This window comes from Ochotona curzoniae, unplaced genomic scaffold (assembly GCF_017591425.1).
Source record: "Ochotona curzoniae isolate NIBS_2020 unplaced genomic scaffold, NIBS_Ocur_1.0 scaffold_1852, whole genome shotgun sequence".
NCBI classification, from domain to species: Eukaryota; Metazoa; Chordata; class Mammalia; order Lagomorpha; family Ochotonidae; genus Ochotona; species Ochotona curzoniae.
The window spans coordinates 22,056,330-22,182,730 of NW_024467087.1; the positions used below are offsets into that span (position 1 = coordinate 22,056,330).

The following is a 126,401-nucleotide window of genomic DNA, read 5'->3' on the forward strand; positions in this document are numbered from 1 at the left end:
TCCTGGATCCTGGCTTCGGATCGGCACAGTTCCTGCCATTGCGGCCACTTGGGGAGTGAATCATTGGACGGAAGATCTTCCTCTCTGTCTCTCCTCTCTGTATATCCACCTTTCCAATAAAAAAATAATAAAAATAAATCTTTCAAAAAAAAGAATATTGTTTTTAAAAATGACTGATTTATTTGAAGGCAGTGAGAGGTCTTCCATCCATAGACTGGTTCTCTTCCCGAATGGCGTCAACAGCCAGAGAACTGGATTGGTCCAAAGCCAAAAGCCAAGAATTTCTTCCAGGTATGTTAAATGAGTGCAGGGGCCCCAGGACTTGGGCCATCCTCTGCTATTTTCCCAGGCACATTATCAAGGAGCTGGATCCTTGGCAGAGCAACCAGGATGTGAGCAGCCAGGTGCTCACACAGGATGCTGGTGCAGCAGGCAGAGGCTTGGTGTGCTATACCATGCCACCAGCCTCGCAAAATATTCATTTGAAAGCTCAGCTTAAGTTCAAGTTTTCCTAGTTTCCAATTTGGCTTCACAAAAGTGCAGCTCTGATAGACAGAACTCTCTTTAGGAAACAAAGAAAGCAGAAGATATGAAAAGACAGTGTTTTCTAGCGTGGAAGAAGTTAGGCAGCATGCAATTTTATCACATCTTAAATCTTCACATGTAGATTCAAAGTTAATAAAGCAGTTTCTTCGTATACACATTTAAAGAACTACAGTATCAGGGTTGGCATTGTGGTGCCACTGCTTACAACACTGGCATCCCATATTGGTGTGACAGTGCAGACTACTCTACTTCCAATCCAGCTCCTTGCTAATGAGCCTGGTCAAGAAGCAGATGGTCCAAGCACTTGGACCAATGCCCACCATCCCTTGCCTCTTCTCTCACCTTGAAAGGTGCTGCTCTGCAGCCACCGCTACTGTGAAGATCCGATACTCTTTCTTTCTTAAAGTGCAAGCAAAAACCTCTGGACAAGGAGACTTTTAAAAACACTATTTTATTTAAAAGTCAAAGTTACAAAAAGAGGGCAAAGAGATTTATTGCCCTATAATTCACTACCCAGATGCCTGCAACAGCTGGAGCTGAGCTGATTTGAAAGCCAGAAGCTTCTTCCAGGTCTCCCACATGAGCGCAGGGGCCCAAACACTTGACCCATCTCCGGCTGCTTTTTGCAGGCCATAGCAAGGAGCTGTACTGGAAGTGGAAGTGGAGCAGTCATCAATGCAGGCCCCAATGAGAAGGATTTTGATCCTTTATTTTTTTAGCCCTTTCCCTGAAATAGGGCAAGAAAAACTCTGAGGGCAGACTCTTCCAGTTATACTTTCATGCTCTTTCCCAGCCTCTGACAGAATGTATCATTGGTATTCATTCTAGAGTATCAGCCCATATTCTCTGACATGGTTTAAATGCATACCCTAAAAGTTCATGTGCTGGAATCTTTGAGAACAAGGAGTTCCTAAAAAGCCTGCAAAAACATTCAAGAAAAAGACCTACAAAGACTTCTCTGAGATGTGGTTCAGACTACATCAATCAGATCAATTTGACTTGAATGATATACATGTAGGATCTGTTTGTCTTAGCTGTCTGAAGGAACCTTGAGCAATCCTTTCTTCTTTATATTTCTTAAAGGCAGAGAGAGACACACACATACACACACACAGAGAATCTCCCATCTGCTGGTTCACTCCACAAACATCTAGGCCAAAGCCAGATTGCAAGAACCTTATCTTCCCAAATGGCCTCAACAGCCAGAGAACTGGGTTGGTCCAAAGCCAAAAGCCAAGAACTTCTTCCAGGTGTGTTAAATGAGTGCAGGGGTCCCAGGACTTGGACCATCCTCTTCTCTTTTCCCAGGCACATTATCAAGGAGCTGGATCCTTGGCAGAGCCCAAGCACTTGGACCATCATCTGTTGCATTAACAGTTGCATCAGCAGGGAGCCAGATCAGAAGCAGAGCAGCCACAACTTAAACTGCGACTCCAATAGGGATGCCGCGCCACAAGTGATAGCTTAACTCTGTGTGCCACATCACAGTCCCCAATCCTTTGTTCTTTACATATTCCTTATCTATTCTCAGATATCTTGTTACTGAAAATCAACTAGTAGTCTTCTCCCCAATAGCCTCTTTTCAGAGACCATACTCCCCACTCTCCAACCCTGGCCTGTGCTGAAGGTGTTTACAGCTAATTATACTACAATTAAAGTTATCTCTGATTAGTAAGAAATACACCCCCTACTTACCTAAATCCCTCTTTTTCAGACTAAGTCAATATATGCTCACTGTATAACACATAAATTCACGCTGGAATTTGATTACTTTGGGACACTTCTCAAACTCATTGAATGTCACTGTCTCCCAGGTCTGGGTCACTCATGTCCCTCCCTTAATAAGCCTTATATTAACCTATTCGCAATTCTATTTATTTTCATCAATACTTAAATCCCCAACTCGGCAATTAGGAGGTGACACCTAAATGGAGGGCTTAGGTCATGAGGACTCTGGCCCCACAAGTGGATTAAGTCTGTTTTCCCAGAAACTACTTTGTTACAAAAGTAAGCTCCGGGGCTGGCACCATGGTATAAAAGCCTAAGCCTTCACTTGTAGCACCAGCATCCCAAATGGGCACTGGTTCAAACCCCAACTGCTTCACTTCTGATCCAGCTGCCTGCTAACAACCTGGGAAAGAAGCAAAGGATGGTCCTAGTTCTTAGGGCCAAGTACCCACACGAGGGACCATGAAGAAACTCCTGGCTTCAGAATGACCCAGCTCCGGCCATTGTGGCCATTTGGGGAGTGAAACAGTAGTTGGAAGATCTCTGTCTCTGCTTTTTCCTCTGTTGTAACTCTGCCTTTCAAATAGAAATAAATAAATCTTTAAAAAAGACTTTAATTGTAACAGCTTAATGTAATTATCAATATGGAAATTTCACTGCGCTTTCCTTTTTTTTTTTAAAGATTTATTTATTTTTATTACAAAGTCAGATATACAGAGAGGAGGAGAGACAGAGAAGAAGATCTTCTATCCGATGATTCACTCCCCAAGTGAGCGCAATGGCAGGAACTGTGCCGATCCAAAGCCGGAAACCAGGAGCCTCTTCCGGATCTCCCACAAGGGTACAGGGTCCCAAGGCTTTGGGCTATCCTCGACTGCTTTCCCAGGCCACAAGCAGGGAGCTGGATGGAAAGTGGAGCTGCCAGGATTAGAACCGGTGACCATATGGGATCCTGGTGCATTCAAGGAGAGGACTTTAGCTGCTAGGCCACGCCGCCAGGCCCCTTTCCTTTCTTTTCATTACTTGCAAATAATAATAATAATTTGTTATACCTTTTCCTATAGCTAAGGAACAATATTTTTGAAATGTCAAAACAATTTCCATACCCCCTTTATCCTTCTCTTTGTCTCCTATTTCTAAGGCAATATTTATTTGGAGGAAAAGTCAGTCACATTCATGTTAATCCAATCCTATTAAAAACAATGGTTATGATATTTTGCCAAAAAGTTTTTGAAGTCAGTCTGTTGATCTACTGAATGTTTTATCTGATTGTTATGTAATCTTTCACATAAATCTAGTCAACTGGGTAAACATTATAGAAATCACCATATTTCTACTAACAGATGTTTTTATTCCAATACCCTTTAAAACTTTTCTGACAAAACAGACTCTCCAGTTCCTGAGTGATCTCCACTGTCAGATAAACAAAAATATTTGAATTATGAATATCTTGAAACACACACAAAATTATAGAGACTAGAGCAATGAAGTTCCGGGCAACCATAACTCCTATGCCATTATATTCTGCCAGTCCTAATTATCACACTTTAATTTAGTTTCATCATTGAGAGAAAATTTGGGGCATTAGGCTCTAAGTAATAATACAACCAAATTTACAGTCCCACTTGAAATAAAGCTGTTACTCAGGTAGCACCTCTGTTTTCAGATTTCCCACCTCTAACTAACCTGCCCTCCAGCCCCTGTCCTTGGAAGCCCTGAGCTGTTACCATTTGTCCCACATAACTAACCTAATCACCTCGACCACGTAAACGTTGGCCAACAGGACTTTTAGATTTAGTATTGCTGATATTGCTGAAAAATCCAAATTATCATGTTAGCAATGGTTAGCCTAGCAGTTAAGATTCCCACATTGAGATTGCCTGGATTCAGTACCTACCTCCTGCTCCTGACTCGTTTCCTGAAATACAGACCCTGGGAAGCAGTTGATTATGGCTCTCAAGTAGTTAGATTCTTAACAGCCATGCGGGGGACCTTCACTGAAAATGGATTTTAGGCGGAGAATGCAAGAAAAAGCAAGGATCAGAGGGAATAAAACGAAGGATGATGGAGCTATGTATTGCAGGCAGAAGCCAAGTGTTCTGAGAACTCTGCTAGGGCATTCTGCTTTCAGGGCAGTAGTTAGCGAAAAGCTGAAGCTCTGAGGTGTTGTTCTTCAGATATATCAGAGGTCATTAGTGAAAGTCAGCAGCGGCCAGAGAAGGACTGACACAGACCTAAGAATGGAAGCTAGGAGACAGTGATACTTCGTCAACAGGATGTGCAGTGGACAAGGCCAGAGCTCTATGCACCACACGTTCCTAAGGTACTTTGGCCACGTGTTCTGCTCTCATTTCTTTGGGCATACAAGGATCCACCTGAGGACCGCCCAGCTGGCAGTAAACAAAACCTCGCAGAAGAATTCAGTTGATATGAAATAGCGTTCCCCAAATGAATAAAAGCTGCCGAGGCAGGCACTGGGTTGATTCACTCTGGCCTGTTCCCTTTCAAAACTTCTATCTCTTCTTTTCTCATTATGCTTCACCCCCATTCAAACTCTGGTTCATGCTGTGCTAGCCACAGCTCATAGATAATGGGAAGGAATGCAATCGTTCTAAGCTCTAAGCTCCCTTTGCAAGACTCATAGCCTTTTATCTTCCTAACAGCCTCATGGAAAACACAATTTCCATTTGATACACTAAGAAACTCAAAACTCAGAAGTCCTGTGGCTCAAGACACCTATCTCATAATAGTTGAGGGACAGAATTGACTCCCACCTGCCTGACCCCTACATAGGAGATCCATGTCAGGAGCACTAGGCATTAGCACAGGAGATTGATGGGAGTCCCAAGGATAATCCCTTTTGAGGCATAAGCCTGCAAATGAATGGCACTTTGTAATGCGATTCTCTTTCTCACCAGATGGCCTCCTAAATTAGTTGAAGCTTTAGAGCCTTAAATACAAAATAGGCAGATATCTTTTGATTATAATACAGCAGTTTGGATTTAGTTGCCAGTGTTATAACGAACATTTCAGAATGGGATTGACTTACAGTATTTCTGTAAGTTCTTTGTGCTTGGTCAGCCCAGCCCTAAGTGCCTGGCTGTTTTTTTTATGTTATTATTTATTTATTATTTGAAAGGCAGAGTTACAGAGGGAGAAGGAAAAACAGGGAAAGGTTTTCCATCCACTGATTCACTCCTGAAATGGCCACAATGGCCAGAGCTGGGCAATTCCAAACACAGGAGCCAGGAGCTTCCTCTGGGTCTGCCACGTGGGAGCAGGGGCCCAAGGACTTGGGATCCTCCTCTGCTGCTTCCCAGGACATTAGCATAATGGTGGATCAGAAGTAGAGTCACCAGAACTTGAACAGGTGCCCATACAGGATACTGGCGCCACAGGTGACAGCTTAGCCCGATGCACCACAGCACTGCCACCTAGGCTGCCTTTTATTACTATGATCCTCATTTTCCAGATTGGTAGGTATAGGGCTTCCTCCATTTCTCTCCCTTTCCCCCTCCTTCTTCTCCCCTCCCCATTGTCACTTGCATCATAATATATCCTTCAGGGCCCAGTGTGCTAGCCTAGCGGCTAAAGTCCTCACCTTGCTTGTGTGGGGATCCCCTATGGGTGTCTGTTCGTGTCCCAGAGACCCCACTTCCCATTCAGCTCCCTACTTGTGGCCTGGAAAAATAGTATAGGGCAGCCCAAAGCCTTGGGACCCTGCCCCTGCATGGGAGACCTGCAAAAAGCTCCTGGCTCCTGGCTTCAGATAAGCACAGTTCCAGGTATTGTGGCCACTTGGGGAGTGAACTCCAATACTTAAAAAAAAAAAAAAAAACACTATTTTTAAAAGTCATTTGAAAGGCAGAGCAACAAAGAGAAAAAAATAGGAGAGGGAGAACAAATCAGTTTTGCACACATTAGTCTGCCAAGGCTAGCGCAGGCTGAAGCCAAAATGCAAGAACTCTATCTGGATGGCATCAGTGTGTTTCTGGTTTTGGGTGAGGGTCTCTTACAGCATGGCACATGGCATCACGTTATAAGGTACAGTAAGTGTGCCTGCCTGATTCATTCTTCTTGTAAAGCCACTTCATCACCTGATCTGATTCTAATTCTTTCCAAAAGACCCCCATTCTCTGCAATAACCAACAGGGTCGCTCCAGAACCACCCCCCCCAAACGCACACACACACACACACACACACACACAAATTGGAATAGATAAGCAGAGAACAACAAGATTGGTCAGCACGGACTCACACATACCCTACTAGGTAGAACACAAAGAACAAGTACTCTTCACCAAGGTATGAAAGATTTCTCTGCATACCCCCCTAAAACTGTTTTGCACCTCAATTGTTAACAACATCCTGCGACTATTTCAATGACATTTTAAGAATTTACATGTAGGGCCCGGCGCGGTGGCGCAAGTGGTTAAAGGTCCTCGCCTTGCACGCCCGGGATCCCATATGGCCGCCGGTTCTAATCCCGGCAGCCCCGCTTCCCTTCCAGCTCCCTGCCTGTGGCCTGGGAAAGCAGTCGAGGACGGCCCAAAGCTTTGGGAACCTGCACCCGCGTGGGAGACCCGGAAGAGGCTCCTGGCTTCGGATCGGCATAGTATCGGCCCGTTGCGCTCACTTGGGGAGTGAATCATCGGACGGAAGATCTTCCTCTCTGTCTCTCCTCTCTGTATATCCGCCTTTCCAATGAAAAAATAATAAAAATAAATCTTTAAAAAAAAAAAAAAAGAATTTACATGTAATTTTAACATATTGTTTACTCAACACTATGTCAATTAATTCCATAACAATATATATTGTTGCTGCTGGGGCTTTTAATTGATCGGGATTTTACTCTTTTGGCCCTACCTTCAGACCAGAGAAGGTCTCCCCAAGAAACCGTTGAACTTATCTGGACAATAAGATGCTGGACTCTATGCTTGGTATATGCTTTCAATGAAGGAGTCTCAACTGAACTTGAACTGTGGTTACACAACAAAGTGGAGGAGTCCACCATGGGGGGAAGGTTGGGGGAGGAGTGGGGGGAATCCCAATACCTATAGAACTATGTCTTATAATACAAAGTAATCAATTTTAAAAAAAGATTAAACATTAAAAAAAATGCAGGAGGACACTGGGTGATTGGTGTGGCGATTAAGACTCCACTTGCAAGTGCATGGGTTCCACTCCAGCTCTACTCGATTCCAGTGTGCATCCTGAAAGGCAGCAATCGTCTCAAGCAGTTGGGTCCCCGTCACCCAAGTGTCAGGCCTGGATTGGCTCCCTAGCTCGAGACTTCAGTTTGATCTAATTCACACTCTTTTGTACATGCAGCAGACATAGCAGTGGATGGAGGTTTGAGTTCCAGCTACTTCACTTCTGCTGCCTGTTTGTGACCTGGGGAAGCAAAGCCTTGGGACCCTGCACCCACCTGGGAGACCTGAAAGAAGCTCCTGGCTCTGGATCAGCTCAGCTCCAGTCCTTGCCGCCATTCAGGAAGTGAAATAGAAAGATGCAATCTGCTCCATTTTGGTCGGTCATCCTTCCCTCTCTGTAAACCTGCCTTTCTAATAAAAATGAAATATATCTTTAAAGGGGGAAGTTTGTTTACTGAAGACAAGCAGTTGAGAAGTTGTGTGCAGAAGAGTCCTATATCTTACACATGCATTATGTAGAGACAGAAGACTTTTTAAACTATCCATGTAGATGTCATGCAGAAAACAGTCTACTTTTTTTTCAATACTTATTATTCCAGTTAACATCTGTGGAAAGCTGTGTTAATTTCCCAAAGGCCTTTGGAAAGATTTGGGTGTGTACATGCAACTAAATCACCAATTACTAGAAATTAATAACCTCTTGTGCTGAATAATGCATACACTTGGCACAAGTGCCCTTCAGTGCTGCCAGGGTTTTTGTTTTAAGATTTATTTATTTTTATTGCAAAGTCAGATTGACAGAGAGGAGGAGAGAGACAAAGATCTTTCATCTTCTGCTTCACTCCTCAAGTGGTCACAACAGCTAGAGCTAAGCCGGTCTGAAGCCAGGAGCCAGGAGCTTCTTCTAGGTCTCCCATGTGGGTGCAGGATCCCAAGGCTTTGGGCCATCTTCTATTGCTTTCCCAGGCCACAAGCAGGGAGTTGGATGGGAAGTGGGGCTGCCAGGATTAGAACTGGTATCCGTATGGGATCCTAGTGCATGTAAGAAGAGGATGTTAGCCATTATGCTACTGTGCCGGGCTCAACCAGGATTTTTAAAAATTATTATTTATTTGAAAGGCAGAGTTAGAGAGGACAGAGACAGAGATCTCCCACCTGCTGGTTCATTCCCGAAATGATCACAAAGTCCAGACAGGATGGGACAGTCTGAAGCCAGGAGCCTCCTCCAGGTCTCCCATGCAGTTGTATGGGCCCAAGCACTTTGTTGTTCTCTGCTGCCCTCTCAGCAGATGAGAGGGAGCCAGATTGGAAGTAAAGTAGCAAAGACTCCAATCAGTGTTCACATGGGATGCCAGTGCTGCAGGTGGAGGCTTAGTCCACTATACCATGGCATGAGCCCCCTATAACTGCCCTTTTAGATTATTTACTTCAAAGACACAAAGAGAGGCAGAGATCTTGCATTAGTTTGCCTCTCAAAGGCCTGTATCAGCTGGGCCTGGGGCAGCCCAAAGCTAGAAGCTGGGAATTCAGTCTAGGTCTCACATGTATTTGGCAGGTATCCAAGTACTTGAATCATCACCCACTGTGATGAGAAGTGGAGGCAGGGCAGGGATGGTCCCAAGGAGCATCTTAACCACTATACTAAATGCCCACCCCAATTACTCATTTTTTAAAGACTTATTTATTCTTATTGGAAAGGCATATATACAGAGAGGTTGAGAGACAGAAAGATCTTCCGTCTGCTGATTTACTCCCAAAGTGAGTGCAACGGCTGGAGCTGCACCGATCCAGAGCCAGGAGCCTGGAGCCTCTTTCAGGTCTCCCATGTGGGTGCAGGGTCCCAAGGCTTTGGGCCATTCTTACTGCTTTCCCAGGCCACAAGCAGGGAGCTGGATGGGAGGTGGGGCTGCCAGAACTCGAAGCAGCACCCATATGGGATCCCAGCACTTGCAAGGTGAGGACTTAAGCTGCTAGGCCACCATGCCAGGCCCACAACGAACTTCTTACATGGTCTCTTGTTCACTGTCTCTAAATTCTGAGCACCATTTTTATCTCTTTCCTTGGTTCTTTTTTAAAAGAAGAGACTGGTTATCTTCATTCTATAAATGCATTTTATTTGCCTTTTCACCTTTTTGTTCCTCTAATAATAAAGACCCTTTAACTGGCTCTTCTTCCAAATCAAAAATAATAAATGCTTATTGTAACCTGTGAGACAATGCAATAAAAGGCTGTATTATGGGCCCAGCGTAATATTGTAGTGGTTAAAGTCTTCACCTTGCACGTGCCAGGATCCCATATGGGTGCTGGTTCTAATCCCAGTGGCCCTGCTTCCCATCCAGCTCCCTGCTTGTGGCTTAAGAAAGCAGTCAAGGATGGCTCAAAGCCTTGGGACCCTGCACCCACGTGGGAGACCTGGAAGAAGCTCCTGGCTCCTGGCTTCGGATTAGCTCAGGTCCAGCCTTGTGGCCACTTGGGGAGTGAATCAACATGCAGAAGATCTTCCTCTCTGCCTCTCCTCCTCTCTGTAAATCTGAGTTTCCAATAAAAATAAATAAATCTTTTTTTAAAAAAGCATTTGTTTTCACTAAAACTTACTCATGTGTATTATTTTGTAATTTGTTTCACTTATATATGTACATGTATTCATATAGACAATAAACAGTATTTAGTAAATACTGACCATTGTAGTGTGGCCCATTACACCATCACTTTGCAATGTCAACATTCATATCAACATGCATCACAGAGTGCTGGTTCCAGTGAATCCCATCAACTCCACTGTCTATCCAGCTCCCTGTTCATGCGCCTGGGAAAGCAGCAGAAGTTGCCCAAATGCTCGGGCCTCTGACCCCCTGTGGGAGTCCTGCATGCAGTTCTAGGCTCTGAGCCTTTACTGGCCAACCCTGCACATTGTGGCCCCTTGGAGAGTGAATCAGAGGACAGAATGTCTCTGTCTGTCTCTTTTTCTCTCCTCTCCGCACCTCTGTCATTCTGGTTTTCAAACAACTAAATCTTCATAGAAAAATAAAAGCATAATAGACACATTCTGTAGTTTTACATTTCTGTCCACTTTAGGGACACATTCTAACTGGGGATCCCTATTGAGGACCCATCACCATTACAATGATTTGTAATGAATTGTTTCATGTCTTCCTCCTGTTCCAGTCTGAAAGCAGCAGGGATCCAGGAGACTTCCGTTCTTCATAGTTATGCCCCTAGAATGTGGAGTAGTGTTTGTAGGATAGCAACTGCCTAAAATCTGTTTCTTCAGGGCTCACAGAAACTTTTTGTCCTCTTAAACTGCAAGTCACTGCCAATTCTGAAAAATCAGTCTTCAGGCTTATAAGTGACCACTAAATGTTATTTTAATGGGATCTAATGATGGTACCTAGTAAAGAGTTTTTAAAAAGTTGTGTTAGCAAAAATTCAAACTGCCACAAAAACAAAATTTACAACATCATATATTTAGTGGAAAAAGACCTCTGCAGTCATGATCAGGAGACCTGGACTCTAAACCTACCTCCGCTTTTAACTTATTGTGTGGTTTTTCAAAGTTTCATTATCTTATTTCGGCTTGGTTTCACATGTGTGGCTCTAACATTAGTTTAATTAATACTGACTGTCTATGGTGAGCTGCTCCTACGTTAAAAGCCAGATAGAAAGGTGAATAGTAACAGCCAAGATCTAATAAGCGCTCATTCTGTGCTTGACATTTCTCTGTGAGGGAGGTACGTGGACGATCTGAATCGCCTAAATGACAGACACTATACCTTCCAAAGCAAAGAACTGAGGCATGCAAAGGTGAAGTAACTTTCCCGGGATTGGAAAACGAGCGGTGGGAGTTTACTAGATCCCATCCCAGTAACCTCAGAATATCCGTCCCCACATAATTCAAAGATTCTTTCAGTGGCTTCGACCCAGCAACACCGCTCGTCCCTAGGTGCACGCCAAGACGCACAGGCAAACCAGAACTCTGGCATAAGCAACACAGAGAGCGAAAATCCTTGCTCTGAAGTCTCCCCACTAGCAAGCTAGAGAGGTGGGAGGTGTCAGCGAGACATAGGCACGCCTACCTCTTTGTGCGTCCCAGCCGCGGCAGGCCAGCGTGCCGGTCACGCCAGCCCGTCGCGTTCCTCTGAACTCACGAGGGGCGGAGCTAAAAGCGCGCTGCGTGCGCGCGGGCGCGCGGGCCGTCGTGACGTCAACGCGACCAACGGACTGACGCCCGACGACGGTTCCCCCACCCCCCAAACCCCGCCCTCGCAACGCCCCCTTTTCGGCGTCGGCCTCCTGGCCCTCCCCCAGCTTGAGCGAGACCAACGAGAGGACACCACCTGCATCTAGAATAGCTCGACAAGGAACGTAACCGAGTGGCGAGCAAACGTGGAAGGAAAGCCGTCTGCGGCTGCACCTTCGTGCTGTCGAACCATTCTAGATGCGGGTGAGTGCTGGGCCTTAGCCGCCCGCCCCAAGCGCACCCCGAGCGGTCCAACTTGTCTTCTCCGGGTGAGAAAGTTGGGCCCTAGCCCAGTTCCGACATGCTCCACTCTGAATGTCCGGGCAGGTGCAGGGGGAGGATTAGTGACCCGGGAGGCGCTCCCTAGGGCTTCTCAATGAGGTACTGAGGCGATTCTCCATCTCACCTGTCTTCTCCATTTGCTCCTCCTTTTTGCATACTTCACCCCAACCACCTTAACCTTCTAGAAACGTTTAATGTCAACAAACATTTGAGTAGTTTCGTTTCTGTGCCCCTGTACATTTTTCCCTTCCGTGTCCAGTTTTGTTTCTCCTCTCCTCTGCACAAAATATGTATATCCCGGATGGGGGGGTAAATATCTCCTTGGGATAATTTTATAAACTGAGTTCCAGTCAGTTTTTCTCAGACAGCAGCAGTATTGCCATCAGGAGAAATTCTCCATGTACATATCTTGTAATCAGGTGGAAAGACCTGTGACTTACATATCGGCCAGAGATAATCATTGTAATATAAAATGTCAAAATGCCTATACAAATGCATTTTACAGTGTAATATTAAATTGTTTCTTGTCACTGCTCTCTTTCTTCTTGGGGCTGTATTTATAGAGTTCTGTGAATGACACTGGAAAAATATCATGCCTCTTTCTCCACCGCCCCCCGCTTCAGGAATTATATTTGCCAATTGATTCCACTCCTTATTATTCTGGTAGAAGTCTATATCCATTTTCTCTTGGACAAAAGGAAGATGTTGGGTATAAAATGTCAATTTCAGCCAACATATCCTACGTTTTTTGTTTGTTTTTTGGTTTGTAGGAAGCCAGGGTTATTCGATAAACACATTTATTAACTCTCAAAAAGTATAATATGGTAGAGGTACCATGGAGGGTACTGTTCAGTCATGGAAAAAGCATTCCACTTGCTGTCGAGAGATCTGGTCTCTGGTTCACTTCCACATCTCACTAATTCCTTTTCCTGATTTGTAAAATGAGAGAATTTACAATGGTGAGATTTGAAAGCCGCTTTCACCGTTAAAGAGACAGGAAACCTGGACGGCGTGGTAGACATTTGTGTGTATCGGAGAGTGTGGCAATGTCCGCCTTTCCCAGTGTAAGTGGGTAGCATACAGTTTTTTCAACGGTTGAATTTAACATTGGCTTTTCTTTTAGCTTATCATTAAAATAAAAAGTGTTTACTTTTACCTTTGCGCTTCCCCCCACCCCAAAAGTACATTTGGAGGAATATATTCATTAGTATTCCCAGGTATGCCTTCATCAACTCACTTTCCATTCAAATAATTACTTTCATTTGGACTTTTATTATGTCAAAACTTGGGATACTATATCCTAAACAATTTAGGAGCAAATCATAATCATGAATAGAGTATCAATCAAAACGGTGAATACAAACATGATATTAATCTCAAACTTTGTTCAGATATACCTCAAATACCCAGGGCAGCAGCTGTCAACATAGATGCCCTTGGTGATTTGCCAGTTTTAGAATATTGTTTATTAAACATATGTATATATTTTTAAAGATTTATTTGTTTATTGGAAAGTCAGAGATACAGAGAGGAGGAAAGTCAGAGAAGAAGATCTTCCATCTGATGATTCACTCCCTAAGTGAGCGCAACGGCCGATGCTATGCTGATCCAAAGCCAGGATCCAGGAACTTCTTCCAGGTCTCCCACGTGGGTGCAGGGTCCTCGGCTGCTTTCCCAGGCCACAAGCAGGGAGCTGGATGGGAAGTGGAGCTGCCAGGATTAGAACCAGCAACCATATGGGATCCCGGGCTGTTCAAGGCGAGGACTTTAGCCGCTAGGCCACGCCTCCAGGCCCTAAACATATATTTTTAAGATTTACTTTATTTTTGTTGGAAAGTCAGATATACAGAGAGGAGGAGAGACAGAGAGGAAGCTCTTCCATCTGATGATTCACTCCCCAAGTGAACACAACGGCTGATGCTCAGCCAGTAAGGAGCCAGGAGCTTCTTCCAGGTCTCCCACATGAGTGCAGGGACCCAAGGCCTGGGGCCGTGCTCAGTTGCTTTCTCAGGCCTCAAGCAGGGAGCTAGATGCGAAGCGGGGCTGCAAGGACACAAACCACTGCCCATATAGGATTCTGGTGCGTGCAAGGCAAGGATTCTAGCTGCTAGGCTACCGCGCCGGGCCCATATATTAAAATTCTTGAGTAAGAACTAGGGATGAGGGCCCACCACGATGGCTTGACTGGCTAATATTGCCCTTGCAAGTGCCAGGATCCAATATGAACAAGGGTTTATGTCCTGGCTGTTCCACTTACCATGCAGAGTCCTGCTTATGGCTTGGGAAAGCAGCAGAGGATGGCTGAAGTCCTTGGGAGCCTATGCACACATGGAAGATTCAGAAGAAGCTCCTGAAGTTTGGATCAGCCCAACTCTGACCATTGCAGCCATTTGGGGAAAGAACCAGCGGATGGGAGATCTCTGCTCTCCCCTGTAAATCTACCTTTCCAATAAAAATAATTTTTTTAAAAAATAGAATTCAATATAAACAGTCTATAGAACATTGGTTTCTAGAATTAATGTGTTTCTTTAGTACTTCGTTGCTTAAATCCTCATAAATGAAATGGTTTCAGTTTATACTGAACATATGCCATTGGAAGTAAAGAACCTTAGAGTCTCTCAAACTATGTGCAACAAACCTGACTTCATGCTCAGGAACTTTTTTTTAAAAAAAGATTTATTTTTACTGCAAAGTCAGATGTGCAGAGAGGAAGATCTGTCTGTTGAATCACTCCCCAAGTGGCTACAAGGCTGGAATTGAGCCAGTCCGAAGCCAGGAGCTCTTCCCGGTCGCTCACGCGGGTGCAGACTTTGGGCCATCATCAACTGCTTTCCCAGGCTACAAGCAGGGAGCTGGATGGGAAGTGAGGCTGCTGGGATTAGAACCGGCATCTATATTGGATCCTGCCACATGCAAGGCAAAGACTTTAGCTGCTAGGCAATGGCGCCAGGCCCTTGGGAACTCTTTTGTAATATTAATAAGACATATAAGGAATACCAAATCAAAATCTAATCTTTTCCTATTATTTATATTAAGATTCTTTTTCTTCTTTTTAGGAAAAAATGCTTTCTGAAAGCAGCTCATTTTTGAAGGGCGTGATGCTCGGAAGCATCTTCTGTGTTTTTACCACTATGCTGGGACACGTTGGAATTGGCCTTGGAAACAGAATGCACCACCATGAGCATCATCATCTCCAACCTCCTAACAAAGAAGATATCTTGAAAATTTCAGAGAATGAACGCATGGAACTCAGTAAAAACTTTCGGGTATACTGTATCATCCTTGTAAAACCCAAAGATGTTAGTCTTTGGGCTGCAGTGAAAGAGACTTGGACCAAACATTGTGACAAAGCAGAGTTCTTTAGTTCTGAAAACGTTAAAGTATTTGAATCAATTAATGTGGAAACAGATGACTTGTGGTTAATGATGAGAAGAGCTTATAAATATGCCTTTGATAAATACAGCAACCAATACAACTGGTTTTTCCTTGCACGCCCCACTACATTTGCTATTATTGAAAACCTTAAATATTTTTTGTTAAAAAAGGATCCATCACAGCCTTTTTATCTAGGCCATGCTATTAAATCTGGGGACTTTGAATATGTCAGTGTGGAAGGAGGAATTGTCTTGAGTATAGAATCAATGAAAAGACTTAACAGCCTTCTAGAAATTCCTGATAAGTGTCCTGAACAGGGTGGGATGATTTGGAAGATATCGGAAGACAGGCAGTTAGCAATGTGCCTGAACAATGCTGGAGTGGTTGCAGAAAATGCAGAAGATGCTGGTGGAAAAGATGTATTTAATACCAAGTCTGTTGGCCTTTTTATTAAAGAGGCAATGAATAATCATCCTAACCAAGTAGTAGAAGGATGTTGTTCAGATACAGCTGTTACTTTTAATGGACTGACACCCAATCAAATGCATGTGATGATGTATGGTGTATACCGTCTTAGGGCATTTGGGCATATTTTCAATGACGCCTTGGTTTTCTTACCTCCAAATGGTTCTGACAATGACTGAGAAATGAACATGTGTATGATCATTGCATAGGATATGTATCAATGCTATTTGTGGTAATGACTGCATATCCAATACAGCAGTGTGTTCCTCCTTCAATTTGGTGTCTCTGGTTTAATATTGCATTAAATAGTTCATTTTGAAGTAAGTGGTATTTGTTTTTCTTGAAACATGTATATAAATGATTTGCGAGGCCCAGCTTTCCACTAATGCACCTGCACGTGATGGCTAAAGAATTTGGGTCCCTGCCACCCATATGGCAGTTCCAGACTTCCTGGCTTCCTGGCTTCAGTCAGGCCCAGCCCTGGCTGCTGTGGGCATCTGGGTGGTGAACCTGCAAGTGGATGGTCTCCCACTCCATTGTCCATGTGTGTCATTTTGATTTTCAAATTTGTTTTTTAAAAATTAGAAATGAGACTAACGTCAAGATGCCGCCTGCAATGCCAACATTCCACATGAGCACTGAGTTTGAGTCCTGGCTTCCCCACTTCTACTCCAGCTCCCTGATAAATGACATTGGAAAGGAGCAGAATATGGCCAGGGTGTATGGGTCCTGCCACGTAGATGGGAGACCTGGACAAAGCTCTTGGGTCCTGGCTTACACCTGGCCCAGCACTCATAATTACGGCCATTTAGGGAATGAACTAGTGAGTGGGAGATTTTTGTATTTCTCCTCTCTCTCTCTGATCCACTGGCTCACCCCATAAATGGCCACAATGGCCACAGCCAAGAGTCTTTGAAGCCAGGAGCCAGGAGCTTCTTCTGTGTCTCCCACATGAGTGCAGAGTCACAAAGGATGACTTAGGCCATCCTTTACTGCTTTCCCAGGCTATAACCAGGAATCTGTATGGGAAGTGGTGCAGCCGGGATACAAACCGGTACTTATATAAGATGCCAGTGCTTACAGATTGAGGATTAACCTGATGAGCCACTGCACAAATCCCAAAGCTGACTTGCATGCATGCATGCCTGGGTAGATAAGTGACTAGCATATTTCTAAAAGTTAACTTTCTTTTGGCATATAAGTATATTCAAAAATATTTTGCAGCTTACCCTGAATATTCAAAATTAACTTTGAAATAACCATACTCAATAATTCCAATATCATCAAATATCTTTTTCAAGTATTTAAAGTAAATTGGAAAGATACCTTGTGTGCAAAGTATGAAATTATGTGTCTCTGGGATTTCTACCTTAACAATAAAAACATCGCTTTACACTTGATCTTGGCCAAAAGGCTGAGAAGAGATAAAAAAACACTTTTATTCATGTGGAGTTTTATAATTCTTCTTGTATCTAGTATCTATCAACTAAACACTAGACTTAGTGCTTTTTGTAAAGCATAAGGAGCCCAAACTCATGATTTATTACAGGAGTCAAATAATCATTTCATGAAAGCTTTACATCAGCAATAAGACAAACCATACTTTATTAGTAGTCCATTTGTGTTTTTTTAAAGATTTATTTTATTTATTTATTTAAGTATTTATGTATTTTATTGGAACGGCGGATATACAGAGAGGAGAGACAGAGAGGAAGATCTTCCATCCGATGATTCACTCCCCAAGTGAGCTCAACGGCCGATGCTATGCCGATCCGAAGCCAGGAGCCTCTTCCAGGTCTCCCACGCGGGTGCAGAGTCCCAAAGCTTTGGGCCATCCTCGACTGCTTTCCCGGGCCACAGGCAGGGAGCTGGATGGGAAGCGGGGCTGCCGGGATTACAACTGGCGCCCATATGGGATCCTGGGCGTGCAAGGCGAGGACCTTAACCACTTGCGCCACCATGCCAGGCCCTAGTATCCATTTGTGTTTTTGGTTTTTTTTAAGATTTATTTATTTATTGGAAAGTCAGATATACAGAGAGGAGGAGAGACAGAGGAAGATCTTCTGTCCAAGTGAGCGCAACAGCCGATGCTATGCCGATCCGAAGCCAGGAGCCAGGAACTTCTTCCAGGTCTCCCACACGGGTGCAGGGTCCCAAGGCCTTGGGCCGTCCTCTGCTGCTTTCCCAGGCCACAAGCAGGGAGCTAGATGGGAAGTGGAGCTGCCGGGGTTAGAACTGGCACCCATGTGGGATCCCGGGGCGTTCAAGGCGAGGACTTAATCAGCTAGGCCACGCGGGGCCCCATAACGCTTTTTGAAAACTACTTAGGCAATACTAATTTTACTGCTTCAATAGCTACTATTCCCCCTAAATGAAGCAGTATCTTCTCTGTATTCAAACACATTTCAAGTTGAGATTTCTGAAACGTAATGGTTACACAAACTTTAGAAACAGTTCAGTTCAAACCATACTTTTTCTAAACCTGGATAAGCCAGCTCTCCCAGAAACGCTCCAGAGCCTAGAAGACAAAAAATGCCACCCAACCTTCTTATACTGATTAATGGAGTCCAGAGGCCCAAGGGAAGACTGAGTTTTTATTTCAAAATCCATCTTTAAATACAATACTATCAAAACTACTGCAAACAGTTATCTAGACTAAGCAGCGCATTAAAAAACTTCCAGCTTGTGAGAAACTAAAAATGAGTTACAACAGAAAGACATTTCATTCACTACTGTTACGCAAGTAAAAGTAGAAGTATACTGGGCCAGGCGCGATGGCGCGGTGGTTAAGGTCCTTGCCTTGCACGCGCTGGGATCCCATGTGGGTGCTGGTTCTAATCCTGGCGGCCCCACTTCCCATCCAGCTCCCTGCTTGTAGCCTGGGAGGGCAGTTGAGGATGGCCCAAGCCCTTGGGACCCTGCACCTGCATGGGAAACCCAGAGGAGCTCGTGGCTCCTGGCTTCGGATTGGCTCAGCTCCAGCCATTGCGGTCACTTGGGGAGTGAACCATCCAATGGAAGACCTTCCTCTCTGTCTCTCCTCCTCTCTGTATATCCACATTTCCAATAAGAGTAACTAAATATTTTTTTTAAAAAAAAGGATTGGGCCCAGCGTGGTGGTGCAGTGGTTAAGGTCCTCGCCTTGCACGCCCCAGGATCCCATATGGGCGCCAGTTGTAATCCCGGCAGCCCCGCTTCCCTTCCAGCTCCCTGCCTGTGGCCTGGGAAAGCAGTCGAGGACGGCCCAAAGCTTTGGGACCCTGCACCCACGTGGGAGACCTGGAAGAGGCTCCTGGCTTCGGATCGGCATAGTATCGACCGTTGCGCTCACTTGGGGAGTGAATCATCGGACGGAAGACCTTCCTCTCTCTCCTCTCTGTATATCTGACTTTGTAATTAATAAATAAATATATTTTTTAAAAGAAATATACACTACTTTTAAAAGTTGTCTTAAGGGCCCGGCGCGGTGGCGCAAGTGGTTAAAGGTCCTCGCCTCGCACGCCCGGGATCCCATATGGGCGCCGGTTCTAATCCCGGCAGCCCCGCTTCCCTTCCAGCTCCCTGCCTGTGGCCTGGGAAAGCAGTCGGGGACGGCCCAAAGCTTTGGGAACCTGCGCCCGCGCGGGAGACCCGGAAGAGGCTCCTGGCTTCGGATCGGCATAGTATCGGCCGTTGCGCTCACTTGGGGAGTGAATCATCGGACGGAAGATCTTCCTCTCTGTCTCTCCTCTCTGTATATCCGCCTTTCCAATGAAAAAATAATAAAAAATAAATCTTAAAAGTTGTCTTAAATTTGGGGCCAGCTAGATGACATATCAAGCTAAACTTCAGCCTATGAAGCTGGTTTATGTCGAAGCAGCACTGCTTCTGCTCCAGCTCCACTCTAATTGCCGGGGCAGTGGGGGTGGGGAAAGCAAGAGGATGGCCTAAGACCTTGGGCACCTGCATCCACACAGGACACCCAGAAGCTCCTGGCTCCCGGCTTTGGACCAACCCAGTTCTGCCTATTGCAGCCATATGGGAAATGAACCAGCATGGAAGAAGAGTCTCCATCTGCCTCTCCTTCAGTCTGTTACTCTTACAAGTTAAACAGTCTTTTAGAAATGTTGGGCCCGGCAGCTGAAGTCCTCGCCTTGAACACACCAGAATCCCATATGGGCACCAGTTCTAATCCTTGCAGCACCACTTCCCGTCCTGTTCCCTCCCTGTGGCCTGGGAAAGCAGATGAGGATGGCCCAAGGCCTTGGAACCCTGCACCCACGTGGGAGACCCAGAAGAGCTCCTGGCTCCTGGCTTCAGATCAGCGCAGCTCCGGCCATTGCAGTCACTTGGGTAGTGAATCAATGGACAGAGGGTCTTCCTCTCTACCTCTCCTCCTCTCTATATATATTTGACTTTGCAATAGAAATAACAAATCTTTTTTTTTTTTTAAAAAAAAAAAGTTCTCCAATTTGAGGTCACCTGAGACTATTAATAGTGCCAAACTATTTTCTGGTTTGTAAATTTACAAGCCTGAGGGCTTCATCATGCTTCACCACAGGACAAGCCCAGACTTTGGGGACAAAGACAGAAAACACTCTTTCAAAACAGAAGCTGAGAGTAAAAATAGATTGTCAGTTCTCAGAAGATTCCTCATCCTTGGATCAGCGAGATTGACAGCATTTCAGAACAATTTAAACTACTGCAGCAAAACCCTCAGGACATATCCACATCAAAGACCCTGGGCTAATATCTGGTGGCCTTTCCCCATCTCTCTCCGTCCCTGCATACTGGGGCAGCTGAGGCTGGGTGTGGCTCTTCCCTTCTTTCCCCCCTCCACTTACCATAAATACCAGAAGAAAAAGAAAATTTGAAAACTTTCTCATCCACTTTCCCCCAGCCCTCTCAATCCTTTCCACCCTGATCATATGTAAATATCATCAAAAATAAAAAAGAAACTATGCTTTTTGTTATTGTTAAAATGAGACTTAAAATCTTGGAGTGGTTTGATAAATTTAAAATAATTTTTGCCTAAAAGACAAACCAATTTGGCATATGTTGATATTAAAGTTATGCTCTATTTTGAACATCGTAGCCTATTGAACTAAGTCTTCCACACAAGAATGATGCCTTAGCTCAATTTTTGGTTAACTACTTTGGAAAATTACCCATCTTTTCCTTCCTTCCCTAAGTATGTTTCCTTATTTGAAACATTGGTTTCCCATTATTGTGAATGCTACATTTCATAAACACTGATTTCCAAAATACTCCATTTAATGAGAATTGTACATTAATATTGAGGTGTGTCATTCTCTGTTACAACCAAGATTTTAAGTAGAGAATATTTCACTAACTCATCTTTTATTTCTTTCAAAGTCTTTAAGGACAAAATTTGGAGTTCTTTCATCTTCACTCTAAAGGGTAAATATTAGCTTTCTAATGAATTTTGAATTTTTTTCCTCTTCATGACCTATTCTTAACAATGTTTTAATAATGTATTATGGGAAAGCCCAGTGAATTGTCTCCCACATTTGTTCCGATGCATACATTTTATCATCTAAAAAGCTGGCCTCTTAAAAAAACACTTGCCTAATAACCACAGTATTCATTTCAGTTTTGTTGATTGCCCGGCGCGGTGGCGCAAGTGGTTAAAGTTTTGTTGATTGATTCCTGATCTGATGGAACTACAGTTCCTTACTAGTACTTACTTGGTTTTAACACAATATTAGGGCCCGGCGGCTTGGCCTAGAGGCTGAAGTCCTCACCTTGAACGCCCCGGTGATCCCATATGGACGCTGGTTCTAATCCCGGCAGCTCCACTTCCCATCCAGCTCCCTGCTTATGGCCTGGGAAAGCAGTCCAGGACGGCCCAGAGCATTGGGACCCTGCACCACTGTGGGACACCCGGAAGGGAGTTCCTGGCTCCTGGCTTCGGATTGGCACAGCACCTGCCATTGTGGCTGCTTGGGGAGTACATCATCAGAAGGAAGATTGTCCTGTCTCTCCTCCTCTCTGTACATCTGCCTTTCCAATAAAAATAATCTTTATAAAAAACACAATATTAAACAAATCAATATCATTGGCTGATAATATCTACTTAACTTTTTCTTGCCCGTCTTCAAAAGTATATAAAATATAGGAACTGATATCTCGGGCAAAACCATCACCTACAGTGCTGGTGTCCCATGTGGGAGCAGGTTCAAGTCCTGGCTGCTCCACTGCTCATTCTAGCTCCCTGCTAACGTGCCTGGGAAAGCAGAAGATGGCCTACGTTTGGGGCCCTCCACCTACATAGGAGACCCAGAAGAAGTTCCAGACTCCCAGCTTTAGCCTGGTCCAGCCCTAGCCATTGCAGCCAACTGGGGAGTAAACCATCAGATGGAAGATCTCTCTTTGCCTCTAACAGTATTTCAAACAAATAAATGAATCTTTTTTTAAAGTTTACAAGATAGAAAAATGCAAAGTATTTTTAAAAGTTTAACATTCACATGCACCACTCTACACGTTGACAAATGTCATTTCTTTAGGAACTACTGTTGAAAAGACTATGATATGAAGAATAAATTTACATTTTATCTAATTTTTTACTGCTTCAATGTGATTAATAACATATTAAATGTGAGTCTTCTATAGGGATTTCAATGGCCTAATTGTTACAGATTACAGAGTAATGAGTAAGTTTCCGATTGCTCGAGATCTCAGAGGTAAAGGTCACACTGACACAGGGAGTATGTATTTTGTACTGTTTCCCTTCCATTATAAATCAGTTTTAGTGGATACTTCTTTAGTTTCTTGAAAAATATTCTCAAAATTAAGGAACCCAGATAAACAAAGTAAAACTATTATGTTTGGGCATACATTCATATTTCCATTAATAACAAAAAGTGAAATGTCTATAATGAAATTCTGCCACAAATTTAGTGAATTGCCATTCTTACATCTTCTTGTAAAGTACTAAGAAATACTGTATCCTCAGTTGCTGATTTGTATGCCGGGAGAACTTGACTGGATATGATTATTATTTGACAAATGACCTTCTGTTTGGCAAATACCAAATCTCTCAATTGGAAATGCTTATGACTACCTTTGGGATAAATCTAGCTGATTTTGTTTTGGGTCCGCAATATGAGATTGTGACATAGAGACAGTTGAAAGAGATAATCAAAGCTAGCAACGAACACCACCAAACCATTCAAACAGTTCACTGCACAGGGCTGATCAGTCTTTCATGGCACTGGCCTATGGGACAACCATCCGAGTTGGAACACCGAGTCACTTCAATTCCGTGGTATTTGGTTTTTCTTAAACCTGATATTAGATACAATCCAAAGAACTTTATATTTGGTTCAGGTGTAATTTGTAGATCTTGATGATTTAAATCAGAGAAATATTACTAAAACCCTACTGAATTTAAATTGGCATTGGGCTGTTACCATGACCCAGATTTTTTAAAATCTATAATGAATAAATTTATTGTCTTACAAAAATCATTGTCTAGAAATATGGGAATACAATAAAAGATGTTTGCAGTCAGCTGTCTGGTGGTCAACAGCCAGGACAGTTCATAAAGGGGAAACAAGATTCCAAACTCACACGACGAGTTCTGCCTAACAGATGTTAAAGCTTTTAACCCAAAAGGTTTGTCTTCAAGCACATTGCAGAGGGTCAAGGATCTCTCATTAACACTGATTCATTGTCACTGAATGTTTATAATACCACTTTGACTAGAAAGGTACATGATATGAAGCACAGTCAAACCTTAATACATGAACTCGTTAGAGGCAAATAATACATTTAACATTGTCTTAGTACTGTAGTGTCTAAGGCACTTTCTGTAATGTCAGCTTGCTCAGCGATCAACCAGAAACAATGCTATGTGGTCACTGGAACGCTGTCCCAAGGGAGGGGAAAAGGACTCCCCCACAGCATGTCAACATTCAGGCGGTGGCCTCTGGACCTCCCTGACACACCCAGATAGGCCTTGGACACAAAACCAAGATTCCCGTTTTGGGCTCAAAGCACTGGCTGTACGTACAGGGTCAGCGGGAGGGCCTGGCTGGCGACGGGAGTGAGGCGGGGGTCTCCCAGCTCTTGCTGGGGCCCCGGGCCCCACTCTGGCCCAGATTTTTTCAACGTACTTTACTTATTAGACTAGAAAATCCGTTAGGACAAGTACCATTTGTATATTATTTATCCTTGTGTCACATTATCTAGAACCTAGTAGACATTTAATAAATACCTACTGAGCTGTATTGACCCTGGCTGAGTAAATGACTCAAGTATATTGAAATGGGGCCCGGCGCGGTGGTGCAGTGGTTAAGGTCCTCACCTTGCACGCCCAGGATCCCATATGGGCGCCGGTTCTATCCCCAGGAGCCCCACTTCCATTCCAGCTCCCTGCCTGTGGCTCGGGAAAGCAGTCGAGGACGGCCCAAAGCTTTGGGACCCTGCACCTGCGTGGGAGACCTGGAAGAGGCTCCTGGCTTCGGATAGGCATAGTATCGGCCGTTGTGCTCACATGGGGAGTGAATCATTGGACGGAAGATCTTCCTCTCTGTCTCTCCTCTCTGTATATCTGCCTTTCCAATAAAAAAAATAAAATAAATCTTTAAAAAAAAAGTATATTGGAATGACTAGATTGTAAGTTGGTTTAAAACCAAGTTAATGTGGAATTAAAAATGAACTACATCTTGAGAGAAAATAGGTCCTCCAAGTACTACTACTTTTAAGAATATGGGTTAACAAAAAATTTCTTCCAATCGTATAGAGGCTGATATATATGTTGCTAAATCTCTTTGAACTGACTGCCATGCCATCTATGATCTAATGTCTAGAAACTCACAGAGCCCACACACGCAGAGGGACACTACTGATCCACACCAGCAAAGCCCCAGATCCAAGGAAAGTGGGGCAACACACATATTTAGCTTACATCACTAAGGCAACAGTCAGTACACCTTAGGGTGGTAGAAAAACAAGCACAGATGTTGATACTGAATATTTGAAAAGTGTTCCCAATAGCCACCGTATCACTGACCACAGACAAGGCCAAACTATTTCAGAAGTTAGGTAACAAAATGCTTAACTTTTCTAATGTGTGTTTCTGTGCTTTCTCATTACTCCATAGACAATCTTCGCCAATTAACATTAACACCAAAAATAAAGGTTCCAAGTTTGGTTTGACATCAACGGCACATATATTCACTTACATATGAATTTGAGGCCAGTTAACATAAAATGAGACTGCTGAAAAATCCTCAGAGATGATTTGTAAATGCACTGCTGATAAGACTATTTGTACTTCCATCTACCTGCTTTTTGAAGTAATATTACAACAATGTGATAAGTTGTAGAATATAACCATCACAACAAAAGGATAATTTTCTGTGAGGAACTGGAAAAAAAGATAAATTAGGTAAAATATCAGGGAACCTACATAGGCTGGAAAAGACTGGCAGAAAATAAACATCCTAGTTAATAATGAGGCAGCAAAGAAATCACCAAGCTTTATTCTAGCGAGGATAAAGTATTATTCCAACATTCCCAACCTTGCCAACTTTCCCTCTTATCCATGTTTATCAAGAAACTTCCTGCTTACTTATCACTATGCATTCTATCAGGAAACGTTAAAGTTTTTCAACTTTCAACAGCGGGCAACAGTTTCTCAAGCTGAGAGTCAGACCTTATATCTATGTCTACCCATGGAGGTAGAGCTGGAATAGCCAGCCAAACGATCTCTCTTAATCATACACCTTCACCTTTCTCACTAACTCCTAACTGTAACACAAGTTATCATAAACCCGTAAATGTCTGTATCCATCTGAAAGAGAAAGTCACATGTAATATATAGATAAACAACCAAATGAAGGTAGCGGAGACAAAAATAATTGCAAAGCTCATAGGCAGGATGGCTTCCATTACTAGATGAATTAATAAATACTCTTTAAACTACAAAAATAGATTAGTGCTCTTAGTAAAGCAGACTCAAAGTCCCTTGAATGCCCCGGGATCCCATATGGGCGCCGGTTCTAATCCCGGCAGCTCCACTTCCCATCCAGCTCCCTGCTTGTGGCCTGGGAAAGCAGCAGAGGACGGTCCAAAGGCCTTGGGACGCTGCACTCAGGTCTCCCGACCTGGAGGAGGTTCCTGGCTCCTGGCTTCGGAACGGCATAGCACCGGCCGTTGCGCTGACATGGGGAGTGAATCATCGGACAGAGGACCTTCCTTTCTATCTCTCCTCTTCTCGGTATATCTGACTTTGTAATAAAAATTTAAAAAATAAAGTATAATAAATCTTTAAAAAAAAAAAGAGGGCATTAAAACCATCAAATCTGAATCTGATCAACCCCACCTGTTTACAGGATTGGCAACGAGCATGAGTCAAAAGGCTTCACAGTGGGCCTGGCGTGATAGCATAGTGGTTAAAGTCCTCGCCTTGCACGCCAGGGATCCCATATGGTCACCGGTTCTAATCCTGACGGCTCCACTTCCCATTCAGCTCCCTGACTTTCCAATAAGTAAATAAACCTTAAAAAAAAAAAAAAAAGGCTTCACAGTGATACAATCAAAAAACTACAATACAACTAGATTTCTTAAAAAGTAAACAAAGGGAAAAGGGAGGACATCCATAAATTTAAAAATGTAAATACATAACAGCCAAATAAAATATACATATCTTATCTAAGCTTAAAAAATCTTAAAAGAGACTATCAAGGAAATTGGAATAGAGCTGATCATATTAACAGTCAAATTTTGTAGGTATGACACTGGTATTATGCTTTGTTACAAAGAACACTTAACTTTTTTTTTTAAGATTTATTTATTTATTTTATTGGAAAGGCGGATATACAGAGAGGAGGAGAGACAGAGAGGAAGATCTTCCATCTGATGATTCACTCCCCAAGTGACAGCAAAAGCTGAACGAAGCCAGGAGCCAGGAACTTTCTCCAAGTCTCCACACGGGTGCAGGTTCCCAAGGCTTTGGGCTGTCCTCAACTGCCTTCCCATGCCACAAGCAGGGATCTGGTTGGGAAGTGGGGCTGCCAGGATTAGAACCAGTGCCCATATGGGATCCTGGTACACGCAAGGTGAGGACTTCAGCTGCTAGGTACTGTGCCGGGCCCACAAAGACCACTTAACTTTTAAAGATACATACCAAAGTAATTATGTATAAAATGATAAGCTATCTGGGATTTGCTTCAAATAACTGGATACTTCAAAATAATATGCGAGGGCCCGGCGCAATGGCATAGTAGTTAAAGTCCTTGCCTTGACCGCCCGGGATCCCATATGGGCGCCGATTCTAATCCCGGCAGCCCCACTTCCATTCCAGCTCCCTGCCTGTGGCCCAGGAAAGCAGTCGAGGATGGCCCAAAGCCTTGGGACTCTGGACCTGCGTGGGAGGCCCGTAAGAAGCTCCTGGCTTCGGACTGGCACAGCTCCAGCCGTTGCGGCCGTTGCGCTCACTTGGGGAGTGAATCATCGGATGGAAGATCTTCCTCTCTGTCTCTCCTCTCTGTATATCTGCCTTTCCAATAAAAATAAAATACATATTAAAAAAAAAAGATTAAACAGTTACAGTAGCATCTCCATAGCTTTCTACATTTAAAAATAATAATAATAATATGAGAAATACAGATAAAATAAGTTTGACTGAAGCTGGGTAAAGAAAGAAAGGTCTATTTTATTATTCCCTATACTTTTTAATATATTCAGATTTTTCCATAATGAAAAGTTAAACATATACACACACCCACACAGACATACAAGAGAATAGGCACTACTGGTTGACCTGGGGAAATAGAATACAATTTCCAGTCTAGCTTTCAGCACCATTAACTAGACAGATTTTTCTAGGGGGTCCACCGTAAAACTGACAAGTCCACGTCTCAAGACCTACCCTTCATCTGATACCATTAGCCTAAGAAAAGACTAGTTATCTGGTTAGTTACTTACCAGAAGCTTTTTCATGTCCAAATTTGCTACCCAATTTTACTTTGCATTTAAGAAAAATTAGGACAACTTTGTGAAGCTAACAAAATGTAAGCATCTGGAGAATTTATTCAGCATAGCCACAGAGACATTGTCTTCATGCTGTCACACACACATACAAGCAAAGATACAGCACAGTAGCCATACTGAGCACAACTGCATTCCTTCTGAGGCTTATTTATATGTCTTCATATGCCATAGTCCATCATTTAAATAATGGATATTTTCGATGCCAATTCCTTTGTTGACTTTCTCACTGCAGAAAGGAAGAAAACATTTGATTCATTTCTACGGGTTCATTCATGGTAAACATAATCCAAAGTGCACTGCTAATTTTTTATAACTATAGAGTCACATTAGGAAATTTATTGTTATTACACTTATATCAAACCACACCACTGGTATGATTTAAAGTTATTTTAGCAACTTAGGGCCAAGGAGCAGGCATTTGGCATAACAGTTAAAATGCTGATTGAGATGCCCACATGCCAAACTGGAGTCTGCGGGTTTTAACGCTGGCTCCCGATTCCAGGGTGCTGCTAATGCAGATCCTGGAGCTTTGCAGCTGATGGCTCAAAGAGCTGAGTCCCTGCCCACCCATGTGGCAGGCCTGGATTAAGTGTCTCTCTCTCTGGTTTTGATTTGGCTCAGTCCTGGCCATTGTGGGAATTTGGGAAGTGAATTAGAAGATGGGAGCATTTCTCTGCATTTTAAATAAATAAAATAAATTAAAATTTAATGAAATGTTGGATCCATAGAAGTAATATCATCAGTACACTAGGGAAATAGTAAAGTATAACATTAACCCTAAAATAAAATACAACTAATTATCAAATGCATTCCAAAGTTTTTAACACTACCTCACTTTTGATATTGTCAATGGTTCACTGATGTTTTACATTTGCTACAGCACAAGATCAGAAAATTATGTGGTGTTGAACGTCTGGGGATAAAAATTTAGCAATGGGGCCGGTACTGTGGCATGGCAAGTAAAACAAGATCTACAGAGCCAACATCCCATACAAGCATTGATTCAAGCCCTAGCTGCTCTTTCAATGCAGCTCTACTAAAGCAGGAAAGAAATGAGCCAGGTGGGAGACCTGGGAGAACCTCCTGGCTCCTGACTTCAGACTAGCCCAGCTCTGGCCATTGAGATCATTTGGGAGTGAACCAGCATGTTCAACATTTCTGTCTAACTCTGCCATTCAAATAAATAAATAAATTTTTTAAAGTACAAGGCATCTTACCCCCTCCAAACTTAAAAACATATTAAAAAAAATCCTAAATTATCACCTACTTATAAACAAAGGTATGCTGGCACATGGGTTTTTTTTCGGGGGGAGGGGCAGGCAGTTCTTTTCAGATAATTTATGAAAGAATTCAATTCTGAAGACAAACTAGATTTCCAACAGTTTCCTATTTGCTAGGAAAAATATAAAATGAGGGTTCTGTGCTTAGAAATGTTTAAGTTGTGGTATGGATGAGAGCAAATTTCATCCGTAATTGTGATCCTTGTTCAGTTGACTAGCAATATCTTAAGAGGTAAGGGGACCTGAAAGCAGACTTACATGTCTTCTGCGGACATCTTCATGACTCCAACACACAGAGCATGCTGCTTTCCTTCAGCCATAATTGCCTGTAAACACACAGCTAAGAAAACTATTTACCAAAATGCCTTGTAAGGGAGGGAAGGGTGTCAGTGATCCCTTTGCATCCATCTATATCCTCTCCTAGACCACTCACATTTTTTATTTAAAGATTTATTTATTTATTGGAAAGGCAGATATACATAGAGAGACAGATTAGAAGATCTTCCGTCTGATGATTCACTCCCCAAGTGAGCGCAACGGCCGATGCTATGCCGATCCGAAGCCAGGAGCCAGGAGTTTCTTCTAGGTCTCCCATGCGGGTGCAGGGTCCCAAGGCCTTGGGCCGTCCTCTGCTGCTTTCCCAGGCCACAAGCAGGGAGCTGGATGGCAAGCAGGGCTGCCAGGATTAGAACCGGTGCCCATATGGGATCCTGGGGCATTCAAGGCGAGGACTTTAGCTGCTAGGCCACCATGCCGGGCCCGACCACTCACATTTTAAAAGCAAGGACGCAGCACTCTCTTGGTTGCATTGTACTCAATAAATGCTAAATCCATGCTTCTAATAATTTTGTTTTCGTTCAAATGTCAATAATATAGCACTGGGTCCAGTGTGATAGCCTAGTAGCTAAAGTCCTCACCTTGAATGCGCAGAGATCCCAGTCCCGGTGGCCCTGCTTCCCATCTAGTTCCCTGCTTGTGGCCTGAGAGTACACTTGAGGATAGCCCAAAGCCTTTGGACTCTGCACCTGTGTGGGACTCACAACAAGCTCCTGGCTCCTGGTTTCGGATCACCTGAGCTCCGACCATTGCAGCTGCTTGGGAGGTGAATCAGCAAACGGAGGATCTTCCTCTCTGTCTCTCCTCCCCTCTGTATGTCTGACATTCCAATAAAAAATAAATAAATAAATCATAAAAAAATACATAGCACCAAACAAAACCAGAATCATACAAAAAAGGAGAAAATGTTTCTTGTAGATAAATGCTAAAAACTATGAAATACAGTATTACACTTGATCTTAGCCAACATGTGATGTGAAACACATCTTTAAAAACAAATTGTTAAAGAAAAAACGACAACAACAAAGGAATTGTTAGGCCCGGTGCAGTAGCCTAGTGGCCTTGCATGTACTTTGAATTCCATATAGGTGCCGGTTCTAATCCCTGCCTGTGGCCTGGGAAAGCAGTCGAGGATGGCCCAAACCCTTGAGACCCTGCACCTGTGTGGGAGACCCAGAAGAAGCTCTGAGCTCCAAGCTTAAGATCAGTACAGCTCTGGCCATTGAGGTTGCTTAGGGAGTGAATCAACAGACAGAAGATCTTCTTCTCTGTCTCTCCTCCTCTCTGTATCTGACTTTCCAATAAAAATAAATCTTTTAAAAAATGAACTTTTTGGGGGTGGTGGTGGTAGGAAATCCCAGTCTATATGAAATTGTACCACATAACTCAAAATAAATAAATAAAAATATATATATAAAATGAGTTTCTCTACTCTTGACCATTCAGTGCTAACTTTACATAAAAGGCTCATTAAAATGATTATAGCAGCCAGCTTGGCAAAGTGCAGCCTAGGCCTTCAGCACTGATGCTGGCTGGCATCCATATGGGCACTGTTTCCAATTCTGGTTGCCTGCTTATGGCATGGAAAAGCAGGAGAGGACAGATCAAGCCCTTGAGTCCTTGCCTTCACGTGAAGACCCTGAAGAAACGATTGGCCTGGCCTGGCTCAGCCCAGCTCCAGCTGTTGCAGCCATTTGGGGAGTGAGCCAGCAGGTGAAAGATCTCTGTCTTTCCTTCTCTCTGTGAAATCTGTCTTTCAAGTCAAAATAAATAAATCTTTCAAAAGATGATTGCATTCCCATTTTATCTATAAGAACCAATTTCATGTTTTCCACTCCTCTAGAATAATCAGAATGGTCTTGGTTATCACCTGAAGTTTCTGGAATGTTACATAATAGAGTATATATTTTTAAAAGAAATGCTTGGAGGCCCGGCAGCATGGCCTAGCTGATTAAGTCCTCGCCTTGAATGCCCCAGGATCCCATATGGGCGCTGGTTCTAATCCCAGTGGCCCCACTTCCCATCCAGCTCCCTGCTTGTGGCATGGGAAGGCAGTTGAGGATGGCCCAAAGCCTTGGGACCCTGCACTCATGTGGATACCTGGAAGAAACTCCTGGCTCCTGGCTTCGGCTCGGCATAGCACTGGCCGTTGCGCTCACTTGGGGAGTGAATCATCGGACGGAAGATCTTCCTCTCTGTCTCTCTTCCTCTATGTATATCTGACTTTCCAATAAATAAATAAATCTTTAAAAAAAAAAAAAAGAAAGAAAGAAAGAAATGCTTGGGACTGGTATGATACACTCGGTGAAGGCAGTCTGTGGGGCCGGCATCCTAACGGGCACTGGTTTGATTCTGGCTATTACACTTCTGATTTAGCTCCCTGCTAATGTGCCCGGGAAACCAGTAGAAAATGGCTCAAGACTTGGGCCCCTGCCCTCCATGTGGGAACCTGGAAAAAGCTTCTGGATTGAGCTCCAGCTTGGGAAGTGAACCAGTGGATAGAAGCTCTTTCTCTCTTTCACATAAATATTTAAAAAAAAAAATGAAGGGTACAGAGAGCCTTTCTGTACTATATTTCACAATTTTCTATAAATCTATAATGATTTGAAAATAAAATTATTAGAAGAAAAAGCAAAGACTTGGTACTAGGATAAGTCTTTCCATTTCAGAGAAAGACTAGAACTATGAACTTACTAACACTTAAAGAAATCATGAGCATAAAAATACAACCTGCTGGGCCCAGCATGATGGCTTTCCTCCGTCTCAATTGGCCCATCCTCCTCTTACAAGTGCCAGGATCCTATCTGGGTGCCGGTTCACGTCCCATATGCTCCACTTCCCATCCAGCTCCCTGCTTGTGGTCTGGGAAAGCAGTCGAGGACGGCCCAAGGCCTTGGGACCCTGCATCCGCATGGGAGACCCCAAAGAAGCTCCTGGCTCCTGGCTTCAGATCAGCTCAGCTTCAGCCATTGTGGTACTTGGGGAGCGAACCAAGGGATGGAAGATCTTTCTGTCTCTGCTTCACTCTATACATCTGCCTCTCTAAGAGAAAGAAATAAATCTTTCTTAAAAACCCACTGATTTAAGAATATAACTGAAACAGCTACTTATGAATGGAAATCTTGCATAATTACTCAGCAATACCACAGCTGGAACAGACACTTAAGGACTGCCTGGGACTTCACAGTTCCCTTTGGACAAAAAAAAATTCACAACTCCCCTCTCCACACGCAAAATCTATTTTGAAAAAAAAGAAGTCAGAGCTTTCCAACATCTTCTACCTTATCTACTTCATCTTCTTGGTTTCCAAAATCTCCCATTCGACCCATTTCATTTTCTTTATCTCAAAGGCAAATTTATAGAGGGAAGAGAGAGAAAGAAAGATATCTTCTATCCTCTGGTTCACTCCCCACATGACTCATTTCTACCGCAAAATTTGGGAAAAAATGTCATAATCAGAAAAAAAAAATCATACCCAGTACCTGAATTCTTTTTCTTTTTGCATGCACTTACTGCAGTACACCTGGAAAAGCGAAGCTAAAGACTGAAGTGATATCCCCAAAGCTGATCCACAGCACATCATCTCCATCGTTTCCACTAGTAACTAAATCCATTGTACTGTCTTTAGTCTGATAAAAGTAGTCCTCGGGCCAGCATTTTAGCACAGGGAATTAAGCCACACTTGTTACACTGGTATCCCACAGAACTGCTAATTTGACGGGCCAGACATGATGGCTCAATTGCTAGCCCTCTTCCTGCAGACACCAGGATCCCATACCGGTGCCAGTTTGTGTACAAGCTACTCCATTTCCCATCCAGTTTGCCATCTATCAAAAAAAAAAAAGAAAAGAAAAAGAAAAAGAAAAAAAAATAGTTCAAGTCCTAGTTGCTCCACTTTTTTTTTCTTAAGATTTATTTTAGTTTTATTGGAAAGTCACATATACAAAGAGAGACAAAGAGAATTCCCGTCCGATGATTCATTCCCCACTAGGCCGCAACAGCCAGAGCTGTGCCAATCTGAAGCCAGGAGCCTCCTCTGTGTCTCCCACATGGGTATAGGGTGCCAAGGCTTTGGGCCATCCTCAACTGCTTTCCCAGGCAGGGAACTGGATGGGAAGAAGGGCTGCCAGGATTAGAACCTGCACCCACACTGGGATCCCAGAGCATGCAAGGCGAGGACTTTAGCTATGAGGTTACCACACTGGGCCCGTTGCTCCATTTTCAATCCACCCTTCAATGTACCTAGGAAAGCAGCAGAAGGTGGTCTAATTGCTTGGGCCCCTGCCATGCATGTGGGAGACCCAGAGGAAGCACCTGTCTCCTGGCTCTGTCCTGGACCAGCCCCAATCACTGTAACCATGTGGGGAGTGAACCAGCAAGGGGTGTGTGGCTCTGTGTGTGTGTATGTATGTGTTTCCGTGTCCCTCTCTCTGTATAAGTCTGCCTTTCAAAGAAATAATCCTTAAAAATATATAAACAATAGGTTCTAAATGGGTTGAAATGCAGCTGGACCTCTTTTACAATGTCTTCCCATTTAAAATCAAAGAAAATCCCCAAAATAGGACAGGACACAATTTAGTACAAAGAAACAAAAAAGCTGATCCCCAATACTTCAGCTGGCATGAGAAGGGCCTGAGAGAACCTTCAAAAGGGACTATGTGAAAACAAGAACACAATGAATGCCTTTGTCAGCAGTCCGCCTGGGAAGGATACAACAATGGTATCTACCGCTGCAGAGTAAAGCTTGGCTCCTGGAGAAGTTAAGCCTGGACACATGATATTTGCTCCACTGAGTACAAATTTGATGGCGCCTTTATCAACCTGCTGGTGTGGCAGGATAAAAGGATCTGGAGGAAAAAAATATATTACACACATTAAAAGTGATAACTGAAAAAAAGGGAAAGGACATAAACAAATATTTTCCAAAATGCCAATACACTGAGAAAAAATAAAACTAAAACACCAATTTTTAACTTAATCATATGATAAATATTTTTATGAAAAGTAACTATCAGTGCTAGCAAGAATGTGGGAACGCTGGCATTCCCACACACTGCTAAGAGGCTTCTAAATGGGTATAACTACTTTGACAACATGTATCAATAGCCTTGGAATGATTCAAACTCTTAAATTCAATAATTCTAGAATTTTCTCCTAAGGGAAGATAACAAAAGTAAAATTTATTTTAAGTAGAAAGACAGTAACACAACTGAAATAAACTGAAGTGAATTTAAATATCCAAAAACTTAATGGTTAAATAAGATATGCCTCCAGTCTTGAGTAACAAAATTAATACTCTCAGTAATACTCATGATATAACGTCAAATGGAAGAAAGCATCAGAAAGATCAGGTTACTTAGGGGCTCAGAGGGAAGGAGGAGGGGGGGGAGGTATAGCTGGGGTACAAGGAATGTGAGGGAAGGGAAGTAAAACCACCATAACCGTGGGCACTTGACATTGTCGTCTACAGAACTATACAAGAGTGAAGCCTAAGGGAAACTATGCACTTTGATTAATAATGATGTCAGTGTGAGTCCATCAGCTGCAACACGTATATGACACCAATGCCAGGTATCACCAACGGGGGGACCACAGCAGCGGGCTCCACAGCAGGAAATCCAGACTATCACACAGAAAACTGGATGGAAGCACAACACATGAATAGTTAACTCAAGCTCAGGGAACCGTTACTTACATGTTGTCGAACCCTGCAAATTTTATAACTTTTTAATATGCGTGTTTCTTCAGTTTCTTTAAATAAAGTATTAATAAATTAAATATCAAAGTATGTCTACTAATAATTCATAACCTAACCCTGGGATCACTGAAAGTCTTCAAATAATGACTGGAGGGAAACATTTTAAACCTCTTGGAGTTCTCAAGGAATAATAACGACAATGGGTAAAATGTATTCATTTTATGCCTTACTCTAGGCCTGACCAAAGCACCAGACTAATGAAAACATGTTAAATTTCCTTACTATTAAAAAAGAAAATTTAATGAATGTAATTACTATCACAAGCCATAATTTCCTAACTCTCCACCCTCATTAATATCTCTCCCTTAATAATGATAATTACTACTAATGATCACTCACTGAACAATTATTACATTTGTAACAGCGATCATATACTGAGGATTTAGTGTATTTCAGGTAGTTAAGACTACTAGATGCACTATTTCATTTAATCCTCACAATTCTTAGAGATATAGTAAATTATTATGTCCGCCTTAAAGACATGAAGAAAACAAAGCTTAAATAAGTTTAGTGATTTTGCAAAAGCGACATATAGTGTGATTTGAACCCAGCTCTTCCTAATTTCAAAATGAAGTTTTGCTTTTTATTTATTTTTATTGGAAAGTCAGATATACAGAGGTGGAGAGACAGAGAAAATCTTCTGTCCGATGATTCACTCCCCAAATGACCGCAATGGTCAGGGCTGCACTGATCTGAAGCCAGGAGCCAGGAACTTATTTCCAGGTCTCCCACACGGGTGCAGGGGCCCAAGTCTTTGGGCCGTCCTCGACTGCTGTCCCAGGCCACAAGCAGGGAGCTGGAATGAAAGTGGGGTTGCCAGGATTAGAACCAGGGCCCACATGGGATCCCGGTGTGCGCTCAAGATGAGGACTTTAGCAACTAGGCTATTGTGCTGGGCCCCAAATTCAAGGTTTAAACCACCGTATTATCCTGATTCTTGCACAGAATAACTTTCAGATTTTCTAAAAGGTTGCTATCAAGAAAAATTTAAGGCACAGCTTTTACCCCATTTATTATGTAAACATTCAACAAATTAAAAACTAGATTAAGTAAATATATGGACACAAAATACAATTAGATTCAGTAACTATTTATTAATCTTTTGCCACATTCTATTTATGTCTGACTTTAAAATAATCTTTTTTTTTTTAAGAAAAATAAAGTTCTAGGCCCGCTGTGGTGGTCTAACAGCTAACATCCTCGCCTTGCACGCGCCAGGATCTCATATGGGTGCCGGTTCTAATCCCAGTAGCTCCACTTCCCATCCAGCTCCCTACTTGTGGCCTGGGAAAGCAGCCAAGGACGGCCCAAAGACTTGGGACCCTGCACCGCATGGGAGACCTGGAGGAAGCGCCTGGCTCCTGGCTTCAGATCAGCGCAGCACCAGCTGTTGCGCTCACTTGGGGAGTGAATCATCAGACGGGAGATCTTCCTCTCTGTATATCTGCCTTTGCAAACAAATAAATAAATCTTTAAAAAACAAAAAAGAAAAAGAAAAAGGAAAATAAAGTCCTTGGGCCCAACACAGTTATCTTCATGGCTAAATCGTCACCTTGCACGTGCTGGGATCACATATGGGTGCCAGTTCATGTCCCGGCTGTTTCAGTTCCCTTCCAGCTCCCTGCTGTAGCCTGTGAAAGAAATGGAGGATGTCCCAAAGCTTTGGGATCCAGCACACACATAGATCTGGAGGAAGCTCCTGGCCCTGGATTCACATCATGTCAGCTCCATTCACTGCAGCCATTTGGGGAGTGAAACAGTGGATAAAAGATCTTTCTATTTCTCCTTCTCTATAATTCTGCCTTTCCAATAAAATCTTTAAACAAACATAAACTCTTAGGCCCAGCACAGTAGCCTAGCAGCTAAAATCCTCACCTTGCATGCTCCAGGATGCCATGTGGGCACCGGTTCTAATCCTGGCAGCCCCGCTTCCCATCCAGCTCCCTGCTGTGGCCTGGGAAAGCAACTGAGGACAGCCCAAAGCCTGAGGACCCTACAGCCATGTGGGAGAACAGGAAGGAAATTCCTGGCTTCGGATTGGCTCAGCTCCAGCCGTTGCAGTTGCTTGGGGAGTGAATCAGCGGACAGAAGATCTGCCTCTCTATCTCTCCTCCTCTCTAACTTCCCAATAAAAATAAATAAACCTTTTTTAAAAAATGAAGTCCTTAAAATCCTTTGCTATGGGAAAAGTTAAATTGCAATTAACATCAAAATGCCTCAATTTTACCAAAATAATTTCATTTAAAAATGCTCCCAATGTGGACCAAAACAATAGGCTCAACTGGCTAATCCTCCAAATGTATGCACCACCATCCCATATGGGCGCTGCTTCATGTCCTGGGTGCCCCACTTCCCACCCAGCTCCCTGCTTGTGGCCTGGAAAAGCAGTGGTGGATGGCTCAAAGCCTTGGGCCCCTGCACCCGCATGGGAGACCTAGAAGAGGTTCCTGGCTTCAGATCAGCTCAGAACTGGCCGTTTCAGCCATTGGGGAAGTGAATCAGCAGATAGATCTTTCCATCTCTCTTTCTCTGTAAAACTGCCTTTCCAATAAAAATAAGTAAACATTTAAAAAAATTTTCCCAATGGATCAATTCAATTTTTCATTAGTTTTTTCAAAAGATTTATTTAGTTAGTTAGTTAGTTGATTGGAAACTCAGATATACAGAGAGGAGGAGAAACCGAGAGAAAGATCTTCCATCTGATGATTCACTCCCCAAGTGAGCACAATGGCTGGAGCTGAGCCAATCTAACCTTAAGCCAGGAGCCAGGAGCCTGTTGTGGGTCTCCCACACAGGCGCAGGGTCCCAAAGCTTTGGGCCATCCTCGACTGCCTTCCCAGGCCACAGAGAGCCAAATGGGAAGTGGAGCTGCTAGGATTAGAACCGGTCCACATATGGGATTCTGGAGCGTGCAAGGCAAGGATGTTAGCCACTAGGCTACTGCGCCGGGCCCTTCTACCAGTTTAATGAAATGAACTTACTTATTCTCTTATAAATATTCTAACCCTCTTAAGATTTGACTAATAGGTTTACTATTCGTGACCTCCACAGAGCAGATAACTGAAAATTGATCTCTTACCTAAAAGCCAAGCTAAAAATCATCAGCAGTAACACAACCCTGCCACTCTCTCTTGTGTCTTTTGGCTAAAATTCCAGACTGAAAAGCAATTTTACTTGCTATTGGAAATCTTACATACTAGATTATATCTTTTCTTTGTATATTCTTTTGTAACAAAAGAATTTAACAAGATGCAAGATCTGGCATTGTGGGGTAACAGGTTAAGCCACCAGCTGGGACAACCAATGCGAGTGTCACACACTGGTCTTCTCCAGTTCCATGTTACCGTGCCTGGAGAGGCAATGCAAGGCAGCCCCGGTGTCTTGGCCCCTGCCACTCGCGTGGAAACCTGCGTGAAGCTGCAGGCTCCTGGCTTTGACCTGAGCCAAGCCGAGCCATTGTGGCCATGCGTGGAGTAGGCCAGCAGGTGGGAAATCTCTGCCTCGCCTTCAGTCTCTGTAACTCTGCCTTGCAAATAAACAAGATACATCTTTAAAGTTAAAAAAACAAAAAGGCAAGTCTGAGTATGAAATATGATTCCACAATCTCTACCATGGTCTCAAGAAGCAGTAACTGAGAGCCCCACATTTATCCAGGGCTATTACAACCATGCAGCCAACGTTTAAAATCATTTATCACAAGGTGTACCAGAGTTGATGAATACATACTTGTGCAACTACCTAATTTCTGTTTTCCCAGCTAAACTTCTAAATTCAAAGGAACAAGAATTATCTGTCTTCGCTTCTCATTGTCATCTAAATACCCAGCCCAGTGCCCTGTTCAATAAGTTCAATAAACACTTGAATGACTAAATGAATGCAATTCTTGGGCTTTCTGGAATATAGTGAGAAACTTCTTATTTTTCAGATTTATCACAAGATGGGCATTCATTTCAAATTTTTAAAGATGTATTCATTTGAGAGAGAGCCGCACAGAGAAAGAAAGAGGAACAGAGGCATCTTCCATCCACTGGTTCACTCCCCAAAAGGCAGCAATGGTCAGAACTAGGTCTATACAAAACCAGGCATAAAAACTTACTTCTGGGTCTCCAACATGGGTGCAGGAACCCAACGAGTTAGATCATCTTAAGCTCAAGGTACATCAGCAGGGAGCAGGATTAGAAGTCGAGTAGCCACGACTCAAATGGGTACCCATATGGGATGCTGGCACTATAGGCAGCACCAGCCCCTCATTTTAATTTTATATTCCTTAAAAAAAATTTTTCTTTAATTGGAAAGTCAGATATACAGAGAAAAGGAGAGGCAGAGGAAGAACTTCTATCTACTGGTTCATTCCCCAAATGGCCACAACAGCGGAGCTAAGCTGATCCAAAGCTAGGAGTCTAGTCTCTTCCAGGTCTCCCACATGGGTGCAGGGTCCCAAGGCTTTGGGCCATCCTCGACTGCTTTCCCAGGCCACAAGCAGGGAGCTAGATGGGAAGTTGCTGGGGTCCGTGTGATGGGAGTGAAAGACAGGAAGGTGTGAAGACTATGGTTCTATTGCAGGCAAGGCCACAAGGAACTTCCCGCTGTGTGGCAAGGCCCGGTGGATGTCTCTACAACACCTGAATGCAGCTTTGCCTCCCTCTGCATGGACACCGGACAACCCCGCTGAGTATTCTGTAATCTATGTAGGCATTGCCTGCCTCTGCGGAGTTACTGTTAAATATCAATAGGAACTTAGAAGCTAATGTTGCTGGTGCCATTTTTAGCCAAAGAGCTATTATCGCTGTTAGGGCTGCGTCCTGTGGCAATATGTTAATCAAGAGTGTTAACTCCCCCTTTTGATCCTATGCTAATCAAGGGTGTTCTGTCTTCAGGTGTAGTGGGAATCTATTCTTTCCCTCTTTCTTTGATCTTTTAGGCTCCTTCCTTCCTTGACTGTCTCAAGACCTAGCTGTAAAGTAATTGTGGTAGGAATGTGCTACTGACTGATATGCATCATCTATTGAGAACCTTTTCCTAGCCAGGCGCCAGGTGCCAGGCACCAGGTGGTTAACATCCTAGCCTTAGGTGAAACAAATGGCAGAGTTATCTTGACCATGACGTAAAAAGTCTGAGCCAGAGTTTGACTGATTTTGTATAAATAAAGCGGACAGCTTTTGTGCGTAGTCCATTATGATGATGAAGAGTTACTAGTGGTCCGTCTCTTTCTCTTTCTTTGCGCCTCATCCACGCACCCTTTGCGAGTTCCGAACTCAGCTGGAGCTGGACTCCGGCAGGAAGTGGAGTGGCTGGGATTAGAACCGGCGCTCATATGGGATCCCAGTGCATGCCAGGCAAGGGCCTTAGCCACCAGACTATTATGCTGGGCCTTAATTTTATATTCTTTATTACGTAGTACTCACTGAGTTTACTGGAAGCTGGCATTGAGGCACTGCAAGTTAAGCCACCACCGACTGCTATGACTGGAGCGCATGTCCCCTTCCCACTGTTGTACTTTTGATCCAGCTCATTGTTAATGTGTCTGAGAAAGCAGTGGATAATGTCCCAAGTACCTGGGCCTGGCACGCACATGGAGGAAAAGGATGGAACTGCAGGCTCCTGGCCTTAGCCGGGTCCAGCCATTGCTGCGTAGCCATTTGGGGAGTGAAGCAGCCGACTGGTGGTATCAATCACTCCCTTTCCGCTGCTCTGTTTTAACTACATAAGTAACTCCTTAAAATTAATATGAAATACCTATCAAAAGTTATTTGCAACTCCTTTTGTGGTTATCAATATTTCAAAATGCATATTTCTAACAAGACTTACATTTGTGAAGTAACCTTAGCGTTGGATAAAAAGGTCCTTCTCTTTGTCTAAAAAAGAGTAATTCTCCATTTACTGTAAGGATTTCTATATGTTCATGGCTGTAAGGCAAGTGTGGCAAAGTATCAAGTTAGATAATTTAGGAATATGTCAAATATCCTTTAAAACAGACATGAGACATACATGTACACAGATACAGTGAACTTAACAATTTTCACAGTCACGATTCCTGCCAAAAGAGCTCACTTACACTGTCCTTCCTATGGCCACCAGAGGGAAAAAAGGATAATGTAAACTGCTATAACCAGCTTTATTTCCTATTTTATTACTTTAATTCCATGCTATGTGATTCAATACGCTCAAAGGAATCAAACACAACTCTGAAAACATGTGGCTCTTCAACAAGCAATTCCAAGTCGCATTTCTCATGGACATAAACATTCGCTGAGAATCTAAAGATGGGTGATTTTTAGTTATTCTGCATCTCTCCATGTACATCATCAGCCATCAACACTAATGCAAAAATAATTCCATTTAATACAAGTGGAACCGGATCATTAACTATCCAACTACTGGCAGCATTACACAGAGGGAAAAAAAAAAACCGACTTACCACCGCACAATTTTGACAGGATCTTTCTTAGGCATGATCTGATTAAGCCATGGTTCGATACCTGGAAACTGCTCCAGCAATTGGTTCTTAATCCCCTTAATAACTGAGGTTTTCAGCTGGATGCAGTTGGACACATTTTCTTTTTCATCAAATCTGACAAACGATTTTTTTGCAAGAAAAAAAAAAGGCATTTCTAAGGAGCAGAATATGTTAAGGTATTGTTTTTTTTTACTAGTTCTCTATTGCCAAACAAGTATTCAGGGCTTAAGATAATTAGAAATACACTTTCATTCTTTCCAGCACAAACTCACAACTTAATACAGTATTACAACAAACTCACGCACACAGCAATTAGCTGACAAATCTGGGGCAGGGATGAGGCCGACTTTGCAGTATAATAGGCAATATCCAATAATCTGTAATATGATACAAGTGATTTTCCAGAAAAATCTTAGTCAGTGCTACCCAAGAAGAAACAGTAACCTACCAATAATGAAACTTGTGCTTTAAAAAAGAAAAAAAACTTGAAGCAATGAGGGAAAAAAAATATCAATTATAAATACGGTACATCAATGCAATCACAACACAGAAAACAGCCGCTGAGATTTGACCCAAAAAAAGTGAGAATGATGATTTCCAAGATCCCTATTTATTTTGGCATCAAATCTCATGCACAAAACCCACCTTCCTTTGCCTACGTTCCCCTTTGTTTCTCGCCTTTACCAAATCAGTGGGGCAAGGAATTTTTGTCTTCCTTGCACAGCCTATGAAGCAAGCACGTTATTTTCAACACAGGGTTAAGCTGGCAGCTAAGCAACGAGCACGCCATGCCTCCTGTTTCCTGTCACCCAGACTGCCCTATTCCCAGGACCCAGGAAGTCGAGCCTTCCCTTATCCAGTTCACAACTAATAAGCATGTGGCTGCGGGTGGAAGGTCTCCCTCTCGGCTCAGGAGGACAGGCCGCCTAAACCACAGTGCCACGACGGGACTGGCAGAACCCCATGAGTGGAAACACAACTCGGCAAAGAGAAAAGGAGAAACAAAACGGAGGGGAGGAAACGAAAGCCAGTTTAAGAACTAGGGAAAAGAAGGCTTAAAGAAGTGGTACAAGCTGCGAGCGAGAGCTTAGGGGGTCAGCACGGCAGGGGCGGGGGAGACGCGAAGGGAGCTCCTCGCCCTCAGCCCTCTCCGCCCCCACCGCCTCTGTGAGCCCCCACGGAGGTCACAGCCCGTCCTTACTTCTTAAACATGATCCCAGGCGGACGGTACGACGACAGGGAAGGGCCTGGAATGCGAAAGAAATGAAATTAGCAAGGGTCCGGCCGATTCCCGCACACGAGGAACGCCGGTACTGGTACTCGGCGCGCTCGGCGTTACCCGGAAGGCCGGAAAGCCAGGCGCGCTTTACGGCACCCGACACCTGACCACTTCCGCTTCTCGGAGTTCCACGTCGGCCCTGCGGCCGGCTCCTTAAGGGCGTCCGGTTCCTCGCTACCATGAATAGCTGCAAGGGCGGAACTGGAGATGGGAGAGGCGCTTAAAGCCACTCCCCCTCCTTGCGGAAAGAGAATGCAGGAGGCGGGAACGCGATCAAAGCAGCGTTTATGGCGGTTGCCCCGGTTACGGGTTCCTCAGTCAGTCAAGATTGTTCAATGCTTCGTTCTGACCGCTGTTAACGGAAACAATTTTTTTTGACATTGAGAACAGTTTTTGTTCCCTAAGATAATTAGATAGATTGGTACCTATCGACCAGTATAAATTTATGGCGTCATTATATTATACTTATAGGGTTGCCAAGTTTAGCAAATAAAAGCTCAAGATAGCTAAATTTAAATTTCAGATAAAAAATGAAACTTTTAAAAAAGATGTATTTATTTTTATTGGAAAGTCAAATATACAGAGAGAAGGAGAGACAGACAAGTTCCTCCGTCGGATGATTCATTCCCCAAGGGGCCACAGTGGCCAGAGCTGCGCTGATCCGAAACCAGGAGCCAGGAGCTCTTCCAGGTCTCCCACACGGGTGCAGGGTCCCAAGGCTTTGGACTGTCCTCGACTGCTTTCCCAGGCCACAAGCAGGGATCTTGATAGGAAGTGGAGCGGCCAGGATTAGAACCAGCGCCCATATGGAATTCCGGAGCCTTCAAAGCGAGGACTTTAGCTGCTAGGCTATCGTGCCGGGCCCCAAAATGAAACTTTTTAAACACAGGGACTTTTCCTCCTATTTTATTTTAAACACAGAGAAAGCAGAGATTTCCCATTCTCTGATTTAAGTCCCCAAAGCTGAAGCCAGGTGTCAGGATCTCAATCCAGATCTCCCACATGGGTGGCAGAGACCCAAGTACCTGAGTCACTATCTATTACTTTCCCCATGGAGTGCATTAGCATGAAGTTAAATCAAAAACTGAGTAGATAGGACTTGAAACAGGCACTCTAACATGGACTGAGGGCTCCACAAGCCACAAACTGCTGTTCCACCTGCCCACTGCCATGAATGCCATTTTAAATATATCGCATGAGTATTTTGAACATACACTAACAATATATAACCCTTCTATATTAATTTAGTGTCCTGATTTTTAATCCTATGCACTCATGAGAGTACCACCATAGAATAAAATAAAACTTATTAGATTGTAGTGTTTCACCTCATCCCTATAACTGCAAATTGGCCTGTAAAGAGATAATGTCCTTGAAGGATAAAATAGCCTCCAAGTGAACAATATTAATAAAAATTGAAAAGAGAACCACTAAAGAACATATTTTGCTTAAGTATTTTTTTAAAAGATAACTAGAAGAAAAAAATTATACTTATCAAGGGCTTTGATTAGCAAAGGAAGCATAGAAAAAAATTTAAGATTTATTTATTCAAAAGAGGAATAAAGAGGGAGAGAGGTCTTCTATTTACTCATTCACTCCTCTGATGGCTGCAGTGCTCAGCGCGGAGTCAGACTGAAGCCAGAGCTTCCTCTGGAACTCCAATGTGAGTGGCCATCTTCTGTTGTTTTACCAGGCTGTTAGCAACAAGCTGGATGGGCAGTAGAGCAGCCAGGACACACACCAGTCAACACATGGTATCTCAGAATCTCGACTTTACAAATAATGACATCCTAGAAAAAAGTCCTTTAAAATTGAACAGGAATGGCCCACCACGGTGGCCTAGAGGCTAAATCCTTGCCTTGAATGCACCTGGATCCCATATGGGTGCTGATTCTATTCCCAGCTGCTCCACTTCCCATCCAGCTCCCTGCTTGTGGCCTGGGAAAGCAGTCGAGGACGGCCCAAAGCCTCGGGGCCCTGCACCCATGTGGGAGACCTGGAAGAGGTTCCTGGCTCGTGGCTTTGGATTGGCGCAGCACTAGCCGTTGCACTCACTTGGGGAGTGAATCATCGGATAGAAGATCTTCCTCTCTGTCTCTCCTTTCTGTATATCTGACTTTCCAATAAAAATAAATAAATCTTTTTTTTTTTAAGTGAACAGAAACTACTGCAGGAGGTGGGATATGTGTACACTCAGAGTAAAACAAATACTCTTTAGTCCGCATTGGGGAGTTAGACCAATAGCATTGTCATAATAGCTGGTATTATACATTTGAATTGTCACACAAACAGCTTGTCTTCATTCTGTGTCACCAGTAAGTAGTGACAATTTGGTTTCCAATGGGTATCTGTGCATAGAAAAATAATTTGCTATTTTGAGTCAAATCTATGTGAAGAATTATGCTTAATTTGTAAAATTAATAATTTAACATTTTTGATTATACATTAGCCTCTTGTAAATGTCTTTAGTGGGAGTTCACATAGCCAGTTTCAATCAACTCCGTTGAGTGGAAAATAGTGAGTTTACGAATATGCAAAACTGAAGATCAGACCGCAAACTATTGTTAGGACTACAATCAGGCTTCGTGCCAAGCATCCTTCTCCTGGCAACTTTCTCTTTTCTCTTCTTTTCTCTTCCCCTCTCCTCTCCCCTCCCCTCCCCTCCCCTCTTCCTTTCCCTTTCTTTCTTTCTTTCTTTCTCTTTCTTTCTTTTTCTTTCTTTCTTTTTTTTTTTAAAGATTTATTTTTATTATTTTTTCATTGGAAAGGCGGATATACAGAGAGGAGAGACAGAGAGGAAGGTCTTCCGTCCGATGATTCACTCCCCAAGTGAGCGCAATGGGCCGATACTATGCCGATCCAAAGCCAGGAGCCTCTTCCGGGTCTCCCACGCGGGTGCAGGTTCCCAAAGCTTTGGGCTGTCCTCGACTGCTTTCCCAGGCCACAGGCAGGGAGCTGGAAGGGAAGCGGGGCTGCCGGGATTAGAACCGGCGCCCATATGGGATCCCGGGCGTGCAAGGCGAGGACCTTTAACCACTTGCGCCACCGCGCCGGGGCCCTCTTTTTCTTTCTTTCTTTCTCTCTTTCTTTCTTTTCTACAGATTTATTTATGTTTATTGAAAAGACAGATATACAGAGAGAAAAACACACAGAGAGAAAATTCTTCCATCAGCTGCTTCACTCCCCAAATGGCTGACCTGACCCAATCCAAAGCCAGAAGCCAGGAACTTTTTCTGGGTCTCCCACATGAGTGCAGTGTCCCAAGGTTTTGGGCTGTCCTCCACTGCTTTTTCAGGCCATAAGCAAGGAGCTGATATGGAAGTGGAGCAGACGGGTCATGAACCAATGCCTATATGGGATGCCAGTGCTTGGAGGTTGAGGATTAGCCAGTTGAGCCATTGTGCAGACCCCATCCTAGTAACTTTCACATCATCCTGTGGGACTTCCATTTAACAACAGCTAATTGTAAACATGAATTAACAGCTATTGTTAAGCTTTTTAAATTAGTAAAAATACATCATTTCTACTATATCTTGTACAGATTCTCCTTTTAACATGGTTTGGATTCCTCATGAATCCAATGCAAGAAACTCTTACAAATCAAAAATACATTCAGGGTACCTCCACTTACTGGACATCATAACTTAGCAGCAAAGGATACTATAAAATATCAATTATGTACTCTAACCCTGTGGCTGACTGGAAGCTGTTGCTGCTCAGCATCTAGACAGCATTGCCCCACATATCACCAGCCCAGGAAAGGCTCCAAATCCAAAGATTAGTTTCTTATGGACATGTATCACTTTCACACCATTGTGAATATTAGACTGTTTATGTGTGATAATATCATATATAATATAAATATATAATAAATAAATTTATTTATATAATATCATATATAATAAATATATTTTCCACTAGCAATAAACATTGACTTAGAGGAACTAAACAAAATTTCTTTTCAGATTTACTTTATTTTTATTGCAAAGTCAGATATACAGAGAGGAGGAGAGACAGAAAGATCTTCTGTCTGATGATTCACTCCCCAAGTGACTACAGTGGAGCTGAGCTGATGCGAAGCCAGGATCCAGGAACTTCTTCCAGGTCTCCCACGTGGGTGCAGGGTCCCAAGGCTTTGGGCCGTCCTCTACTGAGCAGTGGATGGCCCAGGTCTTTGGGTCCCAGCACCCATGTGTGAGACCGGAAAGAAGCTATTGGCTCCTGGCTTTGGATCCACTCAGCTAGGCCTTTGCAGCCATTTGGGAAGTCAATCTCTGGATGGAAAAATCTGTTTCTTCTTATCTCTATGATTCTGTGCTTCAAACAAAAATAAATCTTAAAAGAAAAAATTGCAGTGGGCAAGGTACAATGTCTCAGCGGCTAAATTCTCACCTTGCATGTGCCAGGATCCAATATGAACACTCATTCACGTCCCAGGTGATCTTTCTCTCCGTGTGCCCTTCTCTCCGAAAGTGTCTTTTCCAATGAAAGGAAATAAATCTTTTAAAATATTCTGTCTTGGGCCTAGCGCAATAGCCTAGTGGCTAGAGTCTTCGCCTTGCATGTGTCGCCCGGGAGCCCATTTGGGTGCGTGTTCGTATCCTAGCTGCTTCATTTCTCTTGCACCTTCCCTGTTTGAGGCCTAGAAAGCAGGAGAGCACAGCCCAAAGCCTTGGGACCCTGCACCCACATGGGAGACCTGGAGGAAGCTCCTGGCTCCTGGCTACAGATTGACTCATCCTGGCTATTGCAAACGCTTGGGGAGAGAACCAGTGAACGGAAAATCTTTCTCTCTCTCCTTCTCTCTGTATGTCTGGCTTTCCAATAAAAACAAATGAATCTTAAAAACAAAGTATTTTGTAGTGTTATAAGAATAATTTAAAAAAATTAATCATAAAAATTAATCATTCCAGGGCCCAGCACCGTGGCCTAGCGGTTAAATTCCTCACCTTGAATGCGCCGGGATCCCATATGGGCACTGGTTCTAATCCTGACCACTCCACTTCCCATCCAGATCCTTGCCTGTGGCCTGGGAAAGCAGTTGAGGATGGCCCAAAGCCTTGGGACCCTGCACCCATGTGGGAGAACCAGAAGAGGCTCCAGGCTCCTGGTTTCAGATAGGCACAGCTCCAGCCATTGCATCTGCTTGGGGAGTGAATCAACAGACAAAAGATCATCCTCTCTGTCTTTCCTCCTCTCTGTGTATCTGACTTTGCAATAAACATAAATAAATCTTTTTAAAATTTTTAAGTTTTCTTTAAAAAAAAAAAATACTCATAGCAAAAAAAAAAAAAAAATCCCTAGCCTAACTACAAGATCCATTTATATGGAAATATATGTGTAATGAAGCATATATATTTTTTAATCTACTTTCATACACTCTGATAATCATACAAGCTGAATCTGGATTGTGATAACTGCCAAGTTACATAATTTATTCTTAATAAACTTGTTCAGACTTCCATTATGCCTAAGTACCTTCATTCAAAACCTACCTAACTGCATACATGCCCACCTACCTACATAACCTGCCTACCTATACAAGCACAGGAAGACGAGCTCATTTTCACTGCAAGGAAACTCTACATTTTGCGCAGTTGACATTCTCACCACAAGGTAGATTCTTTTTTCAATGTTATCATTGGGAGTTTGCTCTGTGTCCTGTAATTTGTGCATGCATTTTGTGCTCAATTTATTTTACAAGAATACTCAATGTGACTGTGGCCCAGGAAACAGAAAATCCAAGTCTTTTATACATTTTTACTAAGAGAAGCAATTTAATTAGAATAAGCATTAAATGGTTCATAATAGCGTTTGCCTGCCAGGAATTTTGAAAAGATTTTTAAAGGGTCATCTTGACACAAGACTCTTAAAATGTTCTCCAAGGAAGTTTGCAGGTAGGCATTTTCTTTTGCATAAACATTGTCAAACATTAAAACATGGCACCCAAGCCCTTCAGAGTATTTAGGAAAGAAAGGTTTCTTCCAGAGTTAGGCCACTGTTTTGAACACTAGAAGATTTGTCATAATGGCAAAAAAAGACTGGAGCCACTGCCAGACCCCTGCTGGACTATGTATATTTCAGAATCTACAGCTTATAAAGTTTTCCACACATTTCCCACATATCGCTTCTCAGCCTTCACACTCCAGAGGCAGTTGTATCCTGGCTTTATATCTCCCACTACGACAAAATCCACCTGAGAATCACACCATTGCCCCACCTCTGCCAGCACCAATCAGAATATAGCCCAGAAAATCCATTGGTCCATTCATTGTCTGGATCCTTCTATAATGAGCAGTTTAAGGAATACCTTCAAAACAGCAGGTGTCTTAACATATTTGTTACTCAACACCATGTCAATTAATTCCATAATGTTGTAAATTGTTGTTGATGTTATGTTGGGGCTTCTAATTGATCGGGATGATATTCTGCCAGCTCTGCCTTCAGACCAGAGATGGTCTCCCCAAGAAGCCATTGAATTTATCCGGACAATAAGATGCTGGACTCTATGCTTCCAATGAAACAATCTTGACTAAATTTGAACTGTAATACTGCAACAAGCTGGAGGAATCCACCATGGGGGGAGGGCACGGGGAGGACATGGGGGAATCCCAGAGCCTAAGAAACTGTGTCACATAATGCAATGTAATCAATTAAAAAAATGAAAAATAAATTAAAAAAAAAAACAAACAGGTGTCACCTGTAGTTCCAAATACATACAACTAAATTGAGGGATCTGAAACAACCCTATGTATCACAAGACTATCAAAATTAACCATCTAGCCAAATCTATAATGAGCCAAACGCACCTTGCCAGTCCCACACCCCGAATTTTTCTGTCATAAGTAGAAATATCAGCCACTTCAACACATTTGTTTTGAGATCTTGTTAAATTCCATGCTTGTGCTCTCCTCTATAAGATGAAAGTTGTACTTCACGAGGTTGCTACAAGGATTAAATATGATAATCCACATGGTTCTTTTAAATTATTATTGTGATCATTACGTTCTGCTATTAATTATTATTATTGCTTCTTTCCTCTAATTGCCCAGTGCTTTTTCTCCCTGGACTGGTCTTCCAACTTCTTTTTTTTTTTTTAAAGAGTTATTTATTTTTATTACAAAGTTAGATATACAGAGAGGAGGAGAGACAGAGAGGAAGATCTTCTATCCGATGATTCACTTCCCAAGTGAGCACAACGGCCAGTGCTGCACTGAGCCGAAGCCAGGAGCCAGGAACCTCCTCCAGGTCTCCCACATGGGTGCAGGGTCCCCAAGCTTTGGGCCATCCTCGACTGCTTTCCCAGGCCACAAGCAGGGAGCTGGATGGGAAGTGGAGCTGCCGGGGTTAGAACTAGCTCCCATGTGGGATCCCGGCACGTTCAAGGCGAGGACTTTAGTTGCTAGGCCACGGCACCGGGCCCCGGACTTCCAACTTCCACCTTCACTTCCAGGTGCTTCTGCAATGCCTCCTGGAGTACCATTCCATGGATAATAGACTGTTCTACCATCTTCAAACTCAGTCATGAAAACTCACTGACATTCTGGCTTTCCAGGACAGAGCTAGGATAGGGCTTTCTTTACAACCATTTACAATGCAAAGGATTTATACCAAAGCACTGCTTGTACAGCAGAGTCAGTAGGTGAGGTTGGCACCCTGTTGCAGCCACATTGCAACTTCAAGATCATTTCTCATCCACCCTCACACTAAATAATCCTTTGAGCCTTCTTCCTCTAAGGTTCGGGTATACCTTGACTCCACATTTTTACTGTGTCTTACTAATTCACTGAAGATTCTGGAATCCTTCCTCCCTTCCCTTCCATCCCCCTAGAATTAAGCATTGCAAGAGGAGAATCACACAGCTAGCTAGACTGGGATCACTCTGAATTTGTTCGCTGACATTACGTGCGTTTCAGTAGTTCTAGGGATTCCTGCCTTGCTTTCAGCTCACTCTCATTCTCCCCATTGATATTTCTCAAACTTTTTCTCCTCAAAACTCCAACCCCTCAAGAGCCTCAAATAACTCATTTTCTAAAAGATGATGTAGAAGTCTGCAGATGGGAAGACAAGCAAGATAGAAATAGCCCTTTTTTCCTACTCTTAAAAGACATCCTTTGTCCAAGCAAGGTCTAATTCTTCCATTTGCATACCAGATCCCTGTCATGTTCCTTAGTTTAGTGCCACCTCTTTCCTACATTTCAGCCAGTCTCTCTCTAATGGATACTTGCCAGCTTTTTTGAAGGAAATCCGTAATTATTCCCAAATTATATACATTTCAAAAATCACAGAAGTAAAATGGCAATAGTAACTAGCATTTATTTAGTATTTGCACCATGGTAAAACACTGTTAAACTCTTTCCATGTATTGACTCATTAATTCTCGGATTGATTCGTTGTTATTTTTAAATTTTATTTTTGATGATGTTTACATAAGTTGATCAAGGTAGGAAGGGTTGTGGATCAGAGGATAGTGAGTGAGACCATTGTTCACACATGTTCTTTTTTTTTTTTCTTCCTGTTTATGAGGGAGAGGGAGATAGAAAAGGAGAAACCATGCCCAGCTTCTCAATCGCCCCATTGCCCAGGGGATGTCATCCCAGGGGCCCCACTGTGGAGCATGCTCTGAGGGTTCTGTTCATGTGGTTTTGATCGTTCTGAGATGCTGCTGATAATACTGCTCCAAGGATGAGGAAATCCTTGCAAGGTTGATTGGCTGTCATAGTCTCAGATTGATTTTTTCAACTATACTATTAGCATTTCCATGTATGAATGAAGAAACTGAGGAAAACATTTCTGCAACAAGATTATTCAGCCATAAAATACTGGATCTGAATTTAGAGACAAGTACTTCACAAGTCGTACTTTCGAAGTTACAACACTGTGAGCAATCCTGCCCTGCCTTATCCCACCCAGCCTAGCCCTCCCTCTCTTTCTCAGGTCTTCCACAAAGAACTGGAGGTGGTTTTGTGTGAAACCTTCCATTTTCAGGAAGTGGAAAAAGCATTTTTCATTGCTCTTTATTTTCTCTTTCCTTACTTTTTTTTTTTTTTTAATTAGAGGTGTGGCATGATAGCCTAGTGGCTAAATCCTTGCGTTGCATCCGTCAAGATCCCATATGGGCACTGGTTTGTATCCTGGCTACTCAACTTCCCATCCAGCTCCCTGCCTGTGGCCTGGGAAAGCAGTCGAGGACAGCCCAGAGCCTTGGACCCTGCACCCACGTGGGAGACCTGGAAGAAGTTCCTTGCTCCTGGCTTTGGACCAGCATAGCACCGGCCGTTGCGCTCACTTGGGGAGTGAATCATCAAATGGAAGATCTTCCTCTCTGTCTCTCCTCTCTGTATATCTGCCTTTCCAATAAAAATAAAATAAATCTTAAAAAAAAAAAAAGACTATACCTTCTAAGGGAGAGGCAAGATGGCGGCATAGAGTACAGACACATTTGATAAGACAGAGAGTCTTTAGGCAGGGAGAAGTACAATAAGAAGACTACAGGGGAAAATTAGGGCTCAAGCAGTAAGCAGGGGGTACCTGGAACCCCCCTGGACACAGGGAAGCTGCAGAAACGAGACAGCAGTGTTGTAGTGGACCGAAGAACCCACCAGCAGTTGGCAAGCAGCAACCCAGACTCCAGCAATCCAGGCTCCAGTGATCCAGGCTCCAGTGATCCGTTTCCAGTGCCAGCCAGGCGTCCAGTAGTGGCCTCCACACAGATGTTGTGACCGCCAGGTAAGAGCCTGGGTCCGCGTGGGGAGCTAGGAAGGCGGGTATAGTCTGGGAGCTGACAACCAAGCTGGGTGACTGGGAACAGCCACAGGCAGAGAAAGAGTAGGAGACTCAGGGCGCCATCTTGTGTGAAGAGGCTGAATGCCTAGTTGACAGAGTGGCACAGAGACTCCTTTCTGGCAGTTCACACAGAACTGATCCAAGGGGGGAGGAGAGCACCAGCTTCGCTCTCTGCAGGGTCGGTGTGGTCCCTGGAGCTGAAAGCCTGCAGCCGCAAATCTCCAGGAGTGTCCCACCTGGCGCCACCTCGGGTTGCAGGACAGCAAGTGTGGACCCCAAGTGAAGGTCCAGAGTGGGCGTGTTACTAGCTAATTGCACTGAGCTGAGCCCGCAGCGCTAGCCTTGCAGCCTGTAGGGTCTGTGTGGTCCCTGGAGCTGACGGCCGACAGCCCCCTGATCTTTGTTGGTGACCCTGTGGGCACCATCTTGGACACTGACGCAAGTGCTCTGAACACTGATAAACTGCAAGGGGAGGAGTGGTAAACTGCGCATGCGCTAATTCAGCAGCTCTCAGATAACAGCATCACGGGACCAGACACTGTTATACTGAAGGGAGGACAGCTGAGTCACTCAAGAACTGACCTGGGAACAAAAATACTACCATCTTAGAAAATGCACAGGCTCCACAGGAAAAACAGCCCCTACAAGGCACGCCACCAACTCCACCCAAAATAAACCCAGGAGGTACTCAGACTTATCAGCCAGCAGGGGGCGACAAGCTCAGTGCTGCCTACAAAATCAGTGCCACGGACAAAGCAATTATTTAGGACAGCTGTGTTTCCCAAATCCAGGGTACAGATTGAACATAAAAGTCACCTTATAGACCTGTAGGTAATACACCATAGAGATGATTTCGTCAAACAGAATGGAAACTACAAAAGGCAAAAGACAAGACAAAAGCACTATAAATGTCACTGAAGACTCTCCAGCAAAGGAGCAAAAGCTTCACCCACTCTCAGAGTTAACTGAGGAAGACATTGAGAAAATGGGAGACAAAGAACTCAGAAAACTTGTTGCAAAGTTGCTGCTCAACAATGAGAAGTACAAACAAGAGTTCAAAGAAGAAATGGCAGTAATACATCAAATTAAGGCTGATATATCAGAAATTAAGAACACAGTAGAGCAAATTAAAAATATAGTGGAGAGTCTTAACAACAGAATGAATGAGGCAGAAGAAACAATATCAGAATTAGAAGATATTTCCTGTCACCACAAAGAAACAAGCAAAAAGCTGGAAGGAGAGCTAGGTCAAGCTAAAAAAAAAAAAGTATCCAAGAATTAAAAGACGTGATTAAAAGGTCCAACATAAGAGTTATGGGAGTTCCAGAAGGTGCAGAAAGAGAAGTTGGAATTAGAGGTGTATTCAATGAAATAATCAAGGAAAACTTCCTTAATCTGAGCAAAGAATTGGAAAATTATATACAGGAGGGCTACAGAACTCCAAACAGAGTTGACCAAAAACAAACTTCACCACGACACATGATAATCAAGCTCTCTTCAGTTGAACAAAAAGAAAAAATCCTTAAATTTGCATGTGAAAAAAATCAAGTATCATATAGGGGAAACCCAATCAAACTCACAGCTGACCTTTCAGAGGAAACACTACAGGCCAGAAGAGACTGGAATGACATTTTCCAGATTCTAAAAGAGAAAAATTTTCAGCCCAGAATAACTTACTCTGCAAAGCTCTCCTTTGTCTTTGAAAACGAAATAAAATTCTTTCACAATAAACAAAAACTTCAAGATTTTGTCTCATCTAAACCTGCCCTGCAAATGATACTCAAGGATGTTCCCATGAAAAAAAAAAGAAATAGCAACCACCAGAAACAAAGACAAATGTGGAGAACATCCCACTAAAAGGCTAACAGAAGACTCAATCATGGAACAACACATCGCCAAAATGAAAGGACCAAACTGCCCCTTATCCATAATAACGCTGAATGTAAATGACTTAAACCCATCAGTCAAATGCCATAGATTGGAGGACTGGATCAAAAAACAAAACTCAACTATCTGCTGCTTACAGGAGATACATCTCACCAACAAAGATCAGAAAAAACTGAAAGTGAAAGGATGGAAAAAGATATTCCAAGCAAATGGTAAGGAAAGACATGCAGATGTAGCCATTCTTATATCAGATGACATAGACTTTGATGTAAAGAGCATCAAAAGAGATGAAGAAGGATACCACATAATGATCAAAGAATGCATTCAGCAAGAAGAGATCAGCATAATAAATGAATACGCACCAAACGCGAAAGCACCTAGCTACGTGAAACAAATATTAACGGGCTTAAAGGGAGAAATAAACTCCAATACGATCATAGTGGGAGACCTTAATACCCCATTAACATCAATGGACAGATAAAAAAAAAAAACAGAAATTAAGCAAAGAAACAAGAGAACTCACCCAAACTCTAGAGCAAATGGACTTTGTTGACATCTATCAAACCTTTCATTCTACAGACAGAGAATACACTTTTTTTTCATCAGTACATGGAACTTTCTCCAGAATGGATCATGTTATAGGCAATAAAACAAGCCTCAGCAAATTTTAAAAAGTGGAAATCATACCATGCATCTTCTCAGCCACCAAGGAGTGAAACTTGAGACTAAGAAGTCGAAACACCAAGGAAGACATACAAACATATGGAGACTGAATAATATGTTACTAAATGAGCAATGGGTTAGAGAGGAAATCAAAGGGGAAATTAAAAAATTGCTTGAAACAAATGAAGGCATCAACACAACTTATCAAAACTTATGGGACACAATCAAGGCGGTACTCCGAGGAAAGTTCATTTCAATCAGTGTTTGTGTCAAGAAACTAGAAAAGCACCAAGTAAATCAGCTAACCTTACAGCTGAAAGAACTAGAAACACAACAACAAAGCAATCCCAAGATTAGTAGGAAAAAAGAAATCATTAAAATAAGGGAAGAAATAAACCAAGAGAACTATACATAAGATCAAACAATCAAAGAGCTGGTTCTTTGAGAAAATCAACAAAATAGACTCCCCACTAGCTCGACTAATCAAAAAAAGGAGGGAGAAAATACACATCAATAGTATCAGAGATGAGAAAGGAGATATAACAACAGATACCTCAAAAATATGAAGAATCGTCAGGAACTATTATAAGCAACTATATGCAAACAAATCAGAAAACCTAGAGGAGATGGATAGATTCTTGAACACATACAATCCAGCAAAATTGAATCAAGAAGCAATTAACAATCTAAACAGCCCAATAACATGCATGAGATTGAATCAGTAATTAAAGACCTCGCAACCAAGAAAAGTCCTGGACCAGATGGCTTCACTGCTGAATTCTACCAAACATTTCAAGAGGAACTTACCCCAATCTTACCTAAGCTTTTTCAAACAATAAAAAAAGAGGCAATCCTCCCAAGCTCTTTCTATGAAGTTAATATCACCTTAATACCAAAGCCAGAGAGAGAAACAACAGAAAAAGAGAACTACAGACCAATATCCTTGATGAACATAGATGCAAAGATCCTCAATAAAATAGTAGCCAACAGGATCCAACAACATATCAGACAGATCATTCACCCGGACCAGGTAGGATTCATCCCAGGCATGCAGGGATGGTTCAACATTCGCAAAATAATAAATGTGATACATCACATCAACAAATTGACAAAAACCATGTGATCCTCTCAATAGATGCAGATAAGGCATTTGATAAAATCCAACACCACTTCATGTTAAAAACCCTAAACAAGATAGGCAAAGAAGGAACATTCTACAACACAATCAAAGCAATTTACAATAAACCCAATACCAGCATCATACTAAATGGGGAAAGATTGGAAGCCTTCCTGCTAAAATCTGGAACTAGACAGGGATGTCCACTCTCACCGCTACTCTTCAATATAGTTTTGGAAGTCCTCGCCAGAGCTATTAGGCAAGAAAAGGCAATTAAAGAAATACAAATTGGAAATGAGGAATTGAAATTATCTCTATTTGCAGATGACATGATTGTCTACATAGAAGAACCAAAAGACTCAGTCAAGAGACTACTGGAACTCATAAGAGACTTTGGCAGAGTAGCAGGATACAAAATTACTGAACACAAATCGATGGCACTAGTGTCCGCAAATAATTCCGCAGCTGAGAAAGAAACTCTAAGTACAGTTCCTTGTAAGATAGAGGAGAGGAATCTTAAGTACCTAGGAATTAAGCTAACTAAATATGTGAAACACCTCTATGATGAAAACTATAAATCATTTAAAAAGGAAATAGAAAAACACCTTGAAAAATGGAGAACCTTACCATGTTCTTGGATTGGCAAGACATTACCAAACTGACCATAACATTACCAAAATGACCATATTACCAAAATCAACATACAGATTCAATGCAATCCCAATCAAAAGCCCAACATCATTCTTCTTGGAAATAACAAAGATGATACAAAAGTTTATCTGGAACCACAAAAGACCACGAATAGCTAAAACTATCCTGAAAAATAGAAATCAAACTGGAGGACTCGCAATTCCAGACCTCAAGACATACTGCAGAGCAGTGGTTATCAAAACAGTCTGGTACTGGTACAGAAACAGAGAAGATCAGTGGAACAGAATAGAAACACCAGAAGGGAATCCACACATGTATAGTCAACTAATCTTTGACAAGAAAACTGAAAACAATCCAGGTAAAAAACCTGGTCTATTCAACAAATGCTATTGGGACAATTGGATAGCAGCGTGCAGAATAAAGAAGCAAGACTCGCACCTGTCGCATTATACAAAAATCAGCTCTAACTGGCTCAAGGACCTAAATCTACACCCAGAAACCATCAAACTATTAAAGGAAAACACAGGAAACACACTCCCAGATATAGGAACAGGGAAAGACTTCTTAGAAAAGACGCCTAAAGCAAAAGCAATCAAATCCAAAATGAACAAATGGGACAATATCAAACTAAAAAGCTTCTGTACAGCGAAAGAAGCAATTAACAAGGTGAAGAAGCAACCAACAGAATGGGAGGAAATTTTTGCATACTATGCAAATGATAGGGGATTAATATCCAGGATCTACAAAGAGCTTCAGAAACCCAGAGACAGCGAAAAAAAACAACCCTTCAACAAAATGGGCAAAAAAAAAAAAATGAACAGACATTTCTCAAAAGAACAGGTTCAAATGGCTAACAGACATGAAAAGATGCTCAGGCTTCCTAGCCATCAGAGAGACACAAATGAAAACCACGTGGAGGTACCACCTAATTTCAGTGAGACTGGCCTACATTCAGAACTCAAATAACAACACCTGCTGGCATGGATGTGGGGAGAAAGGCACCCTCCTTCACTGCTGGTGGGAGTGTAGGTTAGTACAACCACTGTGGAAATCAGTATGGAGGGTGCTTGGAAAATTGCAAATAAACCTGCCATATGACCCAGCTATCCCACTCCTAGGAATATACCCAAAAGGAGTGAAATCTGCATGTGAGAAGGGGATCTGTAATCCTATGTTTACAGCAGCACAATATACTCTAGCAAAGACATGGAAAAAAACCAGATGTGTGTCCAAGGAAGAGTGGTTAAAGAAGCTGTGGTACATCTACTCCATGGAATATTATTCAGCTGTTAAGAAGAATGAAATTATTCTATTTACAACCAGGTGGTCCCAACTAGAAACCATTATGCTCAGTGAAATCAGTCAATCACAAAAGAACAAATATCATATATTCTCTTATATTAGGAAGCCAACATGGAAAGTGTAACTCCAACAGTCCAATCTATATATTTTTTTGATTGTCTGTTTGCTTTTTTGGCTGTATCCCATGTGTTTTGATGTTTTTATTTCAGTTTGGTTCCTTCCAAATAATCTCTTTTCTCTAGTAGAATTCATCACATGCTCATGAAGTATACGATGGCATCATTTTTCCCAAGAGACTTCTGTGTTTCCTTTTTGTGTTGGTTACTCTGTGGTGCATTATTATTTTCAGGGTGATATAATTTGTTGTTGATGTGGCTGTTATGAAATGATGTCAATCCGAAAAACAGTAATATTATTTCAACCCCAAACGCCTGTATCTCATACAATAAGATATTGTGAAGTAACCAATGAACCAACAATTGATATGAATTAGACTGCTTATGATCTACATCAAAGAATTGTAAAACCTAATATACTTGTAAGGCCCTATGCTACTCGAAAATGGGGAGGGAGAGCAGAGAAATCTTATATCACCCTAGAAGGTGTGAGGAAGACGGGAAGTATAACCTATCAGGATCATAACTGGTAACTCATAGACAACAGATTTGAATCAGCATTAGACAATAGCAAAACTACAAAGACATATGGGGGGAATCAGGAGCGATCCTAACAACCTCTTAACAGGAGGTCATATGCACAGAGCAAGGGGGACCCCAGAGTGGAGCAGGCAGACAGGAGGAGGCTTGTATCCCAACCCTGAAGACTCCCAGATGCTCACCAACGACTATCAGTACGAGCTCCAAGGACTACATCCCAACTGCCAAGGAGACCACGGGGAATTGGAGTGCCTTAGGAGGCCAAGAACTCCGAGGTCACCCACCCCCATTTGGATCTACCACATGGGATGGAAGAAGCCCAAATCCTGCCTTGCAGGATCCAAGGTCACTGGAATGACAACCAGGAGCACTGAGCAGTCCACAGAAACAGAAGAATAGTAAACTTCCTTCAGGACTAAGGAGAGGAACTTTCTCTGGTTCTTGCCTGGTTCTGACTTTGGGTCCCCAACCTCCTCTGGCAATGACCATCAGGATTGCTCCGGAAACCCCTCAAAACAAACAAACACACAAACAAACAACAACAACAACAAAACTAGAATAGAAAGAGAACAGCAAGGAAAGCTTAGAAACAGACAGGAAACGGTCAGTGGGGATGCACTTATAACTCACTGGGTGGGACACAAAGATTAGTTACTCCTCACTGGGGTATTGAAGATTTCTCTGCACACCCCTCCTAAAACTGTTCACCTAAACTGTTGACATACGTCTTGTTAGAGTTATAGAGTTGGACTACCCAAAAAACAGCCAGGTTCTGCAAAATCATGCTTCAACACTATAAACTGCTAAATATTAAAATTAAAATAGACATGAGACAGCTGAATAGTAAACTATAGCCATTTTAAGGTGTATAGAAACCAGTTGTATATAAACTAATAATTGAAATGTCAATGTAGAAGTCATAGGATGTGGTTCAGAACTTGCATTCTTTTTTTTTTTTTCTTTTAACATATTGGTTACTCAATACTATGTCAACTAATTCCATAACGTTATAAATTGTTACTGATGTTATGTTGGGGCTTTTAATTGATTGGGATGATACTCTGCTGGCTCTACCTTCAGACCAGAGATGGTCTCCCCAAGAAACCGTTGAACTTATCTGGACAATAAGATGCTGGACTTTATGCTTGGTAGATGCTTGCAATGAAAGAATCTCAACTGAATTTGAACTGTGGTAATGCAACAAGGTGGAGGAATCCACCAATGGGGGGTTGAGGGGGTTGGGGAGGTTGGGGAGGGTGGGGGGAATCCCAGTGCCTATAAAACTGTGTCACATAATGCAATGTAATCAATTAAAACAAACAAACAAAACAAGAACAACAAAAAAGACTATACCTTCTAAGACCTCTTTATTGCTCAATGTGACTTCAAAGGGTATTTGACACTGACTCCTTGTCAGATATTTCCCTCCTGACATGGAGCTGGATCAAATCCTCATGGCAAGGAGGGCATGAAAATCAAGATGGAGTCTTTGGTGTTCACCTTAAACGAAATTGATTAAAGGCGAGAGGTTATGAAGGCAGGCTTCTTATGTGTGACTGCTGAATGTACCCTTACAGAGGGTCCCCATTTCAAGAGGTGTCACCTAGATGCAACCTCACGCTGGAATCTGTGTACAGCAATCACAGTGGCGTGCGGAGGAAGATCTTTGAACTTTTTATTTGGGAGGTGAGGATTAGGGCTAGGCAGGTTGACTCAAAATCTCGTTGTGTGATGGACTCAGGAGATGAAGTCGCTCATATTTAGATAGTCCTTCTCAGTGCACACAGATCACTGCGCTGCCACCTTCTCTCCTTTTAGTTTTTCATTAATTATCTTTTTTTATTTTCCTTTTTAAAAAGATTTATTTATTGCAAAGTCAGATATACAGAGAGGAGGAGAGGCAAAGAGAGAAAGATCTTCCATCCAATGATTAACTCCCCAGGCCACAACGGCTGTGGCTGAGCCGATCCAAAGCCAGGAGCCAGGAGCCTCTTCCAGGTCTCCCTTGCGAGTGCAGGGTCCCAAGGCTTTGGGCCGTCCTCAACTTCTTTCTCAGGCCACAAGCAGGGAGCTGGATGGGAAGCGGGGCTGCTGGGATTAGAACTGGTGCCCATATGGGATCCTGGAACATTCAAGGTGAGAACTTTAACTGCTAGGCTACTGCTCCGGGCCCACACTGCCACTTCTGAAGTAAAGGGCATAAAGCTAGCTCACTTCTGTCTCCTCGGGAGATACTAATTCAGTCCCCTTGCCCTCAGATCCCTCTGAGGATCTTGTACTTGACTTTAAGTCAGTCCAGACTATGGGCAACCACCATGGTGATACAGCAGCCAAGGAGATGGCCCTAACACCAGTGTGGCCTCCCAAAGTACCGATTGCAGCCTTCCCTGGCCCAGACCTGTATGACAGACTAGACTAGAGAGAAGAGGTCCCAAGGTGGATAACATTACAACAGGACCTGGCAGGCCTCTCCAGGCACTGCAAGATCAGGAGGCCTATCAGAAAGCTGGGACTAGATTTTCCCAGCCTGCAAAGGACACTGAAAGAGCTGCCACCCTTGCATACAAGCCTGGAGACATCATTTCGGTTAAGAGATCTGTGGGCCTGAGAACCCCTTGAAAGGCCCTTACCCCAATGGGATCCTGAGCACCCCCTCGGCCGTGAACGTGGCAGGAGTCAACCCCTGGATTTAGCTAAAGAAGGTTACACCTGAACTGGGAGAGAAACGGACTATGCAATGAAATGAAGGTCTCTTAGAGGTAAGACTCTCTTGTTCTCTGTGACCATGCCTCTACCCTGTATGAGTGGGGGCTCCAGGACACAGATATTAGGAATTTTACCACCAGGCCCCAGCCACTGTTCAGGATGATTGATGATGTCTCTAATCATACTGGTCGAGCTCAATGTGGGATCTGGTAAAACATGGGGAATAAGATCATGTATAAGGGAGAGACCCTTGGGTGAAATTTATGTTTCATTAAAAGCCAGTAAAGTCCTCCATAGTCCCCCGACCCATTGGGCTTGTTTGAGACTTCCAACCCCCCTTTGGACTATTGATGGCAAGCTTAAGTTCTAAACCTACTTATTATATGGAAATAAAGGTGCCAACCTAATAGTGCGCCCCTGGATGTGAGATTGAGTCAATGATTTGACGTGTTAGAACACTTGTGGGGAATGTGCTAGGGTGCAGCTGGCTAATAGCATCCCAAGGCAGTATTAGGTTTCCAGCGTAGCTAGCCACACCTATCTGCTTCTGTACCTGATTGGCTTAAATGCAAGTTGATTGATTTGTGACACCTAAGTTGATTTGAAATCCCTGGCTGTTGCTTGGTAATAAGAGCTTAAAAACCCCTGGCTTCTGCCATGTGGAGCGGTGGTTCCTGGAGTGTGGAGGAGCTGCTGTTGCCAAGCTTGGCAAACAAAGACGACTCCTAACATCGTACACTCATGTCCAGTGTGATCTCTGTCGCTCTCTGCAACAGGGCTGAGGTATGGAGGAAGGCTGCTAGAAGAAATGTTTCCCTTTTTTTCCTCCTGTGTCTGCAGTGCGGACAGGGGAAGGGGTCCCCTCCTTGCTGTCAAAACACTTCTGCACTTAGTGATAAGGGACAATGATTTAATGATGCCTTAGAGACTCCGATGTGAGGCAGGGAATTCCAAGGGTGTTACTTGATTTATTTTGAGGAAATCTTTCCAAGTTCTATTGACTGACCAAATCCACCTTAGTGCATCCACAGGCCCACAAACATTTTTAAAGCTTTTTCAGGAGAGGGGTCCAACCTGTTCTGCTTTTCATCCTCTGATAAGGAACTGGACATTCTCTGCTGACCTAGATAAGCTGACTGTCATGCTGCCCGCTGCACAGGCATCAGCAGCTGAAAAGGACCCGTCCTGACAAGCACTGCAACGTCAGATCACGTATCTTATGACTTTCCCTGTGGCCAAACTTTGAGCCCAGGGACCTCATTTTGGAGTTCTCCAAAAGACCTTGCCTGGGATGACGCTGACTTGACTCTCGTGTGCACCGGCTAGTGCAGGGTCACCTGCACCAACCAATATACATATAGCAATGGATGCAGCTGCTTGCCAGTTCCACTCCCAGCCCCATCTCTCACATGAACTGTCCAGCCTGTCACAGGCCCATCTTCACACACAACAGTGGGTACTGTGGGCTAGTCAGGGGGAGACACTCAATAATCTCCACCAGGCCCGTCCCCAGCCCTAGTTTTTGTGTGTGCCGTGGCTCAGCTTGACGTGGCTGGACCCCAGTCCTGACACTCAATGGCAGGCACTGTGGCCTAGTTCAAATGGTCCACATCCATTTCAGCTCTCATGGGTGGGTGCTACAACCTAGCCCAGCACAGCCTGCCCTAGACACGATCCACACAAATAATGAGGAGTACTACAGCCTTGCCTGGCCTGACCTGCCCCCAAGTCCAGTCCCTCCGCTCCCCAGCAGGAGGTGTAGCCTAACAGAGGAGTTACTTAAGTTCTGCTACCAGGGGCTCGGCAGCCTGGCCTAGTGGCTAAAGTCCTTGCCTTGAACATGCTGGGATCCCATATGGACACCAGTTCTAATCCCGGCAGCTCCACTTCCCATCTAGCTCCCTGCTTGTGGCCTGTCGAAAAGCAGTCGAGGACAGCTCAAAGCTTTGGGATCCTACACCCACGTGGGAGACCCGGAAGAGGCTCCTAGTTCCCAGCTTCAGATCGGCATAGCATCAACCATTGCACTCACTTGGGGAATGAATCACCAGACAGAGGATCTTCCTCTCTGTGTCTCCTCTCTGTATATCTGACTTTCCAATAAAAATAAATAAATCTTTAAAAAAAAGTTCCACTACCAGGCCAGCTTCCATGGCCCTGCTTGGCATGATCTGTCCTCCATCCTGGCCTTTGCATGTGCCAACAGGTGTTGCAGTCCAACCAAGCCTGGTTTCCTCCCAGACCTTGCTTCCATGAGTGTCAGGGGAGTTCCACAGTCCAGCCTGACTCAGCCCATCACCATCCTCAGTTCTCTGAAGATGCTGCAGTACCATAGAGGTGAGCCCACAAGTCTCTTACAGAATCTGCCCCAAGATCCTCTTCTTTTGTTTCCTGGTGGGTGCTGCAGGTCCAGCCTGAATGTAGCCTATCCTCTACTCTGAGGCTTGTGGATGGGTACTGCAGCCTAGGCCAGTAAGGCATGCCTCCCCAGCCCCAGCTTTTGCATGTATCAGCAGGTGGCCAGCAATGCTGCTTAGCCCAGCCCAGGTCTCTCACGAGGTTAGGTGCCTTGGCCTGACCCAGACAAGACCTCCAGTTTCTCCCCTATAAACCATCCTCGACCATCTCAGCTCCTTCGACTACCTGCAAGTATTATGGCCCAGGACATGGAAACCCCCAGAAGTCATTCCTTCCCTGTCAAACATGTCCTCAGTGGCTCCTATGTGTCCCCAGATCCACTTCCCTAGGCAATCTGTAGCTCCACCTCATCCTCCCCACTTCTGCTATGGGGGCCAGGGTGATATTCTCTACATATCTTTTAAAAAGAAAAATAGAATAGCCAACTATGCTGGTACACTGATATATTAACGCACAGTTTGCATTAACCAGGCCCAGAATGCCCATCAGCTATTGGCTGCTTTTCTCCAGGCAGTGTAACACTTGCCTAGGTACAATACAGGCTAGGCACTTGCCTACAGCTGGGGATGCACATGCTTTTCAAAAGCATAAATGAGATCATACCATGCACACTATTTTGCTTTTGCTCTTGCTCTATGCATTTCTTTTGTTTTTAAGATTTATTTATTTTATTGTTTTTTTTTAAGATTTATTTTTATTATTTTTTTTATTGGAAAGGCGGATGTACAGAGAGGAGAGACAGAGAGGAAGATCTTCCGTCTGATGATTCACTCCCCAAGTGAGCGCAACGGGCCGATACTATGCCGATCCGAAGCCAGGAGCCTCTTCCGGGTCTCCCACGCGGGTGCAGGGTCCCAAAGCTTTGGGCTGTCCTCGACTGCTTTCCCGGGCCACAGGCAGGGAGCTGGAAGGGAAGCGGAGCTGCCGGGATTAGAACCGGCGCCCATATGGGATCCCGGGCGTGCAAGGCGAGGACCTTTAACCACTTGCGCCACCGTGCCGGGCCCTATTTATTTTATTGGAAAGGCAGATATACAGAGAAGAGGACAGAGGAAGATCTTCCATCCGATGATTCACTCCCCAAGCAACCGCAGCAGCTGGTGCTGTGCCGATCCGAAACCAGAAGCCAGGTACTTCCTCCAGGTCTCCCATGTGGGTGCAGGGTCCCAAGGCTTTGGGCCATCTTCCATTGCTTTCCCAGGCCACAAACAGGAAGCTGGATGGGAAATGGGGCTGCCAAGATTAGAACTGGCACCCTTATGGGATCCTGGTGCATTCAAGGCAAGAATTTTAGCCACTAGACCACCGCGCCGGGCCATGCTCTATGCATTTCTTGAGTGAAATTCATCTTGGATATTTTTCCATGTCAGATGATATAAAGATACAAAAAGTGAAAGATGCCATTGCTTTTGCTGGCTACAGGGAAATCAATAGCACGTGTATACCTCAATTTGTTTAAATAGTCTCCTTCTGATTATCATTTAGGCAGCTACAAATGGCCTAAGGGTAAGATGAAGCTGCACATCTTCAGGGTTCCATAGACTTCTACAGGCCTCTCATCATCCGAAGTCAGTGTTCTGTGTTCTGACATCTATTTATTTCACTTCAAAGTCCTGTTAGTGGGTACCCCAAATACAGTCCCGCTCTGGCCAGAAATCAAGAGCAAACTCATGCACTGGGACTAAATCCCAGTTTTCGACCTCCTTCAACTGAACACGCCAAGGAAAGGCTTAGACTGAAGGAAATATCAATCTTCTCCAAACTTCTTTATCTCTACCAACAAGAGTCAAAGGCGAGCCCCAGGCACTCACTCCTCCCTGTAGCTTCAGCACCATCTGCTTTGAGTCTATAAGACACTCTTCTCTTTATTTTTATTTTTTATTTTTAAAAAAGTTTTTTGGAAAGTCAGAATTACAGAGAGAAGGAGAGACAGAAAGTTCCTCCACAACTGGTGGAGGTCCACTCCCCAAGTGGTTGCCAACAGAGCTGGATCCAGAGCCAGGAGCTTCTTCGGGGTCTGCCATGTGGATGCAGGGTCATAAAGCTTTGGGCCATCCTCGACTGCTTTCCCAGATCACAAGTAGAGAACTGGAAGGGAAGTGGAGCAACTGGGATACAAACCAGTGCCCATATGGGATGCCAGTGCATACAAGGTGAGGACTTTAGCCACTAGACTACCACGTTGGGCCCCGATTTTTATTTTTATTTAATTTATTTGAACTTAGGAGCCAATCTCCTGGCTCCTAAGTCCAAAGAGACCTACCCAGCTATGGCCATTGCAGCCATCTGCGGAGATGGGCAGTGGGGAGGAGATTTCTCTTTCTCACTTTGCATTTTGACTAAATGCACAGTAGCCTCGTGGCTAAAGTCCTCGCCTTGAACATGCTGGGATCCCATTTGGACACCAGTTCTAATCCCGCCAGCTCCACTTCCCACCCAGCTCCCTGCTTGTGGCCTGTCGAAAAGCACTCGAGGACGGCCCAAAGCCTTGGCATCCTGCACCTATGTGGGAGACCAGGAAAGAAGTTCATGGTTTCTGGCTCCAGATCGGCACAGCACCGGCCATTGCAGTCACTTGGGGAGTGAATCATTGGATGGAAGATCTTCCTCTCTGTTTCTCCTCCTCTCTGTATATCCGACTTTGTGATAAAAATAAATAAATCTAAAAAAAAAAAAAGAAGAAGAAAGAAGCTGAGATGGAAAATGGGGAAATGGAATGAGACTTTAGATACTGTTTGAATTTCTGAACTCGGCTGCGTCTGTGATCCAACCTGCTCACAAAGTCTAATCAACTCCATTTTCATCTTAAGCTTCTTATTAAAGTTGAGGTTGTCACATGTAATAAACAGTCCTAGCTAATCAAGTTGGATATACACGTACAGAACCCTAGGGCATATTTTTGTTTCATTTCTCAATACCTACTATACAAATCTCCAAACATGCGGATAAGTTTTTAAAAATTTAAAGCTAACATTAAAACAGCTACTACCTAGATTTTACAATTAACATTCTATTATTGGTCCCAGTGTGGTGGATCAACTGGCTAATCCTCCACCTCCAAGTGCTAGGTTCCCATACGGCACCAGTTTGTGTGCCAGCTGTTCCTTTTGTATCCAGCTCCCTGCAGTGGAGGACAGCCCAAAGCCTTGGGACCCTGCACCCATGTGGGAGACCTGGAAGAAGCTGCTGGCTCCTTCCCAGGCCACAAGCAGGGAGCTGGATGGGAAGTGGAGCTGCCGGGACTAGAACTGGCAGGCATATGAGATTCTGCTACGTGCTCAAGACAAGGACTTTAGTTGCTAGGCTACCGCACTGGGCCTAGATTTATTTTTATTGCAGAGTCAGATATACAGAGAAGAGGATAGACAGAGAGGAGGATTTTCTGTCTGATGATTTACTCCCCAAGTGAGCGCAACAGCCGGTGCTGAGCCGATTTGATCCGAAGCCAGGATCCAGGAACTTTCTCCAGGTATTCCATGCTGGTGCAGGGTCCCAAGGCTTTGGGTCATCCTCAACTGCCTTCCCAGGTCACAAGCAGGGAGCTGGATGGGAAGTGGGGCTGCCAGGATTAGAACTGGCGCTCATATGGGATCCTGGCATGTCAAGACAAGGACTTTAGCTACTAGCCCACTGCACCAGGCCCAAATCTGACATTTTAAAAAAGATTTTAAAAATTTTTATTGGAAAGTCAGATATACAGAGAGGAGGAGAGACAGAGAGGAAGATCTTCCATCTGATGATTCATTCCCCAAGTGTCCGTAATAGCTGCTGCTGTGCTGATCCGAAACCTGGGTCCAGGAGCCTCTTCTGGGTCTCCCACATAGGTGCAGGATGCCAAGGCTTTGGGCCGTCCTCCACTGCCTTCCCAGGCCACAAACTGGGAGCTGGATGGGAAGCAGGGCTCCCTGGATTAGAACTGGCACCCATATGGGATCCTGGTGCATTCAAGGAGAAGACTTCAGCCGCTTGGCTACTGCACAGGGCCCTATAAATCTGACTTTTAAAGAAATTGAAATATATGTACACACATATTTAATAACTATGGAAAAATTTATAGCTTCACCAAAATCCTGCTCTTAATAGACCAAGGGCCAAGAAAGATGCAATCTAGCTGTACAGAAAATATCACCTAGGTGATCTACTCTATGCTACTACATAGGGTTGGGGCACGCCTATGCAGCACTGCTCGAGTTGGGGAGCCTAGGTTTTCACCTTTGGGAGGCCACAATAAGACTCCTTGCTATTGCTAATCCTCTGTCTCCCTCGGTCCTCTACCCTCTTCACGGCCCCCATCTCCCACTGTCTTCCCCATCTCCCACAGCTGAGGAACCATCCATCCGTCTAATCTCTCTGGACCGTTTTCAGAGTGACCTAGTAGAGAATCGAGGTTTTCACAGCGATTTAGTTTGCTGGGAGACTACCTTTACAGCTGGTGGTTTAGGAGTGTGTCAGTCTCACAGAGAAAAACCTTGGCTCTTCTGTCACTGTACTCTCTAGGTGATACTATAAAACAGAGTAACACACACTTTGGGAGATGTGTCGCTATTACATCTTCTTTCATTATTGCTTTTTCCGGTTTTTTGTCCCAACCAAGCCACCGTTATTGAAACGAGCTGTTGCTTGTAGCAATTGGTCGGAGCTGCTGTCAATCATTTTGAAAGCCAATCAACATACCGGAAGTCCAGCCTCCTAGCCTATAAAAGGGCTGCAAGAACAGCGTTTTCTGCAGGAATCTCTGGCCCTCCAGGGTGTGAGAGGTTGGGCTTTCAATGAAACCAACTGATCAACCTAAAAAAAAAGACGAGCCCCTCAAATCACTGATCCTGCCGTGACAACGTAAGCTAAACTTCCCTGTTTAGACTCAAGTATCGGGAAGCTGTCTCTTAGGAATGTAGCAAAAGCAGGTGTCGTTTAGAGCTACGTCACAATGCAAGGACACATTGTAAGATACTTTTTGGTCCTTCTCACTGTTGTATTAAGGTTCATTGTTCCCAGACGCGAGGAAGGAACATGTTAACAGTTTCAGCCTCTATTCCCCTAAACGATGTGGGGGAACTGGGGGGAGGGGGGAGCACGTGAAAATCATACTTAACTGAAAAAAAAAAAATGCCCAGGGACTGTGGCGACCACAGACGGGACCCAGGCGGTAGTGTGGTGGCTATTCCGCGAAAACCAGAGCAGAGTAGAATCAGTGGCTTAGATTAGATGCCATGTGAGGGCATGCACTGGAGAACCCGCCGACATAGCTGGAGGACACAATTAAGGCTAGGCTTTTTTGGCATTTAAATCAGTGGCAGCCAAGCTTTTGTAACAGAAGGGTTTGTAAGATGCTAGTTTAGAATATTAGTCTGAGCAAATGTTTTTATCATCTAAATTATCTTTACATTAAAAAAATAAATATAACAGCAACATAGGTATAACAGAGAAAGTTGTGATCAAAATTTCCAGGATTTTCTTGGTGGCATATAAAAGAGAATAAAACTGGTTGAGAAACCAGATTAGCTAAATCTATAACATGATATAGATAAAGAAGAGAGTTATTGTAAAGGGAAATTGTGTCTCTTCCCAGCTCCCAAAGAGGATGTCACACATACCTGAACCAGAGGAAAGGAGTGATGATGAGATCACAGAAGATGAAGACGGTGAGTAAACGGAACAAGGGGAAGCTAAGGAACCGTCAACCCCTACGGATTACTCGTAAACTCAGCACTGCAGCAGAGGGTTAAGCTACCATGTCTAACGCTGGCATCCCATATCAGATCATTGCTTTCAAGTCCTGGCTGCTCTGCTTCCAAACCAATTTGCTGCTAATGTGTATGGAAAGGCAGAGGGAAATGGCTCGAGTGCTTGAAACCCTGCCACCGCATGGGACACCGTCCTGGAGCTCCTGGCTCCTGGCTTGCCCCTGGCCTAGCCACAGCTATTGCAGCCTTTCGGGGAGTGAAGCAGCAAATGCGAGACCATTCTCTCTCTCTCTCTCTCTGCCTTTCAAGTAAATAAATATATTTTTTTTAAAAATGCAAAAAGCATCTAAAAATAATAATGAATTGATTAATAAAGAAGTAATAGCAAGGTAGAAATACATTTCTAGAGAGAACTGGCATCACGAGGTAGTGGTTGTAGCACACTTTTTTTTAAAGGCGTGCAGTAAAGGAGTGGGTGTATGTCAACAGAAAGTGTCAGCTGGCGCGAGCACGTGACGTGACCCCGAGGCAGCCCTGCAGACACGCCCCGGCCAGAAACCCAGCTGTGCGAGCCCGTACAGGCACGCTTCTGTGCTTTGTGTTCTCTGAATGAAGAATGGAATCATGTAAGATCTAAGCAAAAACTTTCATAAAGTTTATGGTTTCTAAGGGTGTGGGAGAATCAGCTCCGTTAAAAGGCAAATAATATGTACATTTCTGAAAGTTAAAATGGCACTTGATCAAAATTTAAATACCCCTGCCCCTTGACTCAATTTCACTTCTTTTAATATATCCTCAGAAATACTTTTATATGCACACAAAGATCTGTTATGATATATTCATTGCAGCATATCTGCAGTCACAAACAGCAGGTTGCCAAATGTCCAAAGATATGTGAACAAACAGCAGCTTTAATATGAAACAGACTGCAGCCATGAAAATATCTCTAATATATATTAAGTAAAAAGGCAAAATGTGCAAGCATATTTCCAATAATTACACTATTTTTGTTTAAAAAAAACCCATTGCTTTCTATTTGTATGTATATAAGTATATATGTATATAAATGCAAAATGCGATACACCACGCTGCACTTACTTTTTATCTTACACTTTCTGCACTCTTTGTTTCTTGGCAAAAGAAATGTGTGCATATAACATGTATGAATAAACCAAACTGAAAGATCCAAAAGCACAGAAATGGCGTGTCATATTTCCAAAATACTAATAATTGGAAGAGGAACAGAAGAAATTCAATAAGTCTGGCAAAAGTAAGGAAAAGAAACAACAATGTAATAATGATATTTTTTACAGTGTTAGAAATATGTATTTCCATGTACAGTAAAGTGTACTGCCATTAAAACTAGTGAGATCGATCTATGTATACTGACAAGGAAAAGTTGTTCACAGTATAAAATTAAGCAGAAAGTACACTTCCAGCTCAATGTGTAGCATATGATCCATTTTTTACAGGTATAACTCTGTATGTTAGCAAATGTATAAAGAAACCTCCTTGAAGCCCACTATGATGGCTCAATTGGCTAATCCTCTCACTGCGAGTGTTGGCATTCCATATGGGTGCTAGTTCTAATCCCAGCAGCTCCGCTTCACATCCAGCTCCCTGCCTGTGGCCTGGAAAGCAGATGAGGACCGCCCAAAGCCTTGGGACCCTGTACTCACGTGGGAAACCCAGAAGGGGTTTGTGGCTCCTGGCTTCAGACTGGCTCAGCTCCAATCATTGTGGCCATTTGGGGAGTAAACCAGTAGATGGAAGACCTTTCTGTCTCTTCTTCTCTCTGTAAACCTGCCTTTCTTTTTCAAAAAATATTTATTTTTTATTGGAAAGTCAGATATACAGAGAGAACAAAACACAGAAAGAAAGCTCTTTTGTCATTGGTTCACCTCCCCCCCATGCCTACAATGGCTGGAGCTGAGCCAATGCAAAGCCAGGAGCCAGGAGCTTCTTCCAGGTGCAGGGTCCACATGGAGCCAGGAGCTTCCCATGTGGGTGCAGGGTCCCAAGGCCTTGGGCCGTCCTCGACTGCTTTCCCAGGCCACAGGCAGGGAGCTGGATGGGAAGTGGAGCAGCTGGGATTAGAACCGGCGCCCATATGGGATCCCGGGGCGTTCAAGGCGAAGACTTTAGCTGCTATGCTACTGCACCAGGCTGTAAACCTGCCTTTCTAATAAACAAAAATAAATTTTCTTCAAAAACCAAAAAGCTCATTGATCAGCAGTTTCTGGGGTTACTTTTGGTAAGTTAGCTTAGATGGACAGCAGGGATTAAAAGAAAATATCACCCTATTTTTGCAAATTGTTAAGTCCTGAACATTACTAAATGTGGTCTGATTATGTTCCTCCCTTCTCTGTGTGAAGTGCTTCCGCGATTATGCCATGAGCAGTTATTCTTTTTTCATGGTATATATTTTCAGAAACTTTTTTTTTTTAAAGGAAGTTTCTTTTTTTTTTTTTTATTGGAAAGGCGGATATACAGACAGGAGAGACAGAGAGGAAGATCTTCCGTCCAATGATTCACTCCCCAAGTGAGCGCAACGGGCCGATACTATGCCAATCCGAAGCCAGGAGCCTCTTCCGGGTCTCCCACACAGGTGCAGGGTCCCAAAGCTTTGGGCCGTCCTCGACTGCTTTCCCGGACCACAGGCAGGGAGCTGGAAGGGAAGCGGGGCTGCCGGGATTAGAACCGGTGCCCATATGGGATCCCGGGCGTGCAAGGTGAGGACTTTAACCACTGAGCCATCGCGCCGGGCCCTATTTTCAGAAACTTTTTGAAGACTTCAGACATACATATTTTTGTATCAAAGTCGACTTCTTTTAATTCCATTTTCCAAGGAATTATTGGAATCCCTGTATATTTAGATTACCAATTCTAGTTGTCATTTGCCATTTCTGTCAGCAATTTTTCCAAACTGACAAGTTCTAAGCTTAAACAGATTACCAATAGCTGTCTCTGAACTCTTTTGGACTCTTTTATAGGCCCAAAATCTTATTTTATTTTTATTGGAAAGTCAGATATAAAGAGGATAGACTTTTTATCACGTAATTTAAGTAAAATATGTGTGTAATTCGTGGAGCATAATAAATATCCATAAACCCTTAATTTGGCTTACTCCCTTAAGTCCCAGGTTTACTTTTTGAAAAAGATTTATTTACTTTTTATTTATTTGAAAGGCACAGTTACAGAGAGAGGAGAGACAGAGAGAAAAAGATCGGTCAGTTGGTGAGCTCCCTAAATGGCTGCAAACCACCAAGACTAGTCTAGGCTGAAGGGAGAAGCTAGGTCTCCCATGGGCGTGAAGGGACCCACCTGGCACTCGGGCCTTCTTTCTCTGCTCTTCCAGGCACTTCAGCAGGGAGCTGGATCAGAAGCTGAGCAGCCTGGACTCTGATTGGCCCCTGAATGGGATGCCAGTGTCACAGGTAGAGGCAAAACATGAAATACCACACACTGGCATCAAGTCCCAAGGTTTCAATTCTGCAAATATTTGAATGGCATTGGGATCAGGATTTGGTACCTGGTGCTGAAAGAAAACTCCTGACTGTATCTTTGCCTTGGGACTTTTACCAGAGTCGGTGGATACTGAATGGGACAGGGAAAAATATATGTATATTTGAATGGTATGCTATTTGTTTCAAGATTATCATAAGTGTATGTTTATTGCTCACTCAAAGTCTTAAAGTTTTTTACAGTTTACTAATTCCAGTGAAAAATTTATAATTAAAAAAAATTTTTAATACTCACTTTTGGGGTCTGGCCTAGTGTTTAAATACTTGCCTGATATCTCATTCACTGTAAATCTGCCTTTCTAATAAAAATAAATATAAAGCTTACAAAGATTTTTTTTTTGTATTGGAAAGGCAGATCAGATTTACAGAGAGGAGACACAGAAAGATCTTGTCTCGTGGCTCAGTCTCTAAGTGGCTGCAATGGCTGGAGCTGAGCCGATCCGAAGCCAGGAGCCAGGAGACTCTTCTGGGTACCCACACAGGTGCAGGGTCCCAAGGCTTTGGGCCATCCTCTCTTGCTTTCTCAGGCTACAAGCAGGGAGCTGGATGGGAAGTGGAGCTTCTGGGACATGAACTGGTGCCCATATGGGATCTTGGCAGATGGTGAGTAAGGATTTAGCGACTGAGCCATCATGCTGAACCCCATTTTTTTTTTTTTTTTTTACAATTTACTCTGTAAGGTGCCCAGTGGCATGGCCTAGCAGCTAAAGTCCTCACCTTGAACGCGCCGGGATCCCATATGGGCGCTGGTTCTAATCCCGGCAGTCCCACTTCCCTTCCAGCTCCCTGCTTGTGGCATGGGAAAGCAATCCAGGATGGCCCAAAGCCTTGGGACCCTGCACCTGTGTTGGATACCCAGAGGAAGTTCCTGGATCTTGGCTTTGGATCAGCATAGCATCAGCCGTTGGGCTCACTTGGGGAGTGAATCATCGGAGGGAAGATCTTCCTCTCTGTCTCTCCTCCTCTGTATATCCGCCTTTCCAATAAATAAATAAATCTTTAAAAACAAACAAACAAATAAACAAACAAAAACAATTTACACTGTAAGTCTTTATAGGTGCCCTCTACATAGGGCAAGATAATGGGTTAAGAACTAGAACATTCCCAGTACTTTAGAATCTACCTAAGTACCACTTCCCCTTTCTGTATTTTCTCTCGAGTGATCCCTTATCCAGATCATGCGGTTATTGTTTCCCTTCTATACTTATGTGATTTTACCATATTATATATTATATATAGCTTTTTCAATTTTGAGCTTAGTAGAAAATGCTACATAACAAAATCCTATGCTTTATTAGTGATTTGCTGTTTTCATGTAACATTGAAACTGAGAATTACTTCGCTGCAGTTCATCTGTTTCAATGCTATATGCTGTTGTCTTGTGAATGTCACAATTTATCTGGCCAGCCAACTACCAAAAATTCTCTTGCCATTCTCAATTTTGTATCAAATGTTACACAGATTTAGAAAATTCTTAGCATATTTGAAACACTCTGTCTTTGGGGCCACAACTAAGTATTCTGTAAGTCTGTTTCTATCATTTAGTATTCAAGTGATGAATGGATTAGCAATGTTTTTAAAGCACTGGATCGTAAATAGGCTCTGTGAGCCTCATACTCTGTCACAACTTAGTATAGCACAAAATCAGCTACATACTATATACTCATGAATAAATAGGAGTAAGTGCAACAATGTTGCAATAAAACTTTATTTACAAAAAACAAGTAAATGGGACCCAGTGTAGTAGCATAGTGGCTAAAGTCCTCATCTTGCACACCCTGGGATCACATATGAGCACCTGTTTGTGCCTCAGCTGCTCCACTTCCCATCCAGCTCCCTGCCTGTGGCCTGGGAAAGCAGTCGAGGACGGCCCAAAGCCTTGGGACCCTGCACCTGCATGGGAAATCCAGAAGACACTCCTTGCTTCGGATTGGCTCAACTCTGGCCATTGCGGCACTTGGGGAGTGAACCATCAGACAGAAGATCTTCCTCTCTGTCTCTCCTCTTTTCACTAAATTTGCTTTCCCAATAAAAATAAATAAATCTTCAAAAAGAACTGAGATTAGGATGCTGCCTTGATTTCCCAACTTAGCTGTCCAGAGTTTAAGGTCAGGACTGAAGCTATGCCCTAGACTCCTTGAAATTTCCCGACTCTGCTGTACTATCTTTCTTCTTCATTATTCACCTGTGCTCCTTATGGTGGGTCCTTCCTTGTGCTCGCTACTCACTTCCACTTTGGCTGGCTGTCATCCTCAGGGATTTCTTTCTTTTTTTTTTTTTTTTTAAAGATTTATTTCTTTTTATTGTGAAGTCAGATATACAGAGAGAAGGAGAGACAGAGAGGAAGATCTTCCGTCCGATGATTCACTCCCCAAATGACCGCAATGGCCGATGCTGCACCTATCCAAAGCCAGGATCCAGGAACTTCTTCCAGGTCTCCCACGTGGGTGCAGGGTCCCAAGGCTTTGGGCCGTCCTTGGCTGCTTTCCCAGGCCACAAGCAGGGAACTGGAAGGGAAGTGGGACTGCCAGGATTAGAACTGGCGGCCATATGGGATCCTGGTGTGTACAAGGTGAGGACTTTAGCTGCTAGGCCACGCAGCTGGGCCCACCCTTAGGGATTTCAATTGAATTTGTTTTTCTGGAAACTATTCTTCAGCTCCCTCAGCCACCAAACAACATTCACACACTCTACTCTTTTCATTCTCTTAGGCTGGGCCATGTCTCTCCTGTATTCCCATAGCAGCTGGTATTACTCTATGCTGTAATCATTTGCCTCATGTACTATGCCAATTATTCTCTGAACCCACTGAACAGATCATAGCAGGTTCTCGGGCAAGGTTTGTTCACTGTCTGCCTGGATTGGGCCAGGAGAAGGAGCTGGTTTCTACATTCCATGAAGATCAACCACTGAGGGTCCGGTAAGAGAATGGACTGATTGTCTAGATTGTCCAGAACTAGATTGCTGTTATCTCCAGAAATGAGCTTTACTTGTTTGTCCTGTCTGCTTGGCGATGGCTTGACTGTATTCAAACTTGAAAATCCCCCTGGGCACTGTAATGTGACTCATCTCCCCCTCCCCAAAAGTGTTGTTTTGTTATTCCTTTTTTTTTTTTAATCTAATGAGTTGGTCTCTGAGTGTCTTTGTCTTACATGAAAATTCCATGACTAGAGACTAGTTATGAACTAGTCTATTTAAAAAGTCTTAATTTAAAAGAACTAGGTTTAAATCTTAATGCTTTGTGGGCCTGGCATGATGCCTCAATTGGCCAATCCTCTCCCCTAAAGCAGCAGGATCCCATATTGGCACCGGTTTGTATCCTGGCTGTTCCATTTCCAATCCGGCTTCCTGCTTGTGGCCTGGGAAAGCAGAGGATTGCCCAAAGACTTGGGACCCTGCACACACATGGGACATCAGGAAGAAGCTCCTGGTTCCTGGTTTTGTTTCAGCTCAGCTCTGGCTGTTGGGGCCACTTGAGCAGTGAACCTGTGGATGGAAGATCTTTGTCTCTCCTCTGTGAATCTGCCTTTCCAATGAAAATAACTAAATCTTAAGTCCTTATGCTTTATGACTTTGGCGGGTAATTTTAACCTCCTTTTTTGAACCTGTTTCCCATTTCTAAATTGGGGATGGTAAGCAACTTCTCAGTGTGGTTATGAGGATAAAATGATTGTATGTGAAAGCATTTTGCAAAACTGAAAAATCAAACAGAAATGGAAGGTTGTATTAGTTCTATATTCCTTCACAGCATCTAGCACTTGGTCTGTCCAAGAGTAGCTGCTCAATACATTTTTGTTGAATGAATAACTGAATGCTGTTTGTGGGAATACTGGCCACTTAAACTCAGGATAAGCAGGTGACTTGGTAATAGAAACTTCATTAGAGTAATTATTATTTAAAAATTGGGCATTTATAGATCGCTCCAAACCTACATTCCTAATATCTGCTGTTTGCTTTGCTTACGGTAAAAATGTTATTTTCACGTGAATTTGGCCACAGAGATAAGCTGTCAAAACTTGACTGTACACGTTATCACTTCTCAGCCCTTTGATTAAGATCAAGTAAATGTATGCATGCTGTCATTACAAAGGAAGATTGACCCCGGGCAGTAAAGTGACCTCTCAGAAATCTTTCCTTGTTGGTGAACTTACCTCTCCCCACCCTGCAGTGCAGTGTTTTTTCAGAGTCCTGTTTACCTCCAGGCACTTAAGTTTTTTTAACCTTTTTATCCCAAGAGACATTCAATTTAAAAGTTAGAAACTGGGACCATTGCTGTGGCTTAGCAAGTTAAGCTGCCATGCAATGCCAAACTGGCATCCGATATGGATGCTGGTTCAATTTTCAGCTGCTCTGCTTCCAATCTGGCTCTCTGCTGTTATGCCAGGAAAAAGCAAAGGAAGACAGCTCAAGTCTTTGGGCTCTTGTATCCATGTGCGAAATTCATAAGATCCAGACTTTGATTTGGCCTTTATGTCCATCTGGTGAGTGAACCAGTGGATGGAAATCTCTTGTCTCTCATCTCTCTGTTCCCCCTATTTCCTTTCCTGTCAAATAAAATAATCAAATCTTTTAAAAACAGTTCACAATTAAGTCTTTATGGCTAAGTTGTATTTGAAAAAGAGACCAGGGGCCTGGTGCAATAACCTACTGGCTAAATCCTCGCTTTGCAATCCTAACAACCTCTTAACAGGAGGTCATATGCACAGAGCAGGAGAGGACACCAGAGTGGAGCAGGCAGACAGGAGGAGGCTTATATCCCAACCCTGAAGACTCTCAGATGCTCACCAAGGACTATCAGTACGAGCTCCAAGGACTACATCCCAACTGCCAAGGAGACCACGGGGAATTGGAGTGCCTTAGGAGGCCAAGAACTCCGAGGTCACCCACCCCCATTTGGATCTACCACATGGGATGGAAGAAGCCCAATTCCTGCTTTGCAGGATCCAAGGTCATTGGAACGACAACCAGGAGCACTGAGCAGTCCACAGAAACAGAAGAATAGTAAACTTCCTTCGGGACTAGGGAGAGGAGCTTTCTCTGGTTCTTGTCTGGTTCTGACTTTGGGTCCCCAACCTCCTCTGGCAATGACCATCAGGATTGCTCCGGAAACCCCTCAAAACAAACAAACACACAAACAAACAACAACAACAACAAAACTAGAATAGAAAGAGAACAGCAAGGAAAGCTTAGAAACAGACAGGAAACGGTCAGTGGGGATGCACTTATAATTCACTGGGTGGGACACAAAGATTAGTTACTCCTCACTGGGGTATTGAAGATTTCTCTGCACACCCCTCCTAAAACTGTTCACCTAAACTGTTGACATACGTCTTGTTAGAGTTATAGAGTTGGACTACCCAAAAAACAGCCAGGTTCTGCAAAATCATGCTTCAACACTATAAACTGCTAAATATTAAAATTAAAATAGACATGAGACAGCTGAATAGTAAACTATAGCCATTTTAAGGTGTATAGAAACCAGTTGTATATAAACTAATAATTGAAATGTCAATGTAGAAGTCATAGGATGTGGTTCAGAACTTGCATTCTTTTTTTTTTCTCTTTTAACATATTTGTTACTCAATACTATGTCAACTAATTCCATAACGCTATAAATTGTTACTGATGTTATGTCAGGGCTTTTAATTGATTGGCATGATACTCTGCTGGCTCTACCTTCAGACCAGAGATGGTCTCCCCAAGAAACCGTTGAACTTATCTGGACAATAAGATGCTGGACTTTATGCTTGGTAGATGCTTGCAATGAAAGAATCTCAACTGAATTTGAACTGTGGTAATGCAACAAGGTGGAGGAATCCACCAATGGGTGGGGGATTGGGGAGGGGAGTGGGGGAATCCCAGTGCCTATAAAACTGTGTCACATAATGCAATGTAATCAATTAAAACAAAATTGTAAAACAAAACAAAACAAAAATCCTCATTTTGCACAAGCCAGAATCCCATATGGGTACCAGTCTATGTCCCAGATGCTCCCTTCCCATCCAGTTCCCTCCATGTGGCCTGGGAAAGCTCTAGAAGGGACACAAGTCCTTGGGACCCTGCACCCACATGAGAGTGAAGCAGTGGTTGGACGATCTCTCTGTCTCTCCTTCTCTCTGAATCTTTGCCTTTCAAATAGAAATAAAATACTTTTTTTTTTTTTTAAAAAAGAGGGATTTCTAGAGAAGGCTAAGTCTTACCTAAACGAGTGCAAAGCTTGTGAGCCCCGTTCAAATCACAAGGCACACTTAATTTACCACAGCTATGGTCTCCCAACCTTGGAAGCATTAGAGTCACCCAAAGAGCTTTTGAAAAGCACTTATAACTGGGTCTGGTGCAATGGCTCAGTGGCCAAATACTTACCTTGCATAGACCGGGATCCCATATGGGTATCGGTTCATGTCCCTGGCTGCTCCACTTCCCTTCCAGCTCCCTGCTTGTGGCCTGGGAAAGCAGTCCAGGACGGCCCAAAGCCTTGGGACCCTGCTTCCATGTGGGAGACCTGGAAGAAGCTCCAGAGTCCCGGCTTCAGTTAGGGTTTGTTCTGGCTGTTGTAGCCACTTGGGGAGTGAACCAATGGATGAAAGATCTGTTTTTCCTTCATTGTAAATTTGCCTTTCCAATTAAAAAAAATGCTGATAATTGGGGACTAATGTGATGGTTCAATTGGATAATCCTCTGCCTGAAGTGCCGGGATCCAATATGGGCAGTGGTTCTACTCCCAGCTGCTCCACTTACAATCCAGCTCCCTGCTTGTGGCCTGGGAAAGCAGCAGGGGATGACCTAAAGCTTTGGGACCCTGCACTCACGTAGGAGACCTGAAAAGGGCTCCTGGCTTCAGATCAGCTCAGCTCTGACCATTTTGGCCATCTGGAAAATGAATCAACAGATGGAAGATTTCTAATTTTTCTCTCCTCTCTGTAAATCTGCCTTTCCAAATAAAAGATACTGATAATTGAGGCCCTCCTTGTAGAGATTCTGACTGAAATGGACTAAGTTTGGATCTAAACAAAGATGCTTAAAAAAACTCCCTAGGTACCTGAGGCTGGGGTCCTGAGAGGTGGATCTCCACTGATGGCCTTGGCATCGTCCTGAAACCCAGGCTTCACATCATGTCAACCCAGGTAGCGACAGGATTTCAGGGACCAGAGATCAGGCGTGTGTGCCTTGACATCGGAGCACACAATGCTTGTTGTGCCGCCTCGCACTTCTGACTGCAGCGCAGGAAGGAGGATCGTGCCTAGGTGTGCACCAATGATGAGTCAGCCTGCTCCTGGGAACCATTGGAGGATCTGGGATGCCTCTCCAAAAGACAAAAAGAGGCAGTGACATCTCAGGGTGGTGACGATGATGTGGGGGACACAGCCAGTGGCACCAGCTACATTTTATACGACTTGTGAAATGGATCCAGTAGATGAGATAGAGAGCTTTCCCAATGCGGGTCATGCAAGGCCATCACCCTTGTCAGCAGGAAGCAGCAACAGAACAGGAAACTACATCCTTTAGTAATGCTTAAACATGGGGGTCAGAAGTCTCAGGAGGGAACGAAATGGGACAGCCAGATAGCACCCTTAGACTTAGAAACTGGAAGCTATACATCTCTCTACGTAATACAGTCTACTTACTTGTCAATCAAATGGACCCCTTCCATAGGATGTACTACTGCCCCTTACCTGGGCCTGGAGGGTAGTGATACATAACCACCGTCCTTCCCAGGCTCAGGAGAAGCTAGGGAATGGGAAGGGGCACCCTCTCCCACCTTCTCTCCAGAGACAAAATGGAAGTAGAAACATCTGTGTCTTGCCTTGCCCTGTGTCTGCCTACTCTATCCCTGAATTGTATCTGCCATTTTTATCACTTCTAGATAAATTTTAAAAAACCCCTCCATAGGCAATTGTATTGCACAGTCTCAGTTGGGAACCATACATTGAGACCTGAAATGGCCTTGTTGGTGAGAAAAAGAAAAGCAACGTGGGACAAAGGAACTATGACAATCACCAATAAAGTGAACAGAAGGTTAAAAACAGGCTCAGAAACTCCACACTAAGCACCTGACAGCACCAAAAGGAGAGGTGGTTTGGGGCCACTTTGTTTTCCCACTCCCAGAAAGTGGCATGTCCCTAATTTTTAATCCTTAAATCTGCTTTCCAGATGGTTCACAGGTATAGCAAATAAAGTCTGTTAGGTAATGGGCTAAGTACTCAAAGGGCTGATGTAAAAGAAGCCACTAATAACTATACTCATCTGGCAGCATTGTAAAATTTAATTAATGTTTCTAAGGTATGACTTGAACTCACAAGATGAAAGATCTGTATGTGGAATATGTATCAAATGCCCAATCTGCCTTAGTCTGATAATGTCTATAATTGTATGGGATCCTGTATTATATACATCATGATTATTGTGGCCAGTGAGTTCAACCTTGAAAGATGTATTTTAATGTTGAGAATGTATTGAACATTGTTTTTTGCAGTGTTCGGGTATAGAGAATATAGACTTATATTAGAGCTAGCCACAAATAGTTGATTCTGGAGGTAAATGACATTTGACAAAGAAAAATTTTTTTTCTCTCATTTTGAAATTGAGAAAAAAAAATTCACAAATCACAAAGTAACAATCTACGATGGTCTGTCTCAATATAAAAATATTATTAAAATTACATATCCATATTAGAATGTGCTACATATGCAAGGATTGACTTGGCGGAAATTGAGTTTGTAAAATGACAAAAGGAATATTATTATTAATCATTTAAGAAAGAAAAGAAAAAGGTCTGTGCCCTTAAAATTAAGATGTAACTTACAAGACTGAATGCTTTGATACTTCTGTGAGATTGGGAGCCATTATGACTAGAATGTAGTTGAATATCAACAGGTTTCAGTATAAGTTTGTGTGAAGGCCCGGTGCAGTAGCCTAGTACCTAAAGTCCTCGCCTAGAATGTGCCAGGATCCCATATGGGCGCTGGTTCTAATCCCAGCGGCACCACTTCCCATCCAGCTTCCTGCTTGTGGCCTGGGAAAGCAGTCGAGGATGGCCCAAAGCCTTGGGACCCTGCACCCACATGGGAGACCTGGAGGAAGTTCCTGGCTCCTGGCTTTGGATAGGTGCAGCACCGGCTGCTGCGGTCGCTTGGAAAGAGTGAATGATCAGAGGGATGATCTTCCTTTCTGTCTTGCTCCTCTCTGTATATCTGACATTGCAATATAAATAAATAAATCTTTAAAAAAAAGTTTATATGAAAAACAGCTTTCTCTTTATATTCATTCCCTTTTAGCACTAATATTCATAACATTTTAGAATACCTAGCATTTCCCTACACCTAAAGAATTTAGTGACTAAACAAGAATATCCTTGTCCTTTATACCACAGCATTATTTTACCTTCAAAGAGACATTCAATTCAGTAAGTTTCTACTTTGCATTTACACACTTAACTCAGCATTGTGTGAAATGTGACACAATAAAGACTTGAACCCATTAGTTTTACGACCCTTTACCTGACATTGAGAACTTACTTGCTCATTTGGGGCAGCAATAATGCTATGGTATATTTAAAAAAAAAAAAGTGCTTCCATCTGTCCATTTGAGCCTTTGGACTCCCTTCCAAAGCTCTGGGGCCTAAATTCCATTAGAGCCTTGTTTTTAGCAAACTATTCTGGAACAGTGCAAAGATACTGGCTGATAATGCCCAAGAGAAGCACTCTTTTAGGAGGATCTACAATGACTTTTCAAGACCCAGAAAAGGGAGGAAAGGGGCTGTTTAAATAAGCAAAGTGAGAAAGTTGATTTATTTGCAGAGTGCCGATTCACTTATCAGGCCATAGCACACAAGCTGCTCTTACCCCACCCACAATCCCGCCACTGCCTTGCTTATCAAAACAGTTTGCTTATCTGCTGCTGTCTGGCATAGCCTACAAGTAAATTACAAAATTCCTAAGTTGGTGTGCTAGGCACTTTGAGCCTCATCTTCCTTACTGCCAGCCACATCCCTATTTTCCTGCGTTCCTGCAGATTCCATGTTTGTATAAACACACCAGGCCCTTTCACAACTCCTTGCTTTGTGCTCCTCTGTCCTGGCCCGGAATGCTGTTCACTCCCTCTTGTCTTACTGGCAGCTTCCATTTTAAGACCCAGCATAGATATCATGTCTCTGCAACTTCCTGGCTTTCCCAGATTTCTCTCAAACTGCTTGCTTTGCCTCATGCCACAGCACTTTGTACATTTCTTAGAGTACTATTATAGACAGTTAAACTAGGAGGGTACTTAAAAGTTCATGGAAAATGCATACTATGAAAAGCCATCCATGGATTTTTTTTTAAAATGTGTGTCCAAATAAACTTTTAGTTCCATTTTTCCATGAGCTTTTTAAAGTACCCTTCTATCTTCCTCCACTGGCTTCTGAAGGGCAGGGCCCTGGCATAATGTCTGGCATAGGTAGTTCTAGACACATGTTCACTGAAGGTTTCTGCAGTTAGAATGATCAACAGGTTGGCAAATTCATTGTTTTCTCCCCTTAAGAACGTTTTAGGGTTAAAACTTCCTGTCAGGGAAGTTACAAGGTTTGTTATTACTAATTTAACCAAACTTTTTGTTGTTATTGTTTAATCAGTAATCTAATTCAAAGCTTCAACTCATAGAATATGTTGATAGAAAACACTGACTTGCCAACATCTGTGAGATTTAATTTTTTTTTTTTTGGTATGGTCTATAAATCACCGAATTCGTAGCTGATGGAGTGACGATAGCCGGTGGGCCTAGGAATCGTGCTGGGTTTGGGGTTAGCTGTTTTCTTTAGAGTACGCCTTTGGCTCTGCCAGCCATCTTAGAAAATGTACCAGTGAGCAGTAAAAGGACATACAAGTACACTATTGAGAAAAGGATCAAAATTCTGGCTCTAACCAACTTTAGTTCTGTGGTGTCTAACAATTCATAGCTCCACTGAATCACATCTCCGTTTTTACGTAAGCTCTTTTTGGTCTGTCTTGAAGATAGCCCTCTGCAGCAAAAGCCTTCACGTTGTCCTCCATTTCTGGTCACTCCTTTCCCGTCTTGCCTCCCCTCTTAATTCCTTTATCTCTTTGAAAAAAGTTTCGCTCTCTCCTTCCCTTACTTTTTACTCCGTGCGTCTCCTCCCTCTCCCCTCCTCTTCCGCCTCCTCCTTTTTCCCAGCTAGCTCACCCCGCCCCTCACCGTCACCACCTTCCCTCCCCTAAAGGATCCTTCCCGCTCCTTCTCCCGCCGCCCCCCACCTTGGGAGTCCGCCTCGCGTTCCTCAAGCGCCAATCAGAAGCCCCGAAGGTGTTTCGAAGGCCCGCCCCCTCCTCCCTTTCCAGGTCTCCCCCCCCACCCCCTCTCTTTCCCTCCCCCACCCCCCCCATTCAAGTCCTGCGGACCTGGGGGCTTCGGGAGCTGGGCGCTATGAAAAGTGTCTGCCCAGTCACTTCCGGTAAGGGCGCTGCGGCGCAAAGCTTCCCGCGGGACCGTTACGGAGGGATGAGAGTTACCGGTGGGCCGGAGGAGGGAGGTACTGCCGGGGAAGGGAAGAGAGAGCGAGAGCCGAAGCAGAGCAGCGCGAGCGTCTGGGGCGCTTCAGCCGCCCCGGCCTCTCCGCCCTGCGGTGCGCCGGCTCCCCAGCCCCCCGGGCGGCCTGCAGTGCTTCTCTCCAACCCCCCACTCCGGGGACAGACGCCGCCCCTCCTTCGGCGCCGCGTGACCGGAAGTGGCGCCATCTTTAGCCCCTTGTGCTATTGACAATAACAAGCCCCGGGTCTCTCTCTCCCCCCTCCCCCTCTCCCAAGCATAGCATCTCCCCTCCCAGAGAGAGGGAGAAAAGGAGGAGGAGCTACAGTTTGAGATTCAGACTCGCTCCTGCAGAACCGGGGGGAGAGAGCTCGGAAAGCAGGGGAGGGGGACGGCACGGCCGTTTACCTGTCTGCCTCCTCGTTCACTCTCCCCCCCCCCCCCCCCGTTCTGCTCACTCCTGGTGTCAGCCTATCCGCCTTCCCAAACCCTCCCATTCCCCCGGTGCAGCCCCCCCCTTCACTTTCCCTCTCGTCCTCTGTGCTTCTCCTCTTTTCTTTCTTCCCTTCCCCCTCTAGCATTGCCACCTTCTCTGCTACACGCACCCAGGCAGATAAACTGTAGGATTTTGATGTTCCTCTGCCTGTTGACCCCGCTATTTTCATGTTTCCAACAGGTTTTTCTTCCCCCAATCCCTCAGCTGCTGCTGCTGCTCAGGAGGTCAGATCTGCCACTGATGGTAATACCAGCACCACTCCGCCCACCTCTGCCAAGAAGAGAAAGTTAAACAGCAGCAGTAGCAGCGGCAGTAACAGTAGTAACGAGAGAGAAGACTTTGATTCCACCTCTTCCACCTCTTCCACTCCTCCTTTACCACCCAGGGATTCGGCATCCCCTTCAACCTCGTCCTTCTGCCTGGGTGTTTCCGTGGCTACTTCCAGCCACGCACAGGTACAGAAGAAGCTGCGGTTTGAAGACACCCTGGAGTTTGTAGGGTTTGATGCGAAGATGGCTGAGGAATCTTCCTCCTCTTCCTCCTCATCTTCACCAACTGCTGCAACATCCCAGCAGCAGCAACTTAAAAATAAGAGTATATTAATCTCTACTGTGGCTTCGGTGCATCACGCAAACGGCCTAGCCAAATCATCTGCCGCCGTCTCTAGCTTTGCTAACAGCAAGCCTGGCTCTGCTAAGAAGTTAGTGATCAAGAACTTTAAAGGTAACCAAAGCCGAAATCCATAATCACTTAGTAAGGATTTGACACTTGAGCGATCACGTGCTCTTTATGTTAATATATTAAAGACTATTGAGGTGGCCTAATGTTTTATGCGTAATCAGTGAGGTGGAGGGGAGGGCCTTTTTTGGTGGAGGGTTCATTTGCGGAGGTGGGGGGGTGGTTAGGAGCAAACACCCCGTGTTTCTGTGCAGTCTATTGAGGTTTGCTCAACCTACTGTATTTAATCTGTTGTCCCTTATAACGTTGGCAATCTACAGTATGATTGATCCGGATTTTACAGGTGAGAAATTTATGTTGTAAAGAGGCTTATTTCAGGTGCATTGTGAGCCGCGGCTCTGCGGGGATTTTTCTGTTTATGCTTTGGTAGGCCACATTATCCACTCCCTGGAAATGCAGGTAGCACTAGTGATCTTCTCATGCTCGAATGAGACTTAGAAGGTTGAATACTATATTCATGAAAGTCATTGGGGGAGGCAGTTTTTTTAAGAAAATATTTATGGTTTCTACATTTCTTAGGAAAGGCATGGTTTTGGAAGTGCAAAATAATGGATATAAACGGAAGTTGTGACTGTGTACCACTTATTACAGAGAGGAACAATTACTGCCTCTGTCTTTTTATCATTGAGATGGGTTGTAAAATATTGACCTGAGGCTTTTGGGGAATTTTGTTCATGTTGTCTTTGAGACAGGTGATTGAAAGTATTTCGAATGAATTGATGCTAATAGAAAAGTAGCAAAATTTACAAATATATTTCTGCTGAATTAGTTTTTGTCTGTTGAATGTGTTTCTGTTTTTCTGACTCACTTTTCCAACATCTTTAACTGGCAGGTAATAGATGCAGAAATGCTTGTTAAATGGAGAAGTAAATGAATGAATTTAAGTGATGTTTACCAGATAAGTGCCTTGGGGCTCAATATTAGCATTGTGAAAAATAAATGTTAAGTGTTGTCACATTAGCGTAGAAATAAAAAAATATGTTCGATTTTATTTCAGGCAGAGGCTTGTGGTAGTTTTTGTTTTTAATCGTTTTTAAAAATATGATTTCCCTCCCATCCCCAGACTCACGAGTGCTCTGTTCTAAGAGTAGAGCATTTTGCTTTCCAAACTGAATGTGAATTCTGACTGATGTATGTGTTATTTCCCTTAAATTTATATTGACTTTTATATTGACTTTTCTTGTCTTGCTAGAACAAAAGCACATGATTAAGATATTTGCGTGCTTTAAGTATTTTTTTCACTTATTAATTGCCAGTGAAGTGTAAAGCCTAAATTTAAATGTTTATTTCCTTTCTAAAAATCCTATAAGTTCTGGAGTAATTTAGGTGTTTGGATTTCTTTTGAATGTCCTTCTACTCATAAATGTAGTTCAGAACCTGAGTTTAAATGTTTTTCTTCTTTCTGTTGATTCTGGATAAATTTGGGGGTCATGAAGGCCAGGATTAGAAAACCAGCCATGCCATTTACTGGTTCACAATGACCTTGGACAGACTTACCAAATGATTTCTAGCCTCATTTCCTCAGTTTTGATACTTTGCCCAGGGCATTGTTAGGACAGTTAAGAAGTTCCTAAGATACCTAGCACACTGTGGACAATCAGTATTTCAAATCTCAGATACAAGATTCATATCCACTTACATATTATATATGATGAAGTCAGAACAGGATTGTTTTTATGTGATTCCTGAATTTTTATATTTTGAAGCAGTGCATTCAGTAGGAGAAAAAAACCTCACTTTCAGTTTTAATAGATTAGTTTAAGTGACTAATAAAATTTAAACTGGCAGAGTACTGTTTCTTTAAACAGATTAAATATAATGATTATTTTAATATTTAAGTGTAATAGTTAAAGCGGGGAGGGTCAGCACAGTGACTCAACAGGCTAGTTCTTCACCTTTCAGTGCCAGCATCCCACATGGGTGCTGGTTCTAGTCCTGGTTGTTTTACATCCAGCTCCCAGCCTGTGGCCTGGGAAAACAGTCGAGGACGGCCCGAAGCCTTGGGACCCTGCACCCGCATGGGAGACTCAAAAGAAGCTCCTGGCTTGGGATTGACCATTTAGGGAGTGGGCTAGTGGGTGGAAAATGTCCCTCTGTCTTTCCTTCTCGATATAAATCTGCCTTTCAAATCTTTTAAAAGTAGCTCTCAATGTTGCAATTTACTTTAAAACCAGTCATGCCATTGTATTTTATAGACCTTTGGGTACTATGTTATCTGTTATCTAATGCTAGCCGTTTATGTATTGTCTAGATAAGCCTAAATTGCCAGAAAACTATACAGATGAAACTTGGCAGAAACTGAAAGAAGCAGTGGAAGCGATTCAAAATAGCACTTCAATCAAGTACAATTTAGAAGAACTCTACCAGGTATGTATGTATTTGATAACTAGGTATCATTAACATAAATTGAGGTGAGATTTTTTTTTACTTTCTCAAATATGGCCTCAACTAGATTTCTGCCCTTCTTTTAATTACATTTCCTTGCTAATTGATGCACTTCGTTTTATAATCAGACCACATAGTCTAATAAACAGTGCAATCATGGGTATAAGCCTGCCTTACAGTTTAACTGGTATAAATTGAACTTATACCAGTGTGATCTGGACTTTTCCAATTAAATTTCAGTTTGGTACATGCTGGCATAATTGAAGTTTTCCCTATAATAGAATCCTGTATGGCATAGGTGCCAAAGTTATTTCTTTCATCTATGTTACTCTTCTTTTGTGATAATTCTTGCTTAGTTACTCTTGGGAAAAGCCTCAGGACATGCAGATACAGTCTTTATTGGATATCTTTGTTAATAGCATTTGCCTTTTTTGTTTGCTCTTTTTGTTTGTTTTTTCCCCCTGAGCTACAAAACACACCTTAGCCCAGAAAGAGGCAGTAGACTGTAGCCTAGCAACATAGTGTGAGGTTCCAATTTGGGTGTTTTTGCTCACAAATGGGTCTTTAAATTTGAAATGTTTAACTTTATCCATCTTGCTACCCTGAGATTTTTAATGCACACAGCTAGTTGAAGAAGTTACTTGCATTTATATAGTATCAGCAGTTTGGTATTAAAAGATACTTCTCGATACAGTTGCTTAAGTTTTTGTATTACTGAGTGCCATGTAAAAAAATTACGCTAGTTTATTATTTGTACTCGTGATTTTCACATATTACTTGGAGGGTTAGTAGGGTAAAGGGAGGAAGTCTTGAGGAATTAGGGAAAAAAGACTTTTGAGATCTGGTTTTGACGGCTGTTACCCTTGTGATCAAGGTACTGTTAGCCCCTCTCAGCTTTATTTTCTTCTATATAAAGCAAAAGAAGGAATACCTGCCTTTTCTATATCTCACACTGCTTGTAAAAATCAAATATATTTGTAAAAAAAAATACTTTGAAGAAGCACTATGCTATATAAATATGAAGGTATTCCAAAAGTTGATGGAAAATGAAAATAAAAGGAAGTCTATTTTTGTGCAAAAAAATTTTTGAAATGCCTATGTAATTTTCTCAAAACCCAATTTTCCCACAAACTGAAGCTAGGAGTCTGACACTCAGTCCAGCTCTGTCACATGAGTGGCAGGGAATTCAAATGCTTGAACCATCATTGTTTTCTTCCCAGAGGCATCAACAGGAAACGTGATGGGAGGTGAAGCAGCCAAATACTTCTATGTGGGATGCATGCATCCCGAGTGGAGGCTTAAACCATAACACTTGGTCACTTACTCCTATTTTCTATGAATTTTTTTATGATTTATTTATTTTTATTGCGAAGTCAGATATACTGAGAGAAAATTCTTCAATCCGATGATTCACTCCCCAAGTGAGTGCAACGGCCGATGCCGTGCCTGTCCAAAGTCAGGAGCCAGGAACTTCTTCCAGGTCTCCCACGTGGGTGCAGGGTCCCAAAAGCTTTGGGCCGTCCTCAACTGCTTTCCCAGGCCACAAGCAGGGAGCTGGATGGGAAGTGGTGCCGCTGGGATTAGAACCAGCGCCCATATGGGATCCTGGCACGTTCAAGGCAAGGACTTTAGCTGCTAGGCCACGGCGCCGAGCCCTCTGTGACCTTTTTGAAGCATTATTGTAGAAGATGAAAGTATTATTACTCAGGCTTTCGCACTCAGGTTCTGTTGCTGTTCAAATTAAGTGAATTAGGACCCAACGTGGTAGCCTAGTGGCTAAAATCCTTGCTTTGCACACACAGGATTCCATATGGGCGGCTGCTTGGGGAATGAGCCAGCAGATGGAAGATCTTTCTCTCTGTATTTGCTTCTCTCTGTGTACCTGCCTTTCCAATGAAAATAAATACATCTTTAAGAAAATTAAATGAGGGCCCGGCGGCGTGGCCTAGTGGCTTAAGTCTTCACCTTGAATGCCCCGGGATCCCATATGGGTGCTGGTTCTAATCCCAGCAGCTCCACTTCCCATCCAGCTTGTGGCCTGGGAAAGCAGTCGAGGATGGCCCAGGGCTTTGGGACCCTGCACCCGCATGGGAAACCCGGAAGAGGCTCCTAGCTTCAGACCGGCATAGCATCGGCTGTTGCGCTCACTTGGGGAGTGAATCATCGGACGGAAGATCTTCCTCTCTGTCTCTCCTCCTCTCTGTATATCTGACTTTGCAATAAATAAATAAATCTTAAAAAAAAATTAAATGAGTTAGTATATAAACACCCAAATATTGCTCAACTGCAGTAATGATGCTATGTAATATTGTGTATGTTGTACTACTAAGTAAATGTCAGCTGACAGTAGAAGTACTAAGTTATTATTTAGGGATAAGGCTGCCTTATTTGGCTCTGGTGTGTGTTACATGTATGGCTATTGGAATTCCACAGTGGTAGAAGAATTATAAAATCATAGTTGGAAAGGTCTTCAGACAGCATGTTATCCAGTGTGTGTGTAGTGTGTGTGACAGGCTCGTCATATTATTTCACTTAAGCATTGCAGAACTACTCCCTAAAATAGATGTGGTAGTAGTTATTATTCCCATATTATTTGTAATAAAAATTAGAAGTTGAGTATCCTGCCCAGGGTTGTATGTTGGCATAACAAGAAGGTTCAAGTTCCTGGTCCAGTATACCGTCACTACTCTGCTGCCTCACTAATACGCCACACCACTTCAAGTACCTAGTAATGCAGTGTTGGAAGCGATGAAATTACCTTACTTTAGGAAAAAGCTTTCATCAAGCTAGACCATTTTTTCATATAACCATGTTCATGTTATTCATTTGGGTCTGCTGCTTTATAGCATATTTAATTTTAGTGATGTTTTATTTTATGCAATCATTTCATATTTATAATAAATGTTGATTGTAGATATTAACCCTATTAATTTTTTCCTTGAGTGTTTTTCTAGAGCTTTTGATTTGAAAATATTTTAAATGATACATTGATTCTCTGTTTTTTAGGTTTTATGAACTTATAGCTTATTACATTTTTGTGATTTTGCTTGCTTGTGCCTTAGAAGTCTTAATTTGCTATTGTTCAGTTGCATATCTTTGACCTAAATCTTCAACCTAAAATTATGTTAAAATGTGATTGTTTACATCTTTAATGGGACTTCACTTCTGCTATAATAAATTCAAAAGCATTGGTTTCTTGCTCTCTTAAGGTTTTCTTAATTTTGTAAGTGTTCCTTAGCATTAACCTCAAACAGATTATTTTGAGATGTTTAAGTTCCAAAGAAGGTAAAATTATTTTGTATTATTCAGACTTCCGTTGTTAAATATACTTTCAAAATTGAAATAGTATAGTTTTTTTAAAGATTTATTTATTTATTTTATTACAAAGCCAGACATACAGAGAGGAGGAGAGACAGAGAGGAAGATCTTCCATCCAATGATTCACTCCTCAAGTGAGCACAATGGCAGTGCTGAGCCAATCTGAAGCCAGGAGCCAGCAGCTTCCTCCAGGTCTCCCGCACAGGTACAGGGTCCCAAGGCCTTGGGCCGTCCTCGACTACTTTCCCAGGCCACAAGCAGGGAGCTGGAAGGGAAGTGGAGCAGCTGGGATTAGAACCGGTGCCCATATGGGATCCTGGCGTGTTCAAGGCGAGGACTTTAGCTGCTAGGCCACAGCGTCGGGCCCAGAAATAGTATAGTTTTAAAAACAAAAGTTCTCCGAATTCCTACCCCACTCCGTCTCCCTGACATGAACATTTGTTGGCATATGTCTATTTAAAATATTTCTGTGTTTGAAAAACCAACTTCCCTTAAAGTTTGAGTATGGGGGACTGTCATGTGGCATTACTGGGTTAAGCTGCCGCCTGGGATATCGGCATCCCATGTGGGCACTGGTTCAAGTTCCAGTTGCTCCACTTCCCATGCTGATGTGCCTGGGAAAACAGCAAAGGATGGCCCAAGTTTTGGGCTCTTGGTCTCCTTATGAGAGACCTGGAAAGCTCCTGTTCCTTGCTTTTGTTTAGCCAGCCCCAGTCATTGCAGCCATTAGGTGAATGAACCAACCGATGAAACATCTGTATCTCTGCTTCTCTCTCTCTCCCCTTCTTTAGCTCAGCTTTTCAATAAAATCTTTAAAAAAAAATAAAGCTTAAATATGGAAGTCCCAAGTAAAAATTTTACATGTTTCCTAAGGTTTTTTGTTGTTGGTTTTTTTTTTGTTTGTTTGTTTTGTTTTTAATGAATTACAGAGAAAAGGAGAGAGAGAGTCCATCCATTGGTTCACTCTCCAATGGCCACATGGCCAGAGCTGGACCTGTTTGATGCCAGGAACCTAGAGCTTCTTATGTGTCCCACATGGGTGCAGGGACCCAAGTAGTTGGGCCATCCTTTGCTGCTTTTCCAGGCGTATTGTCAGGGGGCTATGTGGCAAGTGGAGCAACTGGGATTTGAACCAGTGCCCATATGGGATGCCAGCACTACAGATGGAGGTTTAATGTACTACACCACAGTGCTGCCACCCCATGAAGCGTCTAATTTCCAGATAAGAATACTGTACTGATATATTTGCAATAAACATTTTTTAACATTTTCTTTTTATTGTTAATTGTAAATGAGAATTGTATGTGGATTTTAAGATTATCTTTGCTTGACAATGTTAAAATCCTGTAAGAGTGATAGTAGTTGATGATCTGATTTGAGATTTTTGTTTATGATTGACCACTGCGATATCACTATGATTAGGTGACTAAGATGACCACTACAGTGGGACTATGATTAAATGCACTAACCTTTAAATTGATAGGCCTGCCTAGATTAGAGATTTGACAATCATATAACTTGAGGAAATTTAATCTCTAAACCTTAGTTTCCTCATTTGCCAAATGGGTACACTAATACATCTCTGGGCTGTTTAATTGTAAATAAATTTTGTAAAAACATTACTTAAAGCCCCTGCTGAATATTGATATCTTCAATATTAATACATATATGAACTTTTACAAAAAGAAACCCTGAGGCTAGTATTGTGACAGCCAGTTAAGCCACCACCTGCAACAGCAGCATCTCCTGTCAGGGCACTGATTTGAGACTCACCTGTTCCTGCTTCTGATCCAGCTTTCTGCTCATGCACCTGGGAAGGCAGCAGATGATGGCTCAAGTCTTTGGCCCATTTGCACTTACGTGGGAAACAGAGCTCTTGGCTGCTGGCTTTGGCCTTGCTCAGACTGACTATCAATGCTGTTTGGGGACTGAACCAGCAGGTGGAAGATCATCTGTCCCTTCTACCACGTTGCTTTTCAAATAAATATTTTTTAAAATAGAAACCTATTTTAAAATTGTATTTAATTTTGGGACCCAAATACCATGTGCTTTCAAATTCTTACAGATTTGTAGTAACTACTTGAGGTAGGAAGGGAAGTAGATGTGTCTTCTATTAGTTTACTCCTCAAATGCTGGAGCAGGCCAAAGCCGGGAATCTGGAACTCAATATAGGTTTCCTACATGGGTGGCTGGGACCAACTACTTAGACCATAAGCACTGAGCCTCACAGAGTTGCATTATCAGGAAGCTAGACTGGGGAGTAGAATTGGGCGACAGGTGTCCCAAGCAGTGTCTTAACATCTGTATGCCCATTATCCCATGTTTCCAAATTCTAAATTCACCCTGGACTAGAACAGCTTGCTGAATAGTAGAGTATATCCCAAATAGACTTTAGTGACACCATGAGGGAGACTGAAAAAAGTAAAACTCTAGGAACCAGTGTTCCTCTGTAGCTCTTTTTCAAAATATGGGCTGTTTTCACAATGTGGTGGCTCACGGTTGAAATGTTGGTGTTCGTGAGTTAACATTCATAATGGAAACTCTGGCTTTTTATGAAATAGACTTAAATGATTACCTTTTCTGTTAATAATTCGTGTGTAGACTAAATGACTGCAGGATGAAACAACCAGTGCATCCATCTCACTGTCTATTGTAAAATGTAGTTGCTTAAGCAATCAGTGGTTATAGGAGAGCAGTTAGTCTTATAATATTGAAGAATAGATGTTAGATTCTGTGTCAGTTTGCCTGTTGTCATCCTGTTTATGTTTCAAGTTTAGTGTGCTACATGTTTTTTTTTTTAAGATTGATTTATTTATTTATTGGAAAGTCAGATATACAGAGAGGAGAGACAGAGAGGAAGATCTTCCCTCCGATGATTCACTCCCCAAGTGAGCACAACGGCCGATGCTATGCCAATCCGAAGCCTGGATCTAGGAACTTCTTCCAGGTATCCCACACAGGTGCAGGATCCCAAAGCCTTGGGCCATCCTCTACTGCTTTCCCAGGCCACAAGCAGGGAGCTGGATGGGAAGCTGGGCTGCCGGGATTAGAACTGGCGCCCATATGGGATCCAGGCGCATTCAAGGCGAGCACTGTAGCTGCTAGGCCAGGTCGCCGGGCCCCTAGTGTGTTACATGTTAATTATTTCTCCATTTGGACTGAATTATTAGTGCTCACACTGCTGTTTTTAAAATGTAAAGTTACGAATTTCAGTCCTATTGGAGGAGAGGCATTGGGGTTAGGAGGAATAAAAGGTACACGGCTTATGCCTTCAGCAATTTTGAGGCTATGTATTTATAGCTGTTGATTGAGAGTACAAATCTTTAAGTCAGTGTACAGCAATTTAGTTTTTGGTTAAAAATAGTTTTATTCAAATGAATTGTATAACTATTTAGAATCTGTTTAATGCAAATAGGTGCCTGTGAGTTAACAGTGTATTAGTAATAATTATAGCGATTTCCAGAGTGTTTTATTCAGTGAAATATAAAATATTTTCATAAGGATGTTTAAAGAACTGGAATAAGATAAAGCTTATCTCATACTCTGAAGTAGTGATGTAACAGTTTCTATTCCTTCTTTTCTGCCAGTATCTAACAGGATGCTGAGTTCTTGGCTGTGCACTGAGTTTGACAGGCACTTTGGGGATATAGATATCACTTAGTCCTGGCTCCTGAGGTGCTTATGTTCTAGTAGATTTATGAAACTGGTCATTTCTGACCAATGCTTTTCAAAAAACTAAAAGAAATTATCACAATATATCATACCTGGTAATACATTTATTTTATGTGCAGTGGATTGTGACATAAAATAATATTCTGTACTTCAGCTTGGGCTCAAACATTTTGGAAGTCAGTGGCTTAGGTGCACATGACTGGTCCAAACAATCCTAGCAAAAGAGAGGGAAGCCAAGGGCTTAGGCTCTAGGGTATGTGGAATATTATAATCAGATGTAAAAAGTTGTTAGTGAACTTTGAATACCATGTAAAAAGGTAGAGCAGTGGGTAAGATAGGAAAGGCTTTTATTAGGGGAACCATGAATTTAAGTTTCTTGAATACTTAATATATTCATCTGATTCAAAGACTATATAAGTCTTATGCATATATTTGTGTGTTAGAGAACATGTGAAGAAAAATACTTGCAACCTGCCCACATCCCAGTTCCCCTCTAAGCAAATATTATTAACTGTGAGGGGTTTTTTTCCAGAGATTTTTCATGTATGTAAGAACAACTCTGTATGTTGTCATTCATTTTTCCCCTTTTAACATATAACAGCAGACCATGCACTACACGTTTATTAATATATTTTTTAAAGATTTATTAATTTTTATTGGAAAGGTATACAGAGAGGAGGAAAGACAGAGAGGAAGATCTTCCAATAGCAAGAGCTAAGCTCATGCGAAGCCAAGAGCCAGGACCTTCTTCCAGGTCTCCCGAGTGGGTGCAGGGTCCCAAGGCTTTGGGCCGTCCTACCCTCCCAGGCCACAAGCAGGGAGCTGAATGGGAAGCAGGGCTGCTGGAATTAGAACTGGTGCCCATATGGGATCCCAGTGCGTGTAACACGAGGACTTTAGCTGCTAGGCTACCACAACAGACCCTTGTTTATACTTGTTAAGGGATTTCTTCACAATATAACGTGAATGTTTGATGAACAGCTGCTGAGGAAGGAAAATTATTAAATCTTGTCTCAATATTAAGAAAGTAGTTGAGGCTAAATTGAAGAATTGTGTTCCTTTCCAAATTGGCCTTTAAAACTCACTTTAAATTGCTCCTGCCTTTCCTGGTTTTTATTCTTGAACTTTGAAGCCAGCCTGCAACTAAACGCAGGTGAAGCTGTATGCACATAAAGCCCAGTTGATTCCTTCTTATTTTTCCACTTAGCTCTTGATCCATTTCCCTATGGATCTTTGGGACTTTGTCCATGAAGGCTTTCATGACTTGTACTCACTAAGGACCGATCAGGGCATCAGCTGTCTGCTTATTCCCATGTTGGCACCCAGAACACTGTGTTGCTTTCTAGCCAGTTTTATCCTTGTTCTGTAAGCCCCTACATTTTGCAGGACACATTGCTAATTGTGATAGATATGTTCAGTTTTTTGACAAAAAGATTTATTTATTTTTGTTTGGAAGGCTGATTTAGAGAGAAAAAGAGACCAAGAGAAAGAGATATTCACTGGTTCACTCCTCAAATGGCTGCAACAGCTGAAGCTAGGCTGGTCCAGAGCCTGGAGTTTCTTCCGGGTTTCCCACATAGGTATGTGGCCCAAAGACTTGGGCCATTTTCTGCTGCTTTCCCAGGCACATTAACAAGGAGCTGGATTGGAAGTGAAATAGGCAGCACGTGAACCTGTGTCCATATAGGATGTACCACAGGCAGAGGCTTCAGCTACTAGGCCATGGTGCCAGTATATAATATATTAACCTGGTTCAGAACCCCAAAAGTATTAAAGAATGTGCAGATACATGATCACCAGATTTCTTTCTGTCATTAAGGAGTTAGGGAGACAGCATATGCCCAAAGAAAATAAATAGAATTGACTTAATGACAAGTCAGTGTATGATAATTGCCTTGCATTCCTTGTGAGTCACTGATCACTGAAGCTCTTAACTCACTGAAAAAGTGGGACCTAGTTGAATAGTAAGAGAACACACACAGTAAATAACTATGTTGAGAACTGGTTTATGAAGAAAGGGGAACACAGCTGGAACAAATGGGATAAATAGGACTTGAAATACTGGAGCTGGGAAATATGAAGATGAAGTATGCATTAAGTCATAGTATAAGCAAGAAAGTGAGAAATGCTGAAAAAAATGAGTCAATCATTCAAAAGAACCATCTAGATGCTATGAGAACACTAAAGAAAGAAAGGGAACATTCTACAGAAGAACAATGTGACCGTAGAGACACAGGAAATAAACACACCTGAAGGCATTTGTGACCTAAGCCCTAAATTCTCAGGCACATGGTTGGAGGAGATTCATCCTTGTTGCGTCATAGCTAATGCATCTCACTGGCTTAGCTGTTTCCTAATGAGGTGTGGCAACTTCCCTCCAACAGTGTGGGTCCTTTCTTTTAAGTTTTATATACTGGGCCTGCATATTGAATGCAATATTCAACTACATATTCATAAAATTCCACTCCAACAACAGGACTGGACTGCCTTCTCCTTCCCCTGCCAGTCCGTTTTAATAGAATCTTTGCCATCTGTTGTGAGAAAGAAATCCTAGTGTTAAATAAAAGTCCTTATCGCTTGGAAAAGTAGATTATATCAGGGTTCACCAAAATTGTTTCACCATGCCTGTCTTAAATTTGAAAGTCTTAGACCCTGCAGGGTAGTCTAGTGGCTAAAGTCCTTGCCTCGCACACACCAAGATTCCATATGGGTACCGCTTCCAGTCCTGGTGGCCTTGCTTCCCATCCAGCTCCCTCCTTGTAGCCTGGGAGGGCGGTTGAGGATGCCCCAAAGTCTTGGAAGCCTCCACACATGTGGGAAACCTGGAAGAATGTCCAGGTTCCTGGCTTTGCATCAGCTTAGCTGCGGCCGTTGCAGCCACTTGAGTGAACCAGCGGACAGAAGTTCTTTCTCTGTCTCTCCTCCTTTCTGTATGTCTGACTTTCCAATAAAAATAAATAACTTTTTTAAAAAATTTGAAAGTCTTTATAAAAACTGAGAAAACTCACTGAAATCTAACTTGTCCTTTTGGGATCTGAGTATAAAGGAAAACCAACTCAGATATTAGAAAGAAGAAAGAAATACAGTCATTTCTGTCATAATTAACGACTAGTCACTTGTACACATTTTAAAACCTCTGTATAGTCTAAAAGGTGGTGAAAAATTCCTTGGTATTCTGTCATAGTCATTATAAAATGTCTGGCAGTAATCTCTGCTTTGTTCTATTCAGGAAAATCTGAGAAAGTATGATTTTAATGTAGTTGTAATAAATATGTAATATTGGTAAGATATCTTCTAATCTAAAAATTGAGTTTAAAGTTAATACACCCACATAGATGTATTCTGTTGTTTTTTTATCATGTGTGTTAAATGGCTGAGTAACCTTACTATGCTGGTGTGCAGAAATATCATAATAATAGGAATTTGACGTAAATAATTGACATCTCTCTACTGTTTTCTTGTGTTCAATATTTCAGGCTGTAGAAAATCTCTGTTCTTACAAGATTTCTGCAAACTTGTACAAACAGCTGAGACAAATTTGTGAAGATCACATCAAAGCACAAATTCATCAATTCAGAGAATATCCTTTTAAAAAACAAAAAATCTTCTATTATCTTTTTCCTCTCTGTCCTGTACTGTTGTACCCAGAATGAAGTAGAATGCCCATACTTTATATATTTGTTATTTTTGTTCTTTGTGTTTCTAAGAAACAACTTGTGAATTTGTTAGCTTTAGAATCCAAATCTACATGTGCTATTTGTTTTAGTAGAATGTCTTTAGGTCTACTCTTTTATCCTAAAAAATATCCTTTTGAGGAAAGATAATTTTCAAAGGAAAAGTTTGAACTCAGAACATGATGCTCAAGTATGCCTAAAACTATTTAAAGGTGCTTTTTAGTGGGATATGACTTTTTTTTGCAGTTTAAAAAAAATAGCATTTTGTTCAGTTTTATTTAGCTTTATTCAGTATACAGGATATTTTATATTTAAGACAAGTATAAGATTTTAGTGTGTATATATATATATATATATGTATGTTACTTGTACTGAACACTTTAAATATCCTTAACATGTATCTTATGGATTCCTTGGATAGTGTTCTTTTTCTAAAAAAGATTGATAGGTGCTGGCAGAACCATTGCAGACAAATGGTAAGCTGGAAAAGTTGCATTACAAACACTATAGAAAAAAAACAGAACAAAACATAAAAGCTTCTTCAAATACTAGTTTTGAAAGCTTTGTAGTAGAGGAATTGCCTTAGTTACCTGCTTTTTGAATTAGAAAACACATTGGTTGAGTTTTCGATTTAAAAGCTGTAGGTTAGAAGGCATGCTATTTCAGAATGACTTGTATGTTCGAATCGTTTTCATCTGTTTAACACTTAACCAAGGTATTTATATCATTAAAAGGTTGCATTTTGTCTGTGACTGTTGGTGGGTAACCTGTCTACTATTTGATTACCTGTGAGAATGCCTGATGATGTTTTGCTTTATTCAGATCACAACCTTTTCCCTTTTCCCTAGTTATATAAATTTATATTTATACCTTTTATTCTTCAAAAATCTTAAAGTATATCACTCCCTCCTCCCAAAAAACCAACCTGTATAATTTATACCAGTGTCACCCCATTACTATTGGAAGCATCTTTCAGTGTTCCCTTCATTGCATTTCTATTTTCAGTTATTTCCTGAATAGCAAGAAAAGTCAGCCACTTTAAGTATCTGTGAACTACAACAGTGATTAAGAAAGGATAGGTGCCAGCGTTGTGGCATAGTGTGTTTGGATGCTTGTGATGACTTAAATTCTCATACCTGAGTTTGTGCCCTGGCTGTTTCAAATCCCATCCAGTACCTGGGAATGGAAAATGACCCACTTGATTTGCTGCACTCATGTGGCACACTTGGTCGGAGTATCAGGCTCCTGGCTTTAGCATGGCCCTGCTCCAACCATTGTGATCATCTGGGGAATGAAGCAGCAGATAGAATATCTCTCTGGAAGATATCTCTCTTAGTCACTCTCATTCTTGGTGTCACTCTCACTCTGCTGCTCTACCCATCAATAAACAAACCTTATTTTAAAAAACAATAATTTAAAGAAAATGGTAATGAGCATATTCTCAGGTGGATGTATTTATCTTCATGTTCGATTTCACTAGTCCAGTTATGTATGAACCCTTTAGTTTATTATTTTTTTGTAATTTTTCACATTGAGAATATTATATAAAACTTGATTTTTCTCTCCCGTTGGCAGATCATGATCAGGAGCATCTTTCTATTTCTGGATAGAACTTATGTTCTTCAGAATTCAATGCTGCCATCTATTTGGTAAGGATGCCGGAAAAATGTTAGGAAAAGATTGTTACAAATCACAATCAGATGAGTATAGCAGGAAGATACTCATCTGTGTGCAACTCTACTCCCAAATAAAAGGACTTCCATTGAACTGTTAAATGTACCTTAACAATATAGATTTTCTACCATCGCCTATACTTACACTGTCATGATACACTTACATAGCAGAAAGATGGACTTGTGGCTATTGCTGAAGGACTATACCACCTTAACAGTATGGGAGAATATGTGGAAGGGGGAAGAAAGGAGTGGGAAAAGAGGGAGCTGGAAAAAATCCCTATACCTACAAAACCGTTTCATAGAAAATAACAACAATAAAAAACAAAAAAATGAAAAAAAATTGTTGATCATCCTAAAAAAATTCACATCAAATATTAATTATACTAATGACAGCAAAACGGTATTGTGAATATTTTCCTTGGTTGTTCACATTGGACTTCTAGTCATTTTAGTTTTCTTAATTCTATTTCGCATGTTTTGATACTGAAAGTAGCTAACTTTCCCTGAACATATATTTATGAAAAAATTTTTGTTAGCCAAGAGGATGGACTGGAGTACCAATGAATGTGAATAATTTTGTTGCCTATCCTCAGGAGTTCACTTATTTTCTTTTAATATTATTATGGAAAAGTCCATGTATATCCAAGAACCAGAGTAATGCAATGGACTCTTCCCTCACAAGGTGCATAACATCTACAGCAGTGATCAGAGTTCATTGATTTTAAATATGGAAACCAGGTAATGGATGACCAAATAAGGCTTTCAGTACTAGTACAGTGGAAGTTATTTTTTATCTTTTGATTTGACCAAGAAACTGATCAGAGAAAATAAAACAAAACTTAGTTACACTGGGTGGGGCTCCTCCCTTAATATCCCCCTTTACTCCAGATACATGAAGGAAACAATGTGGAAATACTAGTCTTACCCACTTAAGATTGTAAAAAAAAAAAAAAATAAAAAATGGAAAAAAATAATTAAGATTAGAGAAGAAATAAAGAAATAAAATATATACAAAAAATATATACAGAAGAAATGTTTCCAGAAAAAAAAAAACTTAGTTACAGTGGAAGACTGGGATTTTGTTTCGGTTCTCTTTAAAAACAAAATGAGCTTCCTGTGTGGTTTAATCTAATAATGTTATTCAGAATTAAATGTGTGGATTTTATCCTTTTTAAATTGCTGCTTCAAAGCCTGGAGCCTTAATTTACATGTGGTAAGAGCTTAAGCAAAGTTTTTTTAGGAGTGATGATATTGTAAATTAAATTGTATGTATTTTTGTTTCAGGGATATGGGACTCGAGTTATTTAGGGCACATATTATAAGTGATCAGAAAGTCCAGAATAAGACAATTGATGGCATTCTTCTCTTAATTGAGAGGGAAAGAAATGGTGAAGCAATTGATAGAAGTTTACTCCGAAGCCTTTTAAGTATGCTCTCCGATTTGCAAGTAAGCTAACCACTTCACTTATTACGCAGTTCATTGCTACCCTTGTTTGATGTCTAAAACCAAATTCATAGACCTTTCCACATTGAGGACATTTAGTAAATATTTGTTGAATTAAAAATTTATTTAATATTTATTAATAAATTCCATTACTATTTATTAAATTTATCAAATTCAATTTCATTGGTAATAATATCTGTGATTAATAATATTAATATTTTTTTTTACCCCTTCCAGATTTATCAAGATTCTTTTGAACAACGATTTTTGGAAGAAACAAACCGGCTTTACGCAGCTGAAGGCCAAAAATTAATGCAAGAAAGAGAGGTATTTAAAAATCATGAGTAATAAACTCACTGTCTCTTCTGTGGACCTTATTTTGTAGTACATAAACTGCCCTTTGCATTTAGCTTTGTGACATTTTGGTGTTTTTCTCTCACTTGGGTGCTGCTTTCTTCCTTCTTAAAGACCAGAATTCTGGACCATAAACTCCACCCATAATTTTGCATATGATTTCAGCCATGTCACATTGACAGGGTTCTTTCCAGGGATCTTTTGGACTTGACAATTTCTGAATGACTTATGAGGAGGAAATAATAATGTAACAAACTATCATTGTAGGTTCCTGAATATCTCCATCATGTTAACAAACGTCTAGAAGAAGAAGCAGACAGACTTATTACATACTTAGATCAAACTACCCAGTAAGTAATACATGCTCAGCTTAACAAACTACTCTCTGGTTACTCAAGCCGTTTTATTTTTAGGCATCCTAAACATGTTAGTACCTATTTTCAAGTGTGATACAGATTTTTTTTAGCTGTTATTTTTATAATACAAACTTCAAGCTAGATTCCCCTAATTACATTTAATCAATGATTACATTATTGTCTATTTTTAAGAGGTAATTTAAAAATATTATTAGAAACTGATGGGATCTTTAAAATCTTTAGGCCAATTAAAATTCAGTGAGTGTTCATAGAAGAAACTGGTTCTGTGTTTAACTAACTATGGAATTCCTGTCAGTAGCATAGATAACTTTGCTTTCCTGATAAAAGCAGAGAAACTTGGAAAAAGCCAGCCATGGCAAGATCATGAAATTACTGATATTTTTATAGAAATAGAATTTGAATTGTGCAGTTTTCCTTCTAGCTATAAAGAAACTCTGGTAATAAATTTATATATATGATAGAAATATTAAAATTGACAAATTTTAAAACAAATTATTTGATCCTCCCTAATCTTCCCCTTGCAGAAGCTGTAAATGTTCAAGAAAATTAAATGTCAGTAATTTAACCCTTTTTTCCTTGTAGGAAGTCATTAATTGCTACTGTAGAAAAACAACTTCTAGGTGAACATTTAACAGCAATTCTTCAGAAAGGTAATTTGTAAATAAGAAGTTACTTTTTAAATACTAGTGACAAACAAGTAGGGAATTTTTTAAATGACCATTTTTAATTTTTAAAAAGATTTACTTGAAAAGCAGAGTTGTAGAAGGAGAGAGAGTATGTGCATGCAGTATTGAGAGATCGTTAATCCACTGGTTTACTCCCCAAATGGCTACAACACCCAGGACTGGGCCAAGATGAAGCCAGGAGCCAGGATCTCTGTCCAAGTTTCCTGCATGGTTTGGGTCGTCATCTGCTGTCTGCCAGGCACATTAGCAGGAAGCCTGGATGTGAAGTGTGGATAGTCATGACTCTGACCAGGTATTCTGATGTGGGATGCATGATTCACAAGCCATGGTTTAACCCGCTGTACCACAGTGCCCACCTCTGTTACCCTTTTAATGGCAGATGGCTGTATTTATGAGGGTAGATGCAACCCTTTCATAACATGCAACTTTCTGAAATAGCACTTTATTTAATTGAAAGATACAGGGACTATTCACCAAACGGGGGAAAAAATGTGGGCTAGGGTATTCGGCCAGGTGCATGCCTACCACATCAGAGTATCTGGGTTTCCTATTAATGCATACCTGGGGGCGGGGCTGGTGACACTCCAGTGACTGGGTTCCCGCCACTCATATGGCGTTTGGGAAACTGGCAAATAAGGAAAACGGAGAGAGACACGGAAGAATCTCTCTCTTCACCATCTCTCAGCTCTTAAAAGAAAATCAACCAAGCACTGGAAATTTAGGAGGTCTTCCCTTACTAGAGTAAGGAAAAGCATTCCTTTTTGCCTGGAAATGTTTGTTGTTGTTGTTGATTGCAGGAAAGCTAAGCACCCCCACTCCCACCAAAAAGGCTAAACACTTCTAAGAGATAGTGTATACCTGGAATTATATTTCATCAGTCTCACAAAATAGTCAAAAACCTTGTTTCTTTTCATTTTATTTTGTGTGTAAAAGGTGTATTTAGAATTTTAATGCAGTACCGCTTTTAGTTCATTTTAAAAAGCAAATATAGAACATCATTTAACTAGACCTCTGTTCACTACTTTTGATATATCAAAGGTCATATTTAGTGCTCTAAAATATACCATGTACAGTAATGCCAGGTGTAATATGTAATGCTGTATATTAAGTATTTATAATTTCTGTAAAGCAGTTCTTGCAAATTTGTTTATGCACTTGATCTACCATGCTAAATGACATAATTGTGGTCAACTATTTGTATAATGATTCAAGTAGCAATATTTAGGTTTCATCTAGAAAAATGATTGGGTTTAATCCAAAGAAAAGCTCTATATTTAAATACAGCACCTAGTTAAGACCACTATCGCAGTAGTGATTTCAGCTTAAATTATGTTATCTGATAATTTTGTTTACTTCTTTGTTTTTCATATATTAATTCCAAAATCTGTGTGAATATTCAGGTTTAAATAACCTCCTCGATGAAAACCGAATTCAAGATTTGTCTCTCCTGTATCAGCTGTTTAGTAGAGTTCGAGGTGGCGTTCAGGTTCTCTTGCAGCAATGGATTGAATACATCAAGGTATAAACAGTCTACCTCTGATTTTTCTTTCTCATGGTTTATAATCAGCATACCCATGGCATGTGTTAGCAAGTGTTACATCCATTTTTTTAATCAAGGATGCTTTGATATTTTTACTGAAAAGTAAAGAAAATTTTGAGATCAGCTTGAAAATGATAGCTGTGTGGCAGACCAGGAGTAAGGTCTGCTTGAAGTCTAATGTGATTTCTAGTTTCAACACTTACAGCAATGATTGTTGGGGGAAGAAAAGGACTGTTTCAACCTCAAGGTATTTTCCGTTAAGTTCATACTTAAGACTGATCATTTTTTAAAATATTTGTTTATTGTTTTTATTGGAAAGGCAGATATACAGAGAAAAGGGGATACAGGGAAAGATCTTTCGTCCTCTGGTTCACTTCCCAAGCTGTTGCAGTGGCCAGAGCTGGTCTGATCCAAAGCCAGGAGCCAGGAGATTCTTCTGGGTCTCCCATGCGGGTACAGGGTGCAAGGTTTGGGCCATCCTCGACTGCTTTCCCAGACCACAAACATGGAGCTGGATGGGAAGCGGTGCCGCCAGGATTAGAACTGGTGCCCATATGGGATCCTGGCACGTGCAAGGCGAGGACTTTAAGCTGCTAGGCTATTGTGCCGGGCCCAAAATTGTAATTTTTTTTTTACATGCATGTGCTTAGAATATAATTTTGCAGTTGTTTTTATTGTAGATAATTCCAGTAAAAGTGATAATTTTTTGTTTCTAGGCTTTTGGCAGCACTATTGTAATTAATCCTGAAAAAGATAAAACCATGGTTCAAGAATTGCTGGATTTTAAAGATAAAGTTGATCATATAATTGATATATGCTTTCTGAAGAATGAAAAATTTATCAATGCCATGAAAGAAGCATTTGAAACATTCATTAACAAAAGACCCAATAAACCTGCTGAACTTATAGGTATTTTCTATTTAATATTAAATAAAACTAACATTTTTCTTTTATTCATAAAACCTCAATCTGAAATCTTGACAAAGTTGTATCCTCACACCTCACTTATTTTGAGATTGTTTAATATGAAGTCTTTAAAAGTGTTTCTCAGAGCACAAATGCTAGGGCTGAAGTCCTTCAAGTCAAAGAAATGTCAAAGCTCCCAGGTCACGCATGGGCTTTTTTTGTAAGACCATACAACGGCTATTTACGCTTGTTGATCATAAGCTTCTCTATTTTCCGTGCCTACAGTGACTTAGAAATGGGACAGATTGCTACTTCTAAAGGCCTACCTTTAGGGCTTTAAGAAACAGCAGTGTGAAAATACAGTTGCCAGTGAGAAAAGAGAAGGTCAAAGAAGAAAATGAACCTAATGATTTGGGTCCTTTTGGTGTAAGGGTGTGATGTATTACTGCAGTTCTTGGCTTTTCCCATCGAGTATACCTTCATGTCTGAGATGATCTGAGGTCCTCTGATAAAAGGATGGAAAGTTGTTCAAGTCCACAGTTGATCCTTACAAGTTTTACCAAGTTTGCTTTCTACTCTAATGTATCTGGCTTATTCTAGTAGAAAAGCATTATTTAACATTGCTTATCATCAGTGTCAAGTGTCTGGTTTATTAGAAGACTATTGTTTAAGATTGGTCACATCTGTGCCAAAAGATGTTGCATGGTTTTCAGCGTCTGCTTATTTCCACAGAGGGCTACGTACAGCCTCCCACACAGATCATTTACATTCCTTTTCAGTAAGCATGGATACGACCTCTTATATAATGGAAGTTCATTGCATTTAGATTCAGAAAATTTGGGTTTGAGTTCAGTGTATATTAGCTCTGTGATACTTTTAACAGCTTATTTGATCGCCCCAACTTTAGAAACTTTAAAAATGCACTTCTGCTGGTATATGCAGGTGCTTTCATAGTAGATGAAAAAAACTACACATCTATTTTAAAGATTTTTTTATATCCCCAAAACCTTTTGTTTGGTTTTCACTTGAACTTTTTGATTAACTGAATAATTGAAAAAAAAATTAAGATGATTATATTTCTGTTTGAGAGTGTATTAGGTGCCCAGTACCTCTTGGATCCCCATGATCATTAAATAACAAATATCTCCCTTATTCCAGCTAAATATGTTGATTCAAAGCTTCGTGCTGGCAACAAAGAAGCTACAGATGAAGAACTTGAGAAAATGTTGGATAAAATTATGATCATATTTAGATTTATCTATGGTAAGTTTTTCTTACTAGCTTAAAAGTTTCATTTTAAAGTACTGAACAGACACTAGAAAGTATCATCATTCTGGAGGAGATACTTATTTGGAAATTAAAGATTAAAATTAAATTTTATTTATTGGATTATTGGAGAGACTGGAGGAAAGAGCCTGAATTTTTGTTACTGATTGTGATCTCTCAAATATTGGCACTAAAGTTACCAATCAACTAATCTTAATATAATCTTAATCCTCTACAATGAAGAATTTTGAAAATGTCTAACAAAAATGTACCTCTAATACTTTTTGGATTTAACCAACTTGAGTAAACTATATATAGTAAAATAATTTAGAGTAAGGATGTAATTAAGTACTTGAAAGTAGTTTTGTCAGAAATTTTTGTCAAAGTACTAAAGGTATTTTTTTAATACAGGCAAGGATGTTTTTGAGGCCTTCTATAAGAAAGATTTAGCCAAACGTCTGTTAGTTGGGAAGAGTGCTTCTGTAGATGCCGAAAAATCAATGCTGTCCAAACTCAAACATGGTATGTTTGGCACTCTTCCTTTTCTTTGATTTCTGAGGGAAAATATTAACTGAATTGTTATTAAAAATAAAGCATTATTGTTTTCATTATTTGTATAAAGTTTTTTTTCATTTATCTTACACCTTAATTAAAGATAAGAGTCTGTAATCTTATCTGTAGTACTGTAATTCTGTAATACTATTAGAAGGTTTATGAACTAGTGGACATATACTTCTGTATAAGAATTTGTTTATTCTTATGAGCAATTGTGAATCATATTTCATGATTTAGTAAGCCTTATATTCCATACTTCCTGTTTTAAGTTCTTTTCTGTTATGCCTTTAAAATATTACAAATGTATAAATGTGTTTTATAGAATGTGGAGCTGCTTTTACCAGCAAGCTTGAAGGAATGTTTAAAGACATGGAGCTTTCTAAAGATATCATGATTCAGTTCAAACAGGTAAAAGTGAGTTAAATTCTTACTTAATCATTTGAACTTAAATATACTTAGTTGTCTTCCTGATGATTTTTATTGACGAGGAAAATTGAAACCTATTTGTTGTAAATATGTCAAAACAACTTACATGCAACAGTGAAAACATGAACAGTGAAATGTAAGTATTTGATCTACTTTAGGGTATATTCTTAATGAACAGTCAAAAATCACACAAAAATAAAAATTAAGTGTGTTGAACTTGATTTACCACAAGAAGAGCTATAGTTAGTGGAAATAAGGCTTTTCCTGGCATCTAAGCACCTGCTAGTTTGTATGTGCAGAGAGAACAGGGAGATGATGAAGTGGTTGTGTAGAAGATGGTTTAGGTATAGGAGAACGGGGAGGTGATAAAGTGGTTCCTTTGGGAATATTGGGAATGAAAAACCTAGATTGTTTGCTTCGCGCTTTCCTCCTGGTCTTCCTTCCCCACTTCAGGTTACCCCTGCAAAACAGGCAGTGGAGCAAATGAAAAACTGGTGACTTGGGCTGGCTGGTGGGGTAAGGAATAGGGGGTTGCTGCATGGTTCTCCAAGTCCCCTGCAAAGGTGGGGACTGCAGGCGGTACTGGGGGAAAATAATAGAGATACTGTAATAGTCCTGCAATATATGTGAGAAATTAGTTATATTGATAATGTTTATAATGAAATCTTGTGATCCTTGTATGCCACTGTATCAAAATGTTACCCTGTGTGTTTATGTAGTATATTTTGTGAGGCCTGAAGGCTTCATTCAAAGTCCTCTCAATAACTAATTTTTATTTTAATGATAGTAGTACAAGTTTATAGTGGGGAACTTGATATAAATGAGTCATTAATGATTATGAAATGTATGTACTGAAGTATGTATTATCGATCTTCTTATAGTATATGCAAAATCAGAATGTACCTGGAAATATTGAACTAACTGTGAATATTCTGACAATGGGTTATTGGCCAACATACGTGCCTATGGAAGTTCATTTACCCCCAGAGGTAAGAGCTCCTCTTTAGAACCCAAGTTAGAGGCGTGGAAATCATAACACTTTTGTTCTGCTTGTTATTCAAAAGCGTGTATCAAGCATATGTCAGTAAAGGCACCAGTACCAACTACCCGCTGTAATACTATTTTCTTATTGTGTTTACATTCCAGGGTCCAGTTTAGTACACAGTTAATGATGCCAGGTTTCTGGGTTCACAGCCAGTTTATGCAACTCTTCTTCCTCTTTGCACGTTATACCCCTCCTTCTGCCCAGCTAGAAAACATTTTTGCCTGTATTTCATCTGGTAACAGAATTGCTAAATGATGAGTGCTTAGTGATTCCATCATGACTCCTGACAAAACATCTAGCCCAGAACTGAAGTCTAGAAAGGGGGTTAGGCTAGAGAAAGAGAGACTGAGAATTCTCTTTGGAGATAGCTGTGGAAGCCCAGGGGGTAGATCTCCCTCAAGAAAGGAGAGAGTATGAAAGCAGGATAGAGGCGGAACTTTGGAAAAGGCTCATATTTTGCAGTGGTAGGAAGAGGAACTTGTAAACAAAACCAGTGTAAAAGCAGCAGTAAGATAAAGGAACCAGCGTATTGCAGGTTTTAAAAGAAGAGATGATTAAATATGGTATAGAGAGAATCTGATAAATGCTATGTAAAATAGGTGATAATAATAATGTTATCTAGTAACATAATAGTCTCTGAGATTTCCAGAAGCTATTACATACACATAAGGTGTTGGTATAAAGAATGGTGAGTGTGGATTTTAAATGAAGCCTTATTTTATTTATTTTAGATGGTAAAGCTTCAGGAAATTTTTAAGACATTTTACCTAGGCAAACACAGTGGCAGAAAACTTCAGTGGCAGTCAACTTTAGGACATTGTGTGCTAAAAGCAGAGTTTAAAGAGGTAAGTGAATGTTCCGTAAATTTTGTTTTCCTCATTTTCATCTTTAATATTGAGATCATCCCTCTTACCTGGATGGTTTAAGTCTACTGTTTTATAAATGCATCATTGATAGCTACATGAAGACAATGATAGCTTGCACATAAAAATACAGTCTTTTCCGCAATTGAGTTGGTCCTTCTATAAAAAAAAAACAAACAAAAGCGACTAAGCCTCTTCCTCTCATCCTTTCTCCACCTGTTATGACACAATTCATGTTGCCACTTCCTGATAGAAATCTTGTTGCTGGGAGCTGCAGAATAGAGTGGGAGTTATGGGGAACAGTGCCCATATCAAATTTCAAAAACTCCTGCAGCTTTTCATGACTAATGTGAATCAAGTAAGTTGAAAATGAAATATTGATTTGCTACTGCTCGTGAGGAAAATCTTCAGTGACACTTAACGCTGAATTAATTTTCATTACTTTGTTCTGTTTTAATTACAGAGCTTTAAAAAGACTCATTAAAAGGTTAACTGATCATTCCCCCTCTTTTGGATAGAATCCTACCAAAACTATACTTTCAACGTACTGTATTACTACTCAGGTGGTTTTTCTGGACAATGTTGGGATATTTTTAAATCCACTGATTTTAAAATGCTTTTCCTATAAGATGCTACTTATTTGAATTTTTCATGTGCTTGTTTTTTTTTAATGGCTAAACACTACTACTTTTTCAACAGGGCAAAAAGGAACTCCAGGTCTCTCTTTTTCAAACACTGGTGCTGCTAATGTTTAATGAGGGGGAGGAATTCAGTTTAGAAGAGATCAAACAGGCTACTGGAATCGGTTTGTATTGAATCAGTTGATTAGCAGGCATTGTTAAGTGTCTGCTATGTGTAGATATGTTAAGAGCTCTGGGAGATAACAAAGGGATGATCCTACTCCTCAGTATCCTTAATATAACTGTGCGGAAAAGAGGAGTGACACTTGAAATAATCTCAAAACCAAGTAAGTAGTAGTCTATTGCTAGGTAGAAGTTAGGAGTTTAGGGACACAAAATTGAGAAGACCCTCATGATGGAAGTGAGAAAGGAGCCCCAATCTTTAGGTTTGGATCAGGGAGAAGGCATATGGAACAAGGAAAACACCACTAGAGAAGGCTTTGACGTGGGAATGGCCACAACATAGACAGGAGATCTTAAGTGTAGCACAGGAAAATGAGGTGCAGAATTAAATAATTAAACTGGACAGGGCCTGATCATAGAGAGCTTGATAAATCTGGAAAATAGAATATACATTATAAGCTCTCAAATTTGTGACACAATGGAAATAACTTACTCAGGCAGTGTACCTAGAATCATATAGGTGTCTTCAAGCTTGAACAGCTTCCAGCCCAGAAGCTATTACAGTAATAGAGGCATAAAGTGATGAAGGGCTTAGAATAGAATGAAACCAACAGAATCAAGAAAGACTTTTTTTAAGGAAGCCAGCATTGGATAAAGAACAGTTAAAAAGATATTTCCAACATTGCTCACAACAGTAGATGCATCACTGTTAACAGAAAGAGAACACCATTTTATAGGGAGGCTGATAAATGAGCATAAATGTTCATACTATGATTGATGATAATACAGCAGTGTAGAAGTGACCAAATACCGGGTTGGAGAGAATTGAAACGTCATTTCAGATATGATAGTTACCCACATGGAATTACTACTACTAATACCTTTAGAAGACTGCTCAGAAAATAAATCATCAGAACATAGAGCATTCATTAGATGGAGTTGAGGATGGACAGTTTGACTAGAGGGGTATGGCTAGTGGCTAGATTGAGGTTCAATGTAGTTGATGGTGCTGGTAGTAACAAATAACTAAGCTGCTGTTTCTTCTTCAGAGGATGGTGAGTTAAGGAGAACTTTGCAGTCGTTGGCCTGTGGCAAAGCTAGAGTTCTGGCAAAAAATCCAAAGGGCAAAGATGTTGAAGATGGTGACAAGTTCATTTGTAATGATGATTTCAAACATAAACTCTTCAGGATAAAGATCAATCAAATTCAGATGAAAGAGACGGTATTTCTTTACTTTCTTTTAATCCTAATTTCACTGGAATGACACATGTTCATAAGAGAAATGTAGAGAGAATATTTTCCCTTTTGAAACGTAATTTTTCTTGCACTTTTTTTTTCCATTTATTTGAAAGGCAGAGAGACAAAAGAATGCTGGTTTCCTTACCAGGTGCTTACAACAGCCAGGGGCATCCCAGGCTTAACTCAGGAGCCTTGAACCCAATCTGGATCTCCCATGAGGTTGGCAGGAACCCAAGCGCTTGAGCCACATCTGTTGACTTCTAGGTTGCATGGTGGGAGGCTGGATTTCAATTAGAGAGAAAGTGGCACTCATCCAGAAACTCGTATGGGATATGGGTGTTGCCAGATATCACTGCACCAATGCTCACCCCTAAAAATTATTTTCTATCCGTAATACTAGTAGTACCAGTTGAATTTTTTGTACTTAATTTTAGCTAAGTGTATTTGGTTTGGGCTTTTCTTTTCAGATTTGTTTATTTTCATTGGAAAGCAAGATTTACAGAGAGAAGAAACAAAGAGAAAGAGCTTCTCTCTGTTGGTTCACTCTTCAAGTGACCACAGTGGCCAGAGCTTAGCCAGTCTAGAGCCAGGAGCCTGGAGCCGGGCGCTTCCTCTGAGTCTCTCACATGGATGCAGGGTCCCAAGGCTCTGGGACATCCTCTGCTGCCTTCCCAGGTCATAAACAGGGAGCTAGGTGGAAGTGGGGCAGCCAGGACACGAACTGGGACTCATACGGGATCCGGCACTTGCAAGAGTAGGATTGGCCAATTGAGCCATTGTGCTAGACCCTGATTTTGTCTTGTTGTTGTTGCTGTTGTAGGAGGTTGACATTGATTGGTTTGACACTCAGTACAGTTTTGTATCTTGCTTTTATCACTTAAATTGTCAATATTTAGCGGGCTACACAGTGGTTCAATTGACTAATCCTGTACCTACAAGCACCAGAATCCCATATCAGTGTCAGTCCATGTCCCAGCTGTTCCCGTCCAGCTCCCTGCTTATCAGTTGGGAACGTAGTGGAGGATGGCCCAAAGCCTTGGAGCCCTGCACCCACATGGGCTATCCAATAAATGGAAAATCTTTCTTTCTGTCTCTTTCTCTGTGTACATCTGCCTTCCCAGTAAAAATAAACCTTTTTAAAAAATAGTGTTTGGGGTCCAGCACGGTAACCTAGTGGCTAAAGTCCTTGGCTTGCATGCACCACGATCCAATATGGGCCCCGGTTCTAATCCTGGCAGTCCCACTTCCCATCCAGGTCCCTGCTTGTGGCCTGGGAATGCAGGTAAGGATGACCCAAAGTCTTGGGACCCTGCACCCGCGTAGGAGACCCGGAGGGGGCTCCAAGCTCCTGGCTTCAGATCAGCATAGCTCCAGCCATTGCAGTCACTTGAAGAGTGAATCATCGGACAGAAGATCTTCCTTTCTGTCTCTCCTCCTCTCTATATTTCTGACTTTCCAATAAAAAATAAAATAAATCTTAAAAAAAATAGTGTTTGACATTTTTCCGTGCCATGAAATTCCTCAAGAACATAAGGCTTTATAGTAGATAGTTTGACATGGCTAATACAGTTTCTTCAGCCACTGTTCATTATTGGACAGTTAAGTTCGTAATATTTAGCATTATAAATAATACCATAAGTAACATCTTTGTACCTAGCTTCTAATTTCTCCAATCCTTTCCTTATGGTAATTCCATGTATGCAGATTTCTTTGGGTCTTAAGTTTTTGTACATAATGCCATATTTTGCTCCAAGAAAGACCAAACCAATTTATACAGCATATGAGTGATTGCTGTTATTCCTTCACCAATACTAAAGCTTACATTTTCTTTTTTAAATCTTTGCCAATCTGCTGACAATAAAACTGAATGATTATAGTTATTATTTCCCGTATTGCCATTGGAGGTGAATATTCTGTTAAGGAAACCAAATGCAGCAAGCTGAAACTACTTGTTCAGTTCTAACAACGTAGAATACAGTAGTCACAAAAGTTTTAATATAGGCAGGGATCAGCATAATAAAAAACAGCATTTGCATTTTTACATAGGCATCAGAGGCGTGATGTTCTGTTAAAGGATTATCGTAACTTATAAAACATGTTTTGCAGCAGGAGTTTGTTGCAGTGGTCAGTGTTTCTTGAAACTCCTGCAGCCCATGTGGGAGCATGTGGGTTTGGATTTTGGCTTCCGATTCCAGCTTTCTACTAAGTGTACAACGTGGGGAAAGCAATTGATGGCTCAAGTAATCTGGGTGCCTGCCACTCATGTGGGGTATCCAGATTGAATTTAAGTGGAGAAAAAAATTAAGATATATAGGATAAATTTCTATAAAATCTAGACTTTATTTATTTAGTTACTAAAAGGCTGTCATTTTTAATTCAGCGTCAAGTATGGTAAACTTGTAGACACTTAGACGAATATAAGCACTAGTGGTGTACGTTTCTGGCTTATATATTATAAAAGTTAATGTTCAAGGAATTTGACACTAACTAGTTTGCTTAGCTTCTTAATAACTCATTGCTTGAGTTAGAGTTTATAATCAGCCACTTTATAGATGGGGTATTGTCATATAGAAAACTGGTCAAGTTATCAACAATAAAACAATAAAAAACAATAAAAAATTGGCAATGAAAAAAAAAGAAAACTGGTCAACAAACCCTCATAGCTAATATATTTAGAAGAGACTCAAAGAAAATAGTAAATTCTGTGCCAACCATCTCTACTTACAAAAAATCAATTCAAAGATAATGCTTTTCTATTAAGTAGTGTTGGTATTCATTGATTCAGGGAGATATAATTAGAAAGGAGCTATGTTTGCAGGGATTTTTTATGATGTCATTTATAAGGTTCCATTTAGATAATTGAATACGTTTAAAGTGATAAATGTCATGCCACTAAAATGTACGAATTTGTATGAGTAATGAAGTTTATGACTCTTAGGTTGAAGAGCAGGCAAGTACTACAGAAAGAGTATTCCAAGACAGACAGTACCAAATTGATGCTGCGATTGTTCGAATTATGAAGATGAGAAAGACACTTAGCCACAATCTACTTGTTTCAGAAGTATACAACCAATTGAAATTCCCAGTAAAGGTAGGTATTCTCTGTTTTCATGTTGAGCTTGTTATGAAAGAGAATGCATTCAATTTTCAGACACAAATCTTATTTCATACTGATGCATATGATTTTTTATTTTAATTGTTCACATGGGACAAGCTGTGAAAAATGAAAAAATAATTTTATATAACTCAAACCTGTAAGTTTAATCTGAGTAAGTCGTAAGTGTCTCAGTGGCATACAGATAACTAGTGTCTATTTAAAATTTTAGTAGTGATTTTGATAAACTGAAATTGGTGATTTAATGGGAATGTTCCACAGTAAATGTCCAGTAGCAAAGACCATATAGTGTAATGTTGTACTGGACTACTTTTAATTTCTAGAATATTCCCAAAGTTTTGTGTTGATAAACTGTTGATAGCAGTTTGGATAACCTCCTGGCTGTTAGGATTTCATTAAGCTTTGGATTTTGACATACCATTTAGCACCTGACCGTATTTCCTCTTCTGTAAAATAGCAGTATTTGTAGTGTATACCTCACAGAATTACAAGCTTTAGGTGTGATCTTAAATATGAAAAAATTAGTGCTGAACCTCATCTATTATAATAAGCTCTCAGTAGCTAATAAAGTAGGCTTTTCCTGTGTACCAAACCTGATAGAGCACTCTGACTCTCAGGCTCTGCCTAAAAATGACTGCACCTCCAGCCAGGGAGTTCAGTGATGCTGGGGGGACTTAAGGCACTGTTTTAATACATTTTGTGCTGATACTCTAGATCTTTTATTATGGAGAAGTCATTTTATCAAACCTTGAGATTACTGGATAAAATTATGGCCAAAGTTTTGACCAAGCCATCAGACTCCTTTCCCTTCCATTTTATGTATTCTGGAAAGCTTAGCAGGCAAGATAACTTGACCCCTCCTCGTCTGTGGTTGCACATGCGCAGGTTCAACCAAGCAAAGATAAAAAAATTTTCAGAAAAATGGAGCTGTCCTGAAAATGAGGACTATTTCTTGTTGTTATTCCTAATCAGTACAGCATGGTAATTATTTACATAGGATTTATAGCATAATAGATGTAAGTAATTTAGAGTTGATTGTAATATATATGGAGGGATGTGCATAGGTTATATGCACATATAAGAGGCCTGAGCATCCTTGGATTTTGGTTTGTGGGGAGGCTCTTAGAACAATAGTCTGCAGAAACCAAGGGATGCCTCTATTTTTTATAGCTAGATATACATTCAAATATATAGTTGAATTTTGTCATCTGAGAGCTAGGAATACATTCATGAAGACAAATTATTTCTCTTGGTGATGTTTAAACTGCAACATTCAGAAGTGCAAGTCACTTCATAGTAGATTAAAGTTAGATCTTATATTATAGATCTTATACCTGCAATATGAAGGTTTGGATTATGAGTTACTAAATTATTTATGAAGCTATTTGGTAATTTTCAAAATCTTAAAGAGATCTTCCATCTACTGGTTCACTATTCAAATGGCCACACCGGCTGAGGCTGGGCTAGGCCCAAACCCAGAAGCCAGAAACTCCATCAGGTCTCCTATGTGGGTGGCAGGAGCCCAAGTATTTGAACTATCTTCTGCTGCTTTACAAGGCATGTTAGCTGGGACCAAGGTTGGAAATAGAGCAACTAGGATTCAAACCAGTGCTAATATAATGCTGGTGTTACAGGCAGCAGCTTAACTCGCTAGACCATAACTCTGGCACCGCATTTTAATTTAGCTTACATGTATGAAATCTAACTTGGAGAATTAGTTTTTACCCAATATTAAAAAAATGTGTTGTATTCCCAAGCTATCTCAGCAACATGAAGTTTCTGATTCCTCAAGCTGTAATGGACTCCTCGTGTGAAATTCTGCTATGTTTAGTCTTTTGTGTTTAACCCTACACAATGTGATTGGTTCTGGGAAGATCTCTTTAAAATAAAAAAGTAGTAGAGAATTGAAGTAAATGTATAATTTGTGACATAAAAATATTTCTCAGCCTTTTTCATTAATCTCTGAAATTAAGTAATTTGCAACAAGATTAAACAAAGCAAAGCCTTCTGCTTTTAACTGGACTTAACTGGAGAGGGTTTAAAACAATGATCATAAATTTATTGAACATTTGCTTTCTCTTAACAGCCTGCTGATCTTAAGAAGAGAATAGAATCCTTAATTGACCGTGACTACATGGAAAGAGATAAAGAAAATCCAAACCAGTATAACTATATTGCATAAAATGTTGGCTTTGCTGAATTTGGGGTCATATGCAGTAGCCAGTGGATAAAACTAACCTTTTGAACCTGTATTATCTGACTCATTTGTTTGTTTGTTTTAAACTACCAATGACCAAACGAAACAGTGTAATGGAACTAGTTGAGTGAACATTTTTTTCAGTGGTTAACATGCCCTTTTTAAAGAGTAATACTTACCTTTACAAAGAATGCTAATGAACACTTTGCATGTTATTTAGTATGATGTGCAGAAAACTCTTTTAAGAAAGTATCCGGTCCTTATGGATTCTCTTTGGAACAGGGGAAGAGGTCCCTATGATTATTAAAAAGGGGGGGGGTTCTTATACATACCATTAATGATGAGGCAAAAGGTCTATTTGCTTAAAATGTCATTTAAAGATACTTAAGCTGCATGCAAACTTTATTTACTGTACAGAGGTCTGGATGTATTTATCAAATAGAAAAAACCACCCTGGACTTGATTGTTCACCTGTTTTGTGATTTCCCTTGGAAAGGAAAATGAACCGTCATAGCTATTGATATTTTACTAGGTAATACTCTGTTACACTGAAAGGGATGTTTTAAAGAGAACTTACTTGGAAACAAATTTTCAAGTAGGGGAACAATTGCTTATTTAGTATCATATATTCACATCCTAAAATTTTCCATTTATGAGTGTGGGATGTGTATTGCGTGGTTTAGCGCACCATGTTTACTGTGCTGATTAACAGGTACTTCTGAAAACAGCTAAAATAGGAAATTGCTGTTCCGTTATACCAGAGGAACATCGTCAGAGAGAAAACTCCAACTCTCTTCATATTAAAAATGAATATATAAAAGTTATAAAAGTGACCAAAACCAATGTTTCATACCTTTTTACAGGAGCAAAAAAATTAATCTAGTTTTCAACCTACCTTTAGACCTTAAGTGTTGTTTGGACAGTTTTGTCTTTATGTTGTACCCGTTGTTGATATTCACAACCTTCCTAGGATTTACCTGTTTTCTCTACCATTCCTATTTTCTCCACCAGCATTTTTTTTTCTTTTTTGGAAGCATCCCACTCATTGTTGATTAATGAGCCTTTATTGTCATCCATATTGTACCTTGCTAAAACCCTAAGGAAATAAGTGCTCTCTCATTTTCTTCACATACTTCCTATTTGAGAATGTCAAAATCTGTATTTACCCTTTAAGAACTGCTTTAAGAGTTCTCATAGCTACTGGATCCCTAATTCTTAGGGGAATGTCCCAAGATTGTTCATACATGCAGAAATGACAAAGTATTATTTTTGAAATTGATAATGTGAGTTAAAGGCTTCTGTTTACCATCAGTGATTTTTTTTTTTAATTCTTATTTTCCGTTGAAACTTTGAAGGTAACTGATATGGAAAAGCAGAAACTAGTCTTCTTTTTTTAAAATCAGAACTACGTTAAGGCTTTTTGCGCAACAGCGTATTTCCTTGCCTATTCAGAGCCGTTAGGAGGAATGCTTAGATCCTAAACTTCAACTGAGGAGTTGTTGGGATCCTGTGTCTACCATAGATTATTTTTTTTTGAATTCTCAAAGACCTGTGGCCATCTACATATTTAAAAGTTGCCTGTTTCTCTCTAATTGCATCAACTTGCACAATTTTGTCTAACTGTAGGGTTTAGAGTTCCTTCCTAATTCTTTTTGAATAGCCATCACCTGTATTTTCTCCACTCCTCTCTGGTGGTCTTACAAGAGTGCATCTGATAAAGAAGTGTGGCCAGTTTGTCCTCTCTTCGTACTGGACTGTCTACTTCAGTGTTCTGACTCGGCCCGGACGGCCTCTCAGCTGTTTGGACTATTACACCAGACTCAATAGATGATTCTTATGCAATTTTTAGATAGAGTTGGTCCTGTTAGATTTTTTGAAGTCACCTTTGTTACCTTGAAAGCAGAACCCTTCCGTGATATTTCCGATTTTTTTTTTGAAAAGTTTGATGCTGTTTCAGCTGAAAAACTAGCAAGACCATTAAACAAGTCGAGGGGAGCTGTTTAAGAAACTGAAAAGCAATTACAAACTGCATTGGATAATTGTGACTTTCAGTTGTTCTGTATGAGTTAAATTTTTGTGCTTTTTCCCTGTGTATGTGGTGATTCTATTTTTCTCCAATAAAACTTTTATTTAAAAAAAAAGTTTCTGGAGAAGATCTTTAAAATCCAAGAATTGTAAGAAAGTTACAAGACTTAAAATCTTAGGAGTGATTTCCTTTGCCAGATATATATTTGTCAAAATCTGGTGTTTTTTAAATTTGATTTTTACTTTTGTGGTGTTTTCATGATAATGATGATGATGCCATAGAAGTGTGGGGGAAAGTTTGGTAAAAGGGGTGAGTAAACTTTTAGAAGTTCTCGAAATAGGCGATTATTCTTAAACAGCATTTTTGAAATAGCAAGTACTAAACATTTCTTAAGAGATAACTTCTTTGAAAGGAAAATAGTGAGTGATAGTGAGATGTTCCATTTGCTGCTTCGTTCTGCAAATAGTTGCAGCAGTCAGGTCTGGGCCAGGTCAAAGCCAGGGGCCAAGAAATCCATTCTGGCCTCCCACATGGGTGGCAGGGGCCTGTCTTCTACTTTCCCAGTACATTAATAGGTAGTTGTATCACAAATGGAACAGCTGAGACTCAAACTGACACTCTGCCATAGGATGCTGGTATCACAAGCAGAGACTTAATCTAGGGTGCCATGACATTGTCTTTTAAACTTTTTTCATTTAAATGTGCATGGTGAAATTATTTCATAAAGTTAATGCAAAACTAGTTTGTGTTTGAATTAAGGGGAGAACATAGTAGTAACTATTTGTAACTTTAGTTAGTTACTTGATCTAGTTTTTCTATTAATAGTTTCTGTTCTGCCCCAGGTCTTCTCACAGCAGTATACTCCAAAAGTATTGTGAGCCCAGTTTTTGTTTTTGCTTGTAAGATTGATTTATTTGAAAGAGGTTCCATCTGTTGGTTCACTCATCAAATTGCTCGTGATAGCTGGCTGGCCCTAAGCCAGGAATCAGGAGCTTCACCCAGGTGTCTCCCATTGGTGCCAGGGGCCCAAGGACTTGGGCCATCTTGCTCTGTTCTCCCAGTTACATTAGCAGAGAGCTTGATTAGAAGTCCTGAACTGGTGCCCATATTGAATGCCAGTGTCACAGGCAGCGATTTTACCTGCTATGGTACAGTACCATACCCTAAACCTAATTCTTGAATCACTGAGTGGCCTTAACATGATGTCTAAACATACTTTAAAAATCTCACCCTAGATATAGGTGTACAGTTTGGGAAATCCGTTTATTTGGCATCTGTGTCTAAAGTTTCGAGAAGTTAATTTTAGTACCCATAAATCTTTGGTTTAACAACCAATGTTTAACCCATGAATGGCTGAAGTGTTATTTTATGTACTTTCATTCACAAAAAATTGCCAAAGCAAATTGTTCATTAAAGAGAAAAGAAGCAATTCTAATTGGGAAGTTATATAAGTATGCTTCATAAAATGATCTCCCTACTACATCAGTATGTATTTTTCAGTTCCCTAAGGAAGAAAAAAACTTGCTTTTCTATTTGGATATTGAATCAATATGTTCACCTGGAAATTTTTTATTCAGATTAATAAATATTTTGCTTCTCTTGCTATTAGAAAAAAGGATATTTCTTCTGAGTGGTCACATATTATACTTGCCAATAGTTAAAGATTATGTCTAGTTTAAAAAAATTCTTTTTTATAAAAAGTGTTCATTTGGAAGGCAGAGTGAGAGAGAGAACTAGAGCTCTCCCATCTGCCAATTGACACTGTATTTGGCTCCAACAATCATGTTTAAGGCAGAGTGATGCCAGGAGCTGGGAATTCCATCCTGATCTACCACGTGGGTGACAGGAGCCCAAGCACTTGGACCACCGTGCACTGTTTTACGAGGCTTAGTAGCCAGGGAACTACATTTCAGAAGTGGAGCAGCTAGAACTCAAGCTAGCAACTTAGGCCATGCCTGCTTAAGCGACCATATCACAATGCTGGCTCCCCAAAACTTCTCTAAAGAGTATTTTCTCTGATGTAGAAGATAAGAATGTACTGTGTTGACACAGAGTGTAAGAGTTCTGGGGCCGGCACCATGGCTCAGCAGATTAATCCTCCACCGTGTGGTACTGGGATCACATTTGGGTGCTGGTTCTAATCCCGGCAGCCTGAACTTCTCATCCAGCTCCCTGCTTGTGTCCTGGGACAGCAGTGGAGGATGGTCCAAAGCCTTGGGACCCTGCACCCATGTGGGAGACCTGGAAGAAGCTCCTGGCTCCCAGCTTTGGATCAGTAGAGCTCTGGCTGTTGTGGCCATTTGGGGAATGAAACAGTGATGGAATATCTCACTGCGAATCTGCCTTTCAATTAAAAATAAATCTTAGAAGAGTGTTGTATAAGCTATAAAAACAACAGATTTTTCTCAATTTACTATCTAATGGTTTAAATAAAATCTTTGAAACACTTTTTAAAATTCTGAAGTACACATAAACCATTTTAAAGTATATAATTCATACAGCACATTAACAATATTGTTTAACCATCACCATTAGGATGTTTCGCTTACCTATTAACTATCTTTTGGATCCCATCTCTTGGCCAATGAACATTTGTGTTTGAATATTTGTTCAGATTCCTGTTTTTCATTCTTTTGAGAATATTCCTAAGAACCAGCAAATGGAAACCTTTACCTCTTATCACTCCTCTCTTTAATTCTTCCTTTCAAATAAAAACAAAAATCTTATGGCCCAGTGTGGTAGCCTAGTGACTAAAGTCCTCACCTTGCACATGCCGGGATCCCATATGGGTGCTGCTTCATGACCCAGCTACTCCACTTCCCATCCAGCTCCCTGCTTGTGGCTTGGGAAAGCAGTCGAGGATGGCCCAAGGCCTTGGGACCCTGCACCCGTGTGGGAGACCCAGGGGAGGATCCAGGCTTCTTGCTTCAGATCTCAGCTCCAGTCATTGTGGCCACTTGGAGAGTGAACCAGCGGGTAGAAGATGTTTCTGTAAATCTGCCTTTCCAATAAAAATAAATAAACCTTAAAAAAAAAAAGATCTGCTTTAAAAATCTTGTAAGATTGGGTTTACCATTTCTGAGAAAAGGCCAATGGGATTTTGATAGAGGTTGGATTGAAACCTGTAGATTACTAAGGAATACTGTGGTTTTTTAAAATATTTATTTATTTATTGGAAAGTCAGATATACAGAGAGGAGGAGAGACAGAGAGAAAGATCTTCCGTCCGATGATTCACTCCCCAAGTGAGCGCAACAGCCAGTGGTATGCCGATCTGAAGCCAGGAGCCAGGAACTTCTTCCAGGTCTTCCACATGGGTGCAGGGTCCCAAGGCTTTGGGCTGTCCTCGACTGCTTTCCCAAGCCACAAGCAGGGAGCTGGATGGGAAGTGGAGCTGCTGGGATTAGAACCAGCACTCATATGGGATCCTGGAGTGTCCAAGGCAAGGACTTAATCCGCACTGGCTCTGTTGTTATTTTTAAATATATTTATTTTACTTGAAATTTAGAGTTACAGAAAGAGAGGGAAAGACAAAGAAAAATCTTCCATTAGCTGGGTCACTCCCCAAATGGCTATACCAGCCTGAGCTCGTCTGGTCTGAAGATGGGAGCCAGGAAATTCTTCTGAGTCTCTTGTGGGTGCAGGGCCCCAATACGTTGGGCCATTGTCCACTGCCTTCCCAGGCTACTAGCAGGAATTGGAAAAGAAGTGGAGCAGCTGGGACTAGAACCAGTGCCTATATGGAATGCTGGCAGAGGATTAACCCACATGCCATCATGCTAACTTGCCATAAAACATTTTTAAAGAAACTTTTTGCACTTCATATTCTTTTTAAATGTTGTTTTGATTGTGGGTCAGCGATATAGCTGTGCTTAGCCTCCTGTTTCTAATGTGTTGTTCATGGCTTTCATATCTTTTGTTTTAAAGACTGGTTTACTTTTTAATTTCAATGTCAGAGTTCTATAGAGAGAGAGACCTTACACTCTCAGATTGATTGCCCAGACAGCTGCTACATCCAGGACTGAGCTGAGTGAAATCCAGGAGTCAGGAGCTTCCTCCAGGTCTCCCACACTGGTGCAGGGTCCCAAGGTTTTGGGCCATCCTCAACTGCTTTCCCAGACCACAAGCAGGGAGCTGGATGGGAGTGGAGCAGCCGGAAAATGAACTGACACTCCTGGCACTACAGTCGGAGGCTTAACCTGCCACATGGTGGCGCCTGCCCCAATAGCTTTCATATCTTGAAAGTTATCTGCATCCACAGAGGCTTTCCAAGTATTTTTGAAACTTGAGGTTCTGTGCCTTTCTGCTGGTGGGAATCTAATTGATACCGCTTAGGAAAGTGCCCCCTCTAGTGTCCATATCATGTCAGTTCAGGACACTGTCTCATCACGTGGTCCACAGTCTTTGCCTGTTGTCTATGGGTAGAAACTCAATTCCAGAGAAGGGGGGAGGCTGTTAAAACTGTAGATTTCACAATATAAAACCTCCAGCTGTTATAAAAAGTTCATGATTTTTCAAAAGTCTCAATGACACAGTTCCTTATTAGTGTTTTTTGGGGGCGGGTGGAGAGTGGTCTGCAGGGGTAAAGGATGTAAAAATGTTTAGATGTTGACGGCGTTGCCCACGTACAATTCTGACTTTCGGAATGAACACATAGAATCATTAGTCCCCCCCCCCCAAAAAAAGAATCATTAGCTCGTGTGGCCTGCCATGCTGTGTGTTAGTGTGTCACATGTGCCGTTCTGTGAGACACAATCAAGGCATAGAGAGGCAGGTAACTCGCACTAGATCCCAGAGCCAGGAAGTGAAAAGCTGAGTCCCGATCTCATTATTTTCCATCTCTGGGCCCTCTGCTCCCTGTGTGCTTGACCACGTGTGGTCCGGGAGTCTGGGAGGGTGTTGTCCTTCTGGCCATGGCAAACTCAATTGTGTGAGGCATGGGGCTCCAAGACTCTGATGTTGTTGTAGGGTTATCGACCCTGAATATGGCAGCAACTGCAATTCTTGTCTCGCAGGAAAGAAGAATTTTCATGCGGACACAATTTAGTTTTAAAGCAAGATTTATTAGAAAAGCTGAGAAAAGGAGGCTCCCGTCCTAGCGATGGGAAGGGGCTTCGAAAGAGAAAGGACCCATCCGTCCTGCCATGGGGCAGGAGGAAGAGATAAAAAGGCCCTAGACCTCTGCCACTGTGGCAGGGGAAAAGACAGAAAACCCCGATCTCCTGCCATGGTGGCAGGAGGCGGAATGAGAGAAATGCCCTATTAATGTTCTTGTGCACAATCGTGATGCACATTAAGACATTGGGAAAGAAAAGGCATGAGAATTCGGAGCCCTGGAATCCAGGTATGTATTTGCACCCACGCAAAGGCCTTTTCCCAATGCAGTCTCCCAGCTGCAAAATGAAAACATTAGAATAACAGATCCATGTTTCAGGAAATATGTTTTGTGAAATACATACCAAAAAAAAAAAAAAAAAGGAGAGGAGAGGCAGTCAAACAGAATTAAAAGGTTTATCAAAGAGCTTCTCGGGTAGTTTGCAGTTGTTTGTATGTGTTGTGAATTTACAAGGCATGATGGCAACTCCCCAGCAAGAACATGTTGCTAGCAGAACACCCTGCAGGATTCTGCAGTATTGCAGGATTCTTGGAATATACTTGTAGTTTCCCCGCAATATTTTAGGAAAAGATGGTGATCTATACTAGGCTAACCTTACTGACTTTTTGCTAAATAAAGACAAAATCTGCTCATGTTAGGCCACTAAGTCGACGATAAGGGCGTTCTAACAACAGTCATACATATAACTTCTTAATAACAGTGCTGTTAACAGTTCATGTTTGTGGAGTGCTTGCTAGGTACCTTGTAAACAGTATCAATCTTTTGCAGTACCAGTCCAATCAGAGATTTTCTAATATATTCATTCCTATTTGCAGTACAAGGAAACTGGTTATGAAAGACTGAATTGTTACTTAAATGTACCAAGGAGCAAACAGAACTGGGATTGGAGTTGTCTGCTGCCAAGGCTTATGTGCTAAGTGCGTTACATGCAGGGTGTGCGCACAACTTCATGTTCAAACTGACATTTCTGAGGGAAGACAGCTCTAAAACTCACTACATAATTTTATAAATATTTCTTGAAAATAAATATGGTTTTAATGATCCTGCGATGCAATCCCTTTTTATGTATTTGAAAGGCAGTTACAGAGAGAGAGGGAGGAGATCACTCCGCAAATGACCGCAATGTCTGAGCGTGAGCCAGGCCAGTGGCAGGAGCCAGGAGCTTCTTCTAGGTCTCCCATGCGGGTACAGCGGCCTGAATGCTCTGCTGCTTTCCCAGGCCATTAGCGGGGAGCTGCATCAGAATGGAGCAACCAGGACTAGAACTGACATCTGGGCCCAGTGTGACTGCTCCATTGGCTAATTCTCCACCTGTAAGTACCGGATCCCATAAGCACACCAGTTCATGTCCTGGCTGCTCTACTTCCCATCCAGCTCCCTGCCTGTGGCCTGGGAAAGCAGTTGAGGACAGCCCACAGCCTTGGGACCCTGCACCCACATGGGAGACCTGGCAAAAGTTCCTGGTTCCTAGCTTTGGATCGGCTCAGTTCTGGCTGTTCACTTGGGGAGTGAACCAGTGAATGGAAGATTTCTCTCTCTCTCTCTCTCTCTCTCTCTCTGTCTCTCTCTGTCTCTCCTGTCTGTAAATTTCCAATTCTAATATAAATAATTTTTTTTTAAAAAAAAAAGAACTGGCACCCACATGGGATGTCCACATCACAGGAAGTGACTTAA

The 126,401-nt window shown here is 41.8% G+C and overlaps 3 protein-coding genes and 1 long non-coding RNA gene across 13 annotated transcripts; 3 read left to right on the plus strand and 1 right to left on the minus strand.

The window, feature by feature from the left end:
- The first annotated feature begins 11,717 nt into the window (after positions 1-11,717).
- Positions 11,718-16,107, plus strand: C1GALT1C1 (C1GALT1 specific chaperone 1). 2 transcript variants are annotated; one of them, XM_040999910.1, is made up of 2 exons: positions 11,718-11,869; positions 15,004-16,107. In XM_040999910.1, exons 1-2 carry the CDS (start codon positions 11,864-11,866, stop codon positions 15,964-15,966), a joined length of 969 nt encoding a protein of 322 aa, XP_040855844.1. In that variant the 5' UTR covers positions 11,718-11,863; the 3' UTR covers positions 15,967-16,107. The 2 variants fall into 2 exon arrangements, with proteins under 2 accessions (XP_040855844.1, XP_040855845.1); XM_040999911.1 differs by having other exon boundaries at positions 11,721-11,934.
- An 11,701-nt stretch (positions 16,108-27,808) lies between these two features.
- MCTS1 (MCTS1 re-initiation and release factor) lies at positions 27,809-43,070 on the minus strand. Of its 2 annotated transcripts, XM_040999984.1 has the most exons (6): positions 42,820-43,070; positions 41,580-41,732; positions 40,970-41,067; positions 34,117-34,250; positions 29,326-29,393; positions 27,809-28,013 (listed from the first exon to the last, which is right to left on the minus strand). In XM_040999984.1, exons 1-6 carry the CDS (start codon positions 42,828-42,830, stop codon positions 27,932-27,934), a joined length of 546 nt encoding a protein of 181 aa, XP_040855918.1. In that variant the 5' UTR covers positions 42,831-43,070; the 3' UTR covers positions 27,809-27,931. The 2 variants fall into 2 exon arrangements, with proteins under 2 accessions (XP_040855918.1, XP_040855919.1); XM_040999985.1 differs by lacking the exon at positions 41,580-41,732 and having other exon boundaries at positions 42,820-42,940.
- Positions 43,071-68,761: 25,691 nt separating this feature from the next.
- On the plus strand, positions 68,762-76,186 carry LOC121169393. The gene is made up of 3 exons (XR_005885847.1): positions 68,762-68,919; positions 69,653-69,725; positions 76,108-76,186. It is a non-coding gene; the product is annotated as an uncharacterized LOC121169393 (long non-coding RNA).
- An 8,508-nt stretch (positions 76,187-84,694) lies between these two features.
- On the plus strand, positions 84,695-117,641 carry CUL4B (cullin 4B). 8 transcript variants are annotated; one of them, XM_040999978.1, is made up of 21 exons: positions 84,695-84,737; positions 85,488-86,030; positions 88,297-88,412; positions 98,897-99,000; positions 99,501-99,570; positions 100,670-100,743; positions 102,055-102,217; positions 102,452-102,541; positions 102,836-102,918; positions 103,528-103,595; positions 105,032-105,150; positions 105,888-106,080; positions 107,236-107,340; positions 107,755-107,865; positions 108,221-108,306; positions 109,206-109,313; positions 110,101-110,214; positions 110,932-111,037; positions 112,085-112,257; positions 115,213-115,365; positions 117,476-117,641. In XM_040999978.1, the coding sequence occupies exons 1-21, from the start codon at positions 84,710-84,712 to the stop codon at positions 117,569-117,571; spliced, it is 2,703 nt and encodes a 900-aa protein (XP_040855912.1). In that variant the 5' UTR covers positions 84,695-84,709; the 3' UTR covers positions 117,572-117,641. The 8 variants fall into 8 exon arrangements, with proteins under 8 accessions (XP_040855912.1, XP_040855913.1, XP_040855908.1 ...); XM_040999974.1 differs by lacking the exon at positions 84,695-84,737 and having other exon boundaries at positions 85,298-86,030; positions 103,528-103,598; positions 108,221-108,312; XM_040999975.1 differs by lacking the exon at positions 84,695-84,737 and having other exon boundaries at positions 85,300-86,030; positions 108,221-108,312.
- Positions 117,642-126,401: the final 8,760 nt, after the last annotated feature.

Excerpts from the sequence above, each read along its gene's own strand:
- CUL4B (XM_040999978.1), top strand. The coding sequence starts at position 84,710 with ATGAAAAGTGTCTGCCCAGTCACTTCCG. Across the intron at positions 88,413-98,896 it reads ATTTAGAAGAACTCTACCAG|GCTGTAGAAAATCTCTGTTC; the intron begins GTATGTATGTAT and ends TCAATATTTCAG. Across the intron at positions 105,151-105,887 it reads AATGGATTGAATACATCAAG|GCTTTTGGCAGCACTATTGT; the intron begins GTATAAACAGTC and ends TTTTGTTTCTAG.
- MCTS1 (XM_040999984.1), bottom strand. Across the intron at positions 41,068-41,579 it reads CCTGTCAAAATTGTGCGGTG|CCATGAACATATAGAAATCC; the intron begins GTAAGTCGGTTT and ends CTTGCCTTACAG. Across the intron at positions 34,251-40,969 it reads GCTAAGGTTACTTCACAAAT|ATCCTTTTATCCTGCCACAC; the intron begins GTAAGTCTTGTT and ends TTTTTCCTCCAG.